At 45.3% G+C, this 144179-nt stretch overlaps 3 protein-coding genes and 1 non-coding gene across 8 annotated transcripts; 3 read left to right on the plus strand and 1 right to left on the minus strand.

The window, feature by feature from the left end:
- The first annotated feature begins 22125 nt into the window (after nucleotides 1-22125).
- Nucleotides 22126-33057, plus strand: LOC139279708 (CD276 antigen-like). 4 transcript variants are annotated; one of them, XM_070898860.1, is made up of 5 exons: nucleotides 22128-22273; nucleotides 26857-26927; nucleotides 27411-27764; nucleotides 28672-28956; nucleotides 32099-33057. In XM_070898860.1, the coding sequence occupies exons 2-5, from the start codon at nucleotides 26876-26878 to the stop codon at nucleotides 32254-32256; spliced, it is 849 nt and encodes a 282-aa protein (XP_070754961.1). In that variant the 5' UTR covers nucleotides 22128-22273; nucleotides 26857-26875; the 3' UTR covers nucleotides 32257-33057. The 4 variants fall into 4 exon arrangements, with proteins under 4 accessions (XP_070754963.1, XP_070754961.1, XP_070754962.1 ...); XM_070898861.1 differs by having other exon boundaries at nucleotides 26860-26927; XM_070898862.1 differs by lacking the exon at nucleotides 28672-28956 and having other exon boundaries at nucleotides 22126-22273.
- A 6025-nt stretch (nucleotides 33058-39082) lies between these two features.
- trnaq-cug (transfer RNA glutamine (anticodon CUG)) lies at nucleotides 39083-39154 on the plus strand. The gene has a single exon. It is a non-coding gene; the product is annotated as a tRNA-Gln (tRNA).
- A 10377-nt stretch (nucleotides 39155-49531) lies between these two features.
- zbtb8os (zinc finger and BTB domain containing 8 opposite strand) lies at nucleotides 49532-72855 on the minus strand. 2 transcript variants are annotated; one of them, XM_070898865.1, is made up of 7 exons: nucleotides 72712-72855; nucleotides 66053-66077; nucleotides 64081-64202; nucleotides 55822-55904; nucleotides 52119-52171; nucleotides 51213-51249; nucleotides 49532-51091 (listed from the first exon to the last, which is right to left on the minus strand). In XM_070898865.1, exons 1-7 carry the CDS (start codon nucleotides 72791-72793, stop codon nucleotides 51005-51007), a joined length of 489 nt encoding a protein of 162 aa, XP_070754966.1. In that variant the 5' UTR covers nucleotides 72794-72855; the 3' UTR covers nucleotides 49532-51004. The 2 variants fall into 2 exon arrangements, with proteins under 2 accessions (XP_070754966.1, XP_070754967.1); XM_070898866.1 differs by lacking the exon at nucleotides 66053-66077 and having other exon boundaries at nucleotides 72712-72796.
- iqcc (IQ motif containing C) lies at nucleotides 72664-92283 on the plus strand. Its single transcript, XM_070898864.1, has 5 exons — nucleotides 72664-73155; nucleotides 83617-83760; nucleotides 89830-90232; nucleotides 90786-90907; nucleotides 91059-92283. Exons 1-5 carry the CDS (start codon nucleotides 73114-73116, stop codon nucleotides 91098-91100), a joined length of 753 nt encoding a protein of 250 aa, XP_070754965.1. The 5' UTR covers nucleotides 72664-73113; the 3' UTR covers nucleotides 91101-92283.
- Nucleotides 92284-144179: the final 51896 nt, after the last annotated feature.

A 144179-nucleotide genomic window follows, 5' to 3' on the forward strand; every position in this document is an offset into this window, starting at 1 on the left:
TTCCATGGTGTAAAAATGTTTTTGAGACAAATCCACTGCCTGGAGGAGGGCTGTAAGTTTCTCAGGTAGCGGGGCAATGGGATAGCCAAAATGGGTGACGTATTGTTGTAGGTGACTGAGGTTGTTTTGTACCATGGGATGAATCGTGGAAGGTTCAGGGATGGGTATGATTCTGGTGTGTGCCACTTTTGAGTGCTGTTGAGGGAGATGACTCATTAGGGGAGAGCAACAGCAGCCAAGTTCATGGCACCGTGGCTGGCTCTGTTGTACAGGAGGGCATAAAAAAGAGTGGGAGAGCGATAGTGATAGGGGATTCAATCATAAGGGGAATAGATAGGCGTTTCTGCGGCCGCAATCGAGACTCCAGGATGGTATGTTGCCTCCCTGGTGCAAGGGTCAAGGATGTCTCCGAGCGAGTGCAGGACATTCTGAAAAGGGAGGGAGAACAGCCAGCTGTCGTGGTGCACATTGGTACCAACGACATAGGTGAAAAAAGGGATAAGGTCCTATGAGACGAATTTAAGGAGCTAGAAGTTAAATTAAAAAGTAGGACCTCAAAAGTAGCAATCTCGGGATTGCTACCAGTGCCATGTGCTAGTCAGAGTAGGAATCGCAGGATAGCACAGATGAATACGTGGCTTGAGTAGTGGTGCAGCAGGGAGGGATTCAAATTCGTGGGGCATTGGAACAGGTTCTGGGGGAGGTGGGACCAGTACAAACCGGACGGTCTGCACTTGGGCAGGAACGGAACCAATGTCCTAGAGGGAGTGTTTGCTAGTGCTGTTGGTGAGGAGTTAAACTAATATGGCAGGGGGATGGGAACCAATACAGGGAGACAGAGGGAAACAAAAAGGAGACAAAAACAAAAGACAGAAAAGAGATGAGTAAAAGTGGAGGGCAGAGAAACCAAAGGCAAGAAACAAAAAGGGCCACTGAATATAAAAGGGCTGCAGGAGGGGTAAAAACTAAAAATCATGGTTTAAAAACTAGGATGAAAACACTCTACCTAAATGCACGCAGCATTAGAAATAAAGTAAATGAGTTGACGGCACAAATCATTACAAATGGGTATGATTTGGTGGCCATTACAGAGACATGGTTGCAAGGTGGCCAGAACTGGGAATTAAACGTACAGGGGTATCTGACGATTTGGAAAGATAGGCAGGAAGGGAAGGGAGGTGGGGTAGCTCTGTTAATAAGGGATGATATCAGGGCAGTTGTGATGGATGATATTGGCTCCAATGAACAAAATGTTGAATCATTGTGGGTGGAGATTAGAGATAGTAAGGGGAAAAAGTCACTGGTCGGCGTAATTTATAGGCCCCCAAATAATAACTTCATGGTGGGGCGGGCAATAATCAAGGGAATAATGGAGGCATGTGAAAAAGGAACGGCAATAGTTATGAGGGATTTTAACCTACATATCGATTGGTCAAATCAAATTGCAGGGGGTAGCCTGGAGGAGGAATTCATAGAATGCATACGGGATTGTTTCTTAGAACAGTATGTAACAGAGCCTACAAGGGAGCAAGCCATTTTGGATCTGGTCCTGTGTAACGAGACAAGAAAAATAAACGATCTCCTCGTAAAAGATCCTCTCGGAATGAGTGATCACAATATGGTTGAATTTGTAATACAGATTGAGGATGAGGAAGTTGTGTCAGAAACGAGCGTACTATGCTTAAACAAAGGGGACTACAGTAGGATGAGGGCAGAGTTGGCTAAAGTAGACTGGAAACAAGGACTAAATGGTGGCACAATTGAGGAACAGTGGAGGACTTTTAAGGAGCTCTTTCATAATGCGCAACAAAAATATATTCCAGTGAAAAAGAAGGGCGGCAAGAGAAGAGATAACCAGCCGTGGATAACCAAGGAAATAAAGGAAAGTATCAAATCAAAGACCAATGTGTATAAGGTGGCCAAGGTTATTGGGAAACTAGAGGATTGGGAAGATTTTAAGCAACAGCAAAGAATGACTAAAAAAGCAATAAAGAAAGGGAAGATAGATTACGAAGGTAAACTTGCGCAAAACATAAAAACAGATAGTAAAAGCTTTTACAGATATATAAAACGGAAAAGAGTGACTAAAGTAAATGTTGGTCCCTTAGAAGATGAAAAGGGAGATTTAATAATGGGAAATGTGGAAATGGCTGAGACCTTAAACAATTATTTTGCTTCTGTCTTCACAGTGGAAGACACAAAAACCATGCCAAAAATTGCTGGTCATAGGAATGTGGGAAGGGAGGACCTTGAGATGATCACTATCACTAGGGGGTAGTGCTGGACAGGCTAATGGGATTGAAGGTAGACAAGTCCCCTGGTCCTGATGAAATGCATCCCAGGGTATTAAAAGAGATGGCGGAAGTTATAGCAGATGCATTTGTTATAATCTACCAAAATTCTCTGGACTCTGGGGAGGTACCAGCGGATTGGAAAGCAGCTAATGTAACGCCTCAGTTTAAAAAAGGGGGCAGGCAAAAGGCAGGTAACTATAAGCCGGTTAGTTTAACATCTGTAGTGGGGAAAATGCTTGAAACTATCATTAAGGAAGAAATAGCGGGACATCTGGATAGGAATAGTGCAATCAAGCAGACGCAGCATGGATTCATGAAAGGGAAATCATGTTTAACTAACTTACTGGAATTCTTTGAGGATATAACGAGCATGGTGGATAGAGGTGTACCGATGGATGTGGTGTATTTAGATTTCCAAAAGGCATTCGATAAGGTGCCACACAAAAGGTTACTGCAGAAGATAAAGGTACGCGGAGTCAGAGGAAATGTATTAGCATGGATAGAGAATTGGCTGGCGAACAGAAAGCAGAGAGTCGGGATAAATGGGTCCTTTTCCGGTTGGAAATCAGTGGTTAGTGGTGTGCCACAGGGATCAGTACTGGGACCACAACTGTTTACAATATACATAGATGACCTAGAAGAGGGGACAGAGTGAAGTGCAACAAAATTTGCAGATGACACTAAGATTAGTGGGAAAGCGGGATGTGTAGAGGACTCCGAGAGGCTGCAAAGAGATTTGGATAGGTTAAGCGAATGAGCTAAGGTTTGGCAGATGGAATACAATGTCGGAAAGTGTGAGGTCATCCACCTTGGGAAAAAAAACAGTAAAAGGGAATATTATTTGAATGGGGCGAAATTACAACAAGCTGTGGTGCAGAGGGACCTGGGGGTCCTTGTGCATGAAACTCTTTTGGAGTAAACAAAAACATTAAACCGTGGCCCCCCGATCTGGGGGACGCACCAAACATTTATAACGCCCATTTTATTTATTTATTTTTTTTGTGGGCACTAAAATAATATTATTTTCCTAAGTGCTCCCTATAAAAGGGGAGGGGGACACTAAAAAACACCGGCAATTACAACAAATTAAACTTTAAAACATAAAATCAAATTAAAATTTTGTTGCCGGGCGTGATGATGCACTCCAGTCCCTCCGGTGCCCACCTCTCGCGGAAGGCCGCGAGCGTACCGGTGGACACCGCGTGCTCCATCTCCAAGGACACTCTGGCGCGGATGTACGCGCGGAAGAGAGGCAGGCAGTCAGGTTGAACGACCCCCTCGACTGCCTGGACTGGCTGATGGCACCCTTGGCCGTGCCCAGGAGCAGTCCTACGAGGAGGCCCTCGGACCTACCCGCTCCCCTCCGCACAGGGTGCCCAAAGATCAGGAGTGTGGGACTGAAGTGCAGCCAGAATTTCAGGAGCAGCCCCTTTAAATAATAAAACAGGGGCTGCAACCTCGTGCATTCAATAAAAACATGGAACACGGACGCTTCCAGACCGCAGAAATTGCAGGCGGCCTGGGAGCCCGTGAACCGGCTTAAAAATTTAGTGCACGGCACTGCTCCGTGCACCACCCTCCAGGCCAAGTCCCCGATAAATACTGGGAGGACTCCCGCGTAGAGTGCCCTCCATCGGGGACCCCCGCCTCCTCCGGACGGCAAGATGGTACGCCATGGCGTGTCCGGACGGCAGGCGAGGATGGCAAAGTTGAGAGTGTGCAGGAGCAGCCCGTACAGGAAACCCCTCCGCGCGGAACTGAAAGGCACGGAGGAGATTTCCTCGAGGCGGCTCAAGTTGTGAGGCGCCGGCTCCCGAGGGAGGTTCCGGGGTTTGGCGCCAATGAGGAATTCCGTCCGGACGGGGGTCAGTTTGGACGCGATCTCCCCACGTGCTTGAGCCTCCTCGATGCACCTAACAGAGTCGGGGCCCAGAGCTGTTTTTAGCAACTCGATGGCATCAGCTGCGCGGCGGACGTTGGCAGAATTTAGGCGCTGCGCTCCTTGTGCATGAATCCCAAAAGGTTAGTTTGCAGGTGCAGCAGGTAATCAGGAAGGCAAATGGAATGTTGGCCTTCATTGCAAAAGGGATGGAGTACAAAAGCAGATGGTGTTGCTGCAACTGTATAAGGTATTGGTAAGGCCGCACCTGGAGTACTGCGTGCAGTTTTGGTCACCTTACTTAAGGAAGGATATACTAGCTTTGGAAGGGGTATAGAGACGATTCACTAGGCTGATTCGAGAAATGAGGGGGTTACCTTATGATGATAGATTGAGTAGACTGGGTCTTTACTCCTTGGAGTTCAGAAGGATGAGGGGTGATCTTATAGAAACCTTTAAAATCATGAAAGGGATAGACAAGATAGAGGCAGAGAGGTTGTTTCCACTGGTCGGGGAGACTAGAACTGGGGGGCACAGTCTCAAAATACGGAGGAGCCAATTTAAAACCGAGTTGAGAAAGAATTTCTTCTCCCAGAGGGTTGTGAATCTGTGGAATTCTCTGCCCAAGGAAGCAGTTGAGGCTGGCTCATTGAATGTTTTCAAGTCAAAGATAGATAGATTTTTAAGCAATAAGGGAATTAAGGTTACGGGGAGAGGGCGGGTAAGTGGAGCTGAGTCCACGACCAGATCAGCCATGATCTTATTGAATGGCGGAGCAGGCTCGAGGGGCTAGATGGCCTACAACTGTCCCTAATTCTTATGTTCTTATGTTCTTATGAACCTCTGCCCTGGGTTTAAAGCAAAAGCTGCCGTACGGTATTGGACACCACCTTCCCGGTCCGTGTTCATACCGTTGGGCACTTGTGGTGACACAATATGTCCCACCGCCTACGTATGCTATGAGGCATGTGGTTAGGGGCCATTACCTCCATTGTGCAATTGATAGGTTCTGCCTCAGCAGTGCTGAACCCGCATTGTGGCCTTGCAAAAGCGTTCAAGTGCTGGGGGCACAGGATTACCTGTGCTCCCCTGCTCCGACAAACCGAGAGGTCTGTACCTGTCCCAGTGTGCTCCCACATTGTGACATAAGGTGGGACCTCTTGGAATCGAACATGCACCCCTCCACGAATAACTCACACATTCTCCACACGTTACAGGGGTGCTGGTCGTGGGGACGCCCCCATCACGGGCATCCTGACCACCACACCCATGATGGTATGATTTGACTTTCCACAGTCCACCGGTACCGGGTAGGCTTCCGACGCTACACAAAGTTGGCAAGGACTCAAAACATTATCATAAGGGTGCAGTGCTGCTAAGTGTTGGTTGCTGATCCAGGAGGGGACCTGTCCCTGTCTCAGATCCTCGAGGTTACTCCATCCCTCTCCCAGTAACCAGGCCCTATAGAGCACGCACACCTCATTTTGGGCGGCTTGATCGGAGGCGTTTCTATCCTCCCGAATCAAGGCGTTTACAGCCCTGGCCTGTGTCTCCAATTGAGAAATAATCTCTTTTAAGTGAACTGGCATTGCCACCTCTTCGTGGAGCGCGGATCCCACGACAGTATTCTCGTCCCCCAGGATTTTGCGCAGCTGATTCTTTAACCCATTTATCTGGAGGGCCAGCTGCATGTTATCCAAACTGTTTGAGGCGGACGCCCCGGTGTTAAACCCCGTGAAAATGTCATTTAAAGTGCCACACCTCTGCCTGCCCGGTTCGGCCCTATCCCACTGTTTATACAGGTCTGCCATACTGACATCCCCGAAGTCCAGTTCGTAGAACTTCCGGAACATCTCCTGCAGCAGAGCCTGGTATAACAGCTCGGTTTCCTGGGGACACCACGTAAGCAGGCGGACTTCTGTCAGATTTAGCACCACTGATGCCACGGCGTAGTGTACCCCCTGATAAAGTAGTTTCTCGGTGGGGACCAACACTAAACCATTCCCCGGCCCCCTGGTTGTTGTCGGGCACCCGTGTGGGACGGTGGGCTTGGCCGTGGGTGGGGGTTTCCTTTCCCGAACTACAAGTTCGGTGGCATTTACTGGTACCCGGGGATTGGGGATCACACATGCCTCCCCGCTGCGATCCCATCCCACCCCATCCCCGACATCCTGCCACCACCTATAGAAAGCAATGGAGACCCCCTCTGAACACACGCGAGTGGATCCCCACATACACAAATAAATTCCTTGGTCGTACGCCCACCATTTCTCCCAGCACACCGTGACCCCGCCAGATGACCCCATGATGGTTCGGTAGGTATCATTATCCAGACGTTCCCAGTCCGAGTGTCGGTCTCCCACGTCCCTCTTGAGCTTTCTGAACAACCACCACCGCCCCAGAGGTATGTCCCCTTGGCAAGTTAGGCATACCTTCCTGCCTTCTGTCACTCTCACTCTGGAAGTGACCACAGTGATCTCCGGGCAGGGGATGGAAGCCTCTCCATAGGTAAAGTCCTTATGGTTGGAGTACTTGGTGGAGTTCGATCCCAACCACCCAGGCCATTTCCCTTCATGGGAGTAGGTGACCCGGCCATCCGCCGCCGGAGTCCCTTCTCCTGTGGTCACTGTCGGCGCTCTGCCCCCGGAGCATCCGAAAACCAGGGAGTCCTCGGTATCCCCTCGGTGCCCGGTGCAGATCCTTAGCGATACCAGCATCACTAACATCCAGTAGGGAGGTGTTGACATCTGAAAGGCAAGAAGAACATGGCCTTGCCTTGAGAGACATCTCCAGGCTCGGCCCGCGTAACATGTTCCAAACATAAAATGCTGTACCCAACCGTCACTGCCTTACCTAACCACATATACTCACAACACAAAGTAACAAAACAGGAAGGGAAAATATACACACCGCCACCCGTCCCCGGGTGGCCAGGCTATATCCTGTCACTGTACAGGCGTCGTCGACTACTCGGCTGACCGTACCCTGGGGACCAGGATGCCCTCCGCTGAGGGGCTCGTATAGTCCCCCTTAATGGGTCTGGTGCTGCCCTCCATGGCCCTCCCAAGCCCCGGATAATCGGTGGGAGACCCTTGCTAGCGCAACAGAGCACCCTCCCTGTTGTCTTTCGCCTTCTCGGTCTGGGGCGGGGGGCTAAGTAAACAGGGGACCACGGCGCCCTGGGCTGTGGCACTCTGTTACTCCTCCTTACTGTCGGTGCAGAGTCCCACGTTATGGGCTGCAATGCTATCTCCTCCACCTCTTGGGCTAACCCCAGCTGATCCACCATGGGAGGTTCAGCTTCCCCTTGGACCTTGCTAGTGGTAGAGCCTTTCTCCCCACTTCTTATAGTGGACTGGGAACCCCTACCCAGTGGTGGAATAGCCTTACTGGAGCAGTGAGCCAGCCCCGGCTGTGGAGCTTCAGGGCCCGCTGCCTCCTCCGGAGCCTCCACATCCACCGGGGCCTGTTCTTCCCCCAGTGCCTGGTTCCCTTCCCTTGCTCGTCCCCTCTGTTTTTTACCTCTTTTGGAGTCAAACAGTTTACACTGATTAATGTGATACCACTTCACCCGGCGAATTGAACCGCATAGACCATAGGGCTAGCCTTGTCGACGATGCTGTATGGTCCCATATACAGTGGTTCAAATACCCCGACCCGGGCGAAGCTTCTCACCATCACCTGGTCGCCCACCTCCCAATCATGGTGACTGCGGGGTTCCAGCAGCAGCCGATTGGCACGGTGCTGTTTACCCATGTTGTTGGCCGCCTGCCAGTGAATCTGTTGAAGTTGTTCAAACAGATTCCTGACGAAGTGGTCCCGGTTCACCTCTCGAAGCTGCCCTTCGGTGAGAACCGGCACCAACACATGCACTGGGATTCTCATCAGCTCATGGGGTGAGTACCCTGTGCTCTTTGACTGACTGGCCCGGATTCCCATGAGGACCAATGGTAAGACCTCCACCCACTTGTTCGGTGAGTCTCCCGTCTCCTTGCACAGCCTTTCCTTTAGGGTCCGGTTCAGGCGTTCTACGGGGCCTGAGGACTGAGGGTTGTAGGCGACATGCCATTTGGCTCTTATCCCCAGCACCTTTAGGGTGGCCTGCATCACCTGGCCGGTGAAGTGGCTTCCCCGGTCAGACTCCACGATTTGAGGTAGACCCCACTGAGAGAAACACCTCCCTCACCAGTATTTTTGCAGTCCCCACCGCAGTAGCTATTCAGCAAGGGAAGGCTTACACCCACTTGGAAAACACATCCACCAGGACGAGGCAGTATTTATAACCTCCCTGGGCGGCCGGTAGGGGTCCGATGTAGTCGATCTGGATCGACTGCCATGGTCCCTCTACCCGCCTGACGTGTCCCATGGACACCTTCCTTTTCTGAGGGTCTGGGTTGTTTGCAGCGCAAACCAGACAACCCGCACAGAAGTTGCAGACGTCTTCCCGGAGGCCTGGCTACCACCCTGCCTTTTCTACCCGTTGCCAGGTAGACTCCGGCCCGGGGTGTCCCGCACCTGGACCCTCATGGGCCAGCTGAAGGAATTCCCTCCAGTGTTGTGGCGGCACTACCCATTTGTCCCCTTTAAACAACATGCCTTCCCGCACAGCAATATCTGCAGCACTGTACGGGCCCTCAGCCTTTTCCCCCTTTTTGTTAGCAGCCAAGGCAGCCTTCAGGACCGGATCCTGCATCTGGACTATTTTAAGGTCTGGGGCCACCACCACCCCTATGTTCCCTTGTGTCCCTGGCTTGCTTCTTGCTGCTGCTATCCTGCCTGCCTCGTATGGGTCCCATGGGCGACCTGTGCGAGCACCTTCCCTTGCCAGCAGGTCTGCCTGCTGGTTACCTTCCCCCCGTGGCTCAGTTTTGGAGTGGGCCTTTACCTTATGGATATATACATCCCCGAATTCTCCCACTGCAGCCACGATCTTTTCTAGCAGGGGTTTGGTCACAAGGGGCTTCCCATCCGCAGAGGTGTACCCCCGGCGTGACCAAATCGCCAGATATTCTGTACACGAATTGCAAGTGAACATGCTGTCCGAGCAAATCGTGTATGGGATAGGGAATTCCTCGGGGTGTGTGACAACATACATCACCGCCGAGAGTTCCGCCTGCTGGGCGCTCAGGGTGCATGGGAGTTTAAGAGCCAAGGCAATCCCTGCCTTGGGATCCCAAACTCCGCAGCCCATGAGTCTTGTACCCGCGGACACTGAACTGGAGCCATCAATGTAGATCTCGCGGCCTATGGGGTGTATCCCTGCCCGAAATCCAAAGTTGATGTCCCATACCCCCTCCACAGAGCACCTATGCGGCTGCCCTGGATAGATTAAACTTGCTGCGAGCCTGGGTGCGCAGAGGCCCTTGACCTTTAAAGTCATTTGGTAGAGGAGGAGGGTCCAGCGAGTGATCCTAGCACTGCTTCCTGTCCCATCCTTAATCCTCCTGTCCAACAGCATCTGCGTTGGGGTATGATGGGTGAGGAGTGTAATAGGGGATATTCGAGTGGAGATCTGAGCTCTCTTTACTGCCCAGTGAGTGGCAAGCAAGTGCCTCTCACAACAGGAGTACCCCTTTTCTACCTCCGTGAGGACCCTGGAGGAGTACACCACTGGTCTCAGCTGACCGTTTTGCCCCTGGAGCAACACTGCATTTAAGCTGTCACCACTGGCTGCCACCTCCAGGAAGAATTCCTCACCCCCATCAATTGCCCCTAGGGCCGGTGCTACCTGCAGGTCTCTCTTCAGATGGACAATTGCTGCCTCACAGCCCTTGTCCCACTCCCACTCAACCCCCTTGTGTAGGAGTCTGAGCAGAGGAGTGGCAGTGGCTGCATAGTCCTCGATGAAGTCCCTACAGTAGCCAGTGATTCCCAAGAAAGAACACACCCCCGACACATTCCTGGGGACAGGGAGTTCCTGTACTGTCTTTCTTCTAGCCTCATCAATGATCCTTTCTCCTGCCCTTATCGTCAGGCCCAGGAATTTTACTTCTCCTAGACCTATCTGGGCTTTCTTGGGGTTAACTTTAAAACCCCCTTCCTTCAGTAGGACCAGCAGCTCGGCCAGCGGTGGACCATGTTCCTCACTGCTGTCCATGAACAGCAACAGGTCGTCCACATACTGGACCAGCTGGTGTGGTTGGCTGAAGCCTTTTAAGCAGTTCGCCATGCATTGGTGAAAAATGCTGGGACTGTTATGAAAGCCCTGTGGGAGGCAGTTCCATGTATACTGCTGTTCCCTGAGGGTGAAGGCAAACTTGTACTGGTCTTCCCTCCATACAGGGATAGACCAGAACCCGTTGGATATGTCCAACACTGTGAACGTGGTTACAGATGCAGGGATTTCCCCTATCAGATCCGCAACCGCCGCTACTGTGGGGGCACAAGCTGGGATGTTTTTATTGAGCACCCTGTAATCCACAGTAGCCCTCCAAGAATTGTCCGGTTTCCTAACCGGCCAAAGCGGGGAGTTGACATGGGTGGCTATGGGTCTCAAAACACCCTGCTCGACAAGCGAGCTTAAAGCTGTCTCCAAGTCTGCTTCTGCCTCTCGGGGAAAGCCATACTACTTTTGCGGGCAGGACATGGGATCCCCATCTATTCTAACCTCCACTTCTGTGACTCTCCCACAGTCATGTTTATGGGTGGCAAATGCTGCACGATTTGCTTGCACATAGGCCCGGTACTCGGCCAGGGTGTTACCGACCAGAACCTCCAGGTCGTAACCCCCTTTTGGCTTCACTGTACACAGAGTCTCTTTTCCCTGTTTCTTATCAATAACCATGACTTCTCCCTCTGCACCCGTGCTCACTGTGCCCCATAGACAGTGATTCCTCAAGTCTTCTAGGATCTGGCGAGCGATGGAGTGCTCCTAAACGAACTGCGAGCGGGACTGAGAAAAACCCAGCCTTCTCATTTCCTGTGAACCCAACTAGTTGATACGGCACCCCGTTTGATAGAGGTGAGGTTGCAGGGTCCTCCGAATGGACTATCGTGCTGGAAGCACCAGTGTCGAAAAGGTAAGTACCCAATACACCCTCAACCTCCATCTTGACCCAGGGTCGTCCCTAGGGCTCGTATTCTAGTGGGCACAGGTATGCAGGCTGGGTCTGGGCTAGTCACGGCCTCTGTACTGGCAGGGTTGCTGGTGCTTCCCTGCCTGTTGCCGTGGCTACCTTCCCAGTCCCCTCCAGCGCTGTCCTCACTGCAGCTACTATCTCATCAAGGGATGGTGAGGAGCTCCCAACGCCTCCCCCACTCTGGGCGGCTCCTGAAAGACTTCTCCCCCCATATCTCTTTACTGGGCTCCTGCAATCCCTTTTAAAATGCCCAGCTTTCCTGCACCCGTAGCACACTCCCTCCTTATCAGACGAGCGCCCACCCTCCTGGTGCCATTCACTTTTTGGGAATCGAGTTGAGTTTTACTTCATTTACCCGACCTTTGGAGGTTTTCTCCTCCTTCCCTCCTCCATTCCATTGGACCAGTGCCAGTTGCCTGACCACTGCTTCCTCGGTGAGGTTGGGGTCCCGGGAATCGAACCACAGTCCTGCCCTGGCCTTGAGCCGGGGCAAGCAGTTTGCCATCAGCATCCTCAGCCAGTGGCCGGTCTGTACTGCGCAAAGATTCGCCCGGTCGAGGAGCTCCCCACAGGCTGCATGGTATACCACCCATAGCCTGTCCGCAAACGTCTGCAGGATTTCCCCTGCGAGTTGTCTTGTCCTTTCGACCCGTTCGAAAGGACTGCCGTCATCGAAGCCCATAGCCTCAAGGACGGCCCTCTGGACCTCAGCAAGTGTGCGCTGCCCCCTCCAGCATTCTTCCAGGAGGGCCTGGTACAATTTGCTGTCCAGAGAGAAGAGCAGCAGCTTGGCTGTCTCTTCCTCATCGCACCTATTAATTTTCACTGCCTGCACCACCTCCATGAAGTGGATAGACGGGTCCCCGGTGCGAGTGAGTTTGGCCAAATGGGCCACCATGGCCCTGAGTGATTGAACTCCATGGGGAATAATAAAGTCGCTCTCCAGCGCTCTCCGACCTTGGCCACCTGCCTGTGGAGGACCGTACTTGCGCTGCCTGACCGGGCACATCCGCCCTGGTTCAGGATCTTTCTGCACTGGTCCCTCCACCTCTGGCTGTCCCATCATACCTGGTGCAGCAGACAGTGCCTGGTCGCCTGATCCCGCCCTTAACTGACCCTCGGCGGGCACCTCACATCCTTGCTGCCGAGCGGGACACACTGGGCTCCCAGCCCTGGGTATGCTACTACCTGCGTGCCCCGCTCCTCCTGGTACCCCACCGGACAAACCACCGGTGCCTCAGGAGGTGCTCGGGCGTCTCTTATCTTTGGATTCTCCTCTACCCCTCAATACTCTCCTTTGTCCCCTGTGGACCCTCCAGGTCCTATCAGGGCGACCATCCCCTTTGCCTGGGATAGAGCGTGGGTGAGAGTTTTAATCCTCTCCTGGCAGGGGCTGTGATCTGCAAACTCACTACTACTGGCCACCTTATAGACTGCCTGTACGTCTTTTAATTTATTCTCTAGTTCCCCAATTTTCTGGGCGTACTGAGAGTTCCGTTCCCGGAGGGACTCCTCACTACCCTTGGCTTCAGTGACCTGACACTGAAGATAGTCCCGGCTATTTCGGAAGGTCTCCTCCAACTGCCTCTTCCTTTGCTGCCCCTCAGCTAATTCGGCCAGCAGGTTGTCCCCAACCGCAGCCCGGATAGCAGAGAGCTCCTCTGATTTCTGAAGACTCTGTTCCAAGTCCTTCACCCGCTGATTGAGCTTTCGGACTTGGCGGGTGAAGCAGATAAGCCAGATTGCCTTTTCCACCCTGTGGTTGTGGTCCTTCCCTGCTGTCCACTGAACAGCAGCATCCACTGGGCGCTCTGCCCGAGTGAGGGCTTGCACCCAAGGTTTGGTGAGGTTCACCTTGCCAAAAATGTATGAGGAAATTCTCTGCTCCATTTTAGTTTCTTCTCTTATCACCTCATCTGTTATATTAACATCTCCTGTTTGCTTATGTCCCGCTGTGGTCACCGTGTTCTGTAAGGGGTTCTGGGGAGTGTTGTGCCTTGGGTGTCTCTCTCTGGGCTTCTGCCCTCGCAGCTTATGCCTGGCCTGTGAGGTACCCTGAGTGTTGCAAGAGCACTCCTGGAGAGACTGTGTCCACAGCTTATGAAGCGGGTTTTGAGACTCGTGCGTCCCCACAGCTTATGACTAGTCTGTGAGGCACCTGTGAGTGTCAAACACTCCTAACCCCTTTCTTCCCTAGCCTGTGGCACACAGTTGAGCGTTTTCGAGGTGCTCCTGGCTTCCCTTACACTGTTCTGACACAAGACTCACGATCAGGAGATGTAATACAACAGAACTGAGACGAGGTGATTCCAAGAGGAACTTTAAGCTTACAATTTATATGACAAGGTATATCTCAACAAACAGCAATACCCCATCAAAACCCTAAATCCCACTAAACGGACACAATGAAAATTTTTACACAAGTATTAGCAGTACAATGCCCAACCTCCCACCTTTCCTGGCCTATCTGAGTTGGGAATTCTGGGGACCAGAGGTAGTCCTCACTACTGTGCCTTTTGCAGTCTGGTGGTTTGTTTCTTCTGTCTTCGGACACTGGTCTTCCTTCTGTGTCGAGAGGCTTGCTGGTTGCTGGATCACGAGAGCAGAGCACAGAAACAAACTGGGTCAGAACCCCCTTCTTATAGCCAGATATCCAGTCCGCCTCTCGTGCTGAAATCGATCCTTCCAATTGGTGGGCTTTGTGATTTTGAAAAATGCAGCAGTGTTAGATTTCGCGGGTTTTTTCCACTGACCATTCAGATGTTAACCTATTCAAGGGTTGAGTAGGTTTTGGTTGAGTTGGCAGGGTGTGGGCCTCCTGTAGCCATTGTGTAGGCCCTTGGTTTGTTTTGGGTTCCCTAGTTTTCTGAAGGTCTGCATAATTTCCTGATAATGGTGTAAACATAGGGAAGACAATAGCCCAATAATGGTGATGAGTCAGTCCCACAGTTTTCGAGCAAGTGCTCTCCCATTGGTGTCGAGGAAATTTCTAAGTTAAATTAACACAGGCGGAGGCTTTCAGAATCATGCTTCGAGAGAATTTTATTTTAAAAAGCGAGATATCTCGGAGAGCTTGCTTGGACCGTACCAAGGCAGAAAACTCTCCTGTACAAGCAAATTGTCCCTATCTTTATACAGAAATAGAATACAGAAATAGAATAGGAATCTTATTCATTAGTTCCGTGAGTACAAAGGTCGTCTCGGGAGGCACACACTCTATCTGTCCTTGCATAGTTTCTCCCTGTTCACAGTCTGATAAGCAGAATATCAGGAGACTCCCTTTTAATACCGGATAGGCATTTAATTACATTTCTAAGTTTCAAGGCTAAAAAGTGTGGGTGTTGTTCTAGTCCTATTATTTCTTTAAATATAGCAAAAACAGAATTTAACCCTTCCCTTTACCATAAGCCATAGATTCATAGATTCTTTCTTCCACAATTGGCTTGAAACCCCTTGCTTTGGGCTAACTCTGTCCCACCATTGGCCCTCCGGTGTCCTCCCCCATCCAATCACTGCTCTGCCAAGGCCGCATCATCTCGGTCACAACCCACGCCTGGATCTGGGTTCTCTGTTCCTTCCAGGACACTGGCCTTCTGTTTTATTGCAGCACAGGCAGATCCCACAGCTCCTTTTCTTCTGGGTAAAATGCGGGGTTTTCGTCCTCCCCTACAACCTTGATTGCTTCGTAAATGCAAATTTTCAATGAATTAATTATCATTTATCATTGCTGGCACACATGTCTGAGTTTGAACAGTCCATCCGGTTTATATTAGGTGGGCAGAGACGGGTGTTTGAAAGTGTCCTGGTGGCATTCCACGTCAAAACAGGACAATCTGGTGATTGAGGACTTTTTAAAATTAGCAGCAAAAAACCTGAAACTGAGTAGAACTGATTATTGTCAGATCGAGTCCTTTTTAAGAAAAGAAAGATTTGTATTTCTATAGCGCCTTTCACGACCACCAGACGTCTCAAAGCGCAATGAAGTAGTTTTGGAGTGTAGTCACTGTTATAATGTGGGAAACATGGCAGCTAATTTGCGCACAGCTAGCTCCCACAAACAGCAATGTGGTCATGACCAGATAATCTGTTTTTTAGTGATGTTGATTGAGGGATAAATATTGTCCAGGACACCGGGGATAACTCCCCTGCTCTTCTTCGAAATAGTGCCACGGGATCTTTTACGTCCACCTGAGAGAGCAGACGGGGCCTCGGTTTAACGTCTCATCCGAAAGACGGCAACTCCGACAGTGCAGCACTCCCTCATCAGTGCACTAGGTGTCAGCCTAGATTTATGTGCTCATAAGAACATAAGAATTAGGAGTAGGAGTAGGCCACACAGCCACAAGATTGGGAGGGGCAAGAGCATGAAAGGAATTAAAATATAAGGATGGGAATTTTGACCAACGTAGATCAGGGATGATGGGTCAGTGAGACATGATGTGGGATATGATATGCGCAGCAGAGTTTGGATAATCTGAAGTATACAGAGGATGGGTAATTCTTGTTGAAACAGTAATGGAAAATATTACGAGTGGAATATTAAAAGCACATAACTTACTGAAGTTAAAAAAATTCTTGGACTGTTTCTGGATCAAAGCATTGTTGATTGCTAACGACTTGAGTTCCACCCACGGTACCCTGGTAACGTCCACAACATCCGTTCCGGGATGTAGGCGTTGCTGGCAAGGCCGGCATTTATTGCCCTTGAGAAGGTGGTGGTGAGCCGCACTCTTGAACCGCTGCACTTCGTGTGGTGAAGGTACTCCCACAGTGCTGTTAGGGAGGGAGTTCCAGGATTTGGGGTAATGGATAGCCATCAAAGGAATTATAAGACACTACATAAATGCAAGTTTTTTTTCTCCCTCTCTTCAACTACTTGCGTTGCACTGAAATAACAAATGTTGTGGATGTTACCAGGGTACCGTTGGTGGAACTCAAGGCGTTAGTGGTATCAACAATGCTTTGATTGCCCAGAAACATTCAAATAATTTTTTTAACTTCAGTAAATTAGTTACTGTTAATATTCCACTAGTAATATTTTCCATTACTGTTTCAACAAGAATTATAATATTGATTTGAAGACTGATACATTTTGTTCATTTAACATGACTTTACAAGTCAGAGATTGGGCTCCAAGCTCAGTTTGCAGATTCAATTACTGCTGCCTCGAACATAATGCTACTTTGTTCTTTGAGTCTAGTTTTCACACACATATCTAACCACCCATTCCATCCGAGATGGACAGTCTGTGTCACTCTTTTTCATACATCTGACACCTAACATTCCTCAGTGTTAACAGTTCTGTGTAAACTCGTGCATTTCTGGCAGCAGTATGGGTCATGTGGTACCGATCTCATTACATCACACAGAGCGAATATGCAAGCAAGAACTCAGGCTCCAAATAACTTCAGAATTCTTGCTCTACATGGACACCTCCCTCTGGCCTCTTACCCTCTCTAGACCTCTTCATTGCAAACTGCTGACGGGCCATCAATTTGTCTGCTCCCCTCACTCACTCCAACCTACCTCCCTCTGAACTTGCAGCACTCCGCTCGCTCAGATTCAACCCCAAACATGTCATTAAACCTGCTGACAAGGGTGGTGCTGTTGTTGTTTGGCGAACAAACCTCTACCTTGCAGAGGCTGATCGCCAACTCTCTGACACCTCCTCCTACCCCCCCCCCCCGGACCATGACCCCACTAGTGAACATCAAGCCATCATTTCCCAGACCTCCTCCCGTCTTTCCTCATTTAAATCTATCAGCATAACCCTCTATTCCCTTCTCCCTCATATACTTGTCTAGCCTCCCCTTAAAAATATTGTGGCCCTCCTGAATTGTGCGAGAACAGCTCCGCAGGTCGGGCTATAAAAGAGCTGGAGCGGCCGACCTGGGACATCGTGGCTCCCCCCCCACCCCCCGACCTGCGAGAGAACCGCTCTGCAGGTCGGGCTATAAAAGACCTGGAGCGGCGTATGACTTCAATCTCCAGCGTGAGCTGCTCCAAGTGTGCAACGTTTTTGAGATGGGCGACTGGGTGACGTCATCAAAACCCTGGTCGCCGTTTCGGTGCGTGGGCAGGAACATCGGCAGGGCCCAGGTACGGAGGAGTGGAAAGGTCGGGGCGGATGAGTGGCGAGTGTTTGTGGCAAGATGCGATGAATGTTTATGGCGGAGGAGCGGCGAGAGATCGTGGTAGAGGTGTGACAGATGAGGGTACAGGACCCAGAAGAACCGAGGGCCCAGGGGCAGCACGGGCCCAGCCCACACTGCGATATGTGCGCGCACTAGGTCCGTGCAGCAGAGCAGGTCTCCAGTCATCCTGGTTAACCCTTGCCACTGGATGAAGGCCTAGCTCTGTCAAGCCCGAGTGGTGGCTGATGTGCAACGGTCACCACACGTTAAAAAAAAAAATTCATGCATAGGCATCTTCCACCCCCTCAATTGGAGTTCAGGACTGGAACATCGGGTCCTTCATCGAAACATCTGTGAACTTGTGGAAGCAAGTCATCCTCGTTCGAGGGGCCGCCTATGATGATGAAATGCATCCATACTATGTGCTTCAACCACTCCCTGTGGTAGCGAGTTCCACATTCTCACCACTCTTTGGGTAAAGAATTTTATCTTATATTGATGACCTCTAGTAATGCTCTTCCCCACAAGTGGAAACATTCTCTCTGTATCCACTCTATCAAAACCGTTTATAATTTTAAAGACATCTGTTAGGTCACCCCTCAGCCTTCACTTTTCAACAGAAAAGAGACCCAGCCAGTTCATCCTTTCCTGTGATATGTATACCCTCGCATTTCTGGTTTTATCCTTCTAAATCTCCTCTGCACCCACTCCAGTGTCTCTATATCCTTTTTAATAATATGGCGACCAGAATTGTATGCAGTACTCCAAGTGTGGTCTAAGTGCATGTTTAGCATAACTTCCCTACTTTCCAATTCTATCCCTCTGGAAATAAACCCTCGTGCTTGGTTTGTTTTTATGGCCTTGCTAATCTGTGTGGCTACTTTGAGCGATTTGTGTATGTGTACTCCGAGATCCCTTTGTTCCTCCACCCCACCCAGACTCGCACCCTCCAAGTAATAAGTGACCTCCCTATTCTTCCTACCAAACTATAATACCTCACATTTATCTGTGTTGAACTTCATTTGCCAATTATATGCCCATTCTGCAAGTTTATTATTGTCCTCCTGTAATTTGTTGCAGTCCTCCTCAGTATTGACTATCCCCCAATTTGATGTCATCCGCAAATTGAGAAATAGTATTTTTTTATTCCGTCTAAATCATTAATATAAATTGTGAACAGCTGTGATCCCAGCACTGATCCTTGTGGAACATCACTACCCACCTTCTGCCACTGTGAATAGCTACCCTTTACCCCTACTCTCTGCTTTCTGTCTTGAAGCCAGATAGCGATCCATTCTGCTACTTGTCCCCTGACTCCGCATTCTCTGACCTTGTTCATTAATCTATTATGGGGTACCTTATCGAAGGCCTTTTGAGAATCTAGATAAATTACACCTACTGCATTACCATTGCCTACTTTCTCTGTTACCCCTTCAAAAAATTCAATGAGATCGGTCAAGCAAGACTTTCCCTTTTGAAATCCATGCAGACTATTCATTATTATATTTTTGGTTTCTAGATGTTCTTCTATTCTCTCCTTCATAGGGATTCCATTATTTTTCCTACCACCAATGTTAAGCTGACTGGTCTATAATTCCCTGGACATGTTCTATGCCCATTCTAAAATATAGATATTACATTAGCTATCTGCCAGTATCTGGCACTACACCTTTGCTAATGAGTTATTAAATATGTGTAGTAATGCCTCTGCTATCTCTTCCATATTCTGTGCGGTTCTGGTCTCCATTTGAAGAAAGTGCAAAAAGATTAACTAGGATGGGGGAATCCAGAACAAGAGGGCACAATCTTAAATTTAGAGCTGGGCCATTTAGGATTGAAATCAGGAAGCACTTTTTCTACACAAAGGGTAATAGATTGTGAATGCTGGGTCAATTGAAATTTTCAACACTGATAGATTTTTATTAGGTAAGCAAATAATAGATTAGGGAGCACAGGGGCGTAAATGGATTTGAGGTGCAGATCAGCCGAGATCACATTGAATGGTGGAATGGGCTCTCTGTATCCACTCTAAATGGCCTCCTCCTGTTCCTATGATAGGTGTTGCATTGTGAGTGGCTTAGCCAGTCACGTGATGTTCACAAGACTCAATAAAACCCCAGTCAGTTGGGTCTAGGTCATCCACCATGAGGTATGCAGTTGTGAGCCTGGTGACTAAACCTTTGTTAATAAACCAACCAGTTCTTTAACAGCAATGTGTTGACATGAATTCTTAAGCAAAGAACACACGAAGCAAATACATTACAATAGGGTAGATGTGAAAATATTGCTTCCACTTGTGTGTGAGTCAAGAACAATGGGATATAAATATAAGATTGCCACTAACTGATCAAACAAAGAATTTAGAAGGAATTTCTTTACACAAAGGGTGGTGGGTGTAGGGTTCCCAAATCCTCCATCTATCTACCAGAATGGGCAATTGATCGCTCAAACGCTGTTGCTGGAGAAGCGGGAGAAATGGTCCCTGCATGAGCAGTTCATGCATCCGCAGTATTCGTGCAGCCAATTCACATTGTCTGGGCCTTGCTGTCCCCCAACTATTGTCTCTCCTCATTCTTCCTACCAAAATGCATCGCCTCACACTTTTCAGCGTTGAATTTTATCTGCCGTTGAGTCCACCCATTCCACCAGCCTGCCTGTGTCCCTTTTAAGTCTATTACTATGCTCCTCATTGTTTACTACACTTCCAAGTTTTGTATCATCTGCAAATTTCAAAATTGTGCCCCGTACCCCGAAGTCCATTAATGTATATCAAAAACAACGGTGGCCCTAATACTGAACCCCGAGGACCACTGCATTCCTCCCTCCAGTCTGAGAAACAGCCATTAAATAGAATATGCAATTCAGGTGCAGCGTCCAAAATCCGGAATCCGTAATGTTCCGGAATCCGGACGCCGGGACGGTTCGTAGCAGGGTGGTCCGGAATCCGTAAAATGTTCCGGAATCCGGATCGGAAGACCCTGCTCGATCTTGGGGGCTGGCCTCGCTGCCGCTTGCCTCGCCGCCCTTACTTCGGGGTCTCCTCGCCGGCCCGCGCGAACTCCTCCTCGGCGGGCCCCGCCCGACAGCCTCCTCAGCGGGGCCTCGCCCAACAGCCTCCTCAATGGGGCCCTGCCCGACAGTCTCCTCAGCGGGGCCCTGCCTGAACACCATCTCAGCGGGGCCCTGCCTGATAACATCATTGGCAGGGCCCCGCCCAACAACATCCTTGGCGGGGCCGGCCCCACGACGATCTCCTCGGGGGGGGGGCTCCGGACAGCCTGAACAGCTCCTCGGCAGGTAATTCCCCCCTTTCTGACGTTCCGAAATCCAGAAATACCCGAACCTGGGCTCGGGTGTTTCCGGATTCGTGACGTCAGAAAGACGTTCCAAAATCCGGAAAAAGGCGAAATCCGGAACGGCCTCGGTCCCGAGGTTTCCGGATTCGGGACGCTGCGCCTGTACTTGCATTGGAGGCTGTTCAGGGAAGGTTCACGACGTTGATTCCTGAGATGAAGAGGTTATCATATGAAGAAAGGTTGAGCAGGTTGGGCCTGTACTCCTTGGAGTTTAGAAGAATGAGAGGTGATCTTATTGAAACATAAGAGATTCTGAGGGGGCTCGACAGGGTAGATGCAGAGAGCATGTTTCCCCTCAGGGGGAATCTAGAACTAGGGGGCATAGTTTTAGAATAAGGGGTCGGCCATTTAAAACTGAGATGAGGAGGAATTTCTTCTCTCAGAGAGTTGTAAATCTGTGGAATTCTCTGTCCCAGAGAGCTGTGGAGGCTGGGTCGTTGAATATATTTAAGGTGGTGATAAGACAGATTTTTGAGCGATAATGGAATAAAGGGTTATGGGGAGTGGGCAGGGAAGTGGAGCTGTGCCCAAGATCAGATCAGTCGTGATCTTATTAAATGGCGGAGCAGGCTCGAGGGGCCAGGTGGCCGACTCCTGCTCCTATTTCTTATGTTCTTATGTCTCGTGGTTGTGAAAGGCGCTATATAAATGCAGGACCTTCTTTTTTTTCTTTAGACACTTTACAGCCATCTAGACTCAGCACCGAGTTCGACAATTTAAACACCATAACCTCTGCCCCGATTTCTCTCTTGCCCAGGACAGCTGTTGATGATTCTGCCATTTCCATTTAGAATAATATTAATAAATAATAATAACTTTTATTTATATAGCGCCTTTTAATGTAGTAAAACGCCCCAAGGCGCTTCACAACAATTTTACAACACGTTAGATATTGACCAGGGATGGAAAGGGAGAAAAAGCGTGAGAAGGAATTGTAAAAAGAGGTTAAAGGCTCGGGTCCGAAGCAACAGCCAAAATGTGCTCACAGATAGAGACAGGCAGGGGGGGGAAATCTAAATTACACTGTAAATAATACAATAGTAAAATCAGTATAATAAAGATTACTTATAATTAAACAAAATTAAATAATATAGAGCATCATGATAAATTAAGCTAAAATTAGAAAATCTAAATTTAAATTGAAAAAAAAATTACACCCTATCTAGACTCATGTCTTGTTTCTTAACTTGTCCCATGACCTTTTGTCTCTCAATCTTCTGCCTCACAGCCTGTGACAGAAGGTATGCCTGCCGTCTTGCTCTTGCTGACGTTGTTTGGTTGTCACGGTAACGGTTGTCAGCTGGTAACGGAACGTCGCGCGAACGTTCCAGATACTTCGGTAATCGCGGCGCGTGATGCGTGATGATATAAACAGAGCGAGCCACGGGCGCTGCTATCATTTGTGGGCAGCGGAGAGTCTGGATCGCGAGCGCGAGAGAAGTCAGGGGAGGGAATACCGAGCGGAGAGTCCGGAGAGAGAGAGAGAGAGAGAGCGAGAGCGAGAGCGAGCGAGGGAGGGGGAGAGAGAGAGGTAAGTCAGGGGGGGGGGGGAATACCGAGCGGCGGGGTTAGAATCGGTACCGGGGAGTTCGGGTCGCCGTGGCTGCGCTCGGTGCCGATGGAACCTCCGTGAGACGCGGGCGGCGGGTGGGCTCCCGGGTTCCCAACTCTCCCGGGCCCCCAACTGGTTTCCCGGGAGACACAGAGCGAGACTTTGCTAAGTTGTGCTCAAACTTTAGTGTGGTCTAGTGAAGTGCGTAGTCTAGTGAAGTCTACTGGGTCTGATATCTCTGCATTTCCTGTCACTGCTGGAGAAACCACCGAAGTAGTGTTTATTCAAGCATTACTTGCCTTTAAATCTTTTTTGTTTCTAAAATTGTTAATCAGTCACCTTTATGGGGTAGGAGCTTGGTGATAGTGCATTTACCTCAGTAACATTTACAAACAGTGGGCAAATGTCATGAGAAATTTGTATTGTGCCTTACACGACCCTGGATGTATCCAGTGCTTTACAACAACTTGTGTTTTATATAGCACTTTTTTTTAATGTGAAATGTCCCAAGGTGCTTCACAGGATTATTATACGATAAAGCCAATGAAGTACTTTTTGATGTGTGGTCACTGTTGTAATTTAGGAAATGCAGCAGCCAATTTGTGTACAGCAAGCTCTCAAACTGCAATGTGATGATGACCAGATAATTTGTTTTCAGTGATGTTGTTTGAGGGATAAATATTGGCCATTACACTGGGGATAACTTGGAGAGGGGGCAGAAAAGAGTTACAAAGATTGGTTCCAGGTCTGAGTTATTTCAGCTACGTGGATAGAATCATAGAAATTTACAGCATTTTGGCCCATTGTGTCTGTGCTGGCTGATGAAAAGCTATCCAGCCTAATCCCACTTTCCAGCTTGAGGTCTGTAGCCCTGTAGGTTATGGCACTTCAAGTGCACATCCAAGTACTAAAATGTTGAGGGCTTCTGCCTCTACCACACTTTCAAGCCGTGAGTTCTAGACCCCCACCACCCTCTGAGTGAAGAAAGTTCTCCTCTAAACCTACCAATTACTTTAAATCTATGCCCACTGGTTGTTGACCCCTCTGCTAAGGAAAATGGGTCCTTCCTCTCCAATCTATCTCTGCCTTGTAATTTTATACATCTCTAAGATTTCCCCTCAGCCTTCTTGGTTCCAAAGAAAACCTATCCAATCTCCTCTTAGCTAAAATTCTCCAGTCCAGGCATCATCCTCTTAAATCTCTACCCGCTTGTGCAATCACATCTTTCCTGCAATGTGATGACCAGAACTGCATGCAGTATGCCTAGTTGTGGCCTAACCAGTGTTTTATACAGCTCAAGCATAACCTCCCTGCTCCTGTATTCCATGCCTTGGCTAATAAAGGCAAGTATTCTGCATAACTTCCTAACCACTAACCACCTGTCGTGCTACCTTCAGGGATTTGTGGACATGCACTCCAAGTTCCCTTTGTTCCTCTACACTTAATGTTCTACCATTTAATGTGTATTCCCTTGCCTTGTTAAAAAGGTGCAGCAGTTATAATGGGTGACTTTAATATGCACATAGATTGGGCTAGCCAAACTGGAAGCAATACGGTGGAGGAGGATTTCCTGGAGTGCATAAGGGATGGTTTTCTAGACCAATATGTTGAGGAACCAACTAGGGGGGAGGCCATCTTAGACTGGGTGTTGTGTAATGAGAGAGGATTAATTAGCAATCTCATTGTGCGAGGCCCCTTGGGGAAGAGTGACCATAATATGGTGGAATTCTGCATTAGGATGGAGAATGAAACAGTAATTTCAGAGACCATGGTCCAGAACTTAAAGAAGGGTAACTTTGAAGGTATGAGGCGTGAATTGGCTAGGATAGATTGGCGAATGATACTTAGGGGGTTGACTGTGGATGGGCAATGGCAGACATTTAGAGACCGCATGGATGAAGTACAACAATTGTACATTCCTGTCTGGCGTAAAAATAAAAAGGGGAAGGTGGCTCAACCGTGGCTATCTAGGGAAATCAGGGATAGTATTAAAGCCAAGGAAGTGGCATACAAATTGGCCAGAAATAGCAGCGAACCTGGGGACTGGGAGAAATTTAGAACTCAGCAGAGGAGGACAAAGGGTTTGATTAGGACAGGGAAAATGGAGTACGAGAAGAAGCTTGCAGGGAACATTAAGGCGGATTGCAAAAGTTTCTATAGGTATGTAAAGAGAAAAAGGTTGGTGAAGACAAACGTAGGTCCCCTGCAGTCAGAATCAGGGGAAGTCATAACGGGGAACAAAGAAATGGCGGATCAATTGAACAAGTACTTTGGTTCGGTATTCACTAAGGAGGATACAAACAACCTTCCGGATATAAAAGGGGTCAGAGGGTCTAGTAAGGAAGAGGAACTGAGGGAAATCTTTATTAGTCGGGAAATTGTGTTGGGGAAATTGATGGGATTGAAGGCCGATAAATCCCCAGGGCCTGATGGACTGCATCCTAGAGTACTTAAGGAGGTGGCCTTGGAAATAGCGGATGCATTGACAGTCATTTTCCAACATTCCATTGACTCTGGATCAGTTCCTATGGAGTGGAGGGTAGCCAATGTAACCCCACTTTTTAAAAAAGGAGGGAGAGAAAACAGGGAATTATAGACCGGTCAGCCTGACCTCAGTAGTGGGTAAAGTGATGGAATCAATTATTAAGGATGTCATAGCAGTGCATCTGGAAAATGGTGACATGATAGGTCCAAGTCAGCATGGATTTGTGAAAGGGAAATCATGCTTGACAAATCTTCTGGAATTTTTTGAGGATGTTTCCAGTAAAGTGGACAAGGGAGAACCAGTTGATGTGGTATATTTGGACTTTCAGAAGGCTTTCGACAAGGTCCCACACAAGAGATTAATGTGCAAAGTTAAAGCACATGGGATTGGGGGTAGTGTGCTGACGTGGATTGAGAACTGGTTGTCAGACAGGAAGCAAAGAGTAGGAGTAAACGGGTACTTTTCAGAATGGCAGGCAGTGACTAGTGGAGTGCCGCAAGGTTCTGTGCTGGGGCCCCAGCTGTTTACATTGTACATTAATGATTTAGACGAGGGGATTAAATGCAGTATCTCCAAATTTGCGGATGATACTAAGTTGGGTGGCAGTGTGAGCTGCGAGGAGGATGCTATTAGGCTGCAGAGTGACTTGGATAGGTTAGGTGAGTGGGCAAATGCATGGCAGATGAAGTATAATGTGGATAAATGTGAGGTTATCCACTTTGGTGGTAAAAACAGAGAGACAGACTATTATCTGAATGGTGACAGATTAGGAAAAGGGAAGGTGCAACGAGACCTGGGTGTCATGGTACATCAGTCATTGAAGGTTGGCATGCAGGTACAGCAGGCGGTTAAGAAAGCAAATGGCATGTTGGCCTTCATAGCGAGGGGATTTGAATACAGGGGCAGGGAGGTGTTGCTACAGTTGTACAGGGCCTTGGTGAGGCCACACCTGGAGTATTGTGTACAGTTTTGGTCTCCTAACTTGAGGAAGGACATTCTTGCTATTGAGGGAGTGCAGCGAAGGTTCACCAGACTGATTCCCGGGATGGCGGGACTGACCTATCAAGAAAGATTGGATCAATTGGGATTGTATTCACTGGAGTTCAGAAGAATGAGAGGGGACCTCATAGAAACGTTTAAAATTCTGACGGGTTTAGACAGGTTAGATGCAGAAAGAATGTTCCCAATGTTGGGGAAGTCCAGAACCAGGGGTCACAGTCTGAGGATAAGGGGTAAGCCATTTAGGACCAAGATGAGGAGAAACTTCTTCACCCAGAGAGTGGTGAACCTGTGGAATTCTCTACCACAGAAAGTAGTTGAGGCCAATTCACTAAATATATTCAAAAGGGAGTTAGATGAAGTCCTTACTACTCGGGGGATCAAGGGTTATGGCGAGAAAGCAGGAAGGGGGTACTGAAGTTTCATGTTCAGCCATGAACTCATTGAATGGCGGTGCAGGCTAGAAGGGCTGAATGGCCTGCTCCTGCACCTATTTTCTATGTTTCTATGTTTCTAACCTCCCCAAGTGCATTGCTTCACACTTCTCTGGATTGACTTCCATTTGCTACTGTTCTGCCACCTGACCAGTTCATTGATATCTTCCTGCAGTCTACAGAACTGGAGAAGCCGGTTCTCCTTGGAGCAGAGAAGGTTGAGATTTGATAGAATTGTTCAAAATTGAGGGGTCTAGACAGAATAGATTGAGCGAAACTGTTCCCATTGGCAGAAGGGTCGAGAGTCAGAGGACACAGATTTAAGGTGATTGGCAGCAGAACCAAAGGTGACATGAGGAAAAACTTTTTATGCAGCAAGTGGTTAGGATCTGGAATTCATTGCCTGAAAGGGTGGTGGAGGCAGATTCAATTGTGGCTTTCAAAAGGGAATTGACTTGAAGGAAAAAAATGTGCAGGGTTACAGAGAAAAGGGAGTGGGACTAGCTGAACTGTTCTTGCGGAGAGCTAGTACGGGTTCAACAGCCCGCATGGCATCCTTCCATGCTGTAACCATTAAGTCACTGTTGTGTATGTAGCTGTGGCAAAACACAATTTTCAATGGTGTTCATGTTATCTTGTTTTAGCAGCTGTTGAGACCATATCATGAGAAGTCTGCTTGCTGTTTTGTTGGCAATTGAATTCAGATTTGCTCTTGGTAAGACTTTTTAAATTTAGCTGTTTTCTTGCACACTTGAATAAAAAATCTATGCAGGTTGAGGTGGCCTTTTCACCATTTAGCAATGGGCCAAAGCGATAACAGTAGCTTCACTTGTAATGTTGGGTCTTTTTAATGGGCAAGATGGGTACTTCCCACATAAACATTGTTTGTGATGCTGAAAAGTACCAGAATTTTCAAAAACAGCCCTTCTATTTTGTGAGGTTGTTTGCTGATCATGTTGCTGCAATTAAGGGTGTCAGTTCTGAGGGTTGCTTATGTTGAAACACAACATTATTCCAATAGATCTCTTGGCATATCAACCCTTTGGGGAAGGGGGAGAAAATGCAGAGGCTGGGGATTGCTTTTTCATGCTTTCCTTTTCAACTTTGTGCTCTATTCAAGACTAAATCTTGTATTTGTCATCCTTTTAAGATAATTCTGTTCTTGGAACAATGTTACTAATTTTTTTTTAATTTACAGCTCTGTTTAAAGTCCATACCCCAAAAGTGCCTGTGACTGCTGTCCATGGCCAGTACACAGTGCTGAGATGCAGCTTTACAACTCTGGGGGAATCATCACTGCAGATGCTTATTATCAGTTGGCAACGTGCTGAGACAGAGGAACTTGTTTATAGTTATTATTATGGAAAAGAACAATTGAGTCGTCAAAGCCCTCAGTATTCAGGAAGGACCAGCTTATTCCCAGAGGAGTTCAAACGAGGGAACGCTTCAGTGAAGCTTGACCAAGTGAGACCAGAGGATGCCGGACAGTACAAATGTTTTGTCAGTAATGCACAAGGAAGTGGCGAGGGCATTGTGTCTCTCATATTTGCTGGTACATGCTTTATTTTTGTTTTCAGTTTTCTACTGTCAGTGCTGCAAATGAAAGTCATGCTGCTTTGCCTCCTTTTGGCCCCAATGAGTCTCCTCATTGAGAACCTGAGCCTTACAGACCAGGAATAGAATCAGAAATTTACAGTTTGGCCCATTGTGTCTGTGCTGGGTGACAAAGCTATCCAGCCTAATCCCACTTTCCAGCTCTGTCTGTAGCCCTGTAGGTTATGGCACCTCCAGTGCACATCCAAGCACTTTAAATGTGGTGAGGGTTTCTGTCTCTACCACCCTTTCAGGCAGTGAGTTCCAGACCCCCACCACCCTCGGTGAAGAAATTTCCCCTCTAAACCTCCTACCAATTACTTTAAATCTATGCCCCCTGGTGGTGGTTCCCTCTGCTGAGGGAAATGGGTCCTTCCTATCTGCTAGCTATCTATTCACCAATAAAATCATGAGGGGCCACCTCACCTGGGAAGATTCCAGGTTTGATGCCTAGACTCTGCTCACTTAGCTTCTCTCCACTGGAACAGTGCTGGTGGTGCAATGGCTGTCCTCACACACCTCAGTTAGGGTTGACACTCCTGTTTGCTCAGCAACCCATGTTGGAATTGTCTATACACAGCTCCAGGATCAGGCTGCACTGACAGCCTCGCAGGGGAAAAGCCCACTGATATTTACTATCCAGATTAAGTATGATTTTAGTTTAACAGCTGCCTGCAGGATATTGTGGGGTTTTCACCTTTTAATTTGGATACCTCCAAATTGATTGCAAACAGCAATATCTACTATTCTGTTTCTACTTGGATTTGTAGTTTTTGAGCATTTAGCTTTTATTGCATTATTCAATTAGTTAAAATTCCTGGTTGACAAGTTTATTTCTTGTTGCTAACACTTTTTAAAATCTACAGCATACTACACAGAACCTGACTTTTTCATCCAAGTAACGCCATTTGGGACAGTGTTCAGATTCGAGTCCCAAGGTTACCCTCCAGCTACTATTTCCTGGTACAATGAAGAAAATGAGGATATTTCGACACTGTCTGAGACTTCATACCAACAAAGTGGAGATGGTCTATACTCACTGCACAGTATTCTGGAAATCCATGACTCCAATAGGAGTTCTAACTACACATTCAGCTTAAGAAATGATGTTTTACACCAATCCATTTCCAGAACATTTGGTCTTTCTATAGGTAGGTTGTGTCCTCCACGCCGTACTCTTAACTTCCAGTTGTCTTGCGATATAATGCTGAATCACAACATAAGAATGTAAGAAATAGGCCATTTGGCCCCTCGAGCCTACTCTGCCATTTAATAAGATCATGGACTCAGCTCCACTTCCCTGCCTGCTCCCCATAACTCTGGACTCCATTCAAAAAATGTCTATCTCCACAAATGACCCAGCCTCCAATGCTCTGGGGCAGAGAATTCCAGATTTACAACCTTCTGAGGAAATTCCTCCTTCACCTCAGTTCTAAAATGGGCACCCCCCTTATTCTTAAACTATGCCCCCTAGTTCTAGATTCCCCCATGAGTGGCAACATCCCCTCCATTGGCCTTGTCAAGCCCCCTCAGTATCTTATCTCTTTCAATAAGATTACCTCTCATTCTTATCTCCAATGAGTATAGGTCCAACCTGCTCAACCTTGAGTCAAGCCCCTCATCTCTGGAATCAACCTAGTGAACCTTCTCTGAACTGCCTCCAATGCAAGTATATCCCTCATAAGAGATCAAAACTGTATGTAGTACTCTAGGTATGGTCTCACTTATGTTCATAAAGTAATGTAACTGAGTACTGTAGACATGAGTAAGTGTGACCTTGGCTCCATTTATTCAAACTCAAGTGTTGGTACAGCAAGGGAGGCCTGCTTATATACAGTGCTCCCAAGGATGCTGGGATCTCTTGGGACTCCTCTGGTGGTGGTATGATGCAGGTTGCACAGGGTTGCATACATATCACCAATACCCTGTACAGTTGTAGCAAGACTTCCCTGCTTTTATACTCTATCCCCCTTGCAATAAAGGCCAACATTCCATTTGTGTTCCTGATTACTTGCTGTAACTGCTTACTAACTTTGTTTCATGCACAAGGACTCTCTGATTTCCATGTACTGCAGCATTTTGCAATCTCTCCATTTAAATTTGTGCTTTTTCCTACCAAAATGGATAACCTCACACTTTTCCCACAATATACTCCATCTGCTAAATGTTTGCCCACTCTTAGTCTGTCTATATACCTTTGCAGATTATTTGTCACAACTTGCTTTCCCACCCATTTTTGTATCAGCAAACTTGGCTACATTACATCTTGATCTCCCTGCCATTTGATGCAGTGAAGGAAATCTTCCTTCAGTTCCTCTTCAGAAACCTATTTGTTACATGGGTATAACCATTTGCATCTTTTCAACTTTGGCCCTGCACTTCTTGACTTGATCTCAGCCTCACTATTTCCTTAGACGACAAATGCAGCTGCTGCATTGCTAGGTTGCTTTCAAAAGCTGTTTCCTTGTTTGTGCCAAACACTACTTTTAAATACCTTTAACTCTATCGCTCGAGTCCATTTATGACTTGGATATTCTCCCCAAATTTGGGGAGACTCCTTAATGCCTCCCACTTGCTCTTGGACAGGATATAAGCAAAATTATTATTTTTTCTCTATGCTATGTTGTACCTTCCACCCTATTCAGTGCATCTAAAACTCTGCTGTCCTTATCCTATCCTGCACTAAGACTGCTGGCCACCAACTCCTCGAATTAAAAATTCTTATCCTGGTGGCCAAGTCCTTTCATGGCCTGGTCTCTCCTCATCTAGCCCTGCAAACCTCTGAGAACTCTGCATTGCTCCAACTCTGACAACCTCTTGTGAATTCCCTACTGGTGTCACCCTGCCACTGGCAGCCATCTATACATTGTGCTCTGCAGTCTCTTGCTCTTTCCTCCTCCTTTATAAAATCCACCTTTGACCAAACTTTTAGTCACCTCTTTTATCTTTAAGGTGTCAGCTGTGCATCAGTGGCAGAAGCTTGGGTTCAAGTCCAACTCCAGAGATTTGAGCACGCAATCCAGGTTGACACTCCCAGTGCAGTGCTGTCAGGTGCCATCTTTGCAATGAGGTGTTAAACTGAGGCTGTGACTGCCCTCTCAGGAGTATGTAAAAGATCCCATTGCATTATTACAAAGAGGAGCAGGGGAGCTATCCCTGATGTCCTGCCCACTATTATCCTTCAACCAATATCACTTTTTCAAAAACGTAAAAAAAAACAGATTCTGGTCATTAACTAATGTTTTTGGGAGCTTGCTGTAAGCAAATTGGCTGTCTGATTTCCTACACATGTGACTACCCTTAAAGTACTTCATTGGCTGTAAAGTGCTTTGGGGTTGTGAATGGCGCTATATAAATACAAGTGTTTTTTTTGGCTGATTAAATTACTGTGAAGTGCCTTGGGATGTATGTCTGTTAAAGTTGCCAAGCAATGCATTTTGTTGTTTCTGGCTTGGGCTACTACTACATTCCTGACGTTCCAGGTCCCAAACTTCATGGAGTGGTGGAAGATGCCTGTACGTGAGTTCTTTTAACATGGGGTGGTCATTGTACACTGGCTACTACATGGTTCAGCTCTGCTGGGCAGGCCACATTGTTTGCATGCCAGACAGGAGACTCTCAAAGAAAGTGCTCTACTCTGAACTCCTTCATGGCAAACGAGCCAAAGGTGGGCAAAGGAAACGTTACAAGGACACTCTAAGCCTTCCTGATTAAGTGCAACATCCCCACCGACACCTGGCAGTCCCTGGCCAAAGACCACCCTAAGTGGAGGAAGTGCTTCTGGGAGGGCGCAATGCACCTCGAGTCTCATTGCCGAGAGCATGCAGAAATCCAACACAGGCAGTGGAAAGAGCATGCGGCAAACCTGTCCCACCCTCCCTTTCCCTCAACTACCATCTCTTTCCCACCTGTGACAGGGACTATGGTTCTCATTGGACTATTCAACCACCTTAGAAACATAGTACTCCATTCCTGCTTTCTCTCCATACCTTGACCCCTTTGGCCATAAGGGCCACATCTAACTCCCTTTTGAATATATCTAAGGACTCATTCTAAGAGTGGAAGCAAGTCTCCCTCGATTCTGAGGGACTGCCTGATGATGGTTGTTACATTATCCAATGTTTTTAAAAAAATATATATATTATATATATATATATATATTAAATATTATTTATACTTAAATGCAGTCACACTTTTCTGATGGTTGTACCTGTACTTTAAACTATTAGCAAAGGACCAAACCAGCACTGAAACCACTGCCACAATGATCAATTGTTTTCTTCCTTTTCACAGAATGGAAAACTGAAGTTCTTACAAGAAATCGCTGGATAATTGCAGGTGTTCTTGTTGCTGCTGAATTTATAATCATTTTAATTCTCATCGTGGCTGTGTGCCAGAAACGTGCTTCACTGGAAAATGGAATTAAACAAGATGGACTCAGCATTACGTGATGGATGATTCAAGAAAATGCATGATATTGAGCGCTAACTATCCCATCCACCATGAAGACCAATTTACTGCTGTAGCAGGGTTATTGCTTCTCTCAACTCTTTTGCAAGTGAGCCCCAGGTGGGCAGAAGAAACATTTCAAGGACACCCTCAAAGCCTCCTTGATGAAATGCAACATCCCCACCAACACCTGGGAGCACCCTACATGGAGGAAGTGCATCCAGGAGGGTTCTGAGCACCTAGAGTCTCATCACCGAGGTCATGCAGAAAACTAGTGCAGGCAGCGGAAGGAGCGTGCGGCAAACAAGTCCCACCACCCTTTCCTTCATTGGCTGTCTGTTCCACCTGTGACGGAGACTGTAACTCCCGTATTGGACTGTTCAGTCACCTAAGAACTCACTTTTAGAGTGGAAGCAAGTCTTCCTAGATTTTGAGGGACTGCCGATGATATTCAAGACTGAGTTCGATAGATTTTTGGGCACCGGGGAATCGAGGGATTTGGAGATAGGGTGGGAGAGTTGAAGTAGATCAGCCATGATCTCATTGAATGGCGGAGCAGACTCGGGACCTTATGGCCTGCTCCCAATTCTTATGTTATCACTCATGGTTACTCTTGAGTAACAGCTGAGAAGATAAACAGATGTAAATAATTACATGACTCATTTGAAATTAGTTTCATCATTTTAAAAATAGTATTACTTTTAGTTTAGAATTGTTTTAGCATATCAGGAGAATGCAGAATCACCTGTAAGTTTGAAGAACATGGTGTGAATTTTCTTGTGTATTAAAAAATTTATAAATTACTGTATTGGTTTCTGTCATATGATTAATAGTGCCTGAGTTGCACTTCAGTCAGCTGCTGTGTGACATCGGTTAAGCAATCTCCCCTGCAATAGTCATGATGCGTGCAAGTTTAGTGTGAAACTGCCCTTTCACACTAGAGTTGAGCAAAGTCCAGAAATTGGTATTGGTGTGCTTTTTGTATTAGATAAATTGTGCATGCCTAAAAGATTGAGAAATACCCACAATATTGCTATTTTTGATCTGTAAACTAAACTGGGAATGTTCTTCCTCATAATGGGCCAGTGAATGAGAAGTGCAGAAATTAAATCCTCAATTCAATTAGGAGCAATTCTTAATCAAAATAGGTACACAAAGTTAATTACTCATTGAAACATAGGAACAGTAGTAGGCCATTCAGCCCCTCGAGCCTGTTGCTCAATGAGATCATGGCTGATCTGTGACCTAACTCCATATACCTGCCTTTGCCCATATCCCTCAATACTGTTAGTTAACACACATCTATCAATCTCAGATTTTAAAATTAACATTGATCTAGCATCAATTGTTTGCAGAAGAGTTCCAAACTTCTAAGATTAGTCAATTTGCTCAAGTTTTATTTAAATAAATTAATACCAACTGTGTATTAACACTATTCTTTATACACAAATATAGTTGGCTTACAACAACTTTTATTTATATAGTGCCTTTAATGTAGTAAAATGTCCCAAGGCGCTTCACAGCAGTGTTGGACAAAACAGATACATTGACACTGAGCTGCATAAGAAATTGGCAGATGATCAAAAGCTTGGTTAGAGGTAGGTTTTAAGGAGCATCTTAAAGGAGGAAAGAGAGGCGTGGAGGTTTACGGAGAGTTCGAGCTTGGGGCCCAAGCAGCTGAAGGCACGGCCACCGATGGTTGAGCAGTTATAATTAGGGATGCAAGAGGGCAAAATTTGAGGAGCGCAGACATCTCATGGGGTTGAGGCTGAAATAGGTTGCAGAGATGGGGAGGGGCAAGGCCATGGAGAGATTTGTAAAGGACATGCTTATTTGTACAGCAAAAATGGCTGTGGTGCTCCACCCATTGTCTGATTGGTCCCCTTAGAGGATAAGCCATACCCTGAAGTTTCAGATTCTGGGCTGGGAGGGAAGCTTGACAGATGTCGTGGGGGGGGGGGGGGCCTTGACAGATGAATGTCTGTCAAAAAGTGCTGTGCAGTGTTAACGGGAGCCAATGTAGGTCAGTGAGCAGGTGGGTGATCGGGTGAGAGTTAGGACACGGGCTGCCGAGTTACTTACAAGGCAAAGTAGCCAGCTTAGTGAAAAGGTCGATGAGAAAAATACTGAGTAGCTTGTCAAAGTGCAAATATTTTTTAATCACAATAGACTGTAGCTGAACAAAACACGTTGAAAAGGCATAATGTCACAGGCCTTGAAAAGGCAGGTGTTCTAACGGCTTGAAAAAAACAAGACACAGCTGGGGCTGGGATCTGCTCAACAATAGAAACTAGATTGATAGTATTAGGCAGTCCCTCGTATTGAGGATGACCCCTTCTGCACCAAAAAGAAATGAGTTCACAGGTGTTTCAATGAGGGACCTGACATTCTAGGCTCCGAACTACATATTGAAGGGTGGCAGATGCCTGTGCGTGGACTCTTAACGTGGGGTGGGCTTTGCACACCAGTCAACACTTGGGCTTGACCGAGCTAGGTCTTGATCCAGTGGAAAGAGTTAACCAAGATGATTGGAGACCAAGCTCTGCAGCACCGACCTAGTGTGGACTGGCCCGTACTGCCCCAGAACATAAGAAATGGAAGCAGGAATAGTCCATACGGCCCCTCGACCCTGTTCCGCCATTCAATAAGATCATGGCTGATCTGATCATGGACTCAGCTCCACTTCCCCGCCCGCTCCCCATAACCCCTTATCGTTTAAGAAACTCTATTTCTGTCTTAAATTTATTCAACGTCTCAGCTTCCACAGCTCTGAGGCAGTGAATTCCAGAGATTTACAACCCTCTAATAAATTTCTCCTCATCTCAGTTTTAAATGGATGGCCCCTTCTAAAATCGTGCCCTCTAGTTCTAGTCTCCCCATCAGTGGAAACATCCTCTCTGCATCCACCTTGTCAAGCACCTTCATAATCTTATACGTTTCGATAAGATCACCTCTCATTCTTCTGAATTCTAATGAGTAGAGGCCCAACCTACTCAACCTTTCCTCATATGTTAACCCCCTCATCCCCAGAATCAACCTAGGTGAACCTTCTCTGAACTGCCTCCAAAGCAAGTATATCCTTTTGTAAATATGGAAACCAAAACTGCATGCAATATTTCAGGTGTGGCCTCACCAATACCTTATATAGCTGTAGTAAGACTTCCCTACTTTTATGCTCCATTCCCTTTGCAATAAAGGCCAAGATACCATTGGCCTTCCTGATCACTTGCTGTACCTGCATACTATCATTTTGTGTTTCATGCACAAGTACCCCCAGGTTCCGCTGTACTGTGGCACTTTGCAATCTTTCTCCATTTAAATAATAACTTGCTCTTTGATTTTTTTTTTTGCCAAAGTGCATGACCTCACACTTTCCAACATTATACTCCATCTGCCAAATTTTTGCCCACTCACATAGCCTGTCTATGTCCTTTTGCAGATTTTTTGTGTCCTCGCACATTGCTTTTTCTCCCACCTTTGTATCATCAGCAAACTTGGCTACGTTACACTCAGTCCCTTCTTCCAAATCGTTAATATAGATTGTAAATAGTTGGGGTCCCAGCACTGATCCCTGTGGCACCCCACTAGTTATTGGTTGCTGCCCCTGGGCCCTCGCCTCTTCTGGGCCCTCAACCCTTGCCTCTCCTGGGCCCCGATCTCTCTCCACTCCTCCCCCCCGATCAAAAACGGAGCAGGTGTAACAGGACATCAATTAGTCTCCCCTTATCTTTGAGACATCAAATATCGACACACTGTTATTTAAAATATCAAAATATTAAACTCCAGCCTAGTTGAAGGGTTAGTAACATCAGCAGAAACAAACGACAACTAACAGAATGAACGCGATTCAGTAAGGATGTGAATAACAGCAGTAATAACTCACCAGCGAATTCACACTGGGGAGAGACCGTTCACCTGCTCAGTGTGTGGGAAGGGATTCACTCGGTCATCCAACCTGCTGAGACACCAGTGAGTTCACACGTGACTGCTGGGGTTGGATTCTGCTGTTAGTGCTGCTGGTATGGTATAGGTACTGAGCAAGGGATATCGGGGCTGGCTGGTTTAGGGCTGGGAGTGCAGCAGAGAGATCATGGGGCGGCGGGCGGGCGGTGCGGTGGATTGCGGGGTCAGGCCAGCAATTGCGGGAATCGGCAGCGAGGAAGGACTTCAATTTGTTCATGTCGGAGTTCTACGCATGCGCCATCCGATGGCCGGGAATGGTTCCGGATAAGGGAGTTCCGGATAAGGGAGGTTCAACCTGTAATCATTTGCTTTTTAAATTTTTTTCTGCCAAAGTGGATAACCTCACACTTTCCCACATTGTACTCCATCTACCAAATGTTTGCCTACTCACTTAGCCTGTCTATATCCCGTTGCAGATTTTTTTGTGTCCTCCTCACAACTGGCTTTCCCTCCCATCTTTGTTTCATCAGCAAACTTGGCTACATTACACTCGGTCCCTTCATCCAAATCATTAATATAGATTGTAAATAGTTGAGGCCCCAACACCGATCTCTGTGGCACCCCACTAGTAACTGTTTGCCAACAGGAAAATGACTAATTTATCCCAACTCTCTGTTTTCTATTAGTTAGCCAATCCTCTATCCAAGCTAATATATTACCCCCAACCCCGTGAACTTTCATCTTGTGCAGATATGGCCTGTTGTAAGAAGCAGAATGTTTTTTTTTGTCAATCCATACTTTATAAAGTTCTTATGAATCAATAGAACCAATACATTTCTATTAGCACAGCATGTGTTTTCTTTCCTTCAGTGACCTAATTCAATAGATCTTATCTGATATCTTGTTCTGAATCAACCATCTTACTCTCAGAATCTCTCCAATGCATCACTTACTCACATATACTGCGGGAGTGCTGCACTGTCAGAGGTGCCATCTTTCGGATGAGACGTTAAACTGAGGCCCTGTCTACCCTCCATAGCACCACCTTGAAGAAGAGCAGAGGAGCCCCTCCAATTTCCCGGCCAATTCATCCCACAACCAACACCACCAAACCAGATTATCTGGCTGACATCACACTGCTACTGCTGTGGCCCTGCTGTGTGCAAACCTGCCGCCACACTCCCCACACCACAACAGTGACCACACCCCAAAAGTAGTTCACCGGGTGCAATGCTCTTCGAGACATCCCGAGGCCATGAAAACGCTATACAAAATGCTAGTCTTTCTTTTATATGCATTAATAAATTATGCAGTAAAACTTAGCTAATAATGCAGGCGCCTTAATGACAAGCTAACCAATATGCATATGCTACTCTTCTGGTTGTGACATTTGGGATTAGAGTAATAAGTACTGAATCGTGTTCATTCTGTTGCCGTTTGTTTCTGCTGATGTTAATAAACCTTCAACTAGGCTGGAGTTTAATATTTTTATATTTCAAATAAATAACAGTGTCGATATTTGATGTCTCCAAGATAAGAGGAGACTAATTGACGTCCTGTTAATGACTGCTTCATTTTTGATCGGGGCAGAGGAGCAGTGAGAGATTGGGGCCCAGGAGTGTCGTGATCGGGGCCAAGGAGAGGTGAGGGTTCAGGGCCCAGGAGAGCCGAGGGCCAGCCAGCCCACACTGCGATCTATGGACAGTAGGCGCATGTGTGCGCACTAGGTCCGTGCAGCAGAGCTTGGTCTCCAGTCGTCTTGGTTAACCATTGCCACTGGTCAGGCCCGTGTGGTGGCTGGTGTGCAACGGCCACCCCACGTTAAAAGAATCCATGCACAGGCATCTTCCACCCTTCAACATGTAGTTTGGGACCTAGAATGTCATGTCCCTCATTGAAACACCTGTGAACTCATCCCTTTTTGGTGTGGAAGCAAGTCATCCTCGATACGAAGGACTGCCTAATACTATACTAATACCACACCACCGAATTGATATGTCTTACAAGCCAGGTAATGTGTTTCATAGAAAAACATAGAAAGTAGGTGCAGGAGTAGGCCATTCGGCCCTTCGAGCCTGCACTTTTTTTGGTATGTACCGTAATTGACATGTGAGAAAAGCATAAATGGATTATTACTATTTTTTAAACATCAAACTACTGTATTGTGTATGCCATCTAATTAATTTAAATACATTCTCAATAATCAGTGCATGATTTTGCATTTAATATTTTGAAACCCAAATTATTTGAATAAAGCTGATGAATTAAGAGTCTTGCACACTTAATGAAATATCATTCATGTTTGCTGCCTGTTAAAAATTGGATGTGATTTTTCTTTTTTAACTGTTTTTGTAAAAGATACCGATAACTACACCAGTCAAACTGTATTTCGTTTAAAGTCACCGATTTAAATGATTGATCCAAATACTCTCAAAATCTGAAAGCCATTAGCAATTCTGAGAAAATAATAAATTGCTGTAGTGAAATGGACTGTCCAATCAGGCAATATCTTGATGTAACTTGCATCATATTACATCAGGGCATTGCCAGATATTTCCTGGTCAAAAGCAGCCTGACAACTGACCTGGGCTGGCGGAATCTAGGCTTGCTTTGGACCTGTCACACTAGGCTAGTGCTATCAGCCCCGGCTGGTAATAACTCCCCAAATCTCAATAAGGGAGTTTCAATAGATAGATTACAAGACATGTGCCACAATAATATCAACAGCTGCCGAAAGCACCTGCATTCACGATAATTTTTAATTGGAAAGGAAGCGATGCAACTATTTTAAGCAGGAACTGTTGCCCCCGCCAGCCGTTATTTACACGTGGAATTATCTGCGTCAGACGATAGAAAATTTCCATAACATGCACAGACTTGCAGCACGGTCTCGGTTATATAAGAAGCCTCCAAAGTCCTTTACACGGTTCCATGGTGTAATGGTTAGCACTCTGGACTCTGAATCCAGCGATCCGAGTTCAAATCTCGGTGGAACCTTGCTTTTTAACAAAAATTGTATCTGCAAAGAACTAAATTGGTGCAATCAGGTTTAATATAATTCAGCAAATCAGATGTGCCACAACTGAGAGATTGCAGCTGCCGGCAAAGATTGAACAGGCCTTCTGCCTTTAGAAAAGGCAATACGAAAGCAAAGGTTTTACATAGGATATATATGGCATACAAACAGGCCATTCGGCCCAACCAGCCCATGCCGGCGTTTACAATGAAGAAAGACTTGCATTTATATAGCGCCTTTCACGACCACTGGACGCCTCAAAGCGCTTTACAGCCTATGAAGTACTTTTTCAAGTGTAGTCACTGTTGTAGTGTGGAAATATGCTCCACTCGAGCCTCCTCCCGTCTTTCTTCATCTAAATCTTTCCGCATAACCCTCTTTTCTCTTCTTCCTCATATGCTTATCTAGCCTCCCCTTAAATGCATTTGTACTATTTGCCTCAACCACTCCCTATGGTATTCTCGCCACTCTCTGGGTAAAGAAGTTTCTTCTGAATTCCCTATTGGATTTCTTGGTGACTATCTTATATTGATGGCCTCTCGTTATGCTCTTCCTCACAAATGGAAGTATTCTCTCTGCATCCACTCTATCAAAACCTTTCATAATTTTAAAGACCCACCCCCAAAAAAAATATTAAAGGGAAGATTGCTGAGAGGTCATAGAATCATAGAAGTTTACAGTACGGAAGGAGGCTGTTTCGACCCATCGTATCCACGCTGGCCAACAAGAGGCTATCCAGCCTAATCCCACTTTCCAGCTCAAGATCCGTAGCCCTGTAGGTTACGGCACTTATACGAACATAAGAAATAGGAACAGGAGTAGGCCATACAGCCCCTCGAGCCTGCTCGCCATTCAATAAGATCATGGCTGATCTGTTCATGAACTCAGCTCCACTTCCCCGCCCGCTCTCCATAACCCCTTATCGTTTAAGAAACTGTCTATTTCTGTCTTAAATTTATTGGATGTCCCAGCTTCCACAGCTCTCTGAGGCAGCAAATTCCACAGATTTACAACCCTCTGAGAGAAGAAATTCCTCCTCATCTCTGTTTTAAATGGGCGGCCCCTTATTCTAAGATCATGCCTTCTAGTTCTAGACTCCCCCATCCTCTCTGCATCCATCTTGTCAAGACCCCTCATAATCTTATACGTTTTGATAAGATCACCTCTCATTCTTCTGAATTCCAATGAGTAGAGGCCCAACCACCTCAACCTTTCCTCATAATTCAACCCCCTCATCCTTGGAATCAACCTAGTGAACCTTCTCAGAACTGCCTCCAAAGCAAGTATATCCTTTGGTAAATATAGAAACCAAAACTACATGCAGTATTCCAGGTGTGGCCTCACCAATACCTTGTATAGCTGTTGCAATACTTCCCTGCTTTTATACTCCATCCCCTTTGCAATAAAGGCCAAGATACCATTGGCCTTCCTGATCACTTGCTGTACCTGCATACTAACCTTTTGCGTTTCATGCACAAGTACCCCCAGGTCCCGCTGTACTGCGGCACTTTGCAATCTTTCTCCATTTAAATAATAACTTGCTCTTTGATTTTTTTCTGCCAAAGTGCATGACCTCACACTTTCCAACATTATACTCTATCTGCCAAATTTTTGCCCACTCACTTAGCCTGTCCTTTTGCAGATTTTTTGTGTCCTCCTCACACATTGTTTTTCCTCCCACCTTTGTATCGTCAGCAAACTTGGCTACATTACACTCAGTCCCTTCTTTCAGGTCGTTAATGTAGATTGTAAATAGTTGGGGTCCCAGCACTGATCCCTGCGGCACCCTACTAGTTATTGGTTGTCAACCAGAGAATGAACCACTTCAGGTGCACATCAAAGTACTTTTTAAATGTGGTGAGTGTTTCTGCCTCTACCACCCTTTCAGTTAGTGAGTTCCAGACCCCCAACCTCTGGGTGAAGAAATTTCCCCTCAAATCCTTTCTAAACCTTCTACCAATTATTATAAATTTATGCCCCCTGGTTGTTGCCCCCTCTGCTAAGGGAAATAAGCCCTTTCTATCCACTATATTTCGGCCCCTCATAATTTTATACACCTCAATGAGGTCTCCCCTCAGCCTCCCCTGTTCCAATGAAAACAAATCCTGCCTATCCATCTGTCCTCATAGCTTAGATGTTCCACTCCCGACAACATCCTCGTAAATCTCCTCTGTATCCTCTCCAGTGCAATCACGTCCTTCCTGTAATGTGATGACCAGAACTGCACGCAGTACTCCAGCTGTGGCCTAACCAGTGTTTTATACAGTTCAAGTATAACCCCCCCCCAATGCTCTTGTATTCTGTGCCTCGGCTAATAAAGGCAAGCATTCCCTATGCCTTCTTAACCACCTTATCTTCCTGGCCTACTACTTTCAGGGATCTGTGGACATGCACTCCAAGGTCCCTTTCTTCCTCTACACTTCTCAGTATTCTACCATTTAATGTGTATTTCCTTTCCTTGTTAGCCCTCCCCAAATGCATTACCTCACACTTCTCTGGATTAACTTCCAGTTGCTGCTGTTCTGCCCACCTGACCAGTTGATTGATATCTTCCTGCAGTCCACAGCTTTCTTCTTCATTATTAACCACACAGCCGATTTTAGTATCATCTGCAAACTTCTTAATCATACCCCCTATATTCAAGTCTAGATCATTGATGTATATTACAAAAAGCAAGGGACATAGTACTGAGCCCTGCGGAACCCCACTGGATACATCCTTCCAGTCGCAAAAACACCCATCAACCATTACCCTTTGCTTCCTGCCTCTGAGCCAATTTTGTATCCAACTTGCCACTTTGCCCTGGATCCCATGGGCTTTTACTTTTGTGACCAGTCTGCCATGTGAGACCTTATCAAAAGCCTTGCTAAAATCAATATACACTACATCATACGCTTTGCCTTCATCGACCCTCCTTGCTATCTCCTCATGACCAGATAGATTAAAACTTCCACCCGAGAGCCACCAATTCACACCTTCCACTGGATCGAGATCAGTGCTGGGACTCGAGCTGATTTCTCCCCTTCCACCTGCCGATACCAAGATCTTGCCCTCCTACAGTTGCTGAGAACACACAAGATTAAACTTGCAACCGTTCCAATTTCAATGACTTAATACACTACTGAGCCTGCAGAGGAGTTATTAACCCGGTCTCAATGCTGCAGTTAGGCAGTATTGTATCATTTTCAGTTCAGCATGCAGTCCCCGCTATTCAACACTTTCCCAGAACTCAGTAACTTTTGTCATAAAAATTATATTTCACTCCTTAAAAGGTTAAAGTTGTTACAGGATGTACAATTAGCAGGGGTACTGGCTTACAGTAACTGATTACGTCAAAATCTGTTTTTATTATGTGGGAGCTGTGTTTTCAGGATCATATTCCACAATCCATACATTTTCCACAGAAAATAATAGAGTGGCTTTGATACCGAGCAGAAAGGTAAAACAATAAATTTGTATAAACAGATTCTGCGCTCCTTCCATCCCCATACACCATTGTCGATGTAATTTTTCTTCTTTTAAGCTCTTTATGCTGCGTCATATAATATTTTTTATCAAAAAGGTAGGCAGTGCCATTCTCAAATACGCAAGGCCACAGACCGATTCAGATTTTAACTTTTTCCTTCAGGATTATATGCAACTGGCATTTATATAGCGCCTTTAATGTAGTAAAACGTCACAGGAACGTTATCAAACAAAATTTGACACAGCCACATAAAGAGACATTAGGGTAGATGACTAAAAGCTTGTGCAAAGAGGTAGGTTTTAAGGAGTCTCTTAAAAGAGGAGAGTGGCAGCGAGAGATTTAGGGAGGGAATTCTAGAGCTTATGGCTTCAGCATCTGAAGGCATGGTCATCAATGGTGGAGCGATTAAAATCGGGGATGCTCAAGAGACCAGAACCGGAGGAGCGCAGCAAGGCTCACAGTGATCTCATAAAAGAAAGACTTACATTTATATAGCGCCTTTCTCGACCTCCGGACGTCTCAAAGCGCTTTACAGCCAATGAAGTACTTTTGAAGTGTAGTCACTGTTGGAATGTGTTGTAACATTACAACAGTGGAAAACGCGGCAGCCAATTTGCGCACAGCAAGCTCTCACAAACAGCAATGTGATAATGACCAGATAAACTGTTTCCATTGTGTTTACTGAGGGATAACTATTGGCCAGGACACCGGGGATAACTCCCCTGCTCTTCTTCGAAATAGTGCCATGGGATCTTTTACGTCCACCCGAGAAGGCAGAGGGGGGCCTCAGTTTAACGTCTCGTCCGAAAGATGGCACCTCCAACAGTGCAGCGCTCCCTCAGCACTGCACTGGAGCGTTAGCCTAGATTTGTATCTTCACGGTCACCTATTGGCTTTATTCTAGCAACAAGGGCAGACATCGACAACGAGGTTCAACACCGCCTCCAGTGCACCAGCGCAGCCTTCGGCCGCCTGAGGAAAAGAATGTTCGAAGATCAGGCCCTCAAATCCGCCACCAAGCTCATGGTCTACAGGGCTGTATTGATACCCGCCCTCCTGTATGGCTCAGAGATATGGACCATATACAGTAGACACCTCAAATCGCTGGAGAAATACCACCAACGATGTCTCCGCAAGATCCTGCAAATCCCCTGGGAGGACAGACGAACCAACGTTAGTGTCCTCGACCAGGCCAACATCCCCAACATCGAAGCACTGACCACACTCGACCAGCTCTGCTGGGCAGGCCACATTGTTCGCATGCCCGACACAAGACTCCCAAAGCAAGCGCTCTACTCCTACACAGCAAGCGAGCCCAAGGTGGGCAGAGGAAGAGAGGAAGGGTATCAAGGACACCCTCAAAGCCTCCCTGATAAAATGCAACATCCCCACCGACACCTGGCAGTCCCTGGCCAAAAACCACCCTAAGTGGAGGAAGAGCAGCCGGGAGGGCGCTGAGCACCTCGAGTCTCGTCGCTGAGAGCATGCAGAAAACAAGTGCAGGCAGCTTAAGGAGCGTGCGGCAAACCAGTCCCACCCACCCGTTCCTTCGACCACTGTCTGTCCCACCTGTGACAGAGACTGTAATTCTCGTATTGGACTGTTCAGTCACCTGAGAACTCACTTTTACAGCAGAATCAAATCTTTCTCAGTTTCGAGGGACTGTCTATGATGATGATGATGATGACTATTCTATGTAAAAATGTAATAACAATACGCCCACATTTGGTGGTGTTTTGCCATTGCATCGGCATGTTTTCCTACTTCCTTTAGGGAAACTTACTGCAGGCACCACCACAATTAGAAAAAGCACCGAATTTAACCAATGGAACAAGTCTCTTTTGAACTATTAAAATAAATGAAGGAAATACAATTCTCAGAGGGTTGCAGGGCTGGAGTGGATTAGAGAAAGGGAAGGGCGAGGTCATGGAGGGATTTGAAAACAAGGATGAGCGTTTTGAAATCGAGGTGATGCTTAACTGGGAGCCAATGTAGGTCAGCGAGCACAGGGGCGATGGGTTCAAAGGTTATATTCAAAGGTAGACCCAGACTCCTCTTTTCAACAATAATCTCCTCTCTATCATTACCACCAAGAGTTCAAGAGTATTTTTTAGTTTCCGAGAATGATACTCTCCACTTACCTGCCTCAGCCTGCTCCGTTCACCCCTGAACTTTGACCACATATGACTCTGTAACCTCATCCCATCTTCATGCCCAGCTCTGACCAAGCTTCTCTTTCCAAGGGTAACCCCTCCCTAGTTCCCTTAACCTTCTCCTGATCCAACTCCTGACCAAACAACAATAATAATTTGCATGTATCTAGATAGCACTATAAACATGGCAAAAAAAATCCCAAGGCACCTCACAGGTGGGAGTAGGAAGGGAAATTGGAGATGGCTGAAGAGGAAGGTTTAGAGGAGGTTTTCCCAAATAGTAAACGATGTAGCAACACGTGGGCTGGGAAGGGACTCGAGTGTACATCACGGCCACCCATCATCCCTGTACTCGCTGACCTATATTGGCTTCCGGTCCACCAACATCTCAATTTTAAAATTCGCATCCTTGTTTTCAAATCCCTCCATCGCCTTGCCCCTCCCTATCTCTGTAATCTTCTCAAGGCCCACAAGACAACCCTCCCAGATATCTGCGTTCCTCCAACTCTTGTCTCTTATGCATCCCCCGCTCCATCCACCCCACCATTGGCGGCTGTGCCTTCAGCCGTCTCGGCTTTACGGTCTGGAATTCCGTTCATATTCCTCTCCCCTCCTTTAAAATCCTCCTGTAAACTTACCTCTTTGACCAAGCTTTTAGGCACCTGTCTCTAATATCTCCTTATGTGCCTCAGTGTCAACCTTTGTCTGATTTACATTCACGTGAAGCGCCTCAAGAGGTTTTACTATGTTAAAGCCACAATATAAATTCAAGTTGTTGTTGTGTACTTGCCGGTGCAGTCAAAAATTGCAAGACAATTTATAAAAATGCCAAATATAGCTATTACTAATTTAAATGTTTCCACTGTACTACTTTTAACATCTTTACTTTAAGAAAAACAATTAAATTCATAAATTATATTCTAGCACCTCTGCAATAAAGATCCTGTTGCTATTGGGCACATGTTCTTGATTTGCTATTTTCACCTGTAGGCAGTTAAAGGAATTATTTTTTATTCACATACAAATTTCTCCCATTTTACTGCTGTATCAGAAACTCTTTAAAAGATTTGGGGAGGGGTGCGGGGAATAGCAAGACGTATTATGTAGACAAGCCTGCATCCAAGGAAAATATGGCATCACTGAATACTTGTTGCAGTCAGTGATAAGCAACGATTTCCTCCAACTAAATATTGGGCAGGATGAAGCCATGTCTTCAGACCTCACCAGATACTCCGTTCGTTAGCCACCGGCTCCATCCCTCTCTCTGGTCACTGTCTGAGGCTGAACCAGGCTGTTTGCAACCTTGGTGTCCTGTTTGACCCCGAGATGAGCTTCTGACCCCATATCTGCTCCATCACTATCACTGTTTACTTCTACCTCTATTGCCCATTTCCACCCTTGACTCAGCTTATCTCCCGCTGAAACCCTCATCCATGCCTTTGTTATCTCTAGATGTAACTATTCCAAACGCACCCTTGGCTGGTCTCCCATCTCCCACCCTCCATACTCTTGAGCTCATCCAAAGCTCGGCTGCCTGTGTCCTAACTCGCACCAACTCCCGTTCACCCATCACCCGTGTTCACTGACCCACATTGGCTCCCGGTCCATCAATGCCACAATTTTAAAATTCTCATCCTGATTATCAAATCCCACCATGGCCTTGTCCCTCACTATCTCTGTAATCTTCTCCAGCGCTACAACCTCCCTGCCGAGATCTCTGCACTCCTCCAATTCTGGCTTCTTGCTTATCGCCAATTTTAATCGCTTAATAGCGGCCGTGCCTTCAGCTGCTTAGAACCCAAGCTTGGGAATTCCCTCCTTAAATCTCGCCGCCTCTCCTCCTATAAGACGTTCTTTAAAACCTAACTCTTTCACCAAGCTTTTGATCACTTGTCCTAAACGTTCATGTGGCTCGGTGTCAAATTTTGTTTGATAATGCTCCCATGAAGCACATTAATATGTTTAAGGCGCTATATAAATTAAAGTTGTAAAGGTTCTCATTTTAGTCCAAATATCATTCACTATAAGAGCTGGAGAGCAACCTATACAAAAACTGAACATATAATTGAATATATATTTAACAATGCATACGTCTGAAGACTAATTAATTCCTACAGATCCAAGAGGATTTTAGTCATGTTCAGATATCCACAAGTAGATTTAACATCAATTTTAATCCACTACTGAACCTTCTGTAACACCTTTTAATGATTTTCCTGAATCCTGACATAAGCATCTTAATTAACTACATTCAAATTGCAGTACATAGGAGCATTATTAATCATGTAACAGTCATTTTAGTCTGCTTAGATTTAGATTCTTTGGAAAAAAGCCTAGGCAGACTATTAAAGACTTGCATTTATATATCATCCTTCACAACCACCGGATGTCCCAATGATGTATTTTTTGAAGGATAGTCAGTTTTAACATTGGAAACGCGGCAGCTAAATTACACACAGCAAGCTCCCACAAACAGCAATGTCATAGTGACCAGATAATCTGTTTTCGTAATGTGGATTGAGGGATAAATATTGGCCAGGACACAAGAGGGTAACTCCCCTGCTCCTCTTCGAAATGTTGCCCTGGGATCTTTTACATCCACCTGAGGGGGCAGTCGGAACCTCTGTTTAAAGTCTCATCCGAAAGACGGCACCTCTGATAATGCAACACTCCCTTCCAGTGTCAACCTAGATTTTGTGCTTGGATCTCTGGCATGGGACTCGGACCCACAACATATCCAATCTCAGTAGTGAAATCAGACTCTAGTTCTAATGCAGGATATAAGCTTTGTCATCAGGTAACCTTTGTCACAGGTGCCAGTGATCAGTGAATGGGGAATACATTGAATGTGCATGGTGATGTAGGTGATGTCTGACTCATCTAGTTGATTTTTTTCAGCAGGTCACTACTATGGCGATAGGGGAGTGTGTGGATCTTGTCTATATGAACTTCCAGATGGCATCTGATGAGATTCCACACATATATCAATAGTCTCTCATGTGATCATAGAAATTTACAGCATGGAAGGAGGCCATTCTGTCCGTGCTGGCCAACAAAGAGCTATTCAGCCTAGCCCCACTTACCAGCTCTTAGTCTGTAGCCTTGAAGTGCATGTCCAAATAATTTTTAAATGTGGTGAGGGTTTCTGCCTCTACCACCCTTTCAGGCAGTGAGTTCCAGACCCCCACCACCCTCTGGTTGGTGAAGAAATTACCCCTCAAATCCTCTCTGAACCTCCTACCAATTACTTTATACCTATGCTCCCTGGTTGTCGATCCCTCTGCTAAGGGAAATCGGTCCTTCCTATCCACTCTATCCAAGCCCCTCATAATTTTTATACACCTCAATTAGGTCTCCCTCAGCCTCCTCTGTTCCAAAGAAAACCCCAGCCTATCCAATCTTTCCTCAGCTAAAATTCCCCAGTCCAGGCAACATACTCATAAATCTCCTCTGTACCTTCTCTAGTGCAATCACATCATTCCTGTAACGTGGTGACCAGAACTGTACACAGTACTCTAGCAACTAGCGTTTTATACAGTTAAAAGTATAATCTCCCTGCTCTTATATTCTATGCCTCAGCATAACCTCCCTGCTCTTGTATTCTATGCCGCTTGTGATCGTCACACCGGTTTTCTGGAAGAAGTCTAAGGAAATGATATTAGAGTTCCGCTATTTACTTTATTTGTAATACCCTCAGTAAATCGAGGAAATGTACAAGCAATCGCTTCCCCTCTAAATCCATGTTGTGAAAGGAATTAAAATGTAATTATATATATTCTGCAGTTCAAATGCCTATCCTCATTACGGTAACTAATGTTCTATTAACTACTATTGAACAGAAGTGTGGTTAATCTACATTAGTACATGAAAACTGTAGATTAATGCTGGAGTCAAGAAACAAGGGAATGCTCAAAAGTGGTATACAACAATCCGAGAGACAGATCTTTCGATCAAAAAAATATATGCTACACGATTCAGATGACTTTACTAGCCAGCCAATAGGCATAAGATCTAGGCAGTTGCCCAACAACCTAACTTACAGGGACATCCCTGCGAGAATGGAAACAGTAGAGATGATCAGTATGGGGACAATAAGAAATAAACAGGGCTTAGCCTGTCCAGAATTTAGTCCAGATAACCAACTTCTAGGACTTCAAAAGGTACCAGTCTGACTGTGAGCCAGCTTCTTTATCAGTGGGCTTAGTGTTAGTCAGTGATAATGACAGTGATAATTGGCAGATAAGATTAGAAAAAAAAAGAGTGATGTAGATGCATCTTATGAGGGAATAATTGTGAAAATACAGCCAGTTGGGCAAGTTAAAAATAATATGAAAGTAAAGTTTTGGAAAAACTGTCTTGCTTGGAGTAACTGGGTTTTAGTGTGCTGGACAGTGTTGTAAAAGGCTTGCTATGTACAACAGATTGCATGGATTATTTCAATTAAACAGATACAAATTGAGGCAGCTTTGTACATGGAGTTGTTGGTGACTCCCATGAAGTTAGTCACACCAATCAATTACAAACAGATGTTTAAAAAGTTCTATGAAACATGCAATTGTACTTCTGGCAAATACTGGAAGAAAATCAAGATTCACATTTATACAGTGCCTCAGGACATCCCAAAGTGCTTTATGACAAATGGATTACTGTAAAAATGCAGTAACTTATGTATGCAAATGTGACAAACAATTTGCGGACAGCAAGGTCCCAATAATAGAATGAACGCGATCATTTAGACATTATGCACACATTTTAATAACTTTATTGCATATTTTAAACCAAAACAGTAAAATATTAAAACACCTCTTAAATAATTAATAATCAGGATGTATCTCATCGTAAAGGCCAAAACTTTGTGGTATGCGGGAAGCTGGGGATGAAATCCAAAAATATCAAAGACTTGCCTTTCACAACCACTGGATATCTCAAAGTGCTTTACAGCCAATTTTCTATGTGTCTATAGCATGAAAGGAGTACAGAGGTGAATGATCAGCCATGATCTTACTGAATGGTGGTGCAGGCTCGAAGGGCCGAATGGCCTAGTCCTGCACCTGTTTTCTATGTTTCTAAGTACTTTTGAAGTGTAGTCACTGATGTAATGTAGGAAACGCAGCAGCCAATTTGCGCACAGCAAGTTCCCACAAACAGCAATGTGATAATGACCAGATAATCTGTTTTTTAATGTTATGTTGATTGGGGGATAAATATTGGCCAGGACAATATATTGTAAACTCATGAGGTATCAAAGAACCTTTGTTGAAGCAAAGTTGATCAGAATTCTTTTAAGAAATAAAACTCAATTTTAATTAAAGGACTAAAGATTATGCCCCATCATTTGCAATGATTTATTTGTAGATACAAAAGATATTCTTTGTACATGAAAGTTTGACTGTTTATCGATTCCTCCCCCCTATATTTAACATGAAATCATAAAAGTCTGACAGTGGTTTAATTTTTTTAAATCTTGAATCATCAACATTCTTAGCGCTGAATATAAATCTCATTGTGACACACCACATCATTTTGCAGATAAACCATTCCTACAACATTGCGATTAGGAATGGTTGGGGGACCAAATTTCTCAGTCTTATTTACACACTCTAGGTATAGTTTCCATTCTCTAAACGTTTCATATCTAATAAAAAAATACTATGTTCATCTTCACCAACAAGAATCTCAATAGTCAATCTTCAAGCATGCCTGTCGAACCAGCAGCAGCTATTTTACCAATCCTGCCAGCTACTGAAGAAAATGAAAAATGTGCATCCATTTCAGAGAAGTGAAAATTAAGTAAAAAAAATAGAATATAGCACGTGAAATTTAAAGTTCCACAACGTTAGCTGTCGATCAATTTATCAGATGAGAACCAACAATTTATAGTAGATCGGACATGCCCTTTCAGTATAATATACCCATTATTAATTTGTTAAATCACCCATTCCGATTAAAGTTCACCAAAAAAGTAAGACAAAGTATAGAAATCTGGATTTTCTATTACCTCCGGGTATATGAACATAAATAGGAAAGTCAGTTCTCCTGATATTGGTACTCGTCTTATTTACACACTCTAGGTATAGTTTCCAATATCGATGCTGTAATGGGACACTTCAAGATACCAAGGAGTATTTTGTACATATCTTGCAAAACACAAGAGTAATTAAAAAAAGTATCTTGCAGTACACAAGAAAAATTAAAATCATTCATAAAAAAAATCAAATATCAATGATAACAAAAATCTGAGGTGTTTCGTCCTCGTGAATCTGCATGGCTGAGTATGTGATGGCTTTGACTTCAGTGCCCTGTAAAAGAGAAATGGCTAGAAGAATTCTGCTTGTAGTTCCACAGTGCTTTAAACATAAGCAATTCACAAAAGTAAGGAGAGATGGCATAAAATGAAACATTACAAGGCTATAGCATTACCTGCGGGTGTTTTGCCAAATCAAACTCTTCGCCCCACCTTACAGGGGAAAAAAAACATTTAGTTAGATTTCAAGGTATCAAACAAATATCGTTACAAACCTCCGATTAGGAAGCATATTTTGGGCTGCATCTCAATTGCCATTAGAGACAGGATAAAAGACCAAATCTTCATAAGTCAAATGTATGAGTTACTAGACTCAGTTTAGTGGACATTTTTTAATGAACTGCAACGGTATACACCACTGTTTCTTTTTAAATTCTACAGGCATAATTATTAATTTCACTGCCCAAAAGAGTTACGTTTTAAATAGCTCACTGCACTCATTGCTGTGTTGACGAGAGGATATTTATTAAGAGCTGGAAATGTCACTAATTGGAACATAACATACAAACATATTAACCACCTAGAACCTAACTCTCCTTCCACCCCCTATTTTTTGCTCTGTTTAGGTCTCCTTTGTCATGCACCATTCTCTGGCTGAAAACTCAGCCAGCTAGCCTGATTGCAGACTTCGGCAAACGTCATCAAGCAGGTTGTAAAGCAGTTGGCCGGGTCAGCCTGGGAACTGAGCTCACCTGTCTGTCAAGAGTAGCATCCGGCCGACACCACTTCTCCCAGTAATAATGGTGCTGCAACAGGAAACCTGCCTCTCAATAGCTCTCAGGTGGAAAAAAGATGCTTCCTGCTAGTAAGTTAATACTTTAAACGTTAAAATTAAAACAGGTAATTTCAAGCTGAGGAGGAGGAGGGGATTGGAAAACGGGAATTTCCGTGTACAAGCTGAATATCCAAGAAGCTAGTTGGCCCCACCCCTCCCCCCAGAGATTCTCAATTCACCAGACCTGCCAGCAGTAAGGGTTAATGGTCAATATATCAGATTGTTCTGGCTTCATTACCGTACTTACCCGATTGATCGAATCTTATAATTAATTCTGTCCATATGAATCACTTTCATCTCCTAAAAAAAAAAGAAAAACTCAAGTCAGAATAGCAATTAAAAAAAAATCTTAACACATTAATAAAATTAGAAAGCGACATTAATTACTAACAACGTGTACCAAATTTGACGTTGAAATTTTACATTAGTTTGACCCATATAGTAGCAACATTTAAAAGTAAACCATGGCTATATTATTACAAAAACAAAATACTGCGGATGTTGGAATCTGAAATAAAAGCAGAAGATGCTGGAAATCTCAGCAGGTCAGGCAGCATCTGTGGAGAGAAAAACAGAGTTAATGTTTTGGGTCTGTGACCCTACGTCAGAACTGGAGATCTTCCCTCCACAGCTACCAGCCTCATAGATCCCCCCAACCCCGCACAGCCCGCTTCTACCTCCTTCCCAAGATCCACAAACAGGACTGCCCCGGTAGACCCATCGTTTCAGCCTGTTCTTGCCCCACCGAACTGATTTCTCCAATTCTGATGAAATGTCACAGACCCGAAACCTTAACTTTATTTCTCTCCACAGATGCTGCCTGACCTGCTGAGTATTTCCAGCATTTTCAGTTTTTATTTCATGGCTATAAGAACGCAAGAAATAAGAGCACCTGGTCCCTCGAGCCTGCTCCGCCATTTAATAAGATCATGGCTGATCTGATCATAGGTTTAGCTCCACTTCCCTGCCCACTCCCCATAACCCTTTATTCCCTTAACGCTCAAAAATCTATCTATCTCCGCCTTAAATATATTCAATGACCCAGCCTCCACAGCTCTCTGGGGCAGAGAATGCCACAGATTTACAATTCTCAGAGAAGAAATTCTTCCTCATCTCAGTTTTAAATGGGCAGCCCCTTATTCTGAGACTATGCCCTCTAGTTTTAGTTTCCCCTATGAGTGGAAGTATTCTCTCTGCATCCACCTTGTCGAGCCCCCTTATTATCTTATGTTTCGATAAGATCACCTCTCATTCTTCTGAATTCCAATGAGTATAGGCCCAATCTACCTTCCTAAGTCAACTCCCTCATCTCCAGAATCAACCTAGTGAACCTTCTCTGAACAGCATATTGTAGCTGGTTGAATTATTTGGGCACTTGCAATGATTCACACTGAAAGGGAGATTATTTGGTTTAAAATTATGGTAACACTCCCGATGGTTAAGTTGATCAATCAGTAACTAGAGCAGAAGGTTTGAGATTCCAGCCCCAGTCTGCACTGAGTTAGCGAATCGCAGACAGGACAGCAGGTCGGGTATAAGTGGCCCTTGCACCCCACATTAGGGAAGGCAAGATTGCTAGCCAGCAGCCTCGGCTTGGGGTGCATACGTGTGAATATCGGCTGAAGATAGAATTGAGGGCAGCTGTGATGTGACCTGAATAAGCTGCCAACACTAAGCTTACACATGAAGAATGGTTACCGAAGGCACCCACACAACTGCACTCAAGCAAGAAGGCAGTGTTTTTAGGAGAGAAAAATAAAAGGAAAAAAAATCTTTACAAGCTAACACTTATGTTAATGGCATGGTGGGCCACTATCTCAACATGGTATGTTAAGAGTGCTAAGGTGCAGGTTCATGGTTGGGATTTCTCTCACAGCAAGCTTTCAAATTTAGCTCGGCTAATAGAGAAGTGCTTTCAATGTGGAGGGGAAGGGGAAGGGAGAAAAATAGCAAGTTGGTCAGAACAGCAGTCATTTTTCTTCACAGAAAATATGTATCGCATAGCCAAAAATTAAAGTTTAAAAAAAATGGAAATTTGAGATCACAAATTTGAAAAGGAATATTTTCTTCGTAAAATTTATTTACTGGTTTTCAGATGTTATTTTGCAGAATAATGTCATAATAGTTAGAAACATGTATATCAGCTGAACAAAGATATGGACAAGAGGCAACACCCCAATAACCTCAGCTGGATTGCTTTAGAAAAACTAATGGCACTGCAAAGATTCTAAACGTGTTCTATGGAACATATTTTAACATGGTTATATTGGAAGAAATTGTTCTGTACACTTCACTCGTAACAGTTATTGAGAACTGAGCATTTGCTACCACATGGGTGCCTGCTAATAATGCAGTAAATTTTCTGGAATACAGTATATAAAAATATAAAGACAAAAAATACAGGTGTAACACACAGAATCTAAAGTTCTGAAGACGAGTCCACACCCGAAAGGCCAACTTGTCTGTTCTCCCCACAAATGCAGACAGACCTGTGTGTTTCCAGCACTTTAGATGTTAAGCAAAATTAATAAAAACAAAGTCTAATAACTGATTGGGCAACATCTGAAATTTAAAATACTCATCCGTGCTCTGGGATCCTTTAGTGGCCTTGCCTCGGTCTCTGTAACCTCCTCCAGTCTCACTCCATTGCTCTGACTATGGCCTTGTGTGCATCCCACCCCACCTTCGGTGGCCATCACTGTTCCCGCTAAGCTGTCTGCCACGCAGCTGTCTGCCAGTCCCACACACCCCAGGACCGGCTTTTCCAATGTGAAATTTTGCGCATGCACGAAACTTTGAATGGGCGGCGCAGCCCGTTAAAAGGACCACGCACCCAAATTTTAAATTAAGGGGAACATTGGTGGCCATACTTCAACTCTCTCTAAACCCTTCGCCTCGTCATCTCCCGCTCTACCTTAAAATCCGCATCTTTGACCAGACTTTTGGTTATCCTTCCTAATCTCTTCCTTTGGTTTGGCACCATGGGCTGTTATTGTATGTTGGAGAGGCTATATAAATGCAAGCTGCTGTTTTTCTACACTCATGGCACTTGTTCAATAGCACTTTCTTCTACTTCCTTTAATGTTCTCTTTGCCGTTACTAGGTATCCTCCAGTGCCAAGTGGCTATTTTTCACACCAACTTAGAGACAGTAACGGGGTGATTTTAGCCTAACCCTGCGGGAATTTGCTGGGTCCAGGTTGGCCAGCCATTGCAGACCCTGTCTGACTTTACTCGCCACTGAAGTCAAAAACCAGACGGTTGACCAAATCTGGTCAATTTCCCGCTGGGCGTGTTAGGTTAACAGGGTCCTCACTGAGCCTAATCTCGTCGTGTTAATTAGCTGAACTATGAGCAAGTCCAATTTACTTGGAAAGCGTGTTATATTGGTGAGCTTTGCGGAGAGGCCGGGTTATCATCATGCCCTTTCGAACACAATCCAAAAGAAGCTGAAGCGGACGGTCATTAGAACCATGTGAAAGTATTGGGCATGGGCAAGTCTGTTGTAAAAAACCCAAGCTTATTCTGGGATCCAACAGTCCCATAAGCCCCCTAATGGCCAGCCTTTCAGGCATATTTAAAATAAGCAGGATGTAGAAATTTGCAGAATTGCATGCGTCTCCCAGCATCAACGTTAAGTTGTGCGGCCGCGCAGCGCTCCAACAGCCCTACGCAGCCGGTGAGCTGGTTTCTAAAGAGAAAAACCGTGCGTGCGCGGAATTCTGAATGGCCTGCGTAGCCTGCTAAAGGGGCCAATAGGCCCTCCCCCCCAAAAAAAAAAGAAAGAGAGAGAACACTGCCCAGCACCCATATTAGGGACAATTCCATAACTTTCTGAATCATTCCTTCCGCTGTACATTTTACTTGGAAAGCGTGTCATAAAGTCGAACGTCAGTTCACATCTGACTTATTTCACATCTGAATTATTTCAATCTTAAAACATTCACTGACCCTTGGAATGAAAAACATTTCTGCACTGAACTGATAGAGCCATTCAGCCATGAAATTATACAGCAGAGATAACATGTCATGACCTAAAAGAAAATAGACAAAAGAAAAACATGAATGTTAGAATTTCATATTATTGTATATCATATCATGCAAGGGCTCCCAGAACCATTGGCAAAGAGCCACAGACTATGTGAACATTTGCGTGGAACTACCAGCGACAACTTTGGGGATAGATGTTCCCAGGAACTCCATCCACAACAGGCCCAGCAAGACTTATGCCTGCTGAAAACAGGCCTAGATCCTGTTCCAGGAATTAAGGCGGCCCTGTTGGAGCAAACTAAAATAGTCGATTACCTTTACCAAAATAAAAAAAAACCTGCATTTCTACAGCGTTTTTCACGACCACCAGATGTCCCAAAGCGCTTTACAGCCAATGAAGTATTTTTTGGAGTGTAGCCACCGTTGCAATGTGGGAAACGTGGCAGCCAATTTGTGCACAGCCAGCTCCCACAAACAGCAATGTGATAATCACCAGATAATGCGTTTTTGTTACGCTGACGGAGGGATAAATATTGGCTCCAGGACACCCGGGATAACTCCCCTGTTCTTCTTTGAAACAGTGCCATGGGATCTTTTATGTCCACCCGAGAGAGCAGACGACGTCACATCCGAAAGACGGCACTGTTCGGCAGTGCAGCACTCCCTCAGTACTGCACTGGAGTGTCAGCCTAGATTTATGTGCTCAAGTTCCTGAAGTTGGACTTGAACCCAAAACCTTCTGGCTCCAAGGCGAGTGTGCTACACCCACTGAGCCACAGCTGACACCCTCCGCTCCCCGAGGGGAACAAGAGCAAATTTCAGAGCGATAGGGTGCCAGTTTGACTGCCGCACCTTCAACGAGGCGAGTGACTTGGTTGTGTCAGTACAGGTGTGGGCACCCACCCAGCGCATTGAAATGACTCTGTCCTCAGCATTTGAGGCAGGGCCCAGTAACGATGGAAGTCCAACCCTGCCGCACATCAGCCCCCTCCGAAAGGATGGGCCAAAATTCCTACCCATTGTCCTTCACCGGTTGCGACAGGCTCTCGAGGAGTGGATAAATATTTGCAGGGAGTTTCTTGCGTAAAGTTTTAAATTCCTGATGGAAAGGGAATGGAAGATAAGCAGCCACACCACTGTTTGCCCTACCCACCTCCTGGAATTTGATTAAGTACATGTCAAACCGGTTAGCGTCATCATTCTAACTGAATGGAGAATTTGGGGAGAACATTGTGGCAGCCAATGAAGTTAGAGGCAAATCTCTTGATCTTTATTTATCACAGTCGGTTTATTTTGGCAACTGAAGTATTGGTGTGGGAAAGCTTGGTGTGATTAACTAAATGGTATTAGTTTATCCATCAGTTTGTCCCAGTCATTTTTCTTCAGCTACAGAAGATTACTTTTATCAGTTCTCAAGCAATCCTTATAATCACTTGATATCTAATAAGAAAGAAAGACATGCATCTCTATAGCATCTTTCACAACCATCGGATGTCTCAAAGCGCTTTACAGCCAATTAAGTAATTTTGGGAGTGTCGTCACTGTTGTAATGTGGGAAATGCAGCAGCCAATTTGTGCACAGCAAGCTCCCATAAATAGCAATGTGATAATGACCCGATAATCTGTTTTAGTGATGTTGATTGAGGGGTAAGTATTGGCCCCACGACATCAGGGATAACTCCCCTGCTCTCAAGTGGATGCAAAAGATCCCCTGCACTTCAAAATAGTGCCGTGGGATCTTTTACGTCCACTTGAGAGCAGATGGGGCCTCGGTTTAACGTCTCATCCAAAAAAGACGGCATCTCCGACAGTGCAGCGCTCCCTCAGCATTGCACTGAAGTGTCAGCGTAGATTTGTGTGCTCAAGTGCCTGGAGTGGGATTTGAACCCACAACCTTCAGAGGCAAGTGTGCTACTCACTGAGCCACAGCTGACACTCAAAAGGACATATAACAACTTTTATTTATATAGTGCCTTTAACATAGTAAAAAGTCCCAAGACGCTTCACAAGTCCGAGAGGCGGGAGTGCGTGGTGTCGGGAGGCCTATAAAAGGCCCAGCGGCAGCGTAGTTTTTCTCTTTTCTCTTCTGTAACAGTGAGTAAACTTTAGCATTGTTGTTGCTTATCTAAGGGTTAAGTCATGGCAGGACAGCTCGGTCACGTGTTATGCTCCTCCTGTACCATGTGGGAACTCAGGGACGACACCAGTGTTCCTGACGACTACGTGTGCGGGAAGTGTATCCGCCTCCAGCTCCTGACGGACCGTGTTGCGGAGTTGGAGCTGAGGGTGGATTCACTCTGGAGCATCCACGATGCCGAGAATGAAGTGAGTATCAAGTGTAGCGAGTTGGTCGTACCGCAGGGAAAGGGTCCACAGTCAGATAGGGAATGGAAGACCAGCAGGAAGAGCAGTGCAAGGAAGGTAGTGCAGGGGTCTCCTGTGGTCATCCCCCTGCAAAACAGATACACTGCTTTGGGTACTGTTGGGGGGGGATGACTCATCAGGGGAGGGCAGCAGCAGCCAAGTTCATGGCACCATGGCTGGCTCTGTTGCACAGGAGGGCAGGAAAAAGAGCAGGAGAGCAATAGTGATAGGGGATTCAATTGTAAGGGGAATAGATAGGCGTTTCTGCGGCCACAATGGAGACTCCAGGATGGTATGTTGCCTCCCTGGTGCAAGGGTCAAGGATGTCTCGGAGCGGGTGCAGGACATTCTAAAAAGGGAGGGAGATCAGCCAGTTGTCGTGGTGCACATTGGTATCAACGATATAGGTAAAAAAAGGGATGAGGTCCTACGAAACGAATTTAAGGAGCTAGGAGCTAAATTAAAAAGTAGGACCTCAAAAGTAGTAATCTCGGGATTGCTACCAGTGCCACGTGCTAGTCAGAGTAGGAATCGCAGGATAGCGCAGATGAATACGTGGCTTGAGCAGTGGTGCAGCAGGGAGGGATTCAAATTCCTGGGGCATTGGAACCGGTTCTGGGGGAAGTGGGACCAGTACAAACCGGACGGTCTGCACCTGGGTAGGACCGGAACCAATGTCCGAGGGGGAGTGTTTGCTAGTGCTGTTGGGGAGGAGTTAAACTAATATGGCAAGGGGATGGGAACCAACGCAGGGAGAGGGAAACAAAAAGGAGACAAAAGCAAAAGACAGAAAGGAGATGAGGAAAAGTGCAGGGCAGAGAAACCCAAGACAAAGAACAAAAAGGGCCACTGTACAGCAAAATTCTAAAAGGACAAGGGGTGTTAAAAAAACAAGCCTGAAGGCTTTGTGTCTTAATGCAAGGAGTATCCGTAATAAGGTGGATGAATTAACTGTGCAAATAGATGTTAACAAATATGATGTGATTGGGATTACAGAGACGTGGCTCCAGGATGATCAGGGTTGGGAACTCAACATCCAGGGGTATTCAACATTCAGGAAGGATAGAATAAAAGGAAAAGGAGGTGGGGTAGCATTGCTGGTTAAGGAGGAGATTAATGCAATAGTTAGGAAGGACATTAGCTTGGATGATGTGGAATCTATATGGGTAGAGCTGCAGAACACCAAAGGGCAAAAAACATTAGTGGGAGTTGTGTACAGACCTCCAAACAGTAGTAGTGATGTTGGGGAGGGCATCAAACAGGAAATTAGGGGTGCATGCAATAAAGGTGCAGCAGTTATAATGGGTGACTTTAATATGCACATAGATTGGGCTAACCAAACTGGAAGCAATACAGTGGAGGAGGATTTCCTGGAGTGCATAAGAGATGGTTTTCTAGACCAATATGTCGAGGAACCAACTAGGGGGGAGGCCATCTTAGACTGGGTGTTGTGTAATGAGAGAGGATTAATTAGCAATCTTGTTGTGCGAGGCCCCTTGGGGAAGAGTGACCATAATATGGTGGAATTCTGCATTAGGATGGAGAATGAAACAGTTAATTCAGAGACCATGGTCCAGAACGTAAAGGCGGCTAACTTTGAAGGTATGAGGCGTGAACTGGCTAGGATAGATTGGCGAATGATACTTAAGGGGTTGACTGTGGATGGGCAATGGCAGACATTTAGAGACCGCATGGATGAATTACAACAATTGTACGTTCCTGTCTGGCGTAAAAATAAAAAAGGGAAGGTGGCTCAACCGTGGCTATCAAGGGAAATCAGGGATAGTATTAAAGCCAAGGAAGTGGCATACAAATTGGCCAGAAATAGCAGCGAACCCGGGGTCTGGGAGAAATTTAGAACTCAGCAGAGGAGGACAAAGGGTTTGATTAGGGCAGGGAAAATGGAGTACGAGAAGAAGCTTGCAGGGAACATTAAGACGGATTGCAAAAGTTTCTATAGATATGTAAAGAGAAAAAGGTTAGTAAAGACAAATGTAGGTCCCCTGCAGTCAGAATCAGGGGAAGTCATAACGGGGAACAAAGAAATGGCGGACCAATTGAACAAGTACTTTGGTTCAGTATTCACGAAGGAGGACACGAACAACCTTCCGGATATAAAAGGGGTCAGAGGGTCTAGTAAGGAGGAGGGACTGAGGGAAATCTTTATTAGTCGGGAAATTGTGTTGGGGAAATTGATGGGATTGAAGGCCGATAAGTCCCCAGGGCCTGATGGACTGCATCCTAGAGTACTTAAGGAGGTGGCCTTGGAAATAGCAGATGCATTGACAGTCATTTTCCAACATTCCATTGACTCTGGATCAGTTCCTATGGAATGGAGGGTAGCCAATATAACCCCACTTTTTAAAAAAGGAGGGAGAAAAATCAGGGAATTATAGACCGGTCAGCCTGACATCGATAGTGGGTAAAATGATGGAATCAATTATTAAGGATGTCATAGCAGTGCATTTGGAAAGAGGTGACATGATAGGTCCAAGTCAGCATGGATTTGTGAAAGGGAAATCAGGCTTGACAAATCTTCTGGAATTTTTTGAGGATGTTTCCAGTAGAGTGGACAAGGGAGAACCAGTTGATGTGGTATATTTGGACTTTCAGAAGGCTTTCGACAAGGTCACACACAAGAGATTAATGTGCAAAGTTAAAGCACATGGGATTGGGGGTAGTGTGCTGACATGGATTGAGAACTGGTTGTCAGACAGGAAGCAAAGAGTAGGAGTAAATGGGGACTTTTCAGAATGGCAGGCAGTGACTAGTGGGGTACCGCAAGGTTCTGTGCTGGGGCCCCAGCTGTTTACACTGTACATTAATGATTTAGATGAGGGGATTAAATGCAGTATCTCCAAATTTGCGGATGACACTAAGTTGGGTGGCAGTGTGAGCTGCGAGGAGGATGTTATGAGGCTGCAGAGCGACTTGGATAGGTTAGGTGAGTGGGCAAATGCATGGCAGATGAAGTATAATGTGGATAAATGTGAGGTTATCCACTTTGGTGGTAAAAACAGAGAGACAGACTATTATCTGAATGGTGACAGATTAGGAAAAAGGGAGGTGCAACGAGACCTGGGTGTCATGGTACATCAGTCATTGAAGGTTGGCATGCAGGTACAGCAGGCGGTTAAGAAAGCAAATGGCATGTTGGTCTTCATAGCGAGGGGATTTGAGTACAGGGGCAGGGAGGTGTTGCTACAGTTGTACAGGGCCTTGGTGAGGCCACACCTGGAGTATTGTGTACAGTTTTGGTCTCCTAACCTGAGGAAGGACATTCTTGCTATTGAGGGAGTGCAGCGAAGGTTCACCAGATTGATTCCCGGGATGGCGGGACTGACCTATCAAGAAAGACTGGATCAACTGGGCTTGTATTCACTGGAGTTCAGAAGAATGAGAGGGGACCTCATAGAAACGTTTAAAATTCTGACGGGGTTAGACAGGTTAGATGCAGGAAGAATGTTCCCAATGTTGGGGAAGTCCAGAACCAGGGGACACAGTCTAAGGATAAGGGGTAAGCCATTTAGGACCGAGATGAGGAGAAACTTCTTCACCCAGAGAGTGGTGAACCTGTGGAATTCTCAACCACAGAAAGTTGTTGAGGCCAATTCACTAAATATATTCAAAAAGGAGTTAGATGAAGTCCTTACTACTAGGGGGATCAAGGGGTATGGCGAGAAAGCAGGAATGGGGTACTGAAGTTGCATGTTCAGCCATGAACTCATTGAATGGCGGTGCAGGCTAGAAGGGCTGAATGGCCTACTCCTGCACCTATTTTCAATGTTTCTATGTTTCTACAACAGAGTTACAGACAAACAGATAAATTTGACACTAAGCCACAGAAGAAATTAAGGCAGATGATCAAAAGCTTGTTCAAAGAGGTAGGTTTTAACAAGCGTCTTAAAGGAGGAAAGAGAGGTAGAGAGGCGTGGAGGTTTAGGGAGGGAGTTCCAGAGCTTAGGGCCCAGGCAGCTGAAGGCACGTCCACCGATGGTTGAGCAGTTATAAAGAGGGATGTTCAAGAGGCCAAAATTTGAGGAGCGCAGACATCTTGTGGGATTGTGAGGCTGAAAGTGATTAGAGATAGGAAGGGGCTATGGAGTGATTTGTAAACAAGGATGAGAATTTTGAAATCGAGGCATTGTTTAACTGGGAGCCAATGTAGGTCAGAAAGCACAGGAGGTGATGGGTGATCTTGACTTGGTGCGGGTTAGTACACGGACTGCTGAGTTTTGGATGACTTCAAGTTTACGTCGTGTGGAATGTGGGAGGCCAGCCAGGAGTGAGTTGGAGTAGTCAAGTCTATAGGTAACAAAGTCATGAATGAGGTTTTCAGCGGCAGAAGAGCTGAGGCAGGGGAGGAGGCGGCAATGTTATGGAGGATAAAGGATTATGATCATCATCACAGGCAGTCCCTCGGAATCGAGGAGGACTTGCTTCCACTCTTAACATGAGTTCTTAGGTGGTTGAACAGTCCGATACGAGAACCAGACTCTGTCACAGGTGGGACAGACAGTGGTTGAGGGAAGGAGTGGGTGGGGAGTCTGGTTTGCCGCACGCTCCTTCTGCTGCCTGCGCTTGATTTCTGCATGCTCTCGGCGATGAGACTCGAGGTGCTCAACGCTCTCCCGGATGCACTTCCTCCACTTTGGGCGGTCTTTGGCCAAGGATTTGATAAAGGACACATGACTAATGGTTAGCCACTAATGCAGGTGGAATGTCACTAATAGGTTAACACGACAGGTATCTAGCTAATGACTGGAATGTTTACAAGACCAGGCTCTCTAATCCCCAATGCTCTCCTTCCGATTGAACATACCAGTCACTTGCCGTATCCTTAAACAGCCGAGCAGGGATTAGGGACTTAGCGAACCTGTCTCCACCTTTGTGGATTGATAAAGCAATATGTGGCCTTCTGATTTCCTTCCCTCTTAATTGAACTGTGGGCTATTAAGTTCACTCTTTTTTGTCCCTATTAAAAATAAGCTTGTGTTTTTTGCCCAAATTATTGACTGTGCAAAGGTTTTCCCTAACCCAAAATGCACCAAGTTAAACATTATATTTTACATTTCACGTTTCTCCCCTTCTCCCAACCATCTGCAGACAACTGGGCAAGCATGCCTCTTGGACTGGAGAATTTTAGCTATGAGGAAATATTACATAGGCTGGGATTGTTTTCTTTGGAACAGAGGAGGCTGAAGGAGACACCTTATTGAGGTGTGTAAAATTACAAGGAGCCTAGATAGAGTGGATAGGAAGGGCATATTTCCCTTAGCAGAGGGGTCAATAATTAGTGAGCATAGATTTAAAGTCATTGGTAGGAGGTTTAGAGGGGGTTTGAGGGGAATTCTTTTCACCCAGAGGGTGGTGGGGGTCTGGAACTCACTGCCTGAAAGGGTGGTAGAGACAGAAACCCTCATCGCATTAAAAAAGTACTTGGATATGCACTTTAAGTGCCGTAACCTACAGGGCTACGGACCAAGAGCTGGAAAGTGGGATTCGGCTGGATAGCTCTGTCGGTCGGCGTGGACAATGGCCTCTTTTCGTGCTGTAAATTTCTATGATTCTATGACATTTTTCAAGACCTATGATTAACCAGTCACTGGGAACTGCAAGAACATGGCTTGGAGCTCAAGGGGCCCTTGGGCCTACTCCTACTCCTAATTCTTATGTTCTTGTGTTACAAGGTAATTGATGCCCTGTAGCCTTCCATTATCATCTCCACAGGAATCTGACGCATGCAAAATTGTGTACGTAAAACCGAAGGAGCTGATTAGCAAACTATGTTGACAAACCAGTGTGCTGGTCTCAAAGAGAATACATGTTGCTAAAGTTGTTATTTTATTACATCACCTTCTGCCTCCACTTCAATTGTGTTTGTGGGTTGCACCGTTTCTATGTCAGTCATGTAGCCAAACATGGCCATAACAACCTGTTCAATCGCTTCTTCTAGTGTGTCGCCCCATGAATGTAACCTGCAAAAAAGGAAACATTTCAGGGCCTCCGAACTGAAGGTTAATTGCTTCGTAAAGTAGTACATGCTTTGCCGATTCGGTTATACGCTAATCATGAATGCCGATTTTAGCTGCTATTGATCACAAAAGGTCAGCAAAAAAAAAAGCATTTAGATGAAGGAGTCGAATCAGATCATAGTACGGCAGTAAAAATAACAAAGGCCTGTTTCATTACACGGTTTAGTTTTCAAGAGTGGCCTCTATTTGAAATGTTAACCTATCTTTTAAGATGTTGTGGGCCTATGGTGCATTTCTAACATTTACTGTTTTTATCTCACACTGGAGGCAGGAAGACTCAAATTTCTCTCTCAAAATCTGCACATTTCCCAACCATAGCCTTTACTTGAACATAGGATAAAATTCTTTGAAAAAGGACAAACAGTATTGCACAGAGCCATGTATTTATCCTTTATGGCAAGCGAGCCAAAGGTGGGCAAAGGAAACGTTACAAGGGCACCCTCAAAGCCTCCCTGATAAAGTGCAAGATCCCCACTGACACCTGGGAGTCCCTGGCCAAAGACCGCCCTAACTGGAGGACGTGCATCTGGGAGAGCGCTGAGCACCTCGAGTCTCATTGCCGAGAGCATGCACAAATCAAGCGCAGGCAGCAGAAAGTGCGTGCAGCAAACCAGTCCCACCCACCTCTTCCCTCAATGACTGTCTGTCCCACCTGTGACAGGGACTGTGGTTCTCGTATGGGACTGTTCAGCCACCTAAGGACTCATTTTTAGAGTGGAAGCAAGTCTTCCTCGATTTCGAGTGACTGCCTATGATGATGATGATGTATTTATAATGCTGTCAATAGGCACTAAACTATGTATAAACATAAGAACATAAGAAATGGTCCCAGGGATGAGGGACTTCAGTTATGTGGATAGACTGGAGAAGCTGGGGTTGTTCTCCTTGGAGCAGAGAAGGTTGAGAGGAGATTTGATAGAGGTGTCCAAAATCTAGACAGAGTAGAGGGAAGTTATTCCCATTGGCGGAAGGGTCTAGAACCAGCAGACTTAGATTTAAGGTGATTGGCCGCAGAACCAAAAGTGACAGGAGGAAAAAGATTTTTACGCAGCGAGTGGTTAGGATCTGGAATGAGAGGGTGGTGGAAGCGAATTCAATCGTGGCTTTCAAAAGGGAATTGGATAAGTATCTGAAGGGAAAAAAAAATCACAGGGCTACAGGTAAGGGGGGGGGGGGGGGGGGAAAAGAGAGAGAGTGGGACTCGCTGAGGTGCTCTTGCAGAGAGCCGGCACGGGCTCGACGGGCCGAATGGCCTCCTCTGTGCTGTAACCATTCTAAGATTCTAACATTTTCCAGTTCTGATGAAAGGTCATTGACCTGAAACGTTAACTCTGTTTCTCTCTCCACAAATGCTGCCTGACCCGCTGGGTGTTTCCAGCATTTTCTGTTTTTATTACAGATTAACTGATATGCTTTAAACGGCAGTAGACCTTCGGAATTGCTCTGCTTCATAGGTTTTAATACAGTCACCGACACAATTAAACCAATTAAAAAAGACATTTAAATAAAATGGTGAATGTGTTGATTTAAGAAAGCCATGGTTGTGAAGTAATGCAGCTTATAAAAAATATATAGTGCAATCAAAAGCAACTGATTATTCTATTGCAACGGGTTTTACATCAGAAAGATGATGCAACGCCAATGCAACATTTGAAACAATCACTGCCAAACCCCGGCAGTTGCTTGAATCATACAATTCAGGAATTACCGAATATCAAAACATTATATTCCAAATCTGTAATCCCATATTATAGCAAATAGTTCATTTTAAAGTAATTATTTTAAGAACTTACTGTACATCTGCAGTGTGGTCCAGGTCTAAGGAGAAAAAAAATTACAGAAATTGAAAGCTGAATATCATCACTTCAGTAATACAACCAAGTACAATGTTCAGAAAGCCAACCCGATTGAAAATTTGCACGGAAAATGTGTGTATTCATCTGATTTACCCCATAATACTGGAGGCAATTGTGGAATATCTGTTCACTTACTGGTGCCTTAATTGCTCGATTACAGTATTATGATGTATATTGGTTGGCGTGTTGTTGCCCAAGGTCCCCAGTTGGCTGGTCGTCACCCTGGGTACTCAGCCCTTCATGTATCACTGTCCAATGATACATGAAGGGCTGTCCAATGATACATGAAGGGCTGAGTACCCAGGGTGACGACCAGCTCCAATTCTATTTTCCCCCCATAAATCGACATTTACACATGTAATTTCCGGATCAAGCCACTGGACTGCAATCGGGAGCAGGAATAACGGGCGATTCCCTTGATTTGTTCCAGCCCCCAGACCAAACTGTAGCCTTCCTATTCTTAATCTTGGCTCCAATCAGCTAACTCAACACCGACTAAGAATCAATTCTACGACCCGTTGAAAGGTCACCGACCTGAAACGTTTACTCTGTTTCTCGCTCCACAGATGCTGCCAGACTGGCTGAGTATTTCCAGTATTTCCTGTGTTTATTAAGCCTGTAACCATGCTGGCCTGTACACGGTGCAATGCGTTTAGCCATTGGGATTAGGCTCAAGTGGACCCAAATTCTCATGGCACACAAAAATATTAAAATCAATTTTATGGGGTTCTGCATCAGACAATTCAATGCATGGAGGCCATTTTATGTACAAATATTCCCATGCATAAACAGAAATTCAGACAAGTCAAATGAGTAACTTTTGGAACTCCAAAGTTCTCTAGATTCAGGAACTGTCGCTGTAGATTGGAAAATTGTGCATGTCACTCCGTTTTTTAGGAATAGCGAGAGGGAAACCAAGGAATTATAGACCAGTTGGCCTAGCATCTGTTGTCAGGAAATTGCTAGAGTCTATTGAGGATAGGGTGACTGAACATCTCGAAAATTTTCAGTTGATTAGAGAAAGTCAGCATGGATTTGTGAAAGGCAGGTCATGCCTGACAAACCTGACTGAATTTTTTTGAAGAGGTGACTAAAGCAGTGGACAGGGAAATAGAAAACATAGAAATTTACAGCGCAGAAGGAGGCCATTTCGGCCCATCGTGTCCGTGCCGGCTGACAAATAGCCGCATGACCCTCGGTCAGCAGCCCTGAAGGTTATATATAAACCTATGAACAATGACGGAAAGGCAAAGAGCACCCAGCTGAACCAGTCCGCCCCACACAACTGCGACACCCCTGATACTGAAACATTCTACACTCCATCCCAACTGGAGCCATGTGAACTCATGGAAGAGGTAAAAACCAGATAAAAACCCAGGCCAATTTAAGGAAAGAAAATCTGGGAAAATTCCTCTCCGACCCATCCAGGCGATCGAAACTAGCCCAGGAGATCCAATCAGGCCCACTCCCCATGCTCTTTCCCCAAAGCCTGGTAAACTTTCCTTCACAAGTATTTACCCAATTCTCTTTTGAAAGTTATTATTGAATCTGCTTCAAGTGCCCTTTAGGCAGCACGTTCCAGATCATAATTGGGGATTGAGGGATCTGTCTATGGACGTTATTTATATGGACTTCCAGAAGGCATTTGATACAGTCCCTTATAACAGACTGTTTTCCATGGTAGAAGCCCACATAATTATGGGCAAATTATTGACCTGGTTAGGAAATTCGCTGAGCGGCAGGAGACAGAGAGTAGGGATAATGGGCAGGTACTCAAATTAGCAGGATGTGACTCGTGGTGTCCCGCAGGGATCTGCGTTGGGGCCTCAACTATTCATAATATTTATTAACGATTTAGATGACAGCATAGTGTGGAAATTTACTTTTAAAGTTACATTTTCTGTTAAATGTACCCTTTTGTAATAAAACAAAATGGAGTCTCAGTTGTCCCAGAAGCCCCTGCAGCAGACAGCCTGTTTCTGCATAAACATGTTAACCTTGATTAATAGCCAATTAATTTAGAAGCTTGGGAGCCATCTGTGTGAGCAAGGGAACCTTGAACATACCCTCCCTAACAGAAGGAGCAGCCCTTTTGTTTTTAGTCTTATACTCCCAAGTAGTAACTGTCGCATTGATGAATCTTAGAAGTTTCAGATAAAGGCTGTATAGATAAGTAGGAAAGTGAAACAAGGAACCATGTTAATTAAGTGATTAAAGAACTCCTTATCTGTATTTGCTGACTGCAAGGGCAGAACTGATACACGTGATGGAACCATAACTTCTTTGTCTGTTTCCTGTATAAAGCTAGTGTGTTTTGGTATTACTGTTAGAAATCTTCGCAGAGCCTTTGATTCTGAGAGACTTTTCCTTGTATACAAGTAAATCTATTAAAGGAACATCTATCGGAGCTGTTTGTCAGAGTTTCATTTATTTTAGTTAAGTTGAGAGTCGAGATTTCGACAATAGTCATATATCCAAATTTGTCAATGACACAAAGAAAGGCTGCATTGTAGATGAAAGCATAAAATTACAAAACGGGATATTGATAGGTTACGTGAATAGGCAAAATTGTGGCAAATGGATCTCAATATAGGCAAATGTGAGGTCATCCACTTTGGACCTAAAAAGGATACAACAGGGTGCTTTCTAAATGGTAAAAAGCTAAAAACAGTGGATGTCCAAAGAGACTTGGGGGTCCAGATACATAGATCATTAAAACGTCATGAACCGGTACAGAAAATAATCAAAAAGGCTAATGGAAGGGTGGCCTTTATATCTATAGGACTAGAGTACAAGGGGGTTGAAGTTATGTTGCAGCTGTACAAAGCCCTGGTTAGACCATACCTGGAGCACTGTGAGCCGTTCTGGGCTCCACACCTTAGGGAGGATATATTGGCCTTGGAGGGAGTGCAGCGTAGGTTTACCAGAATGATACCCAGACTTCAAGGGTTAAATTATGAGGCGAGATTACACAAATTAGGGTTGTATTCCCTAGAATTTCGAAGGTTAAGGGATGATCTGGTTGAGGTTTTCAGGATATTAAGGGGAACAGATAGGGGAGATAGAAAGAAACTATCTCCGCTGGTTGGGGAGTCCAGAACTCGGGGCAGAGTCTAAAAATTAGAGCCAGATCTTGTAGGAGTTAAATTAGGAAACACTTCGACACACAAAGGGCGATAGAAGTTTGTAACTCTCTTCCGCAAACAGCAATTGATGCTAGATCAATTATAAATTTTAAATCGGAGAGTGATAGCTTGTTAACCAAAGTATTAAAGGATATGGGCCAACAGCGGGTATATGGAGTTAGATAAGCCATGATCTCACTGAATGGGGAACAGGCTCGAGGGGCTAAATGGCCTACTCCTGTTCCTATGGTAAACTCAATAATAACTGAGATGTAGTAATTGATTGGAAGCAGGGATCTTTCTTGACAGAGAAAATGTGAAACTGAATATTCTGGTGGTTTAATTTAACTGCGGGATGACCTAATAGACATCTTTAAAATTATGAAAGGCTTCAATAGGGTAAAGAGAGAGAGAATGTTTCCACTTGTGGCAAAGAGCAAAACTAGAGGCCATCAATATACGATAGTCACCAAGAAATCCAACAGTAAACTCAGGATAAACGGCTTTACCCAGAGAACGGCAAGAATGTGGAATTCGTCATCACAGGGAGTGGTTGAAGCAAATAGTATAGATGCATTTAAGAGGAGGCTAGACAAGCATAAGAGGGAGAAGGGAATAGAGAGTTATGCTTAGTTAAATGAGGAAAGATAGGAGGAGGCTCGAGTGGAGTATAATCATCATCATGGTCAGGTTTAGGCCAAATGGTCTGTTTCTGTGCTGCATATCCTAGCTTTCGACCAGATATCTGCAGCGTAACTAAGACCGCCTATTTCCACCTCCGTAACATCGCCCGTCTCCACCCTTGCCTCAACTCATCCATGCCTTTGTTATCTCCAGATATGACTATTCCAACGCACTTCTGGCTAGTCTCCCACATTCTACCCTACGTAAACTAGAGGTGATCCAAAACTCAGCAGCCCGTGTCCTAACTCGCACCAAGACCCGATTACCAATCACCGCTGTGCTCGCTGACCTACACTGGCTCCCGGTTAAGCAACAACTCGATTTCAAAATTCTCATCCTTGGCTCCATGGCCTCGCTCCTCCCTATCTCTGTAATCTATATCAATGACTTGGAAGAAGGGACTGAGTGTAACGTAGCCAAGATTGCTGATGATACAAAGATGGGAGGAAAAGCAATGCGTGAGGAGGATACAAAAATTATCTGCAAAAGGACACAGACAGGCTAAGTGAATGGGCAAAAATTTGGCAGATGGAATATAAGGTTGTGATGTCATGCATTTTGGCAGAAAAAAAATCAAAGAGCAAGTTATTATTTAAATGGAGAATAGTCACAAAGTGCTGCAGTACAGCGGGACCTGGGGGTACTTGTGCATGAAACACAAAATGTTAGTATGCAGGTACAGCAAGTAATCAGGATGGCCAATGGAATCTTGGCCTTTATTGCAAGGGGGATGGAGTATAAAAGCAGAGAAGTCTTGCTACAGTTATACAGGGTATTGGTGAGGCCACACCTGGAATACTGCGTGCAGTTTTGGTTTCCATATTTACGAAAGGATATACTTGCTTTGGAGGCAGTTCAGAGAAGATTCACTAGGTTGATTCTGGAGATGAGGGGGTTGACTTATTAGGAAAGGTTGAGTAGGTTGTGCCTCTGCTCATTGGAATTCAGAAGAATGAGAGGTGATCTTATCAAAACGTGTAAGATTATGAGGGGGCTTGACAAGGTGGATGCAGAGAGGATGTTTCCACTGATGGGGGAACCTAGAACTAGGGGACATAATCTTAGAAGTAAGGGGCTGTCCATTTAAAACAGAGATGAGGAGGAATTTCTTCTCTGAGTGTTGTAAATCTGTGGAATTCGCTGCCTGAGAGCTGTGGAAGCTGGGACATTGAATACATTTAAGACAGAGATAGACAGTTTCTTAACTGATAAGGGAATAAGGGGTTATGGGGAGTGGGCAGGGAAGTGGACCAGAGTCCATGATTGGACCAGCCATGATCATATTAAATGGCAGAGCAGGCTTGAGGGGTCATATGGCCTACTCTTGCTCCTATTTCTTATGTTCTTATAATCTCCTCCAGCCCCACAACACCCAGAGATGTCTGCACTCCTCTAGTTCTGCCCTTCTGAGCATCCCTGATTATAATCGCTCAACCATTGGTGGCTGTGCCTTCTGCTGCCTAGGCTCCAAGCTCTGGAATTACCTGTCTAAACCTCTCCGCCTCTCTACCTCCCTTTCCTCCTTCAAAATGATCCTTAAAACCTACCTCTTTGACCAAGCTTTTGGTCACCTGCGCTAATTTCTACTTATGTGGCTCTGTGTCAAATTTTTAATCAAATAATAGTCCTGTGAAGCATCTTGGGATGTTTCGCAACATTAAAGGCGCTATATGAATACAAGTTGTTGTTGTTATAATGCAATTCTCCGATTTCCGGGCCGGGCTGCCGCATGGTGCTCCCTCCAATGGCCCCGGCCTGCTGATGGTCTCGCAGGCCAGGACCACACCGATTTATCCGGAAATCGGCACAGTCAGGCCGGGGTCATTGGAGGGAGCAGCGTGCTGTGACATACCACAGCAGGGAGCAGCGCGTGCTGCTGCAGGAGGGCGACGGCTACGAAGCCAGGTCGCTGGTTGCAGTGCGGGCAGGCATAGCAGGAGGGGCGAAGGAGCGGCAAGAGTCTGTAGAGGGAAGTGACCGGGGCCCAGGAGAGGCGTGAGTCTGTGGTCCGCAAGAGCCGAGGGCCCAGGGGCAGCACGGGCCAGCCCACACTGTGATGCGTGTGCACGCTCGGTCTGTGCAGCAGAGCTGGTCTCCAGTTAGTCTTGGTTAACCCTTGCCGCTGGACCAAGACCTAGCTCTGTCAAGCCCGTGTGGTGGCTGGTGTGCAACGGCCACCCTACGTTAAAAAAATCCACGCACAGGCATCTTCCACCCTTCACGATGTAGTTCGGGATCTGGAATATTAGGTCCCTCATTGAAACACTGGTGAGCTCATCCCTTTTTGGCACGGAAGCAAGTCATCCTCGCTTCGAGGGACTGCCTATGACGATGAATGCAATTCTATATGAAATTCAGAATTACACTTCATCTCGAATTACTAATTCTATAATGAAATGCTATGTGAAATGTAATTCGTTTTTAAACATATCCCGAGAGAGCAGTGAACCCCAGTGACTGCAATATAAACAGAAAATGCTGGAATACTCAGCGGCTCAGGCAGCCTCTGTGGAGATAGAAACAGAGTTAACGTTTCGGGTCTGCGACTCTTGGTCAGAACTGGAAAAAGTTGGAGATGTCTCAGAACTTTGCCTCTGTCCCAGTGGCTGTAACATTGGTTGGCTCAGCAGCGCCATCTCCAGGCTCGCGGTGAAGCTGCCAGCGGCGGTCGGCCATTTTCCCCATCCAGGCTACACCGGGGCCGCAACCTTTAGACCGACATCATCAACAACCATCACCAAGCGGTCACAGGACGACAACAACAACAGAGGAGAAAGTCGCACTCACATTCGTACTTCTTATTCACGGGCGGATATCTCGCTTTGACGGCTTTCTGCGCCGCTGTCAGATAATACTCTCGATCGTCCATGGCGGACCGCAGCGCCTCGCGCTCGGGCCAGAAGAGCTCGAGACCGTGTGCCTGCGCAGACCTGCTCTCATTGGTCGGCATTGTCAATGGTCTGGGGTTTGTGATTGGCTGGGAGGTAGTTTGCCAACCGTCTCTCTTTGTGATTGGCTGAGGCGGTTGTCCATGGTCTGGGTTCGTGATTGGCTCAGGCGGTTGTCCATGGTCTGGGTTCGTGATTGGCTCAGGCGATTGTCGATCATCTCGGTCGTTGGACGGCGATTGGCCGCATTGAAAGGGGGCGTCACCTCTCTCCCCCCCGCGCGGAGGCCGCTGGGGTTGAGATGGCGGCGGGCGGACGCCTGAGGGAAGTGCGGCTCTTGCAGGTTAGTCAATCCCAACCACTCACCGGAGCTTCTTTATTAATATAATTCCTGAAATTAAGAAAACAAATTATAACTTGAGCACAAGAATATGTGCCCGAAGCGGATTAATGACTATTATTTTAAATAGTAGGCGATTTTGCAAGCTGGTTGCCATGGCAGCCACTCAATAGCCTTCAGTTACTGACCATTCAGGGCGTCTGAGAGAAACCTGCATCTTGAGTTGATTATGGAGCTTATTTTCTAATTATGGACGAATTTAATGCAGTTTAATGATTGAAACTCCAGAGACCTGAGCACAAAAATCCAGGCTGACACTCTAGTGCAGTGCTGAGGGAGTGCCGCACTGTCGGAGGTGCCGTCTTTCAGATGAGACGTTAAATCGAGGCCCCTGTCTGCGCTCTCAGGCGGACGTCAAAGATCCCATGGCTCTATTTCGAAGAAGAGCAGGGGAGTTATACCCGGTGTCCTGGTCAATATTTATCCCTCAATCAACATCACTAAAAACAGATGATCTGGTCATTATCATGTTGCTGTTTGTGGGATCTTGCTGTGCGCAAATTGGCTGCCGTGTTTCCTACATTATAACAGCGACTACACTCCAGAAGTAGTTCATTGGCTGCAATGCACTTTGTGACGTCCGGTGGTCGCAAAAGGCGCTCTATAAATGCACCGTTTCGACTGCCCCCAAAAGTTTGTCGCCATCCTCCGCCTGCTCCATGATGACATGCAAGCTATGATCCTGACTCAATGGATCCACCACAGTCCCATTCCACATCCGGACTGGGGTCAAGCAGGGCTGCGCCATCGCGTCAGCGCTCTTCTCGATCTTCCTCATTGCAATGCTCCACCTCACAGTCAACAAGCTCCCCGCTGGAGTGGAACTAAACTATAAAACCAGTGGGAACCTGTTCAACCTTTGTCGTCTCCGGGCCAGATCCAAGGCCTTTCCATCCTCTGTCGTCGAGCTACAGATGCTTGACCCTGCGCACATTCAGAGGCTGAACTCCAAGACATAGTCAACATCTTCACTGAGGCGTATAAAAGCATAGGCCTTATACTTAACTGTATGTGCACAGACGCAGGCATCGTCCGTGTATTGTAGCTCGGCGACAGAGGTTGGGGTGGTCTTGGAACTGGCCTGGAGACGGCGCAGGTTGAACAGGTTCCCACTGGTTCTGTAGTTTAGTTCAATTCCAGCGGGGAGTTTGTTGACAATATGTGTCTGCGCAAATACAGACGGTGAACCCCAGGACATAGTCGATGTAATTACTGAGGCATACGAAAGCATAGGCCTCACGCTAAACATCTGTAAGGTCCTCCACCAGCCTGTCTTCACCACATAGCACTGCCCCCCCCCCCCCCCAAGTCATCAAGATCCACGACGTGGCCCTGGACACTGTGGACCACTTCCCATAACTCAGGAGCCTCCTATCAGCAAGAGCAGGCATCGACGATGAGATCCAACACTGCCTCCAGTGCGTCAGTGCAGCCTTCGGCCGCCTGAGGAAAAGAGTGTTTTGAAGACCAGGCCCTCAAAACTGCCACCAAGCTCATGGTCTACAGAACTGTATTAATACCTGCCTTCCTGTATGGCTCAGAGCCATGGCCCATGTACAGTAGACACCTCAAGTTGCTGGAGAAATATCACCAACGATGTCTCCGCAAGATCCTACAAATCCTCTGGGAGGACAGCCGCACCGACATCAGCGTCCTCATTCAGACTAACATCCCCAGCATCGAAGCACTGATCACACTCGATCTGCTCCGCTGGGCAGGCCACATAGTTTGCATGCCAGACACGAGACTACCAAGGCAAGTGCTTTACTTGGAGCTCCTTCACGGCAAACGAGCCAAAGGTGGGCAGTGGCAACGTTACGACGACGCCCTAAAAGCCTCCCTGATAAAGTCCGACATCCCCACCGACACCTGGGAGTCCCTGGCCCAAGACCGCCCTAAGTGGAGGAAGTGCATCTGAGAGGGTGCTGAGCACCTCGAGTCTCAACGCTGAGAGCATGCAGAAATCAAGCGCAGGCAGCGGAAAGAGTGTGCAGCAAACCCACCCCTTCCCTCAATGACTATCTGTCCCACCTGTGACAGAGTCTGTGTTCAGCCACCAAAGAACTCATTTCAGGAGTGGAAGCAAGTCTTCCTCGATTCCGAGGGACTGCCTATGATGATGATGATACACTAAACATCCGTAAGACAAAGATCCTCCACCAACCTAACCCCGTCACACAGCACTGCCCCCGCCCCCCCCAGTCATCAAGATCCCACGGTGCAACCCTGGACAACGTGAACCACTTTCCATACCTCGGGAGCCTATTATCAGCAAGGGCAGACATCGATGATGAGATTCAACAACGCCTCCAGTGCGCCAGCGCAGCCTTCGGCCGGCTGAGGAAGAGAGTGTTCGAAGATTAGGCCCTCAAATCTGGCACATTTATGGTGTATAGGGCTGTAGTGATACCCGCCCTCCTGTATGGCTCAGAGACGTGGACCATATACAGTGGACAGCTCAAATTGCTGGAGAAATACCACCAACGATGTCTCCGCAAGATCCTGCAAATCCCCTGGGAGGACAGATGCACCAACGTTAGTATCCTCGATCAGGCCAATATTCCCAGCATCGAAGCACTGACCACACTCGACCAGCTCCATTAGGCGGGTTATATTGTTCGCATGCCTGACTCAAGACTTCCAAAGCAAGCGCTCTACTCTGAACTCCTCCTCCTCCTCCTCGTCATCATGATCATTATCATCATAGGCAGTCCCTCGGACTCAAGGAAGACTTGCTTCCACTCTAAAAATGTCCTTAGGTGGCTGAACAGTCCAATACGAGAACCACAGTCCCTGTCACAGTTGGTACAGATAGTTGTTGAGGGAAAGGGTGGGTGGGACAGGTTTACAGCACGCTCTTTCCGCTGCCTGTGCTTGATTTGTGCATGCTCTCAGCGATGAGACTCGAGGTGCTCAGTGCCCTCCCAGATGCACTTCCTCCACTTAGGCCTGTATTTGGACTTCCAGGGGATGTTGGACTTTTTCAGGGAGACTTTGAGGGTGTCCCTGTAACGTTTCCTTTGCCCACCTTTGGCTTGTTTGCCGTGAAGGAGTTCCGAGTAGAACGCTTGCTTTGGGAGTCTCGTGTCTGGCATGCAAACGATGTGGCCTGCACAGCGGAGCTGATCGAGTGTGGTCAGTGCTTCAATGCTGGGGATGTTGGCCTGGTCAAGAACGCTAATTATGGTGTGTCTGTCCTCCCAGGGGATTTGTTGAATCTAGCGGAGGCATCGTTGGTGGTATTTCTCCAGCGATTTGAGGTGTCTACTGTACGTGGCCCATGTCTCTGATCCAGACAGGCGGGCGAGTATTACTACAGCTCTGTAGACCATGAGCTTGGTGGCAGTTTTGAGGGCCTGGTCTTCAAACACTCTTTTCCGAAGGCTGCACTGGGGCACTCCTCTTTTTCGGATGCCCCCAAAAGTTCATCACCATTCTCCGCCTGCTCCACGACGACATGCAGGCCATGATCCTTACCAACGGATCCATTACAGACCCAACCCCAAACTGGGGTTAAATAGAGCTGCATCATCGCCCCAACCCTCTTCTCAATCTTCTTCACTGCCATGCTCCACCTCAGTCAACAAGCTCCCCGCTGGAGTGGAACTAAACTACAGAACCAGTGGAAACCTGTTCAACCTTCGCCATCTCTAGGCCAGGTCCAAGACCACCCCAACCTCTGTCGTCGAGCTACAGTACGTGGACGACGCCTGCGTCTGCACACATAGAGGCTGAACTCCAGGACATAGTCAACATATTTACTGAGGCATACGAAAGCATGGGCCTTACGCTAAACATCAGTAAGACAAAGGCCCTCCACCAGCCTGTTCTCGCTGCGCAGCACTGCCCCCCAGTCATCAAGATCCATGGCGCGGCCTTGGATAATGTGGACTATTTCCATACCTCGGGAGCCTCTTATCAACAAGAGCAGGCATTGACGACGAGATTCAACACCGCCTCTGAACTCCTACACGGCAAGCGAGTCTCAGGTGGGCAGAGGAAACATTTCAAGGACACCCTCAAAACCTCCTTGATAAAATGCAACATCCCCATCGACACCTGGGAGTCTCTGGCCAAAGTGGAGGAAGAGCATCCGGGAGGGCGCTGAGCACCTCGAGTCTCGCCGTCGAAAGCATGCAGAAAGCAAACGCAGGCAGCGGAAGGAGCATATGGTAAACCACCCACCCTTTCCTCCAACGACTGTCTGTCCCACCTGTGACAGAGACTGTAATTCCCGTATTGGACTGTTCAGTCACCTGAGAACTCACTTTTAGAGTGGAAGCAAGTCTTCCTCGATTTCGAGGGACTGCCTATGATGATGATGCTATATAAATGCAAGTCTTTTTTTTCTTTCAAAATTATGCTCTTATGTACCCAATCCAGGTCATTAACGTATATACCCTCTGCATCCACAAGAATATCTGCTTTTTGGTCCGTAATTGTCCTCACCCTTCCTTTGACTACGCTTTTTACTATTTATATGCTTATAAAAGACTTTGGGGATCGCTTTTATGTTAGTCTATTCTCATAATCTCTCTATGCTTCTGTTGTTCCCATTTTTAGATCTCCTCTGTACTTTATCTATTCAGCTTCGTTCTCTACTGTATTATGAACCTCACATTTGTCATAAGCCTCCTTTTTCTGTCTCATTTTAACTTTTATATCGTTAATCTTCCAGGGAACTCTAGCTTTGATATCCTTCTTTTTCCACCTCATGGGAATGTGTCTACTCTGTACCCGAACCATCTCCTCTTTGAAGGCCTCCCGTTTTGCGTACCAACTTTTGATTCCAATTCCCCATGGCCATATCCCTTTTCAACTCACTGAAGTTAGCTCGTACTGTCCTTTTCCATAACTATTCTAAACCTGATGATATCCAACTGCTTTCCCACTGAAACATGTTCCACTTGCCCCACTTCATTCCCCAGAACTAGATTCAGCACTGCTTCTTTCCTCATTGGGCTGGAAATATGTTGATCAAGAAAGTTCTCATACACGTTTCAGGAATTCCTCCCCATCTTTGCCTTATACACTGTTCTTATCCCAGTCTATATTAGGATAACTAAAGTCTCTCATTATCACTATGCAGTTCTGGGGCCATTTTTGTGTAAACATGGATATTGGGGCCTCTCAGCAGAACCCAGCCCTGTACACAGGTGCACTTTAAATGGGAGTTGTTGGGAGCATTCTCTTCTCCAGCCGAAATACATTGACATCCCTATGGATTTAATTGTGCGCTCTGCTGCGACAGTGGCTGAGATCATAAGGGGTGAAGGTTAAGAGAAAAGTCAACCAGAAGAATTGAGGTAAATTATAGATTTTTGGACTCTAGGGGAATCAAGGGCTATGGAGCTCAGACAGGAAAGTGGAGTTGAGGTTGAAGATCTGCCATGATCTTATTGAATGGTGGAGCAGGCTCGAGGGGCCATATGGCCGTACTCCTACTCTTAATTCTTATGTTATATATTTCTTGCATCTTTCTGTAAATTGCCTGCAAATATGCTTCTCTATCTCCTTTCATTCTATTACGCTACTGGGGGTATACATTTGGCCACTATTTGGTGGCCAAATGTATACCCCCAGTAGCGCAATAGCTATTGTTCCTTAATTGTAACCTGATCGATTCTGACCATGACCCCTCAGCTACATCATCTCTCTCTAGTGCTGTAATAATTTCTTTGATCAATACTACCCCCCCCCCCCCAACTAGTTTATTATCTTTCCTTATATTTCCTTAATATCTTGTAGCCAGGAATATTACGTTCCCAAACCTCCCTTTCTTTGAACCAGGTCTCTGTTATTGTCACCATAGTGGTGACTTGTGCTCTGCAGCTCAACATCCTCATTTACCACGTTGCGTGCATTTACGCACATGCACTCGAAACCCATCTTAGACTGCTTTGCATTTGCCGCTGGTCTGATCCCTCCTATTTCTGAGCTATTCTGTACTCTGGTGCTATTTACCTCTCCTGGTCATCTGTTCACCTTATTTCCCCCCTTGAATGTTTCCTCCTGGCGCCCATCTTGTAGGATACTTGCTGAAATTAACATCTTGGCCAAACCTGGCCTGAAGACTTGCAACAGGATTGAGTGTATATTGTGCGTCAAGCCCTGAACTGACTGAACCAAAAGCAAAATGGATGCTAGAAATCTGAAATAAAAACAGCAAATGCTAGCAGGTCAGGCAGCATCTGTGGCGAGAGAATCCGAATTAACGTTTCAGGTCAATGACCTTTCGTCAGAACTGGAAGAAGTTAGAGATGTCGCAGTTTTTAAGCAAGTTCAGAGGCAGGAAAAGGGGAGGAAAGAACAAAAGGGAAGGTCTGTGATCGGGTGGAAGGCAGTGATTAAACAACAAAAGATATGATGCTGCAAGGCAAAAGGGGGCGGTAAAGAAACAAAAGATGGGTCTAGAGGAGCTGTACGTGGCAACAGCAGAACTATGACCAGCACCTGCTGCCTGAGAAAATAAGAGCAGTGGTTATGATCGGAACTCCTTCACGGCAAACGAGCCGAAGGTGGGCAGAGGAATTGTTTCAAGGACACCCTCAAAGCCTCCCTGACAAAGTGCGACATCCCCACTGACACCTGGGAGTCCCTGGCCAAAGACTGCCCTAAGTGGAAGAAGTGCATCAGGGAGGGCGCTGAGCACCTCGAGTATCATCGCCAAGAGCGTGCAGATAGCGGAAGGAGTGTGCGGCAAACCAGTCCCACCCACCCTTTCCTTCAACGACTATCTGTCCCACCTGTGACAGAGTCTGTGGCTCTTGTATTGGACTGTTCAGCCACCAAAGAACTCACTTCAGGAGTCTTCCTCGATTCCGAGGGACTGCCTATGATGAGTCCAGAAGGTTGTAAAGTGCCTAATAGAAAGATAAGGTGCTGTTCCCCGAGCATCCGTGGTAGGAGGCTAAGGTCAGAGTGGGAGTGGAGCGGAGAATTGAAGTGACAGGTGACCAGAAGCTCGGGGTCACGCTTGCGGACTGAACGGAAGTGTTCTGCAAAGCGGTCACCCAATCTGCGTTTGGTCTCCCCAATGTAGAGGAGACCGCACCGCGAGCAGCGAATACAATATACTAGATTACAAGAAGTACAAGTAAATCACTGTTTCACCTGGAAGGAGTGTTTAGGGCCCTGGAAGGGAGGAGGTGAAAGGGCAGGTGGAGTGAGACTCCCTCCACCCATGGAGACTCCCATCCTCGTCAATGTCCAATCAGCTTCAAACTTCAGATCCAGAATTAAATCAGAATAAATCACGTGCCCAATTAGTTTAGTGTGATAATTATCACTTTACAACTGCAACCAATTTAGAATTCAAAAATATTAACTCAAAAGAACTTTTTTTTTTGTACACAATCTATACAGATTAAAACAAAGCTAAAGAAATTTAAAGAATTTCCCCCATTTTAAAATAATTTCTATGTACAGGGATATGAGTAGACCATACAACTCTTTTGGGGGGGGAAACAAAATAAACGTTAGATCAAGTGACCCTGATCTGGGGGGACACTCCAGACACTTTTAACTTCCCTCTTTTTTTATATTTTTTGGGTTTTTTTGGGGGTTTTTTTGTGTTTATTTTGAGTAGACCATACAGGAAAAAAAGAATTAGAACAGCTGGTGCGAAGTGAAACTGCTTTTCATTGATACAATTAGTGTGAATACTCACAGCTTAGCTCTCTGTTCGCAGCAATCAGTTACAAAGTATTTACAGCACAGAGACTGGCCATTCGCCCCCACAGCTCTACGCCGGTGTTTGTGCTCCACACGAGCCTCCTCCTACCCCTCTTCATCTAACCCCATCACCATATCCTTCTATTCCTTTCTCCTTCATGCGTTTATCTAGCTTCCCCTTAAATACATCTGTGCTAATCACCTCAACTGCTCCCTGTGGTATCAAGTTCCACATTCTCACCACTCTCTGTGTAAAGAAGTTTCGCCTGAATTCCCTACTGGATTTATTAGTAACTATCTTATATTTATGGCCCCTAGTTGTGGTCTTGCTTGCAAATGGAAACATCTTCTCTACATCTACTCGATCAAACCCTTTCATATTCTTGAAGACCGCCATCAGGTCACCCCTCAGCGTTCTCTTTTCTAGAGAAAGGAAACGCAGCCTGTTCGATGTTTCCCGATAAGTATAACCTCTCTGTTCTGGTATCATTCTGGTAAATCTTTTTTGCCTCTATATCCTTTTTGTAATATGGAGACCAGAACTGTGCACAGTACTCCAAGGTTCTATACAAGTTTAATATAACTTCTCTGCTTTTCAATTCTATCCCTCTAGAAATGAGCCCCAATGCTTTTCTTTTCTTATGGCCTTATTAACCTTGTTGATAAGTTGAACAATGAAAGGAGATTCTGTACCGCTGACACTTACTTACGGCACTTTTCTTTTCTAATACAAGTCTTGAATTGATGTATCACATTTTCATATCCTCAGGATGTTCCAAAGTGCTTTGCAGCCTGTTAATTACTTTATGAAGTATAGTCCCTGTTCTTTTGTAGGCAAGTTTGGCAGCGAACTTGTGCACAGCAAGGGTCACTATCTCAATGATATACATCAGTATTGAGCCTGTTTTGGTGGTATTGGTTGAAGGCTGAATGTTATCCAGAACAGTGGACAATTTCCCCGCTCAGTGGGATCGTTCCTGTCCATTGGGAACGGGCAGACAGGACCTCTTGTTTAACGTTTCAGTCGAAAGACTGCATCTCCAATAAAGCAACAGTACTGCACTGAAGTGTCAAGCCCAGACTTAAGCCCAAGAGTATAGCTTGAACCTACAACCCGCTAGCTTCTGATTGAGGTGAGACTGAGAGATCCCTTAGCCAAGCTGACACGTGCATATTTATGTCTGATGCTGATTTTAACATTGATTTTCTGTTGATAAAAACGGAATTGTAAGCACAGCGCCACAGTGCTCAGAAATACTTTGCATGTTACTATCGAAAGGAAGAATGACCGAATCTCTCATTACAACTGAATTTCATTGAATATCTATTAACTATTAACCCATCGGGTCAATTGCGCACAGTCCTTCAGTGATTCCTGCCAACCCTGACATTTAAACAAAAATATTTTAATTGGGGCTCTGACAGTGAAGCATTTTCTTTTTGAGAGTTGCATAATAGCTCAGAGGCTAAATGCTTAAAAAAAGTGAAAATGTTATGTATTTTTTAATAAAGTCAATATTTATTGAATTACTGTCAAAATTTCAGTTAATCACATCCCTTGGATGATGTGGCATGAAACATTAGTTAGCAAAGGTGAGTGTTTTAAATGTAACGAACAAGGGTAGTCTTGCAGTCTGCTTTGACAACATAAGAACATGAGAAATAGGAGCAGGAGTAAGATATTCACCATGGCTGATCTTCTATCTCAACTCCACTTTCCTGCACTAGCCCCATATCCCTTGATTCCCTTAATATCCAAAAATCTATCAATCTTTGTCTTGAATATATTCAATGACTAAGCCTCTGGGGTAGAGAATTCCAAAGATTCACCACCCTCTGAGTGAAGAAATTTCTCCTCCTCTCAGTCCTAAATGGCCGGCCCCTTATCCTGAGACTGTGACCCCTGGTTCCCCAATCAGGGGAAACATCCTCCCTGCATCTACCCAGATCGGCCATGATCTTATTCTCGAAGGGTTCCTATTTCTTATGTTCTTATATTCTTAAGCCCTGTAAGAATTTTGTATGTTTCACTGAGATCATCTCTCATTCTTCTAAACTCTAGAGAATATAGGCCTAGTCTACTCAATCTCCTCATAGGACAATCCCCCCATCCCAGGAATCAGTCTGGTGAACATTCGTTGCACTCCCTCTATGGCAAATATATCCTTCCTTGGGTAAGGAGACCAAACCTGTACACAATACTCCAGGTGTGGTCTCAACAAGGCCCTCTAAAATTGCAGTAAGACATCTTTAATCTTGTACTCAACTCCTCTTGTAATAAAGGCCAACATTTCATTTGCTTTCTTAATCGCTTGCTGTACTGCATATTAACTTTCAGTGATTCGTGTACGAGGACACCCAGGTCCCTCTGAACACCAACCTTTCCCAATCTCTCACCATTTTTAAAAAAAGACTCTGCTTTTCTATTTTTCCTACCAAAGTGGATAACTTCACATTTCTCCACATTATATTCCATTTGCCATGTTCTTGCCCACTCACTTAGCCTGTCTATATCCCCTTGAAGCTTCTTTGCATCCTCCTCACAACTTAAATTCCCAAGCACTGCATTGAATTGATGAATGATAGTTAATGCCCAATATATGAGTGTCAGGTTTTGTATACATTCTATGCAGAGATAGTAGTTGGGGTTTTGTTTATTTTAGCTTGACATGTAATCGTCTCTGCTGCATACAATTATTTTTCAACCATTTCCCCCCCACCCCTTTGTAGGCTTGTGTTAGAGGTTATTTGGTGAGAAAAAAGTTCCAAAGTTTACGTCAAGACTATGAAAGTATTGTGAAAGAAATCGAGGGAGGTACAGACTTTTTGGAATGGGATGGCAAGGAGTTACCTCGGCCCAAATTTAGGAACCAGGTATGTTTTACCGGACAGCAGTGTCTGTTTATTTCTGTATATATGACCTCTTGGAAAATTACCTTTTGGAACACATACATGACCAAAGTATTGATCAGAAGAATGGGTTACTGCATTCTGGTAGTTTTTGGCATACCTAAATAGTTGTCTGTCTAATATAAATTTTAAGAAACAAAAACAATCTTTTGTAATGTACAGGGAAAACTCTCCAAAAATGCAAAATACAGGAGCCACAGCCTTTCCTCAAACTAATCCAAGATTCTGATTCCTAATTTTGAATAGCGATTAACCTTTGAATTAAGTCACTCAGTGTTTACTCAATATCAAATAGTCTTTGTAGTTTTAAACAGGCTCCAGCAAAATAATGCATACATAGAACTTGTCATGTGTCTGTACCCCAGCACCCACATAGAAACAACATAAAACAGAAACTTAGGAGCATCTGATGTCTTTGGGGAGATCGCGTACAAATTTTTTCCAAATTCTATTTTCCTCTTCCGCCCCTGCCCCAGCACAGAGTATCGCAGCTGAAGACCACCCTCCCAGTACCTCTGAACCTCATAATCCTTCCCTTTCTCATGCTACTACATGTTAGGTAAGTGCCTTCCGTGTAGCACATGTTGCTTTGCAATTTTTTTAAAGAGATAAAAATTGAGTACTTAAATAAAGGAACATTTAATAAAGCCATTGATTTGCTAAATGGACCAAATTGGGGAATCTGTGTTTCGTCCCATCATGAAAACATGACTCAAAATCCTAGAATACCACGTGAAATAAACGATTTGTCTTATTCAGTAAATATAAATCAGTGCTGTTGATGCATTGTGATACACGGAATAATATCTCTGCTTTAAATCATCACAACGCCGACGCATTGTAAGCAGTGTCCTGGGAAATCCCTCCTGGGAAATAGTGCTATTTCTTGCCTCCCATGCTACATGTCGAGTGTCACATTTCTTGATTAGTTTGCCTTTCATTTTCCAAAAAGAGCAGCACAGAGTTGTTGTGAGGCTTGAAGAAAATGTGCCAGATTAAAGCATAGTTCCTTCTCCTCCTCCTCCTGCCCCAACTCTTCGCACCTCCTGGACCAGCAGGGACAGACTAGGCATTGCTGCCAACTGGTGATGGGAAGTGAATAGAGAGTGTGGTGGAAAGAAACAACCTGCATTTATATAGCACCTTTCATATCCTTGAGACATCCCAAATCCTAACCAAATAATTATTTTTGAAGTATAGTGAATTAAAGAAAGGAAGACTTATATAGCACCTTCCACGATCACTGGCCGTCTCAAAATGCTTTACAGCCAATGAAGTACTTTTGCAGTGTAGTCACTGTTGTAATGTGGGAAACAGGGCAGTCAATGTGCACACAGCAAGCTCCCATAAACAACGATGTGATAATGACCAGATAATCTGTTTTTGTTCTGTTGCTTGAGAGATAAACATTGGCCAGGACACCGGAGATAACTCCCTTGCTCTTCTTTGAAATAGTGCCATGGGATCTTTTATGTCTACCTGAGAGAGCAGGCGGGGCCCTCTGTTTAACGTCTCATCCGAAAGATGGCACCTCCGACAGTGCAGCACTTCCTCAGCACTGCACTGGGAGTGTCAGCCTAGATTTATGTGCTGAAGTTTTTGTAATGGGATTTGAACTCACAACCTTCTGACTCCAAGGCGAGTGTGCTGCCCACTGAGCCACATTATCTAGGCATAAGTACACAGTAAAGGCCCACAAAATAAATGACCAGTTGTCTGTTTCTTTTTGTGTGTGTGTGTTACACACATTTCAGTGCAATACTCAGGGATCGCTGCAGTCAGTGATTCTGTCCTTCCCATCAGACCTTGTGCTGAGATGCTGTCTTCCCTCTCGGGTGGATATAAAAGATCCCATCGCACTTTTCAAACAAGAGCAAGCAATCTCTCCCAGTATCCTGAACCAACATCACTCTCTCAACGGTTATTTATCTCATTGCTGTTTGTTGGACTTACTGTGCACAAATTGTCTGTTGCATTACAGCAATAACGACACTTAAAAAGCAGTTTATTGGCTGTGATGTGCTTTGGGACATCCTGAGCTTGTAAAAGATGCTGTATAAATGGACGTATTCTTTCCTCTTTTCTTAATGGTTTTCTGACTCCTAACTTAGCTAGAAAAGATCTTGCGAGTGCTACCACAGCTATCCATTATAGTCTTCTGCAGTGACCTTTTTAGCTGCTCTAATAGCAGCTTTTGTTTCCTTTAGCTGACATAAGTAGCTATCCCTGTTTTCCTGAGAACAGCTTTCTTTGAAGTCTGTAAAAGCATTTTTGCTTCAATCTGATTTATCCTTGTACATGACTGGTTAACCAAGTTGGCCTTGTTTTACCACGTGGCTTTGTTTCAACTCTAAGGACATGTATGGCTTATTTTAGGATTATTGTAAAGCTATTCCATTTTTCATTTGTAGGTGTGACTAGTTGACCTCATTCAAGTCATCTGCCATCTTTGCTAAGCAAGCTCTCTTGAAATCAGTTCCCTATAGTGAATTCTACCTGCTGATTACACATTGAGATCCCTCATCTACCATTATGATGCTGTTTCTATTAAAACTACTGTCGCTTTTCCTATTTTCCCTATCCTCTTTAAACATCTTAACCTATTATTTTTAGCACATAATCGTATCTGGATTATGTGGGAAAAGCAGCAGTCAATTTGCGCACAAGCAAGCTCCCGCAAACAGCAATGTGATAATGACAAGATAATCTGTTTTTTAGTGATGTTGATTGAGGGATAAATATTGGCCAGGACACAGGGGAAAACTTCTCTGCTCTTCTTCGAAATAGTGCCGTGGGATCTTTTATGTCCACCTGAGAGAGCAGAAGGGGCCTTAGTTTAACGTCTCATAGAAACATAGAAAATAGGTGCAGGAGTAGGCCATTCGGCCCTTCGAGCCTTCACCACCATTCAATAAGATCATGGCTGATCATTCACCTCAGTACCCCTTTCCTGCTTTCTTAACATACCCCTTGATCCCTTTAGCCGTAAGGGCCATATCTAACTCCCTCTTGAATATATCCAATGAACTGGCATCAACAACTCTCTGCAGTAGGGAATTCCACAGGTTAACAACTCTCTGAGTGAAGAAGTTTCTCCTCAGTCCTAAATGGCTTACCCCTTATCCTTAGACTATGTCCCCTGGTTCTGGACTTCCCCAACATCGGGAACATTCTTCCTGCATCTAACCTGTCCAGTCTCGTCAGAATTTTATATGTTTCTGAGATCCTCTCTCATCCTTCTAAACTCCAGTGAATAGCGGCCCAATCGATCCAGTCTCTCCTCATATGTCAGTCCTGCCATCCCGGGAATCAGTTTGGTGAACCTTCGCTGCACTCCTCAATAGCAAGAACGTCCTTCCTCAGATTAGGAGACCAAAACTGAACACCATATTCCAGATGAGGCCTCACCAAGGCCCTGTACAACTGCAGTAAGACCTCTCTGCACCTATACTCAAATCCCCTAGCTATGACGGCCAACATACCATTTGCATTCTTCACCGCCTGCTGTACCTGCATGCCAACTTTCAATGACTGATGTACCATGACACCCAGGTCTCGTTGCACCTCCCCTTTTCCTAATCTGCCGTCATTCAGAATATATTCTGCCTTCCTGTTTTTGCCCCCAAAGTGGATAACCTCACATTTATCCACATTATACTGCATCTGCCATGCATTTGCCCACTCACCTAACCTGTCCAAGTCACCCTGCAGCCTCCTAGCATCCTCCTCACAGCTCACACCACCACCCAGCTTAATGTCATCTGCAAACTTGGAGATATTACACTCAATTCCTTCATCTAAATCATTAATGTATATTGTAAATAGCTGGGGTCCCAGCACTGAGCCCTGCGGCACCCCACTAGTCACTGCCTGCCATTCTGAAAAGGACCCGTTTATCCCAACTCTCTGCTTCCTGTCTGCCAACCAGTTCTCTATCCACATCAGTACATTACCCCCAATACCATGTGCTTTAATTTTGCACACCAATCTCTTGTGTGGGACCTTGTCAAAAACCTTTTGAAAGTCCAAATATACCACATCCACTGGTTCTCCCTTGTCCACTCTACCAGTTACATCCTCAAAAAATTCCAGAAAATTTTTCAAGCATGATTTCCCTTTCATAAATCCATGCTGACTTGGACCAATCCTGTCACTGTTTTCTAAATGCGCTGCTATTTCATCTTTAATAATTGATTCCAACATTTTTCCCACTACTGATGTCAGGCTAACCGGGCTATAATTACCTGTTTTCTCCCTCCCTCCTTTTTTAAAAAAGTGGTGTTACATTAGCTACCCTCCAGTCCATAGGAACTGATCCAGAGTCGATAGACTGTTAGATAATGATCACCAATGCATCCACTATTTCTAGGGCCACTTCCTTAAATATTCTGGGATGCAGACTATCAGGCCTCGGGGATTTATCGGCCTTCAATCCCATCAATTTCCCTAACACAATTTCCCGCCTAATAAAGATTTCCTTCAGTTCCTCCTTCTCACTAGACCCTCGGCCCCCTAGTATTTCCAGAAGATTTTTTGTGTCTTCCTTCGTGAAGACAGAACCAAAGTATTTGTTCAACTGGCCTGCCATTTCTTTGTTCCCCATTTATAAATTCACCTGAATCTGGCTGCAAGGGACCTACGTTTATCTTCACTAACCTTTTTCTCTTCACATATCTATAGAAGCTTTTGCAGTCAGTTTTTATGTTCCCAGCAAACTTCCTCTTGTATTCTATTTTCCCGTTTCTAATTAAACCCTTTGTCCTCCTCTGCTGAATTCTAAATTTCTCCCAGTCCTCAGGTTTGCTGTTCATCCGAAAGCCAGGTGCCACTGTTGGGTTGGGAAAAACTGATGCTGGATCAGATCTAGAAAATGTAGATTTGGTCGAGCAGCAGAACAGTCTTATTGAGCGTCAGCAATATTGGGCCCAAGTTTCCCCAGGAGTTGCTGTTTTCTTTGGAGCAACTAGATTTTTTTTGGAGTAATTTAAAAAGTGCAGTTCTCCCCATTTAAGTTGCTCCAGTGTAAGTGAGTTAGTTCGTTTTTTTTTAGTTCAGTTTCTTTTCAAAAGAGGGTGTTACCAGCCACTTACGCCTGTTTTGGCCATTTAAGCAAGGTTAGCCAGCTAAAACTTACTCCAAACTAATTAAGGCCAGAGTAAGTGGCCACTTTTGTACGTTCTGAAAAACCCTGCGGTGAATTAAGAGATCAGCGCAGGTAGCCTCCAAATGACATTGTTATGATAGGAATGCTAGTTTTTAAAAAAATCCCGAGCAGCGAGACTGGACAGGGTGTAGGTGCTATCAGCCTGATTAAACTGAGTATATTTTTAGTAAAGTTAGCTAGATATTAAAGTACTGGAAAATCTTTGAAGATCCCCCCAACCCCCAATCAAAACTCCCCACACCCACACCCACTCCAGCTAGATCAAAACTCTTCCCCCCGCCCCCCCCCCCACATCAAAACTCTTCCTCTCCACCCCCCCCCCCCCCAACCTGTCTCTTGTAGCCCACAGCGAGGGTAGGCAGCGGTTCTCCTGTGCGGCAGGCCACTCGGCCCGGGATAGGGATGGCGAGCGTCGGCCCCTCCCACACAGCCTGCATCACACACTCTCAGATTCTGGGGGCTAGGAGCTACTGCGCATGCGCGCACTCTAGCGCGCATGTGCAGAGGTCCCGGCACTGTTTTCAGCGCCGGGACCTGGCTCCGCCCCCGAATCCAGTTGCCATGCTACACCACCATGGAGGAGAGGCTGGGGAGTGGCCAAACTCGCTCTTGGAGTTTTACAAAAGCGGCGCACTTCTGGTGACTGCACCAGAAATCTGTACTGGCCAAATTTGGGCCCATTGATACTCCATGTGCAATGACCATTGCACTCACTTCTATACAAGTAATGCATTTGATGTCTTTAGCATATATCAAATTTGCTGCCTAAACTAGATCGAAGGATCATTACTTTAAGAAGAAGCGACTTCCAAGCTACAGACCTTCATCCAAGTATTTGGTCTAACTGGATTTGTTTTCTTCTTTGACAGAACGCTAAAATAAAAGGTGTGAACAGTGTAACAAAAAAGAAAACAACTGAAACACTTTGTCCTGAAGATGAAACAAATGAAATTGGTCCGCTATTTGAGGATGATGAACCAGAGAAAGATTATTGTGAAAGCAGGACTCACTCCACCACGAAAAGTATTCCTACATTGTCTAAGCAGCTGGACATTTCTGGCCCTCTGCTTGTCGTTCACGGTTCACACGATCAAGCCCCAGAGAAGACTGAAGGTGTGATTCAACCTTCAGAAACGGATAAAGCCTCCTCTGCAAGTGGCGATGAGAGGAAAGACTCTGATAACACAATGAACTTTACTGATGTAACATCAGTCTGGAACAGTACAGTACTGGAGGTTGCATCCAATGTCATCAGTGGAGGTGAAATACAAGGTACAGTGAGGGGTGTGAAAGGGGAAACTGTAAACTTAAATTACATTTTTAAATGACACAAATGGTATAAAATGTCTTGAAATATGTTTTTGCACCAGTGTTGCAGTTTGCAGCTTTGGATTTGGGAATGTAAGTTCAAAACTCTGGAATCATTCATAGATGCGAATGGTTTCTTTCAAAAAATGGATAGACTGTTTCCTCTCTCTTCCACCTGCACTTATTTTTGAGTGTGTTCCTATTTGAGTCTGATTAATTGCTTCTGGGATGTGCAATACTAAAAAACAATTTTGACTCATGTGTCTTATCACAGATCCCAACTGTACTTGTCACAGATCCAACTGTACTTGTCTAGGCTTTTTAAAAAAAGGTTTTAAAAATGAGAACATATTTTTTCTTAAAATGGGGGAATACTTTGAACAAAATTCTTCTCCCTAACTTGCTTTCCTTTTTTACACACACGAAAAGTTGTTTGTTTGTGAATTGTGATTAAATATTGTCAGAACTCGCCAGTGAAAAGCTGCACACTCAGGAATGCCGATTTTTGAATTTGCAGAACCTCTGTGTAACTTACAAAAGAAAGAGATGCCAACAACTCGAGAAGGGCTGCAGAAGTACAGGAGCAGCCTTGCTATGGAACTCTTGTGGCTGCAACAAGCCATTGCTAGTCGCAAAAATGTAAGTAACAAATTGCTGTATGACTGGGAGAGTGCATCTAACCAATGAGCTGGGTGTATGAAATAGCTGGTCCTCATTCCTGCAGTCTTATAAACAATGAAATTGTGCGTGTGTAATTTTACTCGCTCACTCGGTCGGTTTTATTTTACAGTATTTGATACTGAAGCAACGCTTGGCAACTCCTGATCGATGATGTGGTTTCATAATTGGAAGCACTGTGCACCTCAAGAAGCAGATCTGAACAAGCCATGTAAAAGCTCTTCTTGGTGTTAATTGGCAATGAACTTGATACAGCGGTCGAGATAGTACAGATCAAATCTGTGTGGAGTGATTGCAATGGAGCAGAACTTGCTGGAAACTTTTCCTAGATAACATGAGGTTAAAAGAATGTTAATGGCACGTAATGCATTTCTTGAAGCAATACTCCAGTTCATATGTTCCAGGGTAAGGCTCTCTAATGGCCCTGTTAGACTCCTAGCCCTACTTCAAAAAATAATTATCCTTTCAAATTAACTATGCCAGCTTATCTACTTGTGGCTGGTTTCCTGGTCAGTGGACGAGAGCACCTTTCACTGATCTTGGCAACCAGCCAAGATGCTGCTAAGCAGCCCCATCACTCATCAATTTGTCTGGATGTGCCTTAGCTATCATGGCCTACTGTAGAGAGGAAATAACCTGCCGCTCAATAGTTATTTCCTCTGTTATCCCAGGAGCTTTATCTCAGCCAAACAAGATGTGGTGCTTCAGGGTTAATGTTACAAAAGAAACTAATTTGGGGAGGGGGGAGGGGGGGGCGGATTTAAAGGTGATTATGCTATAGAAGACAAGCTAATTGGTGCCCACGATTCCTCTTGCAAGTTCCTGATTGCACTCCGATAAGGAAGTGCACGGACCAGAAGCCAGGTACGCCCCGAAGGGAATAGCAAAATGAAACACTCATTTGTGCTTTAGTCTCTACATGTTAAAGAAGAAAAGGGAGCATGTAGCTTTAATGAGCCTTTTCTTGACTATTCCTCAAACAATAACCATGAATAAAAATATGTGCTTTTGTTACATAATGTATTTAGTTTTTTAGAATATTATCTAATGGTTTCTGATGTTGCTATTGTGACCAATGCTCCCTTTAAGCTGCGCAGCCGTGCAGCGCTCTGCAGCTCCCATGCAGCCAGCTCACCGGCTTTTAAACAGGAAAAGCTGCGCATGCGTGATATTTTGAATTGGCCGCGCACCCCCCCAAAAAATTGAAGGGAACATTGGTTGTGAGATGTTGAAAATCTGCTGTAAACCTGTAACAGTACAGAAGAATTTTTCCCACTGTGTTGTGTACTTATTATCCATCAGGAAAATTCATAAAATAAGTACATATTTGCACTAAATTTAAAGTGATTCCTTCTTCTTTTCTCTTCGCATCCCTCATCTGGGCTATTTGTAAAGTATATCAAAAACTTCCTTCTTCAGATCTCCATTTAAAAAAAAAATAGTGAAGTATAAACCTGGATAACAGCATTTGCCAGATTTTAGATATGGAATCAAACTCATGGTCCTCAAACTTTGGTTGCTATTGGTAAGCGAGTGGATCAGCCATCTTTAACTTCCTACCATTGCAAGTGTTTGTACAGCCCACAAAAATATTACAGAAGCACAGGTGGGTGCAAGATGCACATGTGCATCTCAATTTTTCAACCAATCAAATATCCCAGCCCACTGCGAGTCTCTGGATAAGACCACACACAAAGTCTTGTCGGACCTTATTTCCCTATTATTTATTTATAGTTTGATCATCTTTGTTCTTTTTAGCTTTGGCCAATTGCACAGGAGAAGGCATAAATCTGTCCCAAAGTGCTTCACTGAAATTAGTTTATCAAGTACATCAGTAACCAGTGTCCCAGAACAAATTCGTTCCTGGGATGTGGGCATCGCTGGCAAGGACTGCATTTATTGCCCTTGAGAAGGTGGTGGTGAGCCGCCACCTTGAACCGCTGCAGTCCGTGTGGTGAAGGTGCTCCCACAGTGCTGTTAGGGAGGAAGTTCCAGGATTTTGACCCAGCGACGATGAAGGAACGGCGATATGTTTCCAAGTCAGGATGGTGTGTGACTTGGAGGGGAACATGGAGGTGGTGGTGTTCCCACATGCCTGCTGCCCTTGTCCTGCTAGGTGGTAGAGGTCGCGGGTTTGGGAGGTGCTGCCGAAGAAGCCTTGGCGAGTTGCTGCAATGCATCTTGGTGATGGTACACACTGCAGCCACAGTGCGTCGGTGGTGGAGGGAGTGAATGTTTACGATATTGTGATTATATCTGGATTGGGGTTGTGAATGTATTGAGGGATAAATGTAGCTCTGTGAAGCCCGTGTGGTGGCTGGTGTGCAACGGCCACCATATGTTAAAATAATCCACGCACTGGCATCTTCCACCCTTCAGGATGTAGTTCGGGATCTGGAATATCAGGTCCTTCATTGAAATACCTTTGAACTCATCCTTTTCTGGAGTAGAAGCAAGTCATCCTCGATACAAGGGACTGCCTATGATGATGATGAATCGTTGGCCTTTAGGATCACAATGCCATATTTTGAATTCATCTTTGTTTTGCTGCAGATTGTGATCAGATGGCTGTAATTTTTAAAGTGTTATGGTCACATAAATAATTCCTCTTATAGTTTAAAATTGCTGGTGTTAGGTGTGGTAAATCAACACCTTCCTTCAGTGGATAAATGCATTGTATGAGAGAATACTTCGCCATACAGGCAGGGAAGGTCCAGCTTCCGTCCCTCTTCTGTGAAGTTAGCACATCCCATCTCAGTGGCAATTGGGGTACTACAATTAATTTAGCATCCATGTGCTTGGAGATTTGGGGTGGAGGAGATTGGGGTTAAAGCTGCTGGACAAATGGCCAGGGTTGGTATCCCTTATCGCTCCCCAGTAGATATTGGGTGAGGACTGGTGGCTCTTGCTATCCATGAAAAGTAATAATTTGGCGAAGGGTTAGAAAGCTGCGTGAGCCAGGAGTTAAACATTTGGGTGAATTTTAGGCTTGGATGGAGGCTGTCTATTCTGGAGAGAGGAACACTTTTTCCACTCTCGTCGCCCAGTTGAATTGAATATTCCCAGGTCAGGTGCAGCACAACCACTTAATGTTCTGCTCTTACCCCTATGATCACTGTCTCCGTGAGAAGTCCTTCAGACATCTGAGTGGTAAGGAAGTTAACCACCAGAGGGCAGTAAAACTACCTTGTTTAGATTTGCGAGCGTCAATTATGTTTTGATTATTTCCAATAAATGAACTGTTATATAAAATACAAGTAATTAATAACGCCATTTGTGAAAATTCAACTGAACAATTTTTTTAAAGAAAACCTCACCGGTGGAGGAGGAATTTTAAAATGTCACGTTGGGGTCCAATGTCTATCACTGGTCGTTTCCTTGGATATTTACCCGATTGCCTGCCGTAACTTTGTTAAAACTCCTTTTGCATATCTATCTGAGGTGTTCGCCGATGTTGAAGCAGCCAATCAGGAGAGCCCTGAAGAAATTCCTGACTTATGTTGCAGCTAGGATTTACAAAATTGTGCTGCTTGATCTTTGATCCCACGACTTCCTGTTGCTCCAAGCTTTTATTTAGGTAAGGTAGAACATTATGATCAGAAGCTATTTCTACAGCTAGTCTTAAGCCTGGAGAAGCTGACTTCCAATGGGACCCAAGTTGCCATATGGAATCATAAAAACATAAGAAATAGGAGCAGGAGTAGGTCATTTGGCCCCTTGAGCCTGCTCCGCCATTCAATAAGATCATGGCTGATCTGATTCTGGCTTCAACCTCACTTCCCTGCCCTCTCCCCACAACCCTTGACTCCCTTATCATGCAAAAATCTGTCGAGATGTGAAGCTGTTCTCGACTTCATCCATTTAGGATTTTGGCCTTCTATTTTGCCATGATACTTCTCCAGCCATCGATTTGTTCAGCCCGTGTCCCCAAGCAAAACCCTTGCTCTCTGCCGGTTATTCCCCCTGGTACGGCCCCCATCTTCGCTTCCCCAAGCCCAAGAAGCACTGACTTTTGAGCCCTGCTGAAGTACAACTGGTTTAGCCATCAATCAGATGATCTGACTGGACCACAAATAGTGCCATCGGACCTCACTCTGCTCTACCAGAACCGCCTTTTTAATTCAGGATCATCCTGGTGGAAAGCACCCCTTGTCAGACCATATTGTTGATGCTCAAAGTGGTAATTAAATTTGTTTACAAGAATTATAATTACTAAAAAGCAAAAGCATACAGCAAACAATTAACAATGCAATGCTCAACTTGCAGTATTTAAAATTGTCCTGGGAATAAGTCCAACATTTTGGTGTCCATTTCTGAATCTTTTAATTGAGTCTTTGATGAATACAATACAGGCATTTTAACTCACGGAGCCTTTACCACTGCAGCAAAGCACAAACTGGCAGGAGAAAGAAGGAACTGAAGATACAGGAAAACCAGAAGCACTTAAGCCATTCTAAAGGTAGGGTTCAACATCACAGATCGAAGTAGCTCCTTCGCAGCAGACCTGCAATAATCAATGTTGCCATTCAACTAGATGGAATGAAAAGCACGCTTCCGGCCTTTTTTGAAGTGGAGGCAGGTGTCTTTAAAGAATCACCAGATTATTTCTCAGCAGCCTGTTAATTATTTCTGCCACTCGAGTGCACAAGATGTGAACAGCAAAGATAACGTTCCATCTTCTCCTACGATTGTAAACTTGCACGCGCTGCCATTTCAAAAACCTATGGTGCTAGCCAAACAAACTTCACCTGATTAATTTTTGAACACACACACACACACACACACACAATCCCACCAAACTCCTTCCCTTTGAAACTAATAGCTATAGAAACAAAAAAAAAGTGCATTTATATAGCCAATCAAGTACTTTTTGAAGTGCAGTCACTGTTGTAATGTAGGAAACATTGTCATGCATCTCTGCAGACATTCACAAGCTTTCTTCCCCAAACATTAAATGAGAATAGGAAGAAAGATTTTCATTTATATAGTGCCTATTACGACCACCGGACGGCCCAAAGCTCTCTACAGCCAATGAAGTACTTTTTGAGATGTAGTCATTGTTGTAATGCAAGAACAGCACTTAAATGAGCTCTTAAGTATGCAACTAACTGAAGTCTGTGTTAAATGTTTTACATATGTTGGTCCATCTAAAGTTTGATACGAAAAAGTGGACAGAAATTTTGCATGATTGAGAGTGGTGAGAATGTGGAACTCGTTACCACAGGAAGTGGTTAAAGCGAATAGTATAGGTGCATTTAAGGGGAGGCTAGACAAGCCTATGAGGGAGAAGGGAATAGATTTAGATGAGGAAAGATGGGAGGTGGCTCGAGTGGAGCATAAATGTCGGCATGGACTGGTTAAAATAATAACTTTTATTTATATAGTGCCTTTAATGTAATAAATGTCCCAAGGTGCTTCACAACAGTGTTACAAGACAAATTTGACACCGAGCCACAAAAGAAGAAATGAAGGCAGATGACCAAAAACTTGTTTAAAGTGGTAGGTTTTAAGGAGCATCGTAAAGGAGGAAAGCGAGGTAGAGAGGTTTAGGGAGGGAGTTACGAAGCTTAGGGCCCAGGCAGCTGAAGGCACGGCCACCGATGGTTGAGCAGTTGTAATGAGGGATATTCAAGAGGCCAGAATTTGAGGAGCGCAGACATCTTGTGGGGTTGTGAGGCTGAAAAAGATTACAGAGAGAGGGAGGGGAAAGGCCATGGAGTGATTTATAAACAAGGATGAGAATTTTGAAATTAAGGCGTTGTTTAACTGGGAGCCAATGTAGGTCAGAAAGCACAGGGGTGATGGGTGATCTTGACTTGGTGTTGCTGACACGGGCTGCTGAGTTTTGGATGACCTCAAGTTTACGTAGTATAGATTGTGGGAGACCGGCCAGGAGTGAATTGTAGTAGTCAAGTCTAGAGGTAACTGATAGGTCCTTACTATACAGTATAAATGCACACGAGGCCCATACTTGAGAGAAGGTCACTCTGTGACCAGTTACCTTTATTACCAAGACCACAAGAGACTGAAGGTGGGTGGAGCTTCCCCTTTTATACCGGAAAGTCCAGGTTAGGATTGTCTCCCACAAGTTCTCCTCCTGTGGTCAACGTTCTTAAGGTGTACAACTTAGGTCAGCTTATACATGGGTTACAATGCTAGTTGAATACATGACATCACCCCCCCCCCCCCCCCGAAAAGTCTTATTGGGATCACAGGTTAAGTCTCTCTGGTGATTTACGCTCCCTTGTAGAGCGCCTGAGTTGGGGCTCCGGTTGTTGGGCGCTGGCCTGAGTGTCTGCTGTTTGCGGTGCCTCAGGCCTGTCCGGACTGCCCACAGTGATTGAGCTCTCCTCCACTTGGTTCCGGTGTTCGGTCACCTGTGGTGGAGTAAACTCTATGTTGTGTTCTTCCTCTGCTTCTTCTATGGGGTTGCTGAATCTCCTTTTAGTTTGATCTACATGTTTGCGGCAGATTTGTCCATTGGTAAGTTTAACTACCAAAACCCTATTCCCCTCTTTGGCAATCACAGTGCCTGCAAGCCATTTGGGCCCTGCAGCGTAATTAAGGACAAAAACAGGGTCATTGACATCAATACATTGCACCCTCGCATTCCGGTAGTCACAGTATGACTGATGCCTGCTCTCAACAATTTCTTTCATAGTAGGGTGTATAAGGGATAACCTGGTTTTGAGCGTCCTTTTCATTAGCAGCTCTGCGGGTGGAACCCCTGTGAGCGAGTGTGATTGGGATCTATTGGCCAACAGGAGGCGTGATAAGTGGCTTTGTAGGGAACCCCCTTGGATTCTGATTATCCCCTGTTTGATTATCTGCACTGCCCGTTCCGCCTGGCCGTTTGAGGCCGGCTTGAATGGTGCCGTTCTGACATGGTTGATTCCATTGCCTGCCATGAAGTCCTGGAATTCAGTGCTTGTAAAGCATGGGTCATTGTCGCTGACCAAGACGTCCGGTAGACCATGGGCGGCGAATATTGCCAGTAGACTTTCTACCGTGGCAGAGGATGTACTTGAATTTAAAATGGCACACTCAATCCATTTGGAGTAGGCGTTTACTACAACCAAAAATATTTTTCCCATGAAAGGACCTGCATAGTCCACATGGATGCATGACCATAGCTTGGCGGGTCAGGACCAGGGGCTAATGGGGGCTTCCCTGGGTGCATTGCCCAGCTGAGCACACGTGTTGCACCTGCGAACACAAAGTTCCAGGTCTGCATCTATCCCTGGCCACCAAACGTGTGACCTGGCAATTGCCTTCATCATGACAATGCCCGGGTGCTCATTGTGAAGTTCTCTGATAAACACCTCTCTGCCCTTCTGGGGCATGATTACTCAGTTTCCTCACAGTAGGCAATCGGCCTGAATCGAGAGTTCATCCTTGCGCTTTTGAAATGGTTTAAACTCCTCGGCATGCCCCGTACGTGGCTGCCCAGTCCCCATTCAGGACACATTTCTTAATTAAAGTCAGTAGTGGGTCTTTATTTGTCCAGACTTTAATCTGACAGGCTGTCACAGGTGAGCCTTCGCTTTCGAAAGCTTCAACAGCCATGGCCATCTCAGCATCATGCTCAGTTGCCCTCTCAGTGGTGGCTAGTGGGAGCCTGCTGAGTGCATCGGCACAGTTTTCGGTGCCCGGTCTGTGCCGAATTGTGTAGTCATAGGCGGCTAACGTAAGTGCCCACCTCTCTATGCGGGCCGATGCATTCGCATTTATGGCCTTGTTGTTGGCCAAAAGGGACGTTAGGGGTTTGTGATCTGTCTCCAGCTCAAATTTCCTGCCAAACAGGTACTGGTGCATTTTTTTTACTGCATATACACATGCGAGCGCCTCCTTTTCTACCATCCTGTAGCCCCTTTCTGCCTGGGACAGACTCCTGGAGGCATAAGCTACCGGCTGTAACTGACCATTGGCATTCACATGCTGCAACACACGCCCGACCCCATAGGACGACGCATCGCACGTTAAAACAAGTTTCTTACACGGGTCATAAAACGTTAACAGTTTGTTGGAGCATAACAAATTGCGTGCTCTATCAAAAGCCCTTTCCTGGCTGTCCCCCTAGACCCAATCGCGACCTTTGCGTAGGAGCACGTGTAGTGGCTCTAACAGCGTGCTCAATTTGGGAAGAAAGTTGCCAAAATAGTTCAGGAGCCCCAGGAACGAACGCAGTTCCGTCATGTAACGGGGTCTGGGTGCTCTCTGGATCACTTCCGTTGTGGACGCAGTAGGTCTGATCCCGTCTGCTGCTACCCTCCTTCCCAGGAATTCTACCTCTGGAGCTAAGAAGACGCACTTCGCCTTTTGCAGCCCTACCCGGTCCAGTCTGCGTAGCACCTCCTCCAGGTTGTGGAGGTGTTCTTCAGTATCACGACCCGTGATGAGGATGTCGTCTTGGAAAAACCACCATCCCTGGAATCGACTTGAGGAGGCTTTCCATTTTTTGCTGAAAGATTGCGGCGGCCGAGCGAATCCCGAACGGACATCTGTTATACTCAAACAACCCCTTGTGTGTCGTGATGGTGGTCAGCTTCTTCGACTCACTCGCCAGCTCCTGGGTCATGTAAGCTGAGATCAGGTCCATTTTTGAAAAAGGTTTGCCACCGGATAGCGTCGCAAAGAGGTCCTCCACTCTCGGTGGCGGGTACTGATCTTGGAGTGACACCAGATTGATGGTGGCCTTGTAATCGCCACATATCCTGACTGACCCATCCGCCTTAGAAACATAGAAACATTGAAAATAGGTGCAGGAGTAGGCCATTCGGCCCTTCGAGCTTGCAACACCATTCAATACCATGGCTGATCATGCAACTTCAGTACCCCATTCCTGCTTTCTCTCCATACCCTTTGATCCCTTTAGCTGTAAGGGCCACATCTAACACCCTCTTGAATATATCTATCGCAACAACTTTCTGTGGCAGAGAATTCCACAGGTTCACAATTCTCTGAGTGAAGAAGTTTCTCCTCATCTCGGTCCTAAATGGCTTATCCCTTATCCTTAGACTGTGACCCCTGGTTCTGAATGAGCCCGACTCCTGCTAGATACAGAGACCAATTTCATTCCCAGGGCTTTCTGCCGATTCAGTGGACAGCAAAGCACACTCAGATCGATAATCCACATCTGAGCACCGGCACAATCGGGTTCGCCCAGTCACTGAATTCGACTGACGAGATGCCTTCTCTCAGCAGGCGGTCCAATTTGCATTCTATCTTTTCCCGCATCACGTACGGCACCGCTCTGGCTTTGTGGTGTACTGGCCTGGCGTCCGGGTTTATGTGAATCACTACCTTGGTCCCCATTAAAGTGCCGATTCCGGGTTGAAATAATGAGTCAAATTTGTCCAGGACCTGTGAGCATGATACTCGCTCCACAAAAGAAATTGCATTGACATCGCCCCATTTCCAGTTCATGACAGCAAGCCAACTCCTCCCCAGTAGCGCGGGACCGTCCCCCGGGACAATCCAGAGTGGCAACCTGTTCTCCGAATCTTTGTGGGTCACGACTACCGTGGGGCTGCCTAGCACCGGAATGATCTCCTTTGTATATGTCCGTAGCAATGCGTCAATCGGCAATAATTTTGGCCTCCTAGCCTTGGACACCCACAACCTTTTGAACTGTTTGATACTCATCAGGGACTGGCTGGCCCCCGTGTCTAGCTCCATTAATACTGGGATGCCATTGAGGAGCACTTTCATCATTATCGGTGGCATCCTGGTATATGAACTGTATATGTGCTCCACATGAACTCGCTGAACTTCAGCTTCCAGCGATTTCCCCCCAGTATTAATTTGGCCTCGTAGGGCTTACATCAGACCCGTCCTCCTCATACATCAACCTGGCTGCAGGCTTCCTGCACATACGTGCCAAGTGACCGCTGACATTGCAGTTTCTGCAAGTATATTGCTGATACGTGCAAGCTCTGGCTGGGTGTTTGCCTCCACACCTCCAGCATGAGCTGACGGCCCCATTGTTGGAAACAAAAGGTCCATTACCAGTCGATCATCTCTGACTGTCTCTGTAACTGTCCTTAAGCGCACCATTAACAGGTGTTGATGGCCCCATTACTGGCCGCATTGTACATTGCGATGGCATGAATCGCCCTTCAGCTAGCCATTGTCTCTGTTGAATTCCCCCTTTGGGTTCGACTGCAGGCTGGGGCATGTCCGATTGCCCTTGGCTGCCTAGAGAACTGTGTGCCGCATTAACAATGTTGGCTCCCTGGTCGTTTGCCGCATTTGAGCCATGATTTTTGCCATAAATCATTCTGGTCTCTTCCTTCCCTGAGACAATTGTCTGGGCTATCAGAGCCGCCGCTTCCAAGGTCAAGTCTTTGGTCTCAATCAGTTTCCTGAAAACCCCAGCATGCCCGATGTCCTCAATAAAAATGTCTCGCAGCATCTCCGCTCTGCATGCATCTGGGAACTTACGTAGACTCGCCAGTCGCCGGAGATCTGCCACGAAGTCTGGAACACTTTCCCCTTCTCGCTGCTGGTGTGTGTAAAACTGGTGTCTCGCCATGTGCATGCTGCTCGCCGGTTTAAGGTGTTCCCCGATCAACTTACTGAGCTGTTCGAACATCTTGTCCGCTGGCTTCTCTGGCGCTAGAAGGTCCTTCATCAGGGAGTACGTCCTGGATCCACAAACCGTCAGGAGATGAGCCCTGCGTTTGTCGGCCGAATCCTGTCCCACCCATTCCTTGGTGACAAAACTTTGCTGTAGTCTCTCAATAAAGTCGTCCCAATCACCACCAATACAGTACCTCTCTTCTGTGCTGCTAGTGGCCATGCTCGCGTGGTTTAAATCCCAGTTTCTCATCGCCAATAATAGGTCCTTACTATACAGTATAAATGCACACGAGGCCCATACTTGAGAGAAGGTCACTCTGTGACCAGTTATCTTTATTACCAAGACCACAAGAGACTGAAGGTGGGTGCAGCTTCCCCTTTTATACTGGAAAGTCCAGATTAGGAGTGTCTCCCACAAGTTCGCCCCCTGTGGTCAATGTTCTCAAAGTGTACAACTTAGGTCAGCTTATACATGGGTTACAATGATAGTTGAATACATGACAGTAACAAAGGCATGAATGAGGGTTTCAGCAACAGAAGAGCTGAGTCAAGAGCGGAGGCGGGCAATGTTACGGAGGTGGAAAAAGGTGGTTTTAGTTGTGCCGCAGATATGTGGCTGGAGACTCATTTCAGGGTCAAATATTAAGCCGAGGTTGTGAACAGTCTTGTTCACCCTCAGATTGATCCGAGGGAGAGGGATGGGGTCAGTGGTTAGGGAACGCAGTTTGTGGCCGGGACCAAAGATAATGGCTTTGGTCGTCTCAATATTTAATTGGAGAAAATTTCTGCTCATCCAGTACTGGATGTCGGACAAGCAATCTGACAATTTAGATACCAAGCAGGGTTCGAGAGAAGTGGTGGAGAGGTAGAGCTGGGTGTCGTCTGTGTACATGTGGAAACTCCGTGTTTTTGGATGATATCTCCAAGGGGCAGCATATAGATGAGAAATAAGAGAGGACCAAGGACAGATCCTTGGGGGACACCAGAGGTAACGATACAGGAGTGGGAAGAGAAGCCGTTGCAGAAGATTTTCTGGCTACGATTAGATAGATAAGAATGGAACCAGGCGAGTGCAGTCCCACCCAGCTACACATTGGTGGAGAGGTGTTGGAGGAGGAAGGAGTGGTCAACTGTGTCAAAGGCTGCAGACAGGTCGAGAAGGACAAGGAGGGATAATTTTACCTTTGGTTGGGCCGAATGGCCTGTTTCTGTGCCTTATATATTATACATAATCCTATGAGTTGCTGCAGTGCATCTTATCTATGGTACACATTGCAGCCACGCTACGCCAGTGGTGGAGGGAGTGAATGTTTAAGGTGGTATAATGACAAGAGAAAGAAAATTGCATAACATTATGGTAATTTCTTTGTGTTTAAAAAAAAATCACAAACTGCTGCCAACAGTTGGAAAACTAGGCTGTAGCTAAAACTATACCTTTAACACGTGAGTCACAGTTCCTCTAATTATTTTTAAAATCTGTGACTCCACTTACAAAATGTGTGCAGGGACAGGACTGGTCTCATTTGTGATATTCTCCACAATTCAATCGCTAAGCTCAACTATTAAAAATTAAATGTTATGGGCATCACCAATCTGGACACAGTACAGCTGCATACATCTGTCAAAGATGGAGCTTTATAAGCTCCCCACATTCTGTATGGTTTATAAGATCCCCATACCACTACCTACAAACATCATTAATCAGAACAGAGAATGTTGGAAATACTGAGCAGATCAGGCAGCATCTGTGGAGAGAGAAACAGAGTTAGCGTTTCAGGTCGATGACCTTTCATCAGAACTAGAAAATGTTATAGATGTAACAGGTTTTAAGCAAGTGCAGGGGCAGGGAAAGCGGGCAGGGGAGTAAAGAGCAAAAGGGAAGGTCTGTGATGGGGTGGAAGGTCATCATAGGCAGTCCCTCGGAATCGAGGAAGACTTGCTTCCAATCTTCAAATAAGTTCTTAGGTGGCTGAACACTTCAATATGAGAACCATAGTCCCTGTCACAGGTGGCACAGATAGTCTTTGAGGGCAGGGATGAGTGGGACTGGTTTGCCACACGCTCTATCCGCTGCCTGCGCTTGGTTTCTGCATGCTCTCGGCGATGAGACTCGAAGTGCTCAGCGCCCTCCCGGATGCTCTTCCTCCACTTAGAGCGATCTTTGGCCAGGGACTCCCAGGTGTCAGTGGGGATGTTGCACTTTATCAGGGAGGCTTTGAGGGTGTCCTTGTAACGTTTCCTCTGCCCACCTTTGACTCGTTTGCCATGAAGGAGTTCCGAGTAGAGCGCTTGCTTGGGGGACTCGTGTCTGGCATGCGAACAATGTGGCCTGCCCAGCGGAGCTGATCAAGTGTGGTCAGTGCTACAATGCTGGGGATGTTGGCCTGGTCGAGGACACTGATGTTGGTGCGTCTGTCCTCCCAGGGGATTTGTAGGATCTTGCGGAGGCATCATTGGTGGTATTTCTCCAGCGACTTGAGGTGTCTGCTGTACATGGTCCATGTCTCTGAGCCATACAGGGGAACAGGTATTACTACAGCCCTGTAGGTCATGAGCTTGGTGGCAGTTTTGAGGGCCTCGTCTTCAAACACTCTCTTTCTCAGGCGGCCGAAGGCTGCACTGGTACACTGGAGGCAGTGTTGAATCTCAGCGTCAATGTCTGCTCTTGTTGAAAAGAGGCTCCCAAGGTATGGGAAATGGTCCACGTTGTCCAGGGCCGTGCTGTGGACCTTGATGACTGGGGGACAGTGCTGCACGGCGAGGACATGCTGGTGGAGGATCTTTGTGTTACGGATGTTTACCGTAAGGCCCATGCTTTTGTACGCCTCAGTAAATACGTCAACTATGTCCTGGAGTTCAGCCTCTATGTGCGCAGATGCAGGCGTCTTCCGCGTATTGTAGCTCGACGACAGAGGTTGGGGTGGTCTTGGACCTGGCCTGGAGTCGGCGAAGGTTGAACAGGTTCCCACTGGTCCTGTAGTTTAGTTCCACTCCAGCGGGGAGCTTGTTGACATGGCAGCGAGGAAGATTGAGAAGAGGGTTGGGGCGATGACACAGCCCTGTTTGACCCCGGTCTGGATGTGGATTGGGTCTGTAATGGATCTGTTGATAAGGATCACGGCCTGCAGGTCGTCGTGGAGCAGGCGGAGGATGGTGATGAACTTTTGGGGGCATCCGAAATGGAGGAGGACGCTCCATAGACCTTCGCGGTTGACAGTGTCAAAAGCCTTTGTAAGGTCAAAGAAGGCCACATATAAGGGCTGGGGATGTTCCCTGCATTTTTCCTGCAGCTGTCGAGCTGCAAAAATCATATCCGTTGTGTCCCGGAGGGGACGAAATCTGCACTGAGACTCCGGGAAGAGCTCCTTGGCCACAGGGAGAAGACAGTTGAGGAGGTCTTTAGCGACGAGATTGAATGACAAAAGGGATGATGGTGCAAGGCAAAAGCGGGTGATAATGGGACAAGTAAAGAAACAAAAGATGGGTCTAGAGGAGGTGTAAATGAGAATAGCAGAATCATCAACAGCTGCCATCAGAAAAAAATGGAGGCAGAGCTTATGAATTGAAATTGTTGAACTCAATGTTGAGTCCGGAAGACTATAAAGTGCGTAATCGAAAGATTAGCTTCAAGGGAACAGTGTAGGAGGCTGAGATCAGAATGGGGAGTGGAGTGGAGAATTAAACATTACTACACTCCAAGGGAAAGTTGCTTTGTTCTGACTTTCCGTGGGCAAAGCTGCAGGGTATCTTGGGCAAGGTTCTGGAGGACGGCCAGCACATCTGGAACTTCAGGGGAAGAGAGGAGAAAATTGAAGAGGAAAAGCAAAGTTGGTTAATAAGGATTCATATTAGTGTTAACATGGCATTAAGTCCATCAGTGGACATGCCTTCAGCTGCCTGGACCCTAAGCTCTGGAACTCCCTCCCTAAATCTCTACACTTCTCCAACTCTCTTTCCTATTTTAAATGCTAGTTAAAACCTACCTCTTTAAACAAGCTTTTGATCATCTGCCTTCATTCCTTCTGTGGCTCGGTGTCAAATTTATCTTTGTCTTTAACAATGTTGTGAAGCGCCTTGGGACGTTTTACGCTGTTAAAGGCGCTATATAAATAAAAGTTATTATTATTGAAATTCATTGACCTTGTCAAAGCCATCAGATCAAGTTCATATTAATATGATGCTTTTATTATCTTCTACTAATGGATTGAACATTAAAATACCATATACAGCTCAATTACAGTAATGCATGAATAATGTAGTTGTTTTTTACCCTTATTCTCACCATTTCTTTTTTGTCACTTGTCATTTATACGAAGCAATAGTTGGGCCTGAAATTCCGATGGAGGTCTACGGTGGGCAAACGAGTGAACTTGGGAAAAAAGATGCGCACTTACCTGTTGCTGCTGCGCCCGTTGGAACTTCTGAGCCTGAGGCCTCTGGTGACTGTGCGTTGCAGTGCATGCACGTGGGGACATGCGCAGACCGGGATCTGGAGACAACAGCCAATCAGGTTAGTATATTTTCTCATTCATAGTAATAGGAGTTCCGTAAGTCCGGAACTCCTATTACTATGAATGAGAACCCCCCCCCCCCTCCCAAACACCCAAAACACAATAAAAAATAGAAAATAAACTACATATTTAACATTCATTTAAATTAAAGTTCTTATAAAAAAAATATTTTCCCGACTTTTTTGTGTTTTTTAATTAAGCCTTAAAATAAACTTACTGTAGTGGGGAGGGTTTTTAAAAAATAAAATAGGTTTTTAGAGCTTTATTTTAACATGTTTCTGTGCATTTTTAAACAGTTGCACCTGTAAAAGTAGGCTATATACCGGCTTTTTCAGGCGCAAGATTTTAAAGGACATTCGTAAAAGATATTCGTAAATATCGGAAATCTTGCCCTGCAAGTGTCCTCGCTCCTGATACGCGGATGATCTGTCAAGCCAGAAACTTGACAGATCGGAAAAGCCGGTTTTCAGCGCATGCGCATTGCGTGCTGAAATCCGGCTTTTCCAATACCTTCCCGGGTCCGTACGAACTTCGTACGGACCCGAGACATCGGAATTTCAGGGTTTTATATCCAAAACATTTACATCCTGTATTTGAAAGTCTGTCATTTATTAAAGTTACATGTTAAGTAACTTTGGCTTTGCCATACTTAACCAGAAGACACGGTCTGATTCACTTTCCATCTTTTACTCATTTTACCTTTAATTATAAAGTATTTACACTGAAAATGTCCTCAAGCAGCAAATATCTTACTTGGCATCCGTTTTTGAGTTTAAAAATTCTCTAAATTGAACTCAACAACATTATAACCTGTAGGTTTCATCAGTTCTTAACTGTGTACTGATATGGGTGTGGGGGAGGTTTTCTACAGAGGAAGAGGAGTAGGCCATTCAGCCCCTTGAGCCTGTTCCGCATACAATTAGATCATGGCTGATATGTACCCGAGTTCCATTTGCCAGCCTTTGTTCCATACCCTTATCGAACAAAAATCTATCGATCTCCGTCTTGAAAATTTCAATTGACCTCTGCTTTTTGAGCGAGCAGTTCCATATTTACACTGCCCTTTGTGTGAAATCGTGCTTACTGATTTCACTCCTACATGGCCTAGCTCTAATTTTTAAGATTATGTCCTCTTGTTCTGGATTGCCCCACTCAAGGAAATAGTTTCTCTGTATCTGTCCTATTACATCGGATCTAAGGCACAGAAACAGGCCATTCGGCCCAACCAGTCCATGACGGTGTTTATGCTCCACTCGAGCCTCCTCCCGTCTTTCCTCATCTAAATCTATCAGCATAACCCTCTATTCCCTTCTCTCCCATATGTTTGTGTAGCCTCCCCTTAAATGCATCGATACTATTCACTTCAACCGCTCCCTGTGGTAGCGAGTTTTGAAATCATTAATCATTTTAAGTACCTTGAATAGATCACCCTCTTAACCTTCTAAACTCAAGAAACACAAGCCAACTTTATGCAACCTGTCCTCATAATTTAATACTTTAGGGTATCAAGGAGTCTTAAAAGAAGAGAGGGAGGTGAATTGGATAGGTAAAATGTAGGTTCCATAAAATAATAGAAATTTACAGCACAGAAGGAGGCCATTTCGGCCCATCGTGTCCGTGCCAACCAACAGAGCTATCCAGCCTAATCCCACTTTCCAGCTCTTGGTCTGCAGCCTTGTAGCCAAGTGCATATCTGAGTACTTTTTAAATGCGCTGAGGGTTTCTGCCTCTACCACCCTTTCAGGCAGTGAGTAACAGAACCCCACCATCCTCCGGATGAAAAAAATTCTGCTCTAAATCTTCTACCAATTATGTTAAATCTATTTCCCCTGGTTATTGACTGCTTTGCTAAGGGAAATAGGTCCTTCCGATCCATTAGCTAGGCCCCTCATAATTTTATACAGTTCAATAAGGTCTCCCCTCAGCCCCCTCTGTTTCAAAGAAAACAACCCCAGCCTATCCAATCTTTCCTCATGGCTAAAATTCTCCAATTCTGGCAACATCCTCGTAAATCTCCTCTGCACCCTCTCCAGTGCAATCACATCTTTCCTGTAATGTGGTGACCAGAACTGTACGCAGTACAGGTTTTTTCACACTATTGTTCAGCGAGTGAGAGAAACTGAAAGTGGTCGGGTGTAATGGATCACTGGAATTCTTACCTCCTAGATTTACTATTTTATGTAATATTGTATAGGTCTTTGAAAAGCCATTAGTTGCATTAATTATCTGTTTAGCTGTTAGTCTGCAGTAGTACTCTTGCCTCTAAGTCAGCGGGTTGTGTGTTCAAGCCCTACTCTGAAGATTCGAGTATATAATCTAGACTGACAATTCAGCGCAGTGCTGAGGGACTGCTTGATCTTTCAGATGAAGTGTTAAACCAAGACCCCATCTGCCCCTTCAGGTAAATGCAAAAAAATTCCAACAACAGTATCTGAAGAAGTGGAGGGGAGTTTCCCTGGTGTCTTCGCTAACGTCCATCCCTCAATCAAGCAAGAAAGACTTGCATTTATATAGCATCTTTCACGACCACTGGACGTCTCAAGTGCTTTACAGCCAACGAAGTACATTTTGAAGTGTAGTCACTGTTGTAATGTGGGAAACTCGGCAGCCAATTTGCGCACAGCAAGCTCCCACAAACAGCAATGTGGCAATGATCAGATAATCTATTTTTGTGATGTTGATTGAGGGATAAATATTGGCCAGGACACCGGGGATCCCTGCTCTTCTTCGAAATAGTGCCATGGGATCTTTTCCATCCACCTGAGAGGGCAGACAGGGCCTCGATTTAACGTCTCATCCGAAAGACGGCACCTCCGACAGTGGCCTGGACTTATGTGCTCAAGTCCCTGGAGTGGGACTTGAACCCACAACCTTCTGACTCAGAGACGAGAGTGCTACCCACTGAGCCACAGCTGACACTCTTAAAACATCATTAAAACAGATAATTTCTTTGTTTATCTCATTGCTTCAGTGTCTCCCTGCATTATAACCATTTCAAAAGTACTACATTTGCCAATAAAATGGTCTGGGATGTCTTATTGAATGGCAGTGCAGGCCTGCTCCTGCACCTATTTTCTATGTTTAAGGTCAAGAAAGGCAAGTTCTTTTGTCTCAGTGTTGTTCATCAGACCCGTAGCTCTGCTTTGGTGATAGCGAGCTGACTTCTTGAATTGCTGCAGTCTGTGTGGTGAAGGTGCTCCGACACAGTGCTGTTAGGGAGGGAGTTCCAGGATCTTGACAACTGAGTGGCTCAGAGGGCAGTTAAGAGTCAACCCCATTGCTGTGGGTTCTGGAGTCACATCTAGGCCAAGGACAGCAGATATTCTCTGAAGGGCATTAGTGAACCAGATGGATTTTTATGACAATCTGGTAGTTACATGGTCACCATCACTGACACTAGCTTGTATTCCAGCTTTATTTAACTGAATTTAAATTCCCCAGCTGCCGTGGTAGGATTTGAACTCTCATCTCCAGTTGATTAGTTTAGGCCTCTGGATTATTAGTCCAGTAATATTGCCACTATGCTACCGTTCCCATTCTGGAAATAGGTGAATGGTTTGAGACAGATGGCTGAGGGGAAGGTCACTGGTCCCTTTGACATCTATTTTTAATGGCTTTTTAGCCAGAAGCTGCCTGATAAGGGTATGAATACGATTCACTTTTCCCTGTTCATTGTTTTGCTATACTACTGTTCGGTGGGTTTATTGTTCATCCCGAGCACACTCTCCTTTCCTGCCCCCCCCCCTCCCCCCAGACTACATAAGGTCACATTTAGTCATGGGAAGTGTGGTTTGCTTGCGAAAAATGGTCCTATTGTGCTGGCAAAAGAAAAAGTATCTAAAAAGCGTCTGACTCTTAAGAGGTATCAATCGTTCCACTATTGGTGGCCGTGCCTTCAGCTGCCGAGGCCCTAAGCTCCGGAATCCCCTCCCTAAACCTCTCCGCCTCTCTTTCTTCCTTCAAGACGCCCCTTCAAACCTACCTCTTTGACCAAGCTTTTGGCCATCTGCCCTAATATCTTCTTGTGTGGCTCGGTGTCAAATTTTGTTTGATAATCGCTCCTGTGAAGCGCCCTGGGATGTTTTACTGCGTTAAACAGGGGTTTGTGACAAACATTACACTTCGCTTCGCGCATTTGTTGCTTTTGCTAGGTCATCTGCTGTTTTTTTGTTTTTAATCTGGGAATTGGATAAAACTTGAAAGGGAAAAATTTAGCGGAGCTGTGGGGAAAGGGCAATGGAATGGAATGCACAGGCACAATGTGCCAAATGGCCACCTGTGCTGTATCGTTCTATGATTCTATATAAATACAAGTAGTTGTTTGGATTTTGGTAGTGTGTGGGTTTGCTGGACGCGAGAGGAAATCCAGACTTAGGGAGAAGACATTCTTCATTCATGATCTGTAGCGCAAGTCTAAATGCATTCTTTATACTTGTGTTCACAATTTTGTCACAGGTCGCACACAAGGAAAACCTTCCTCGCTTTAAAAGATATTCTGATGTGGTCTGCATACATTACTGGCCAGTTTCTTGGCTTCTCTCTCAGCCGTGGCTCAGTGGGTAGCACCCTTGCCACTGAGTCAGAAAGTTGTGGGTTCAAGTCCTGCTCCAGGGACTTGTGCACCTAAAATCTAGGCTGACACTCCCAGTGCTGAGGGAGTGCTGCACTGTCGGAGGTGCTGTGTTTCGGATGAGATGTTAAACCGAGGCCCCGTCTGCCCTCAGGAAGACGTAAAAAGATCCCATGGCACTATTTTGAAGAAGAGCAGGGGAGTTATCCCTGGTGTCCTGGCCAATATTTATCCCTCAATCAACATCACGAAAAAAAACAGATTACCTGGTCATTATCACATTGCTGTTTGTGGGAGCTTGCTGTGTGCAAATTGACTGCCGTGTTTCCTACATTACAACAATGAACAGTGACTGCACTCCAAAAGTACTTCATTGGCAGTAAAGCACTTTGAGGCATCCGGTGGTCGTGAAAGGTGCAATATAAATCCAAGTCTTTCTTTTTCTTCTGATGATGCCGACTCCTTCTGTTTCACAAGCGCTGCTCGACCTGTTGTACCAAGTAACTGTTATACCTTCGTGATCGGCGACAGGGAACGTCACACCTGAGCTTGATCTTGCCAGCACCTTGGGGCCGAAATTTCCTATTTCGTTAAAAATGGAGGCAGGCGTGTGAGAATACTCTATGCTGCCGCTGCACTTGCCTTTTGCAAATGCAGAAAGAGCCAGCCCCACTTCTTGCCTCACAGCAACCCCCGGGCAATGTAAAAAGGGCGAGGCTCCAGCATAAAGTGATTTTGTACCCTTTCTCCCGACCTGTGCCCCTGGGGCAAGGGCCACAAAAATCAACCCCCTACTGTCTTGCAGCTTTTACTAAAACACCACAGAACTGAGGAGACACGGCACAGATGGAAAGTATCTAGATTCGGACACTGCTATTCCTTTGGGAGGCTGATGCTCAAATCCAGTGTAGAGAAAGGAGATGCATGTCTGTTCTTATTGACTGGTGAGTGGATTATTGAATTAGATTAAGATAGTTTCAGTACAAAGCTTAAACCTGTTACCTGCTAATTGAAAAACTTAGATGAAAAGCCCACAGAATGAAATTGTCACATCAGTCACAGTGCCAATTTTTATTTCTCCAATTTCCTCCTACTCTTATGCCTATATGCTATTTTTGAGAAATTGAGGTGCAACCTTAAGAAGCTGTAGGCAGCAGTTTATATTACAAACTATCGGTGATGTGCCTGACTTGGAGATTGCTTAATGATATCACGCGGGTTAGGGAAGAACATTTTCCACAAGCAATTATCTATGAACATAAGCCCAGTGCGGGGGAGGAGAGAATAATTAAGCACAGCTATTTCCTTATGTATTTCCTTATATTTTCTAAATAAAGTGGAGAAAATGACCGTCATATTTTTCCAACGAAGAATTCAGTGAGAGCATCACGTATGGTGTGACTCACACCTTGTGAAGAGCCCCAGCCACTCGCTCTTCAAGGTAGATAATTATTCAGTGTACACTTTTGGTTCCCTCACATCTCTCGGTGGTCGCATTTAGAACTCGTATCTTTGCCTCCAGCCGACTGAAACAGTAATACAAGCTCTTCCACAAAGACCCCTATCTTAATAAATATCTCTCTGAGGTGACAAGAGATGTGCCTGTGAAAATCTAAAGCACAAAAGAGTCATTTAATCTCTCTGGGGTCACTGCAGACCTCTTGCTGTTCGAATGTTAGACATGTGACACAAAGTATTGCTGGGTCACTAACGATTGTTCTGAGCAGGAATTTTCAATCATAATCTGAGCAGATGGCTGCTGCGAGACTGAGATTTCAAGGCTAAAAACTATTGGCTCCTTTGGACTGTTTTAATTTTATTCTGCATCGTTTGGATGAAGATGGGCTGCAGGATAGGGAAATGCTTGTTAATATTTTCATAACACACAAGCCTACTCCAGTTTAGACTGGTTTTTATGTAGATTTAGGCTGCACAAGTGGATATCAGGAATAAGGCCCCTTGAGTGTAGAGCATTTTTGAACCAAATCACTTACATTTAGAAACGCACTGTGTTTTGTTTCTATGGTACTTCACCAACAAACATTCATAAAACCTCTTTTTTTTAAAAAAAATTGTTTTTTGAATACAAAAGTAGAAAATCATTAATAAATTTAAATTGGCTTCAGCTTACACTCAGATTAGCCTCTCTTTTATATATCTGTTATAAAATGGTTCATGTCGGAGCACAAAAACATCATAAATCAATTGAAAACAGGTATCTTTATGTGTGAAAAAAAAACGTTAACTAATATTTCCATAAGAATTTGTAACCCACTATTTCAAACCCATCCAGTGCAATTGGAGAAGTTCCCTGTGGTCAGTGCAGCCTCAAGCCAATTTAGATGCTTTCTGCAGCAGTCAAACTTGTCCTAAGATCAACTGCACAATGGAGTGTCTTGGCTCCTCAAAAACAGGCACAACTAATTAAATGTTACTGAAAATAGGAATTTGTTCTCCACATTCATCAAAGATATTTTTTGTCCATGAGGTTAGGCTTCTATTTTAGTTTTCAAAGCATGATTGTATTATTTGCATAAGTATTTCTCTGATCCTCCCTTGATAACATACAGCTAGAATACAGCACAGGAAGAGGCTATTTGTCCCATTGTGCCTGTGCCATTTCTTTGAAGGAGCTCTCCAATTCGTCCTACTTCCCTGCTCTTTCCCCACAGCCCTGCAATTTCTTTTTCCTTTTCAAGTATATATCCAATTCCTTTCTGAAAGTTACTATTGAATCTGCTTCCACCGCCCTTTCAGGCAGTGAATTCCAGATCATCATAACTCGCTGCGTAGACAGATTTCTCCTCATCTCCCCCTCTGGTTCTTTTGCCAATTACCTTAAATCTGTGTCCTCTGGTTACCAACCCTCCTGCCTGTGGAAATAAATTCTTCTTATCACCGCTATCAAAACCCCTCATAATTTTGAACACCTCTATCAAATTTACTTTTAACCTTCCCTGCTCGAAGGAGAACAGGGGACGGTAGCATAGTGATTATGTTATTGGACAAGTAATCCAGAGGCCGGGACTAATTATCCAGAGACGAGAGTTCAAATGGCAGCTGGGGAATTTAAATTCAGTTAATTAAATGGAAAAAAAATCAGGAATAAAAAAAAGCTAGTATCCGTAATGGTGACCATGAAACTACCAGATTATCGTAAAGACCTAGCTGGTTCACTAATGTCCTTTAGGGAAGGAAATCTGCCGTCCTTACCGGGTCTGACCTATATGTGACTCCTGACCCACAGCAATGTGGTTCACTCTTAACTCAACTCTGAAAAGGCGGCTCACCGCCATCTTCTCGAGAGCAATTAGGAATGGCCAATAAATGCTGGCCTTGCCAGCGACGCCCACATCCCGTGAACGAATAAAAATAACAAATCCCAGCCGTAATATAGAGCTCCATCTAGTGGACTACTGTGGTAATGCAACTACTCATGTAAAATACAGCAAAAGCATCAGGTGACAAAGTCACCTGACAAGTTCCTGATTGGAGCCATCTTGTGTGTGTGTCTGTGTGTGTGCTTTAGTGATATTGTAAGAATATATCACACCAGCTATCTAGGATGCAGTAGGGTGAGATCATTTCTGATCAAGTTTGTTGAAATGTTGTAACTTCCCCATAAAAGACCAACAGGTGCACAGAAACACCCATTTGTACCGCTGACCATGGCAACCTGGAAGCAAGCCTGCGCCACACTAAAGGTGCCGATGGGCCTGTCACTTCTCACCCCGCTGTGATACGCTACAGATCTGCATGACATGCCAGTGTCTCATTATGTGGCATCTCCCATCGTAGCATCCATCTCCAACATACTTACCTTTACTATTCTACAGATTATTCCAAATGTTACAACTGTAACTAGGAAAGCAAGCTTAGAGCATATTTGACAGAGAGATGTTGATCATGGGGGCACTGTGCAAAAAAATGGCCCTCATTTAAACGAGGAATTCGTTTCAAGAGTTAAACAGCCAATAATTATCGGCCACCTACATATTTCCTGTCTATTATATAGAATTTTGGTCACATGTTTAAATAACTATATGTTATGACTGAGAAAAACAGATACTTGCAAACCATCTTCCTTTTTAAAATAAAAGTACCAAGACAGTTCAGCTGAGGAGGGCCTTTAGCCCATTTGATCTCATCCTTCTAGAATACCAACATTTCTGTCTTCTCGTTATAGCACCTTGTTTCTTAAACTATTCTTCCTTTCGACCTATTCCAACTTTTGTTGACACACGCTGTGCAAAGAAGTACTTTCTGGCACCTGTTCCACATTTTCAACATGGTAAAGATTCATCTTGGCTCAATTGCCTCCAAATCAGAGGCGGTGGGTTCAAGCCTCTCCAGAACTTGAGAAAATAATCTACTCTGACACTTCAGTGCAGCACTGAGGCAGATGGACTGCCACTGCTTCAGATCAGACATTAAACCGAGGCCCCATCTGTTGGTTCAGTTAGCCAGTATAGATCCCATGGCACTATTTGAAGAAGAGCAGGGAGCTCCATGAGTGTTCTGGACAACATTCTTCCCTCAACCAAATACCACCAAAAATAAATTAATTAGTCACCATCTCATTGCTGTTTCTGGGAGCTTGCCGTGTACTGAGGGAGTGCTAGCTACACTGTCGGAGCTACCGTCTTTCTTCTGTTTTCTCAGGTGGATTTAAAAGATCTCATAGCACTATTTCGAAGAAGAGCAGAGGAGTTATCCCCGGTGCACTGGGACCAATATTTATCCCTCAATCCACAAAACTAAAACTGATTATCTGGTCATTATCACATTGCTGTTTGTGGGAGCCTGCTGTACGCAATGTGTTCCCTACATTACAACAGTGACTACACTTCAAAAAGCACTTCATTGGCTGTAAAACGCTTTTGGGACATCCGGCAGTGGTGAAAAGCGCTATATAAATGCAAGTCTTCCTTTTTTTTAAATTAGTGTCCAGCAAAAACATGCCGCCAAGCTCTTTTTTCCATTAAGACAGTGGCCCTTTAAGATGAAGATGACCAAAGGTATTAAGGGATATGGGGCAAACGCGGCAGATCAGCCATGATCTCATTGAATGGCGGAACAGGCTCGAGGGGCTGAATGGCCGACTCCTGTTCCTATATATGTTTATTAGATTCAAATTCCATTTCTTCCTGTAACCCTCACTACTCGATGAAAATTGTGTTTATCTGCTATCACAGACAAGATGGACGTGAATGGACATGAATATATAAATATGAGTTAAAAATATGTGACAGGTTTTGCTTCAGTTTAATATTGACGTGCTTACATGTACAAGTAAAGAGGCGAATGGTGACATAAGGAATTTATTCCACATCTTCTAAACCTAAAATCTGACAATTGCATGCAGAGTATGTAAATTTAAATCTATTTAGAAATAGCTACAAATTTAAATGCGTGTCTTAATAATATCTACAGAGATAAGATTATAGGAACATAGGAACAGGAGGAGGCCATTTAGCCCTTCAGGCCTGTTCCGCCATTCAATGCGATCATGGCTGAACTGCGACCAAACTCCGTATACCCAACTTTGCCCCATATCCCTTAATACCTTTAGTTAACAAAAATCTATTAATCTCAGTTTTAAAATGAACAATTGATCTAGCATCAGTTGCCTTTTACAGCAGTGAGTTCCAAACTTCTACCACTCTGTGTGTAGAAGTGTTTCCTAATTTCATTCCCGAAAAGGTCTGGCTCTAATCATTAGACTATGCCCTCTAGTCCTGGACTTCCCAAACAGTGGAACTAGTTTCTCTCTAACTACCCTATCTGTTCCCCTTAATATCTTGAAAACTTCAATCAAATCATCCCTTAATCTTCTAAATTTCAGGGAATACAATCCTAGTTTGTGTAATCTCTCCTCGTAATTTAACCCTTGGAGTGTGGCTATCATTCTGGTAAACCTACGCCGCACACCCTCCGAGGCCAATATATCTGTCTTGAGGTGTGGGGCCCAGAACGGCTCACAGTGCTCCAGCTGTGGTCTAACCAGGGCTTTGTACAGCTGCAGCATAACTTCTACCCCCTTGTATTCTAGTCCTCTAGATATAAAATCCAGCATTCCATTAGCTGTTTTGATTATTTTCTGTACCTGTTAATTATATTTTGTAAGCAGCTACCTTTTAAAAAAAATAGTACACAAAGTCTTCTTAAAAGTCAGCTGGCATAACAGATACATGTTTGTACAATGCTGCCATGGACATGGCTCCAAGGGCAATGGTCAACGGACATCATTGGCAGCAAGAGGCAACGGGAGGACTTTGGCAATCCTCAGTTGAATACGCTAATGCAGGATTTCTCCTGGAAATTGTGGGATACATCACGAGGTCAGCACAGCTTATTTTTGGGTAACGAGATATGTTTTATGCTCCAGAAAATATGCATCTGTCACCATCACAGGTAGTCCCTTGAAATCGAGGAAGACTTGCTTCTGCTCCAAAAGTGAGCTCTCAGATGACTGAACAGTCCAATTCAGGAATTACAGTCTCTGTCACAGGTGGGACTGAAGGAAAGGGTGGGTGGGACTGGTTTGCCGCACGCTCCTTCCGCTGCCTGCGCTTGGTTTCTGCATGCTCTCGGCGACGAGACTCAAGGTGCTCAGCGCCCTCCCGGATGCTTTTCCTCCACTTAGAGTGGTCTTTGGCCTGTAATCTGTGCAGAGTGATCTTAATATCAGAATATAAAAGTACACAACATGATTACCTCTTTTCCCAGCTAAAAAGAAGGATATAAAGAAAGAAAGACTTACTGTTGTGTATCTGTAAAGCATGCACTCCCATGTTCTGCCACCAGGGAGCTCATCCCCTGAAGTCCCAAGGGATCCCAGCATCCCTTGGGAGCACTGTATATAAGCCGGCCCCTAAGGCCTGTTCCTCACTCTGGAGTGTCTTATTAAAGACTGAGGTCACTGTTACTTTAACCTCCCTGTGTGCAGTCTCATTTGTGTTAGGAATACAATACTTATATTTTATATAGTGGCTTTCACGACCACCGGATGTCTCAAAGCGCTTTATAGCCAATTAAGTACTTTTTGAAGTGTAGTCACCGTTGTAATGTAGGAAACAGGACAGTCAATTTTCGCACAGCAAGCTCCCACAAACAGCAGTGTGATAATGACCAGATAAACTGTTTTCGTTATGTCGATTGAGGGATAGATATAGGCCAGGGCACCGGGGATAACTCCCCTGTTCTTCTTCTAATTGGATCTTTTAAATCCACCTGAGAAGGCAGACGGGGCCTTGGTTTAACCTCTCATTTGAAAGACGGCACCTCCGACAGTGCGGCACTCCTTCAGCGCTGCACTGGAGTGTCGGCTTGGATTAATGTGCTCAAGTTCCTGGATTGAGACTTGAACCCACAACCTTCTGACTTCAGAGGTGAGAGTGCTGCCCACTTTTTTTTTCTTCTGAGCATTCTTTATTATATTTAAAATCCCTTCTTTAAAAGCAATTTCTTTCAGGTACTGATTGTTTAAAATCCATTCACACCCCTGGACCGATCTTAACTCTGCTGTTCCTAATTTTAAGAACCAAAGCCGAGTGGCCACAAAAAAATACTTTTTTTTATAATACCTCACCCTCACCTCAGAACTTAACCCTTACCGCATTAACACAAAATCTATTTGGCTCTGTTTTAAAACATCACTCTCACATCCTCTTCTGGAGAAATCCCTTTTTATGGGGTTCCGAACCCTCCATAAGTCTCAAATTTAAATTTGCCATCATTTTTACAATCATCTCTCTGGAGTTACTGTCCTTAAAGGTTATCTGGGCTGAAATGTCCATCCGAGATAAAAATACATTAAAATCCCCCACTATACAAGCGTTTTCCGCTTCTGCCACTTCTACGAATAACCACCGAAAAAACTCACGCCGCTTGTAATGGTCATTCGACGCATAGATATTAAAGAGATCACAATTCAATTCATCCATTTGTATCTTTAGCTGTAAAAATCTCCCCTCAGTGTCCTTGTCCACCAATGCAACGTTCTCTTTTATGGACGAACTCACTAAAACAGCCACCCCTCTATGGTTATTATTTGCGCAACTTGCAAACACTTCTCCCTTCCAAACCTTCTGAACTCTTTCTCGGATCTCCTCATCCCAAAAGGTTTCTTGCAGACACAACAGGTCCATGCCTTTAAAACACTGCAACAACTGCTGCAATTTCTTTTCCTCCCTCAGTCCGTTCATATTAACTAAGACCAATCATTGCACCTGATAATCCCCCCATCATCATTTAATCTCTGTCTCTTCCTTCCTCTCATGCTCCTTTCCAACCTTTTGGGCAGCTGTGGCTTTCTCCTGCAGCCTCCGGCTCTTTTTTATCTCCTGTTTGAACTTTCCCTGCAGTTTCAGCCTCTTCCTTACATTAAATTCAGGCCGTGGAACTGCCCCTTCTCCCTCCTTCTGCCCCTCACTAACCTTTCCCTTTCCACATGATGTTCCCCCACCCCCCAATTCCATGTCTCCATCCTCCTCTGACTCTATCCTCCTCGAGCTCTTCTGTAATCTCCCGTCCCTGTTCCCCATCAGATACAGAATCTCCCTTAGAGAGTCCTCCTGCTAACATGGTTTCTCCAACAGTGCCACTCCCTTTGGCTTCACCTCCACCACTGACCCTTGCTCCCCATTTCTTCTCTCTCGGGGACTATGGCGCATTTCCACCCAGCTTGCTCCCTTTTGACGTCTTTGTCTCCACGCTCCCGTCCTGCTGCCCCTTTAAGGCCTCTTGCACCCGCCCCTGGTCTTGCCCCCTCCTGCTCCCCAAGATGTACAACTGCCCATTTCTCTTTGGAGTACTTACATTTACCCCGCATCTCGCACCTGCCTCTGCTCCCCCCCGAGCCATATTATGGCTCGACTCTGTCCCTGACCTGTGATGTCCTCCACTGACTTTGTCCTTTTCCACCATACTTGGTGTGTTTTCCACCATCCCCATCCTGCAGCAGTTCGGGAGATCGAGGCCCTGATAAAAGGATGCGGAGCTCGGGAGGAGGAGCAGCAGTTTGGGAGCGAGAGATCGAGGCTGAAGGTAAAACAAAGAAATAAAAAGAAATCGAAGTGTGACATCACAGCCAAAAGGGTAAGTGATTGGCTGGTTGATTGGTGAGTAGTTTTTCTTTTTCTTTTTCTTTTTTGTATTAGTAAGAAACCTTTTGACATTGTTGCCGAATTAAGTTAATTTAAGGGTTAAGTCATGGCAGGAGAGCCCAGACCCATGTCATGCTCCTCCTGTGCTATGTGGGAAGTCAGGGACACTTCTAGTCCCTGACTACTATGTGTGCGGGAAGTGTATCCAGCTGCAGCTCCTGTCAGACCACATGACGGCACTGAAGCTGCATAGATTCACTCTAGAGCATCCGCGATGCTGAGGATGTTGTGAGTAGCACGTTTAGTGAGTTGGTCACACCGCAGGTAAAGGTTACAAAGGCAGATAGGGAATGGGTGACTATTAGGCTGGGTAGGAGTAGGAAGGTAGTGCAGGAGTCCCCTGCGGTCATCTCCCTCCAAAACAGATATACCACTTTGGATACTGTTGGGGGAGATAGCTCATCAGGAGAAGGCAGCAGCAGCCGCCAAGTTCATGGCACCATAGGTGGCTCTGCTACAAAGGAGGGCAGGAAAAAGAGTGGGAGAGCTATAATAGTAAGGGATTCTATTGCAAGGGGAAGAGATAGGTGTTTCTGTGGCTGCAATCGAGACTCCAGGATGGTATGTTGCCTCCCTGATGCAAGGGTCAAGGATGTCTCGAAGCGGCTGAAGGGTATTCTGGAGGGGGAGGGTGAACAGCCAGTTGTCGTAGTGCATATAGGTACCAGCGATATAGGTAAAAAATGGGATGAAGTCCTACAAGCTGAATTTAGGGAGCTAAGAGTTAAATTAAAAAGTAGGACCTCAAAGGTAGTAATCTCAGGATTGCTACCAGTGCCACGTGCTAGTCAGAGTACAAATAGCAGGATAGTTAAGATGAATATGTGGCTTGATGTGGAATGGTGCAAGAGGGAGGGATTCAAATTCCTGGGACATTGGAACCGGTTCTGGGGGAGATGGGACCAGTACAAACCGGACGGTCTGCACCTGGGCAGGACTGGAACCGATGTCCTCGGGGGAGTGTTTGCTTGCTGTTGGGGAGGGTTTAAACTAATATGGCAGGGGGATGGGAATCTATGCAGGGAGACAGAGGAAAGTAAAATGGGGGCAGAAGCAAAAGGTAGAAAGCAGGTAAGGAAAAAAGTGAAGGGCAGAGAAATCAAGGGAAAAATCAAAAAGGGCCACATTACAACATAATTCTAAAAGGACAAAAAGTGTTAAAAAAGCATGCCTGAAGGCTCTGTGTCTCAATGTGAGGAGTATTCGTAATAATGTGGATGAATTAACTGCGCAGATAGCTGTTAACAGATATGATGTAATTGGGATTACGGAGACATGGCTCCAGGGTGACCAAGGCTGGGAACTCAACATCCAGGGGTATTCAATATTCAGGAAGGATAGACAGAGAGGAAAAGGAGGTGGCATAGCGTTACTGGTCAAAGAGGAGATTAACGCAATAGTAAGGAAGGACATTAGCTTGGATGATGTGGAATCTGTATGGGTGGAGCTGTGGAACACCAAACAGTAGTAGTGAGGTTGGGGATGACATCAAACAGGAAATTAGGCATGCGTGCAATAAAGGTACAGCAGTTATCATGGGTGACTTTAATCTACATATAGTTTGGGCTAACGAAACTGGACCAATATGTCGAGGAACCAACTAGAGAGTTGGCCATCCTAGACTGGGTGTTGTGTAATGAGAGGATTAATTAGCAATCTTATTGTGTGGGGTCCCTTGGGGAAGAGTGACCATAATATGGTAGAATTCTTCATTAAGATGGAGAGTGACACAGTTAATTCAGAGACTAGGGTCTTCAACGTAAAGAAAGGTAACTTCGATGGTATGAGACGTGAATTGGCTAGGATAGACTGGCGAATGATACTTAAAGGGTTGACGGTGGATAGGCAATGGCAGACATTTAAAGATCACATGGATGAACTTCAACAATTGTACATCCTTGTCTGTCGTAAAAATAAAACAGGGAAGGTGGCTCAACCGTGGCTAACAAGGGAAATTAAGGATAGTGTTAAATCCAAGGAAGAGGCTTATAAATTGGCCAGAAAAAGCAGCAAACCTGAGGACTGGGGGAAATTTAGAATTCAGCAAAGGAGGACAAAGGGTTTAATTAGGAGGGGGGAAATAGAGTATGAGAGGAAACTTGCAGGGAACATAAAAACTGACTGCAAAAGCTTCTATAGATATGTGAAAAGAAAAAGATTAGTGAAGACTAATGTAGGTCCCTTGCAGTCAGAATCAAGTGAATTTATAATGGTGAACAAAGAAATGGCAGACCAATTGAACAAATACTTTGGTTCTGTCTTCACCAAGGAAGACACAAATAACCTTCCGGAACTAGGGGACTGAGGGTCTAGCGAGAAGGAAGAACTGAAGGAAATCCTTATTAGTCAGGATTTTGTGTTAGGGAAATTGATGGGATTGAAGGCCGATAAATCCCAAGGGCCTGATAGTCTGCATCCCAGAGTACTTAAGGAAGTGGCCCTAGAAATAGTGGATGCATTGGTGGTCATTTTCCAACATTCTATAGACTCTGGATCAGTTCCTATGGATTGGAGGGTAGCTAATGTAACCCCACTTTAAAAAAAGGAAGGAGAGAGAAAACAGGGAATTATAGAGCGGTTAGCCTGACATCGGTAGTGGGGAAAATGTTGGAATCAATTATTAAAGATGTAATAGCAGCGCATTTGGAAAGCAGTGACAGGATCGGTCCAAGTCAGCATGGATTTATGAAAGGGAAATCATGCTTGACAAATCTTTTAGAATTTTTTGAGGATGTAACTAGTAGAGTGGACAAGGGAGAACCAGTGGATGTGGTGTATTTGGACTTTCAAAAGGCTTTTAACAAGTTCCCACACAAGAGATTAGTGTGCAAAATTAAAGCACCATGGTGTTGGGGATAATGTATTGACACCGAGAGAGAACTGGTTGGCAGATAGGAAGCAAAGAGTAGGAATAAACGGGTGCTTTTCAGGCAGTGACTAGTGGGGTACCGGGACTAGTGGGGTTCAGTGCTGGGACCCCAGTTGTTTACAATATACATTAATGATTTAGACGAAGGAATTGAATGTAATATCTCTAAGTTTGCAGATGACACTAAGCTGGATGGCAGTGTGAGCTGTGAGGAGGATGCTAAGAGGTGACAGGGTGACTTGGACAGGTTAGGTGAGTGGACAAATGCATGACAGATGCAGTATAATGTGGATAAATGTGAGGTTATCCACTTTGGTGGCAAAAACAGGAAGGCAGAATATTTTCTGAATGGTGACAGATTAGGAAAAGGGGAGGTGCAACGAGACCTGGGTGTTATGGTACATCAGTCATTGAAAGTTGGCATGCAGGTATAGTAGGCGGTGAAGAAGGCAAATGGCATGTTGGCCTTCATAGCTAGGGGATTTGAGTATAGGAGCAGGGAGGTCTTACTGCAGTTGTACAGGGCCTTGGTGAGGCCACACCTTGAATATTGTGTACAGTTTTGGTTTCCTAATCTGAGGAAGGACATTCTTGCTATTGAGGGAGTGCAGCAAAGGTTCACCAGACTGATTCCCGGGATGGCAGGACTGACATATGAAGAAAGACTAGATCGACTGGGCTTATATTCACTGGAATTTAAAAGAATGAGAGGGGATCTCATAGAAACATATAAAATTCTGACGGGATTGGACAGGTTAGATGCAGGCAGAATGTTCCCGAAGTTGGGGAAGTCCAGAACCAGGGGTCACAGTCTAAGGATAAGGGGTAAGCCTTTTAGGACCAAGATGAGGAGAAACTTTTTCACTCAGAGAATTGTGAACCTGTGGAATTCTCTCCCACAGAAAGTTGAGTTCGTTAGGTATATTCAAAGCGGAGATAAGTGTGGCCCTTACAGCTAAAGGGATCAAGGGGTATGGAGAGAAAGTAGGAATGATGCATGATCAGCCATTATCATATTGAATGGTGATGCAGGCTCGAAGGGCCGAATGGCTACTCCTGACCTATTTTCTATGTTTCTATATTTCTGCTCCACAATTTTCTGCCTCTTCTCGCGCTCTTTCCTCATTCTGTTCGGCGGCTGTGTCCTCTGCCTACTCCGCTCTTCTGGCCACTCCACTCATATCGCCTTCTCCTTCTCCCATCTCCTCGTTGCTCAAGGAGCTTCCTTCTGCCTCACACTCAGAGTGGGTGGGGCCTTTATGACAAACCGCACAGCTCTCTGCCTTGGAGCTCCAAGCGATGTGTCCAGACTTGCCACAGTTATAACAGTACAGGTCTGGACAGTTTCTTACTAAATGGTCGTGTCCAAGACAGTAATAGCGAATCTTCACCTGGGTATCCTGCAGAACCTGGAAGTGCTGCACTCCTTCCATTGTTTCAAATTTCATGCTATTGGGTAATGACTTCACCCCCTCTGGGAACCGCACTTTTACATAACGGGTTCCATCAGCTACCCACATTCTGGGATAGTATCTCCTCTTTATTACCGAGCAAAGTTTAATGTCCTACAACTCCAACTTTTTTATCAGCACATCGTCCTCAACATAAACCGGCAGGTTTAAGAATGAAACTACCACCTCTTCGGAATACAGCAAAGACACATCCAGGTACTTCTCACCAACCTTCAGGCTCGGTAAAAGTCTTTCCACCTCCTCTCGCCCACTGACCGTCACTTCGAACCCAACATTCGGCTTTGGTCGGCAGGCAAAGCAACTTCCCTCCCCGCAGTCCTCGTGTACCGCCTGGGTAATATCCCAAGCTCGCATCTCCTTATCCTGGCAGTGAACCACCACTGTGTTTTCTTTTCCAAACCTCCTGGGGTCCCGGCCCTAATCTTTGGGCCTTTTATTCTCCCTCTCAAGACATTCTCTCCCCTGATTAAATTCACACTGGGAGCATTGTCCTCTGAGGGACCCATCACTCCAGGCTTCTCAGCAGCCATCTGGCTGATGTTTATGGGCCAAAAAGGCCCTAAAATTTAAAAAGAAACAACCCAAAAACCCACTACCAACTTTTTACACACTCACTCCAACTCCTACAGTAACCAGCAGCACCTGCTCACTCCTAGCCCCTCCCACCGAGTGAGTGTCTTCCACTGAGCCACAGCTGACATATAGAGACATGTGGCCAGGCTGATAGGAGGGTTATAAAAGGGGAGGAGGAGAGCATTAATAAATATAACAACTCAACAATCTTCATATCTAAATCCTATAGCCTAACCATTATCACACAATACCACATGGGCTACAGTAGTCCCCATCACCTTCTCAAGGGCAATTAGTGAAGGGCAATAAATGGCATTCCATGAACAAATTTTTTAAAAAGAACCATAATAAAAAGAATATTTTCCCAATCCACATCATAAAAAATGGATAATTTCCATCTTTGTGGCCTAGATAGAAAAGCTTTAAGCAGCATTAAAGCTGAGCTGGATTAGCTTTTTAATTGAAATTGTGATTCCTTTTAAAAAAAAATTAAATGTTTACTTATCATTAAATGTAAATGTTCTTTTTAAAAATCTTCCCTCATTCTTTATGCACCACGAGACAGATTACTATTTGACACAGCTGACTGAATAAACATAAAAAGAGTGTGTTTCCTCATGCAAGTGTCTAGACGCCGTCACAATAGATGCATATACCTTGGCTCACACTCTCTCCATATGTATCCTTGTAACATCAGCTCCTCAGGGGGAAAGCTGAGGAAGGCAGAAAACCACAGGCAACGAACTACTGAAGAACCATTTCTTTGAAATCATATTTAACCCTTTGAGACCTCCTCCAGTATCATTTTTATCAATTTAATTTTTAAAAATTTGTTTACAGGATGTGGGCGTCGCTGGCAAGGCCAGCATTTTAGCCCGTCCCGAATTGCCCTCGAGAAAGCGGTGTTGAGCTGCCTTCTTGAAACCCCGCAGTCCGTGTGGTGAAGCTGCTCCCACAGCGCTGACTTTGTCGTAGCGGTTCGGTACAACTGAGTGTCTCGCTGGGCCATTTCAGGGGGCAGTTAAGAGTCAACCACATTGCTGTGGGTCTGGAGTCACATGTCGGCCAGACCGGGTAAGGGCGGCAGATTTCCTTCCCTAAAGGACATTAGTGAACCAGATGGGTTTTTTACGACAATCCTGTAGTGTTATGGGGCTAGAACTTCCACTTTTTTTTCCTGCTTAACGCCCACTTAACGCCCATTTTACTGCTGAAATGACGTATAATGCCCATATATCACCCATTTTGGCACAAAATGGAAACTGGCGGACATTTTTCGGAAACTTGTCGGCGAGCGTTACTTTCCCCATGTGCTTAACGGCGAAAAAAAATCTTACTCCCCACCCACCTTTTTTGGGTGGAATCTGCAGGATGGGCTACTTCAACACCCATAACATCGCCCAGAGTTGCTTTCCACACGGAATTAACGCCAAGATTCAGTATTAGCTCCCGGCGACTGTTTTTTGTCGCAAAGAGCATATTTACCCAAACTTGCGGCCATGGAGATCACCCATCTTCAATTTCACCACCTCGCACACATTCCACCCACAATATCGCGCGCTCAAAAAACTGCCCACAAAAAGTGGAACTAACCGGGCCGAATCTCAGCGTTATGGACGCCATGTCGTAGATCACATGTTGCGTCCTTTGAAAGGCTGCTGTGCTTCAACCTCAGCAGAGTTCGGATGTACTCTGCAGGTCGTTGGAGTTGATGTGAACATCTCTGAAAACATCTTGACCACACTGTGACCGATTGGAATTGAAGAGGTGTGTTCGTCGGGACATTCCTTGTTTGTTGCAATCGGTGGAAAACAAAGAGCTGCTGCAATGGGGCCTGTCCTTTCTCACCCTCTCTTGGTGACCAAATACATGCAGCAGACTTGACATCGCCGAAGGAACGGTGCACTGCATTATGTGCCCAATGAACGAAGTGACAGACAGATGAGGAGGACCAGACGTTACACCCCCCGCAAGTACAAAGAGAAGCAGTCTTACATCGACTTGCCCGACACCACCTGCCTTCGGAGACTGCGCTTCCACAAAGAGGTTATCATTGAGGTTCGCCAGCTGATAAGAGCAGATTTGCAGCCTGCCAGCACCATCAGTACTGCACTGTCCGTCGAGGTCAAAGTCACCACGGCACTGTCGTTCTATGCTCAGGTTCTTTTCAGAACACAGCTTGCGTCATTTGCGGACTTTCTCAGCATGCTACACATCGCTGCATTAGACAGGTCACTGAAGCCCTGTACGCTTGCAGGAGGGACTTGATCAGCTTCTCTATGACCAGGGAGGCACAGAGTGAGAGGGCTTTCAAATTCTCCAGAATTGAAAACTTCCCCAAGGTACAGGGAGCAATAGACCATATGCACATCGCGATGCGGGCACCTTTTCAGGATGCTGAGGTTTTCAGGAACCGCAAGGGATTCCACTCCCTGAATGTCCAGCTGGTTATTGACCACCAGCAAATTATACTGGCAGTGAATGCTCAATTTCCGGGCAGCATCCATGATACGCACATCCTGCATGAGAGCACTGTATCTGACTTGTTTAACAATGAGCCACAAGGTCAATGCTAGATGCTTGGGGACAAAGGATATGGCCTTGCCACCTGGCTGATGACCCCCCTGCCTGACACCCACACCGAGGCCGAGAGGCGATACGAGAGCCACAGAGCAACCCGCAATATTGTGGAGAAAACCATTGGAGTGCTGAAGCAGCGCTTTAGATGCCTGGACCACTCAGGAGGCGAGCTCCAATACCACCCTGAGCAGGTAGCTCAATTCATGGTGGTCTGCTCCCTGCTACACAACTTGGCTATCAGGAGGGGACAAGAATTGTCTGATGAGCCTGACAGTCGACCTCACCAGAGAGAGGAAGAGGAGGATGAGGAGGCGGATGCTGACATCGGCCTAGACAATCAGGCTGATGCCAAAGCCATGCACCCGCCCATCTGTAGACCACATGAAAGGGCCCATGGTGGCATGATAGCTGCAAGAGCCTTACGTCAGGAGCTCATCAATGATCGCTTTGCCTGAAAGAACGTTGGTGTTATTTACAAGGCTGACACACTGCTGGGTGTGACACTGCTGACACAATGGTGGGCATCACCTTGGTGACAGTTAAAGTTTAAATTGATTGAAGTTAAGTGTGATTATACTCTTTGATGTTAAGGAATCACCAGCGTGTAATGGTGCAGCTATCTGAGCCAATGTGCTGCAACGTTTTGTTAAATAAAAAAACATTTAAACCGAACATTAGTCTGAAATCATCAGTATTTCTGTACAAAGCAACCCTTTCCCCTACCACCTCCCCCCCCCCCCACCCCCCGATTCTCCTCCCCACCTCTACCCCTTCCCCTTACCCTCCTGACTCCAAGCCGCCTGGCCGAGGAGGTCCTCAGGTGATGCTTCATTTGAGGGGTAGGGTTGACTGCCGAAGTGCTGCTTGGACGGATATGGGAGAGGACGGTCCTGAGGTGGGAGTGTGCTCTGAGCCATAAGCAAGATGTTGCTGCTGGCTCTCATGTGGTTGGCAATGGGGGTGCGGCACCTTGGGGTGCAGTGCCGTGCTCCGGGACCACTGGGAGCCCTCTGCCACCAGTGTTTCTGGCTACCAGCTCCAGGGCCTCCTCCATCCCTTCCTTTTTATATGTTATTTGTTGGTCAACAACTCGGTGCCAACTATGTTCTTGGTGCTTAGTGGGCTTTTTGCTGCTGGTGAATCTCTGTTGTTCCTCCCACAACAGCCAGACAAGCACAAACCACATCCACCCATGCTTTCAGTCCCTCTGAGCTCCCTCTCTCTCTGTCCCCTCTTCTGCGCATGTCATGGTGACCCTTGATCTCCAGAATCGTGGGATTGGAGCGTTGTCATGCCGTTGCTAATGACGGCCACACTTTACGGCAGAAGGTCAGAAAAATTTAACGCTACCTCCCATTTGATATCGCTCGTGGTAACGCCCATTTTCAAAAATGTAAACTAGGTGTTTTGAGAATGGGTCAGAAGCCGGCGATCTGAAAACCCTTTTTTAATGCCCATGCCCGAAATAACGGCAATTTTTGGGCACTAAGCTCAAAAGTGGAGGTTCTAGCCCAGGGTCACCATTACTGATACCAGCTTTATAATTCCAAATTTGTTTAATTAACTGAATTTAAATTCCCCCAGCTGTCGTGGTGGGATTTGAACGCACGTCTCCGGATTATTAGTCCGGGCCTCAGGATTATTAGTCCAGTAACGTAACCACTATGCTACCGTATCAAAGCTTACAAATTAGAAATAGCCGCACTACGCAGCATTATGGTTTTGATATTGAAGAGTGTGGTTGGTGTGACCTGATTGAATGTTACCCTTCAGGAGATAGGGTGGCGCAGTGGGCTAGAACACAGTAGTAGCTCGTCACTCTGACACCCCTTTTTTTGTACACCGACACCTGGGTTGGTATGTCCTCTCTCTAACACGCTGATGGATTCTCAGCGGCATCTTCGACCAATCCAAATCTGGACTGTGCAGGGCATGATCCCATAGCACAAAATGTTCATAATTCTGTTTATGCTAAGTGTCAGCTGTGGCTCAGTGGGTAGCACTCTCGTCTCTGTGCCGAAGGCTGTGCGTTCATAATCCACTCCAGGGACTTGAGCACAAAAATCTAGGCTGACACTCCAGTGCAGTGCTGAGGGAGTGCTGCACTGTCGGAGGTGCCGTCTTCTGGATGAGACGTTAAACCGAGGCCCCATCTGCTCTCTCAGGTGGATGTAAAAGATCCCATGGCACTATTTCGTTGAAGAGCAGGGGAATTATTCCCAGTGTCCTGACCAATACTTATTCCTCAATCAACATAACAAAAACTGATTATCTTGTCATTATTACATTGCTGTTTGTGGGAGTTTGCTGTGTGCAAATTGGTTGTTGCGTTTCCTACATCATCGTCATCATCATAGGCGGTCCTTCGTATCGAGGGTGACTTACTTCCACGGCAAAAAGGGATGAGTTCACAGGTGTTTCAATGATGGACCGAATATTCCAGATCCCGAACTACATCGTGAAGGGTGGAAGATGCCTGTGGGTGGATTTTTTTAACGTGTGGTGGCCGTTGCACACCAGCCACCACACGGGCTTGACAGAGCTAGGTTTTGGTCCAGTGGCAAGGATTAACCAAGACAACTGGAGCCCTGCTCTGCTGCACGGACCTAGTGCGCACACATTACAACAGTGACTGCACTCCAAAAGTACTTCATTGGCTGCAAAGCGTTTTGAGACGTCCGGTGGTTGTGAAAGGCGTTACATAGTCTTAATTTCTTTTGCTCCTAAAATGGCGCCTAACTTCCCCCTTCTGCTTCCTCAAATGAGCTCGTGTATAAAGGGGCTACCCCATTGTGTAAAGGTGTTGTTTATGCCTGTGAACAGAAGCCAGGTTTGCCTCCGGGCTCTCTCTTTCCTGGATGCCAAGGCTTCTCTATTTAATTCCTCCAGTCCCACTGAACAGCATTCAGAAGATGTGAGCAGATAGAGCACAAAACATAGTGGTAACCTCAGCGATTCTGCGACAGCATGGTAATGAGGAGAGGCAGGTTCCCAGTGCCTCACAGGACTAATTTCCTCTCACAGTTGGGGATAAGATATTGCATCTGCATCAACAGACATTCTGTTTATTGGAAGACAACACTGTTTTGCATTAAATTGGAAATGTTACCCAGGAAGCTCCTGAGAATGGTGGCAAGACACTGTATTGGTACTCTATTGCAGTCGGGGTGATTTATAAAATTTAGAGTAACAGCGTGTTGCTGGGGGAGATGTGGAGGTACACTGTGGGGGGTAACTAGCCAGAGGTGAACGGCCTTGAAATGTGGGGGGTAGCCACCTTGACTAGTACCTGCACTGCAGCCACTAATAGAGCTTAGAACAACAAAATAAAGACGTGCATTTATATAGTGCTAATCCAAAACACCTTACAACAACAACAACGTGTATTTATATAGCGCCTTTAATGTAGTGAAACGTCCCAAGGCGCTTCACAGGAGTATTATGGGATAAAAATCATAATAATTACAAAATTATTTTTATTACATTTAGACTGTATTTCTAAATGGGACAACAGAAGATACATTGTTTCCCCTTCTTTTTCAATCAATTTTCTCATAATTACAGCCAATAAAGTACTTTTGAAGCAAGTCTTCCTCGATTCCGAGGGACTGCCTATGATGACAATGACTTTTGAAGAGTAGTGACTTTTGTAATGTCGGAAATGCAGCAGCCAATTTGCCCGGAGGCAAACCTGGCTTCTATCCACAAGCATAAACAACACCTTTATACAATGGGGTCCCTTTTATACATGAGCTCCCATAAACAGCAATGTGGCAATGACCCGATAATCTGCTTTTTTGGCGATGTTTGTTGAGAGATAAATATTGGGCGGGACAACAGGAAGCATGCTCCTGCTCTTCAATAACCCCTTGGGATCTTTTACGTCCGTCTGAGAGAGCAGACGGGTCCTCGGTTTAACATCTCCTGCGAAAGACGGCACCTCCGACAGTGCAGCCCTCCCTCAGCACTGCACTGGGAGTGTCAGCCTAGATTTTTGTGCTGAAGTATCTGGGGTGGGACTTGCACCCACAACCTTCTGACCTACTGAGGCACGGCTGATAATGTATGGGAAAGGTATGGTATTTCGCTAAGTCTGTTTGTCTCAGCTCAGGAGATGTATTGCATTTTCTGGAGTATACCGGGAGAGCCCCGACTGAGAAAATAGCCTGTTGACACTCACTATAAAGGTTCATACATAAATAATGGACATTAGAGCAAGGGCACTGGGTGCACATAAAACCATTCACGGAGAGGAAGAAATTGATTGAAAAAGAAGGGGGAAAAAAAACAACGTGGCTTCTGTTGCCCCATTTAGAAATAGTCTAATAAAAATAATTTTGTGAAAATCTGCGTGGATGAAACAGACTTTACTCCTTTGGTGCTAACTTAGGTTTTGTTAAAATTAACTCTAAAGGCACAATATTTCACGTGGAGGATGTTTTGTAGATTTTCTGATTCCATCATTACAAATCTTCAAGAACCGATTCGGGATGGCATTGTATAGGGGCATAACATTTGCATATTTTGAAATTTGCAAAGTAAATCTAAATCTCTGAGGAATTACATTGCCAGGCCTTATTGTGTATTATTTAAGAGGGCATCTGCATATTGGCTGCAGGCACAGGATATGTTTATTAAGGGTTTAATGTATTCAGAAATTCAGCTCAGTCATCAATGATTTAGCAAGTTGTAAAGCTACCAAGTATAAATAGAGGGGCTCATCAATTATTAACTATTCACCTATCCATTTTATTTATAGTTCTATTTTATAGTACCAACCTGGATGTATCATAATGCACATTTTCTGTGAATCTTGTTTTCGATTTAAAAAACAAATGAATGACACATAATTAATATGCTACATCATTTACAGGATCAATCAGGGACCACTGAAATCCAGCTCTAATTTCAGTGCAAGCTTGATGAATTACAGTTGTGACATTTGGAGGGAGGGTAATGTTAAACTGAAGACAGAAATCATCATCCAATTAATCCTTCTACACTGTCACACCGGCGTGCTGACATCAGCATGTACAACATTCTGGTGCTGGCATAAATGCAACGTTATCATTTGCAAATCACCCGGAAAATTATTAAAACCGTGAGGAAAGCAGGCAACGCAATCAGTGGCAGGCCGGAATGGTGGGATATTGGCCGGCATTCGGGATGAGGGTACGGGTTTTCTGTTAAATTGGCAAATTTCGTTGATTTTGCCAGCTTAGCAACCTTGCATCTCTGCTGCTTTCCCCAGGGGCGCTGTTTGATGTCGGGACATATTGGTTAAAAATGAGACAGTTGAGTGATTATGGTGGTTGGGGATGGGGGGAGGGGGGAGGGGCACTGTTCAGAACCACAAGTGCAACTGGGACCTCCACAATCCGACAACATGAATTTAAACACTGAGCAGTAAAAAGTATCATGTTCTTAATAATGTGAATCTACAGAACCAAATTTAACACTAAATACATTGAACCTGAACAGTATACTGCAGAAATACCTTATCCTCCACACCATTATCTAGAGTAAGGGTGTAGGGTCTAGGATAAGGGTCCAGGCTCTATGGTAAGGGTCCAGGGTCTAGGGTAAGGGCTCACGGACTAGGGTAATGGGCTAGGGTCTAGGATAAGGGTCTAGGGGAAGGGTCCAGGGCCTAGGGTAAGGGTCCAAGGTCTCAGGTAAGGATCCAGGGTTTCGGGTAAGGATCCAGGGTCTAGGGTAAGGATTGACAGGAGGCACGTGCATTCCCGTGATTCTCCACTGAACATCATAACCGCCGCAGTGATGCTCGAATGGTTTTGAACCTCATTAGATCCCAAATATCCAAATTATACCTCAGCCTGCCATTTCTTAGTCTTTTATAGTATGTACCAGGTAGTGTTTATACTTGTTACCAAAGTGATTTTCAGTTGCTTAATAAAGATCGCTGCTGTTTCTCGTCAGTGCTGTGCTTCAGCTGTTGGAGAGTGAAGATTACATTTGAGGTCGGGGATTGGCTAATGTAGAGCAGTGATGGCGGGCCTGAAGGTCTACACCATTATGTAATTGGTGTTGTAGTAATATCCGCGTTTTTCATGGTAGCAGAGCACAGGAATACTTATGTCCTATCAAGTAGAGATATAAATTCATACCAGCACATTATAGCTCCCGGCTAGCAAAATATTAGTCAGGCTATTAAATTTCAAATGCTAGATAGAAGTCTGTTTGGATACCATCTTTTCATTATTCAGTCCTTGTTACAGCAAATGTTCTTTCAAAACTTCACATGGTAATAATTTGCCAAATTTTATAATAACATTTTATTACAGAATAAAGCAAGAACAGCAGAAATGAATAGGTTTGTAACAGCTTATAACTTGGTTGATAAAATATGTTCATGGGCTGTTTAATTGCCCATCCCTAATTGCCCTTGAGAAGGTGGTGGTGAGCCGCCTTCCTGAACCGCTGCGGTCCGTGTGGTGAAGGTGCTCCCACAGTGCTGTTAGGGAGGGACGATGAAGGAACGGCCGATATATTTCCAAGTCAGGATGGTGTGTGACTTGGAGGGGAACTTGGGAGGTGGTGATGTTCCCATGCGCCTGCTGCCCTTGTCCTTCTAGGTGGTAGATGTCACGGGTTTGGGAATAAACGTGTTTCCTGCCAACCCTTCTCCCACTGAAATCAACTGGAGCACATATAGGGCAACCACTAAATATGGACTGTGTGGAATGTGTGTTACACAGACGTAGGGGTAGAAATGCAGGCCATTGTAGGCCAGTCAATCTATCGAATCACCACTTCCCAAGGACAATTAGGGATGGGCAATAAGAACATAAAAAATAGGAACAGGAGTAGGCCATACGGCCCATCGAGCCTGCTCCGCCATTTAATATGATCATGGCTGATCCGATCATGGACTCAGCTCCACTTCCCCTCCCGCTCCCTATAACCTCTTATCGTTTAAGAAACTGTTTATTTCTGTCTTAAATTTATTCAATGTCCCAGCTTCCACAGCTCTCTGAGGCAGCTAATTCCACAGATTTACAACCCCCTGAGAGAAGAACTTTCTCCTCATCTCAGTTTTAAATGGGTGGCCCCTTATTCTAAGATCATGCCCTCTAGTTCTAGTTTCCCCCATCAGTGGAAACATCTGTTCTGCATCCACCTCATCAAGCCCCATCATAATTTTACACGTTTCGATAAGATCACCTCTCATTCTTCTGAATTCCAATGAGTAGAGGCCCAACCTCCTCAACCTTTCCTCATAAGTCAACCCCTCATCTCCGGAATCAATCTAGTGAACCTTCTCTGAACTGCCTCCAAAGCAAGAATATCCTTTCGTAAATATGGAAACCAAAACTGCACGCAGTATTCCAGGTGTGGTCTCACCAATACCCTGTATAACTGTAGCACGATTTCCCTGCTTTTATACTCCATCCCCTTTGCAATAAAGGCCAAGACTCCATTGGCCTTCCTGATCACTTGCTGGCCTTGCCAGCGATACCCACATCCCACGAACGAATCATGTTTAAAAATCCCCCTTTCACTACTGATTGAACTACTGATCTTCTGTGGTAATTCAGTAAGTTGCATGCAATATCATACAGGATTTTCTTAGCAATTAGCAATCAGTCATTGCAACCTCAAAAGCTGCCACAGGAGCCAATACAAATAGAATCAAAATGACCCTGATTTACTGAGGCATCAATCTGCCTACAAATATCTGTAATATTTACGTGCATTTTTTTCAAATCTATATGTAAAAGAAAAGAAGAAAGACTTGCATTTATATAGCATCTTTCACGACCACTGGACGTCCCAAAGCGCTTTGCAGCCAATGAAGTACTTTTTTGAAGTGTAGTCACTGTTGTAATGTGGGGAACACGGCAGCCTATTAGCTTTATTTCATTGCTTCGCCACATTGTCTAGCTTTTGAAAGCGATCTGTCTAATATTACTTCCAGATCTGTTTCTGAAACTCACTGTGCTAATTCATATCCAGTCATTGTTTATTTATTACATTTTTTGACTTATGCTCAATAATTTATGCTTATTAGTGTTAAATTTCATTTGCTTTTATCTGCCCAATTGCATAACAATCTGAAACCGTTACGTCCCCTGTCTCTAATGCTTTGTCAATTTTGAGTTGTTAGCAAATTTGACTGGTTTACAGCAGATCTCGCCGTCCATGTTATTGACACAGATTCTAAACAACAGGGTCTAAGAAAACCACAACTCCCACCTTCCAAGTCTGGCTTTACATCGCTCATAAATACGCTTTGTTTCCAATTTTTTAAAATGACCTTCATCTCCAGTCCTATGATCTATGCTTCTTTTCTTTACTTCGTACCCCCTAAAGTAACCCATTTCTCCCACTGTTTTTACATCCATCAGATTGTGCTTTGGGCTGTTTCTGACAAAAAGATGTATTTTACATGGAGGGGTACCTAACCTAACCAGGGAGAATCGGCTGGATGCGATGGTGGAGTTGCCACTCCACTCCCTTGGGTGCGATACTCCCCTGGAAGTCTACCCACGATTCTCATCGAAACATGTAATATCCTGAGGGGGGATTGACAGGGCAGATGCTGGGAGATTGTTTCCCCTGGCTGGAGTGTCTAGAAATAGAGGGCATAGCTTCAGGATGACTCAGATGAGGAGGAATTTTTTTCATTCAGAGGGTTGTGAATCTTTGGACCTGGAATGAAGGGGATCGGGTAGGAAAGTGGAGTTGAGGTCGAAGATCAGCCGTGATCTTATTGAATCATGGAGCAGGCTCAAAGGGTCATATGGCCTAAATATAACAACATAATAACATAAGAATTAGGAGCAGGAGTAGATCATATGGCCCCTTGGGCCTGCTCCACCAATCAATAAGATCATGGCTGATCTTCGACCTGAACTCCACTTTCCTGCCCGATCCCCATATCCCTTGATTCCCCTGGAGTCAAAAATCTATCGATCTCAGCCTTGAATATGCTCAACAACTGAGCATTCACTGCAAAGATTCACAGCCCTCTGAGTGAAAAATTTAATCCTCATCTCAGTCTTAAATGGCTGACCCCTTAACCTAAGCCTATCACCCCCTTAGTTCTAGACTCCCCAGCCCAGGGAAACTATTTCTCAGCATCCACCCTGTCAATCCCCCTCAGAATCTTACAAGTTTCAATGAGATCACCTTTCATTCTTCTAAACACTCGAGAGTATAGGCTCAATCTACTCAATCTTTCCTCGTAGGACAACCCTCTCATCCCAGGGATCAATCTAGTGAACCTTCGTTGCACAGCTTCTAAGGCATGTACATCCTTTCTCAGATAAGGAGACCAAAACTGTGCACAGTACACCAGGTGTGGTCTCACCAAAGCTCTGTAAAGAAAGACTTGAATTTATATAACGCCTTTCATGACCACCGGCCAATGAAGTACTTTTGGAATGTAGTCACTGTTGTAATGTAGGAAATGCAGCAGCCAATTTGTGCACAGCAAGCTCCCACAAACAGCAATGTGATAATGACCGGGTAATCTGTTTTTTGTTATGTTGATTGAGAAATAAATATTGGCCAGGACATCAGGGATAAGGCCCCTGCTCTTCCTCGAAATAGTGCCATGGGATCTTTTACATCCACTTGAAAGAGCAGATGGGGGTCTCGGTTTAACATCTCATCCGAAAGATGGCACCTCCGACAGTGCAGCACTCCCTCAGCACTGCACTGGAGTGTCAGCCTAGATTTTTGTGCTCAAGTCCCTGGAGTGGGATTTGAACCCACAACCTTCTGATTCAGAGGTGAGAGTGCTACCTACTGAGTCACAGTTGATACATACATTTTTTTGTAAAACTTCCTTACTCCCGTACTCCAACCCTCTTGCAATAAAAGCCAACATGCCATTTGTCTTCCTAATTGCTTGCTGTACCTGCATGCTAATTTTCTGTGTTTCCTGTACGGGGACCCCTAAATCTCTCTGAACAACAACATTTAACAGTTTCTCACTGTTAAAAAATATTCTGTTTTTCTAGTCTTCCTACCAAAGTTAATACCCTAACATTTCCCCACATTTTACTCCACCTTATTGCCCACCCAATTAACCTGTATTCCTTTGCAGGCTCTTTGTGACCTCCTCACAGTTTACCTTCCCACTTAGCTTTGTATTGTCAGAAAACTTGGATACATTACACTCGGTCCCTTCATCTAAGTCATTAATATTGTGTTCCTAACACAGATGAGACTGCATACAGTGAGGTTAAAGTAACAGTGACCTTAGTCTTTATTAAGACACTCCAGAGTGAGGAACAGGCCTTAGGGACCGGCTTATATACAGTGCTCCCAAGGGATGCTGGGATCCCTTGGGACTTCAGGGGATGCGCTCCCTGGTGGCGGAACATGGGAGTGCATGCTATACAGATACACAACATCACTTCCCCCCAAAGTCAAAGTGAAAACTATTTACAAGGTGAGGCGGTCGGGAGCCTTTCTTTCCCTGGTGGACCGCCTCGGTACAAATGTCTGTTCTGGTGTGTTGGCTGTGCCCTCGCTAGGCTGGAGTGTTGTTGGCCCTGCAGGGCTGCTAGGTGAGCCTGGCCTTGCTGGGTTGTAGGGCGTGATGGGTTTGATTCCCTGGTCCGGGGTGGTGTCGTTGATCCTTTGGGTGTGTTTTGTGGGCTCGAAAAAGGTGGTGTCTGCTGTGGGTTGTTCAGGGCAGTCTGTGAACCGCAGCCTCGTTTGGTCCAGGTGCTTTCTGCAAATTTGTCCATTGTCTAGTTTGACTACAAACACCCTACTCCCTTCTTTAGCTATCACTGTGCCCGCGATCCACTTGGGACCATGTCCATAGTTTAGCACATACACAGGGTCATTCAGATCAATTTCCCGTGACACAGTGGCGCGACCATCGTTTACATTTTGTTGCTGCTGCCTGCTCTCTACCTGATCATGCAGGTTGGGGTGAACCAGCGAGAGTCTGGTTTTATATGTCCTTTTCATGAGTAGCTCAGCCAGGGGCATCCCTGTGAGCGAGTGGGGTCTCGTGCGGTAGCTGAGCAGTATTTGGGACAGGCGGGTTTGGAGTGAGCCTTCTGTAACTTGTTTAAGGCTCTGTTTGATGGTTTGTACTGCCCGCTCTGCCTGCCCATTGGAGGCTGGTTTAAACGGGGCCGAGGTGACATGTTTGATCCCATTGCGGGTCATGAATTCTTTAAATTCGGCACTGGTGAAACATGGCCCGTTGTCACTGACCAGTATGTCAGATGTCAGGCAGGCCGTGGGTTGCAAACATGGCCCTCAGGCTTTCAATGGTGGCGGTGGCGGTGCTTCCAGACATTATTTCACATTCAATCCATTTTGAAAAAGCATCCACCACCACCAGGAACATCTTACCGAGAAACAGGCCCGCATAGTCGACATGGATCCTCGACCATGGTCTGGAGGGCCAGGACCACAAACTTAGTGGTGCCTCTCTGGGTGCGTTGCTCAACTGAGCACACACGCTGCATTGCCGTACACAGGACTCTAAGTCAGAGTCGATACCAGGCCACCACACGTGGGATCTGGCTATCGCTTTCATCATTACTATACCCGAGTGTGTGTTGTGGAGATCCGAGATGAACGTCTCCCTGCCCTTTTTGGGTAGCACGACACTGTTACCCCACAACAGGCAGTCTGCCTGAATGGACAGCTCGTCCTTTCACCGCTGGAACGGCTTGATTTGCTCTTGCATTTCAACGGGGATGCTGGCCCAGCTCCCATGCAGTACACAGTTTTTTACTAGGGACAGCAGAGGATCTTGGCTGGTCCAAGTCCTAAGCTGGCGGGCCATGACAGGTGATTTATCATTTTCAAACGCTTCCATGACCATCACCAAGTCTGCGGGCTGCGTCATCATCAATAAGTTTGCAGGCTGCGCCATTTCCACCCCCGTGGTGGACAATGGTAGCCGACTGAGAGCATCCGCACAGTTCTCAGCGCCTGGCCTGTAGCGGATGGTATAATTATACGCTGATAGTGCGAGTGCACACCTTTGTATGCGGGCTGAGGCATTAGTATTTATCCCCTTGTTTTCAGCGAACAGGGATATGAAGATCTTGTGATCGGGTTCCAGCTCAAATTTGAGGCCAAACAGGTACTGATGCATTTTCTTTACCCTGAACACACACGCTAATGCCTCATTCTCAATTATGCTGTAGGCCTTCTCGGCCTTAGACAAGCTCCTGGAGGCATAGCGACAGGTTGCAACTTCCCCGCAACTTTAGCTTGTTGTAATACACACCCGACTCTGTACGACGAGGCATCACATGCTAGCACAAGTCTTTTACATGGGTTATACAATATAAGCAGCTTGTTGGAGCATAAAATGTTTCTGGCTTTCTCAAAAGCAATTACTTGTTTTGTTTCGCCATACCCAGTTCTCACCTTTACGCAATAACACATGTAGGGGCTCTAAGAGGGTGCTTAACCCCGGTAGGAAGTTACCAAAATAGTTGAGGATTCAAGGAACGACCACAGCTCTGTGACGTTCTGTGGCTTGGGCGCATTCTATCTTGGTGTCTGTGGGCCAAATGCCGTCCGCCGCGATCTTTCTCCCCAAAAACTCCACTTCTGTTGCCATGAAGACGCATTTCGACCTCTTCAGCCGCAGCCCTATGCGATCCAATTGCTGGAGTACCTTTTGCCCACTCACCTAACCTGTCCAAGTCACCCTGCAGCCTCTTAGCATCCTCCTCACAGCTCTCACCGCCACCCAGCTTAGTGTCATCTGCAAACTTGGAAATATTACATTCAATTCCTTCGTCCAAATCATTAATGTATATTGTAAATAGCTGGTGTCACAAAACTGAACCTTGTGGTACCCCACTAGTCACTGCCTACCATTCTGAAAAGGACCCGTTTATTCCTACTCTTTGCTTCCTATCTGCCAACCAGTTCTCTATCCACATCAATACATTATCCCCAATACCATGTGCTTTAATTTTGTACATTAATCTCTTGTGTGGGACCTTGTCAAAAGCCTTTTGAAAGTCCAAATACACCACATCCACTGGTTCTCCCTCGTCCTTGTAACTCTACTAGTTACATCCTCAAAGAATTCTAGAAGATTTGTCAAGCATGATTTCCCTTTCATAAATCCATGCTGACTGGGACCGATCCTGTCACTGCTTTCCAAATGCGCTGCTATTACATCTTTAATAATTGATTCCAACATTTTCCCCACTACCGATGTCAGGCTAACCAGTCTATAATTCCCTGTTTTCTCTCTCCCTTCTTTTTTTAAAAAGTGGGGTTACATTAGCTACCCTCCAGTCCATAGGAACTGATTCAGAGTCTATACAATGTTGGAAAATGACCACCAATACATCCACTATTTCTAGGGCCACTTCCTTAAGTACTCTGGGATGCAGACTATCAGGCCCTTGGGATTTATCGGCCTTCAATCCCATCAATTTCCCTACACAATTTCCTGACTAATAAGGATTTCCTTCAGTTCTTTCTTCTCGCTGGACCCTCGATCCCCTAGTATTTCCAGAAGGTTATTTATGTCTTCCTTAGTGAAGACAGAACCAAAGTATTTGTTCAATTGGTTTGCCATTTCTTTGTTCCCGATTATAAATTCACCTGATTCTGACTGCAAAGGACCTACATTTGTCTTCATTAATCTTTTTCTCTTCACATATCTATAGAAGCTATTGCAGTCAGTTTTTAATGCTCTGAACGCCTGTACTAGTCAGTTTAATTAGAATTATTTGGAACTTTGTCAAAAGTTTTCTGCTATTTATACTAAAACAATTATCACAGTAATCAATTAACAGTAACTTATTCATTAATAATAATTAACAAATATGATAACAGATAAGAATTCTACAATAATAAATACTTACATTTATATATCACATCATTAAAATGTCTAAATGCAGTTCACACAGTCAATTACTTTTGTTGGGTACATTGTAGAGAAAATACATTGATCTGTTCTCATGAGGAATTACCTGTCTCTATGAAGATTTATGTTCAGAAACGACACATTGTAAAAGGGCTTAACATTTTGCCTACAATATCATTTAAATGCTCTATTTACCGTTAACTGGAGCATTTCGCTGAAAACCTTCATTTTGCTCGTTCCTTCATCCTGAATTATAGCAGCCCGAACCTTTCCCCGAGGAGCGGTAAATGAAAATTAGGATTTAAATTGACCAAAGAAAATCTTTGAAATTACACCTACCGAACTGCACTGAATCAATTCTTAGCCCTGCACTTTCTCACAGTTACTTTGTTCCGCTCTGGTTAGCCAACCAGCTCATTTGTCACGTACAATGCCAACCATTTGTAACTTCAGCCAGCCATCAAGAATTCCCCTGCTGCTACCTGATTCGCTGTAGGAGCTGAAAGATAATGAGTGAAGAAAGAAAGAATTACATTTCTATAGCGCCTTTCACAATCACCGGACATCCCAAAGCGCTTTACAGCCAATGAAGTACTTTTTGAAGTGTAGTTTACTGTTGTAATGTGGAAAACATAGCAGCCAATTGCGCACAGCAAGCTCCCGCTCACAGCAATATGGTAATGACCAGATAATCTGTTTTTAGTGATGTTGATTGAGGGATTAATATTGGCCCCAGGACACCGGGGATAACTCCCCTGCTCTTCTTCGAAATAGTATCGTGGGATCTTTTACTTCCACCTGAGAGGGCAGACGAGGCCTCGGTTTAATGTCTGATCTGAAGGACGGCACCTCCAACTTTGCAGCACTCCCTCAGCATTGCACTGGAGTGTCAGCCTAGATTTGTGTGCTCATGTCTCTGGAGTGGGGCTTAAACCCACAACCGTCTGACTCAGAGGCGAGGGTGCTACCCACTGAGCCACGGGTGAGACTAATGAGTGAAGAGGAAATGGACCCGTCGTGAAGTAAGTTCTGTGGTTCATTAGGGCTTGTGTTTTTTTTTTAATAACCACAACTTGGAATTATATTAGTGCCGACACATAAAATAACACCTCTGAGTTCAGGACCATAGCTACCTCTAGGAGAACTCCAGTGCTGGAATAACAAACTTTTCGTGGTTTTTTATTTTGAAAGGGAGCTGTTAATACAGGAGGTTACTAGGAACTGTATATAAGGTTTGAACTCAGGCCGAAGATGGGAAATAAATCTGTTTGCCACTATTGACTTCACCTTAACCCAGTAGGTTTTATATTACTGCCAGGTTCTTATGAGTTTCTTGTTTTTTTACATGTTTTCATTTAGACTCCTATTCTGCCGCACCCGGTCTGCATAATTATGACAGCCTCAAAGAGCTCTCTGCAACTTCCAGTCACTGCATTTGTGCAGCGCGAGACTTGCGGCAACCTTCAGTACACCATCGCCCGTTTCCGGCGCAGACATGATGGGTCGAATGACCTCCTTCTGTGCTGTGAATTTCTACGATTCTGTCAAAGAAACCACGGCCTAGAAATTGGATCGTGCTGTGCCCATTCTACATGTGCAAAACAGGTGCCCGAGGACTCAATACGGCCGGCGTCGTGCGCACGCTCCTTCCACACCTGAAGTGTGTCACCCGCCATCTTGGATCGGGCCACTTGGTGGCCCGAAACAGTCGTCAAGCCCATTTGCATATGCAAATCGGAGGCCCAACAACTAATGTTGGGTGCGCGGTCCCTTTGACGGGCTGTGCAGCTCATTCAAAATTTCATGCATGTGCAAAATTTGACATCGGAAAAGCCGCTCAGCTTTGAGGGAACGTTGCAAAGAACTCTTTCAGGCCACTTTGAGAAATTGGTCTGTGGCTGACATGCCTCGCGATTGCCGATTCAAGTGCCTTCTAATTTCTAGGCCACGAACTCCACAAGTTCCTGATATTGCAGAGTACTTAGATACAGCATATACAAACAGAAACGGCCAGTCAGGCAGCATCTGTGGAGAGAGAAAAACAGAGTCAACGTTTCAGGTTGGTGACCCTTCGTCAGGTGCTGTCTGACCTGCTGAGTATTTCCAGCATTTTCTGTTTTTATTTCTGTAATGTATGCACCTGTGAGTATGCAAACAGGTTTGTCGAACTGTTGAGTGCCCCTTTAATAAGGGGGCACTTGATTTATAGTTTTCACCAAAATAGTTGTAGAGCTGTTGAGTTGTGAGTGGCTGCGCCAGTCATGTGATGTTCACAAGACTCAATAAAACCCCAGCCAGTTGGGTTCGGGGGATCCACGATGGGGCAGGTGGTTGTGAGCCTGGTGGATGAACTGGTAATGTGCAGTGTGATTGTTAAACCTTTGCTAAGAAACCAACTAGTTATTAATAGTAATGTGTTGCTATGAATTCTTAAGCAAAGAACCCATGAAGCAAATACATTACAATTTCAGATTCCAGCAGCCACTGTATTTTGCTTTTGTACTCAACTACAGCAGTCCGAATAACAATCCTTGGCAGAAATTCACACTTTGCGGACAGCCAAGAACCAAACCCGTTTTGGGAAATCACTGACAGCCTTGCCTTCTGTGCTTGGGAGTCAGCCTAATTCTTTCACACTCGCAGGCTGCTTGCGAGTCCCCTGTGTTACCATCATCATTCATTCTTCCCCTATGCCAAGGCACGAAGACACTGAAGCTTATTAACCCCTTCAGCTCCCAGTGCAAATAAAAACGCCACCTTCACAGAGAAGAGAGACGAAAGCAAAATACCGTGGAGGCTAGAAACACTCGGCAGGTCAGGCAGCATCTGTGCAAGAAAAGAAAGACTCGGATTTCTATAGCGCCTTTGACAACCACTGGTCATCTCAAAGTGCTGTACAGACAATGAAGTACTTTCGCAGTGTGCTCACTGTTGTAATGTAGGAAACACAGCAGCCAATTTGCACACAAGCAAGCTCCCACAAACAGCAATGTGATAATGACCAGATAGTCTGTTTATGTTGTGTTGACTGAGGGATAAATATTGGCCCCAGGACACCGGGGATAAC

This window comes from Pristiophorus japonicus, chromosome 14 (assembly GCF_044704955.1).
Source record: "Pristiophorus japonicus isolate sPriJap1 chromosome 14, sPriJap1.hap1, whole genome shotgun sequence".
Taxonomy (NCBI): Eukaryota; Metazoa; Chordata; class Chondrichthyes; family Pristiophoridae; genus Pristiophorus; species Pristiophorus japonicus.

Excerpts from the sequence above, each read along its gene's own strand:
- LOC139279708 (XM_070898860.1), top strand. The coding sequence starts at position 26,876 with ATGAGAAGTCTGCTTGCTGTTTTGTTGGCAATTGAATTCAGATTTGCT. Across the intron at positions 27,765-28,671 it reads TGTGTCTCTCATATTTGCTG|CATACTACACAGAACCTGAC; the intron begins GTACATGCTTTA and ends TAAAATCTACAG. Across the intron at positions 28,957-32,098 it reads AACATTTGGTCTTTCTATAG|AATGGAAAACTGAAGTTCTT; the intron begins GTAGGTTGTGTC and ends TCCTTTTCACAG.
- zbtb8os (XM_070898865.1), bottom strand. The coding sequence starts at position 72,793 with ATGGACGATCGAGAGTATTATCTGACAGCGGCGCAGAAAGCCGTCAAA. Across the intron at positions 64,203-66,052 it reads GACCACACTGCAGATGTACA|GTTACATTCATGGGGCGACA; the intron begins GTAAGTTCTTAA and ends CCTTTTTTGCAG. Across the intron at positions 51,092-51,212 it reads ATTTGGCAAAACACCCGCAG|GGCACTGAAGTCAAAGCCAT; the intron begins GTAATGCTATAG and ends TCTCTTTTACAG.
- iqcc (XM_070898864.1), top strand. The coding sequence starts at position 73,114 with ATGGCGGCGGGCGGACGCCTGAGGGAAGTGCGGCTCTTGCAG. Across the intron at positions 90,233-90,785 it reads CAGTGGAGGTGAAATACAAG|AACCTCTGTGTAACTTACAA; the intron begins GTACAGTGAGGG and ends TTGAATTTGCAG. Across the intron at positions 90,908-91,058 it reads CCATTGCTAGTCGCAAAAAT|TATTTGATACTGAAGCAACG; the intron begins GTAAGTAACAAA and ends TTTATTTTACAG.